General features: G+C 44.2%; 1 long non-coding RNA gene across 5 annotated transcripts; it reads right to left on the bottom strand.

The window, feature by feature from the left end:
* Nucleotides 1–26,635: 26,635 nt before the first annotated feature.
* Nucleotides 26,636–141,049, bottom strand: LOC138581115 (uncharacterized). 5 transcript variants are annotated; one of them, XR_011304441.1, is made up of 6 exons: nt 140,925–141,049; nt 137,052–137,150; nt 136,640–136,724; nt 112,346–112,544; nt 99,221–99,335; nt 26,636–28,941 (listed from the first exon to the last, which is right to left on the bottom strand). It is a non-coding gene; the product is annotated as an uncharacterized lncRNA (long non-coding RNA). The 5 variants fall into 5 exon arrangements; XR_011304442.1 differs by lacking the exon at nt 140,925–141,049 and adding an exon at nt 140,544–140,624 and having other exon boundaries at nt 136,636–136,727; XR_011304440.1 differs by lacking the exon at nt 140,925–141,049 and adding an exon at nt 140,544–140,624 and having other exon boundaries at nt 136,640–136,727.
* Nucleotides 141,050–144,179: the final 3,130 nt, after the last annotated feature.

The raw sequence follows: 144,179 nt of genomic DNA, 5'->3' as shown, positions 1-144,179 counted from the left end.
ATGTTCAGTGTGCAGTCTAACAAAAGATCAAAAAGAAATCTCATTAAATGGAACTATGTGGAAATACAGAACTTTCACCAACTGCCTGACAAAATGGAGCATCTATGTAATAAAATGCCCCTGCAACCTTCTATATATAAGGAAGAGCAAAAGAGAAATTAGACAGCGTATCTGAGAGCACAGGTCGTGCCTAAAAAATGCATTAGAGGACAAACTTATGGTAGCACATTTCACCAAAATGAAACATAAACACACTGAATTTCAGTGGTTTATCATCCAGACCATCAGTGAAAAAGCCAGAGGAGGAGACCAGGATTTGGCACTGAACAAAAATAGATCCACAGGCTTGACACAGTGAGAAACATACTCAACATTTGCATAGAGTGGAACCTATACTTCTAATATCAATCAGCCAAAAGAGCATCCAGACTCCCACCATCCTGAAAGCATGAGGACAACTCCCCCTATAATAACCACTTGGTCTCCGGTATAAATACTCTACATTTTGAGATACACTGCCCATGATTCAACAAAAGTAAAAGGACACATTGCGTCTACACGCAATCATAGGTGAATACAGGGCCAATATGTATATCCCCTGACCAGGGTAATAAGAGACTGGAAACCCAGCCCTAAATATACAAAGCGTACCAATTGGTTACAAAAAGTCTGGTCAATTGCCATAAAATGCAATGTGTATACACAAAACGTAATATTGGCAATGCACCCATAAAGAGCAATGTATCAATTGATCCAGCTGATAAAAATGTATATAAGATGTGTAAACCCAATATAGAAATATGTGTATTCCGAAACTATACTACGTTTGTTATATATAACACGAGAATGTCCTCTCTGCTGCACGATCGCTCATACTGCACAAGCCTCAGTAGAGCGTACTGTGTTGTTTTTCCAGCAAAGACACAGAACAGTAGTTCCCTGTAGAGAAGCTGCTAGTCCAATACGCTCATGCGCACTAAGCAGTACCACTCTGTACGGTTGCATAGCAACAGGCGTACACCATTTATATATCTAGATCCCTCACCTAGCCTCTGCACATCAGCGCGCATGTGCAGAGGACACACGGAGGTCTCCAGCTAACACAGCTCACTCGGAGGCACCCGGCGAGGAGAAGAGGTAAGAATCGCGTTCAGTAAGCACAAATCGCTTGCAGTCCCAGCGAATCAGTAGAGTGAGGCGGGTAGTCAGATCCACTATACGGATTCTTGATATATTCCACTCAGCTCCTCTGCCGACTGTGGTCACCAGAGACGGCACCATTTTAATTACATTAAGCAGCACAGGCATTTTGCCCATTCAATTATGACTAAGTAGATCTGTCTTTTACATAGTCAGACCATAGAATACATTGATCTATCTATGTTGCAGATCACCAAGTGATGACCACAACCAAAAGTTGAGAAACACTCTCCACTCCTGGCAATTGATGAACGCCACTTACTGAATACCTAGTCCCGAGACACAAAGCTTTTGAAACAGGTATGCTATGTTACACACACATGACACTTCTCTTGTATGTAGAAATGTTTTTAAATGTTGACATTTCTTATTTATCCGCAGTGACTTTGGTCCAACTGTTAATACGTGGAAGATTAGCCAACATACTTAGCCCAACCCAGTCCTGAGGAAAGCTTCTAAACACAACTATACCAATACTACGTTTCTGTTCTAAACTGGAAACACAAAACAGTGTCGCCTTGATAGGTGCATCTCCACAAGAACTGCACTCTTAGTCACCTTGTACTAACTCTCACACTGTCTATGGCTATGAGACAGCTACATTATATGATTGTACAATATAATGAAAAGCATGTGCTTTTAAGTTTTTTCTTATGTATATAATTTCTAAAAAGGATGGTCCTTAGCTCACTTTCCTTTTCTTGTAATAAAGCATGTTTTGTACCACAAAAGGGTTGTGATCTACTGAATGAAAATACAGATCTCAAGTATTACTGCCTGTTTCATGTATAGTGTACTACACCTGTAAGTGTTTAGAGGAAGAGGTAGCCTGAACCCCCCCCATCCCCTGTTTCCTACAATACCACATTCAGTTACTGATTCAAACATTTCTTCATATTAGTACCTTGGAAGCATGCTTTATTTTATTTAAGTATTTTTAGGCCAGGCAAAACATACTTGGATAATAAGAAGTTCTTGGATATACTCAAATGAGATGACAAACTAGTAATTGCCAAACATGATTTTGTTGGGTTATATAGCAAGATGAGAGAAATAGCTACATAAAATATTTTTCACTGCAAAAAAATACTTTTGGGTACATTTCTGTAGTGGCACATAATTACACAAACATGCTATAAGTGTGTGGCCCAACAAGATTTCCTTGTGTAAAAACCAAATCAATTACTGATTGAAATCCTTGAATTTATGGTTAGTATGCTTTGTTGACATTTACTCTAGCCACACAAAGATAAGCTTGAGAAAATTAAGTAGTAGGTTACACACAAACGAGAATGATAAGCCACAGAGAATGCATCATGATGTTCTAACATCAAATAATCTGTTATTTATTCTAATGTGTCCAGGTAGGACATCACGGCTAGCCTGCCTGATTGCCACTTCTTGCAGAATAAATACCAAACCAGGCAAAATATACATGGGAAATAAGGTGTAGTTATAAACAAATTAATCTGTAGTGGTTGCTATACACAAATAACTTGATTTTCTAGCATCAAGGTTTCAGTTAGTGATTCAGAAATGTCTTCATAGGAATATATAGCTATGCAGCTATTGTTATTTTTAAAATAAATATTGAGCCATGCAAAACAGACTTTGATAAGATGGAGTTGTAGATATACACAATAGAACATGCTTGCGACCGCAACAAGATATGAATTTCATGCCTCGAATAGTCAGTTACAATGTTTATACATTGCAATCTAAGGGCAGCCATCCTTATTGCCATTTTCTTGGGGAAAGAAAATCAGACTAGGTAAATACAGTTGGAAACATGTACCAGTAGGATGCACGCAAAAAACTATTGCATGATATTTCTGCATTAAAAACAAATTACTGATTTAATAAGTTCTTCGTACGAATGCATGACGAGTGGCTTTAGTTCAATTTTGGGGGACATTTTGTCATGCAAGATAAAACGCACTTGGAAGATACGTAGCAATGGATTACACACAACATAGGATGAACATAATATTGTATTAGAAAGTCAGTTGACAGAGTAGCATTTTTTTCACCCAGGAAGAATACACTTTCATACAATGGATTGATGGCACATAAATATGCTTTCATTTATGGCACAACATGAATGGTTGATGTTAAAAAGCCAAATACCTTTCAAATCAATCTCCCAAAGAATGCAAGGGCATAATCTTTGTTGTTATTTTCCTGGAAAATGTCACTCAATTGCAGCAAAACATGTAAAACATGTAGGAAAGAAGTTGTTCATACACAAATTAAGGACCGACATCTGAATTCTGGCGTGATATTCTTGACTCAAATAGTCAGCTACTTCAAGAAATGTGTCTATGTAGAAATGGATAGTTAATCCCTTTTAATGCTGTTTTGTTGGAAGCCCAATTTTATCGGAAAGAAAATACTGAACATGAGAAGCAGGTGTTGTGGGGTGTCCCCCATGCCTCATGTTCGGTATTATTGTTTTCAGGGGTGTCCTCTGCTTCAATGACATGGGAAGCAGGGGACAAAAAAAATGTAAAAATAAAAAAGAGCAAATAAATTAAATGGGACACTGCCGTGTCACATCCGACCCGCGTTAACTGACGCTGCAGGGGTGTAGGAGAAGCGGCAGCAGCCAGCAAAAAGGTAAATGAGGGGGGTGAATTTGGGTTGTCATCATTTTTGGGCTATTTTACCGAAATAGAATAGCAGCGAAATCGACTACGTTCAGTTCTGCCGCGATTTTTTCGACTTTGGTAAAACAAACGAAATCCTAAGAATGCAGGTACATACATTTCCTGAGGTTTCAGTTTTCATGGTACATACATTTCCTGAGGTTTCAGTTTTCTCCATTTGCAGTGCAATGATAAAACTAGTGGCATTTGTCAACGTAGCTTATAGAATGACATATTTGGCTATGCAGGGTACATGAGAAGCATATTATGGTGCATTTAGCAGCTGAAGCATGGCTTTAAAAATGCTGCAACCATGGAGGATCACAAAATAGCTATAACAATACGTATAAGTAGCCACATCAGGAAGACATACAATCAGATTAGGCAATGGTTTCTCTAATGGGAAGTAGCTGCTTCATTGTGGGCAGGCAAGTTCCCATTAGACAAGAGGACCTTTGGGTCTCACAGCGTATGGGGTTAGTTTCTCGAATGGAAAATAGATGCGTCACTGTTTAACAGGCTACATCCCATTAGACAGTAGGGTTGGAGGTCTGCTTTATTAATGGGAATTAGCGGCTTCACTGTGAGCAGGCTACTTCCCTCTACAGGAGGACCTTTCGGTCTCCACAGGTTGGAGGTCAGTTCTCGAATGGGAAATAGCTGCTTCATTGTGAACAGTCTAGTTCCCATTAGACAGGAGCACCTCTTGCTCAACAAGCGTTAAGGATCAGTTTCCCTAATGGGAAGTAGCTGCTTCCCATTGCTCTTAAAGCCAAGGTCAGATGGTTTTGATTGGCGCTGACATTTACTGCAGTACTTTCTCTGGCTGGTCTTCACGGTTGGGAGTGCAACAGGGTACTTTGCCACTATGTTCAAGATGGGCCTTGCAGCACCTAACCACTTATTTTTCTATGTAAGGAACCCCCCTGGCACATCCTGCATGTGCAGGGCAGCCCTGTAAAAATAAACTGATCGCCGAGTGACAGGTTCTGCAACTAGTATCCACTATGCGATTCCCACTCCATTATAATGGTTCCGATTTGCTGATCTTAATTTAGGATGCTTTATAAAAGACCTGTTAGGCTTCCAATATAGACCAATACTCTGAGATCGGGAATGGTTGTAAAAATCAATTTCGGTCTTCTATAGGATAAATCTTGTTCATATACTTGCCATCTTTTATTTTGTGCTGCTTAATGATGTTCTGTGCTCAACTACCCTTGCTGAGCTTCGGACATTATTAAATACTTTTTAAAAAACTGTCTAATTTCCCAATTCAGCTAGGTGGGGATCAGGTGCATCGTGGGCCAAGTATGGATTAACCACTCCACATTTGAGGCCCACTTGGCTACGGGGAGGAATGGAATCTAAAGGGTAACTGGACTGGTGCATGTCTGGAAGACCTCTTTAGGGTGGCACATGTTTCTTCTCCTGTTATCATAAAGCTTTGAATTTGGCCAATAGGAAGTCTCTGTGCCTTGCCATTAAGTGGCGTTTTTTTTTTATAGTGTAAAACAGAAAAATTGTTTGTTAAAGGCACAAAGGAGTTATCCCACCCAAGATCTTGTTGTCTATGAATTTCTATCTTGTCTTCACACACACACTTTACATATATTAGCTTTGCTTTGAGCTTGAGGGGTAGACCTTCATGTTGAAACTGGTTTTGTGGCAGATAGCATGGCAACACTGGGCTCAGCTTCAACAGAATAGAGAACAATTTCTTCGACCATAATCCTTTTATAGACGAACTATCTAGATTATTGTGCGACTCTATGTTTGAGAGGTATTTGGAATATGCAATTGCTATTGACATGATCTCTTTCTACAAATCTCAACTGTTTACTTGCGGTCAGAAAAAGTAAACATATTTTGGAACATAATCGCCCATAATAAAATATCTCCTCCCAACATTGTACACTATCAAAATTACAATTTCTGTGTACTCACAAATATTCGGAGAGAATGGAGTAGTGGCAAAGACACATATAAAAAACTTGACATTAAAATTGTTACCTATTAAAATCCTTCTCCATAAGAATATGCATAGGTGGCAAGCATTTCTGCCATTTCCTTTGAAACATTTTGAATTTGTAGTAAGATACAGTTGGGGGAAATTAAGTGGTAGCTTATAGACACATAAATAAACATGCTGACATTTGTGATCTGACATGATTTCCTTGCCTCAAATGGCTGCATATTAAAATTGGTCTAGGCAGGAATGCATGGATGCCCTCTCCTTTGCCATTTTATATCTAACCAGGCAAAATATGCTTGGATGAAATAGGGTAGTGGGATATATGGTCTTACATACTTATCTTGCTTATACACATATTTATTCAAGTGTGTGTGTGTATATATATATATATATATATATATATACACACACACACACAAGAAGCCTACCATATCATCATTTTCTTAAAAAGTAAATATCAGACAAACAGAATATAGGAAAGAACAGTGGGATACATAAACATATCAACATTGTGATTTAATATTTTCTTGCATTAAATATTGGGATTAATAATTTAAAATGCATGCAATTCAAACTCAAACAGACAAATATATACATTTTACAGTGAAATGCAAGAGCGGGCAGAAAGTACTGAACAACAAAGGCCCATGACCTCTGAGATTCGGCATGTAGAAACTATTACACAAAACCAGATTTGATGCATTATATACTGAATTGTATAGGTCTAGAGAAACAATCAAATCTTGCCAACATTTGTATTCACTTCACCAAAATACATTTAATTCTACTTATGCACGAAACACACCCCTTGGCATAGAAGATATGCTTTCTAATTTCATGATTGTGGGATATGACCCATGAATAAAGTAACCAAAATATACACTGGTTAACAAGGACTCAAAACCATGCAAATATCTGTCCCTCAATGGTATCTGGGCACTTCATGCTGGCCGTTTGCTTTGTATTCTTAGGACTTAATGCCTAATACAGCTTTGCATTTACTCACAATACCTTCTTGAGGGCAAGCAGACTGAGCCGCAGTGCTGAATAGAACCTTTTTTAGGTATTACCATGCCAAATGCTTACCGGAAGGCCCACAACACAGATACCCATTCAAACACAATCAAAGATCCTGGTAAGATGTACATTAATGTGCAAATCCTACACAATCAATTTCACCAAATTATAGCAAACACTAATTTAAGGACAACATATTTATTTCCTCTGTAATCTCTTAAAAATCGCCCTTCCCCCAAATTGTTGTCGGATTGGTGCCCCAACTGAACTAATATACACAGGGTCTTGCATTGTTCAGCCACTTGGGAAATCCATACCAAGAGAACTAAAGGGCCAGTTGAGGATCCCAGAGATAGAAAGTTCTTGACGACGGCCCTCACATGGTATTTGGTGCCAAAAACCCTGACTACTCTTGAATTTGTAATAATGAAGTAGAGAGAACAATCGTCTAACAACTGGTGTTTAATTCTCAGTTTTGCCAACAATTGAATTAATTGTATATTTAGTGCTATAAAGTTACAATTTTAAAACAGTGAGAATGCATGGAATACATTACTGCACATGAAGTGAACAGTTAATAAATGCAAATGTTTTTCTGGGGTTTTGGAAAAGGAAATTTAAAAATTATTTATTGTATTTTTGCAAAAATACTTTTCTAAAGATCTTACATGTTGGGGATAATCTTAATTTGAAGTAGTCTGAAACCTGAGATGGTTATATATCACTGTATGAGGGTTGTCCATTTATGTTCCTATTGTTGAACAACAACTTAAACACACATCTCCAGATAAATAATTTCTGAAAAATAAAAATAAGAAACATGTGAATCCAATGGTTTGTACGCAATTGTTTTCCACAAGAGTGCTGATATTTCAAATCAATAGCATGTTGTCTTATTGTGTAAACAATTATAGAATTATACATTGAACTATGAAATGATATAGGAGTTTTTGCAGATAAAAACAAGTCTACATTTTTGATAAAAAGAAAACGTGAATGAATATGTATTTTCAATTGGAAATGATTGTATGAGATATAAAATTGTGTCTATTTCACTGAAGATGCTGCTGCGCTGCATTAGTATTAAGATCTGTAGCTGCAAGCAGTAGACACCGGGGACCCAATTTATTTGATTAGTGCACAACACACATTGCCAAAAACAGTTATAAAGATAATAAACACATTTTATAATTCATGTTGGTCAGGTGCAGACAAGGTACATATCTTTTTGTGCTAAAGCGTACAGGTACCAACATTCTAAGACAGGTATTTTATAGAGTGTTTTCCGAGATATAGTTTATTTGCATCTTAAAACGACAAGGCTGAGCAAAACACACTCCAGTAGCATGGAGTTCTACGATATACACAAACATGCTGATATTTAGGGGCGGTTATGTTTTTCTGTGTTAATTGAAAAACAGCTGTGAAAAATGTTTTTGCCCAGGCAAAACACACTTCAATAATTTGTCAATTACATATTAAAATTCTTCTCCATAGGAATGTATGACTGGTGAGCTTTGTTGGCCTTTTCTTGGAAATTCGTATCCATTTGCAGCAAAACGATGTAAGGAAATGCAACCTTAAAGACATGAATTCCAGACGTGAAATAGGCACGCATTCAAAGGAGTCCACTCTTGAATGCATGGGTAAACCGACATATTGCTATTTTCTTGGAAAACAATACTTCAGATGAGGAAAAATACATTCTGATAAAATGGAAGAGTGGGATATAAAAAATAAGCACGCAAACCTGAGTGTTCCAATCTAATTTTCTTCCATCAAAACATATCAGTATCTTATTCAAATATTTCACCACATAAATGCACGATAGTATGTTTAACAGCTTTTTATTGGCAAATATGGTTCTAGTCGTGCCAACATCCATGAGTCTACATTATTCTCTTTCGTCAAGCATTTAGTTATTGATTCATACAATTCTTCCCAGGAATTCATGGTTAGGCCGCTTTAGAGATATTTTTATTAAACATGTGTTCCAGACAGGCAAAACACCCTTGGAAAATAAGGTATATAGAGACATTCATCAATAAACATGCCACTATCCAGAACTCTATTTTTGAGGTGAAAGGCTAGCTTTGGAAAAGGGTTATCATCTAGTCAAAACACAATTGGATATGCTGAAGTAGTGGCGTATACTCATACAAACATGGCATCATGGGGGCCCAAAAGGATTACATTCCATTACAAAAAATCAGCTACCTACTCAAATTCTTCTGCATGTATTGGTGGTGATCTTGGTTGACAAGAAAAGATGGAAATGCTTACTTGTTTGCAGCAAAATACACATAGGAAAGATGAAATAACAGGTTATAGACCAGTAAACATGTCAACAGCCTTGGTCAGATGCAATTTATTTGCTTCAGTCAGCTGCTTATTAATATGTCGATATGTAGGGATGTATGGCTACGCTGCTTTATTGACATTTTCCTGGTAAATACAATGCAGATCAGGACAGTACTCTTGGGAAAGTCTGTGTTTCTAGCATGAAAACGTCAGTTACTCAATGAAAATATCATGCATTTGAATAATACATTTTATTGACAATTTTTAGGAACATATTTTTCTATCCAGGCAAAACACACCTGAAAAGATGAACCAGTGGGATATAAACAATGAAACATGCTGACATCTGTGGGCCAACAGATGTGCTTGCCTCAAATAGACAATAAATATCTCATTAAAATGTTTTGCACAGGAATGCAAGGGTTGCTGTAGTTTTGCCATTTTCTTGGAAACATCTTTTTCATCACACAACATACATCTGATAAGATGCCAACCAGAATAATATTCCTTTGTTAAAATGGCAGATACTTAAATATTTCTCAATATGTGGGACGTAGGCTGTGCATTTAATTGGACAATATATGTCTGATCAAGCAAGACATTTTTGGATACGGTGGGAGTAATTTGTATACACATAGAAAGATGGCAATATCTATAACCCAATATAACATCATTACATTCAAATGGCAAGTATCTATTTAAATTTTGTCTTGAGGAATAAATGGGTAGTATGTTTCATTGCACCCCATATACCTTTCTGGCCAGACCTAATACACCCAGATACAATGGATTAGTTGGGATACACACAAACGCCAACAGTCATGCCCTAAAATGATTTTCAATCTGGAAATATTCAGTTAAATGATTCAAACTCTTGACCACTTTCGTATAACCTTTTGGGGAAAAGATGTTTGGGCCAAGCAGGAAACAATTGCAAAATATAAGGTACTGGTATGTATACAAATGAACATGGTTTCCTTGCGCCAAACATTCAGATTGAAATATTTTCTTCCTATAAATTGGTGGGTAGCTCGCTTTATTATCAGTGTTTTCCATGCCAGGCAAAGAAACTTGGTTAACAGTTCCAGTATATACAAAAAGAATTAACATGTTAATAATGATGGCTCATCGGGATTTTCTGTTAGCCCTTTGAAAAAGTAGGCAAAGAAGAGGTTTCTCAACAAATACTGAGACAATAAAATAATGATGATCCAACATGATTTTCTGGCATAACATTTTATTTTAAAGGATTTTTAGGTCAGGCAAAACATACTTGAATAATAAGAAGTTCTTGGATATACACAAATGAGATTACACAGTATTCATTGCCAAACATGATTTTGTTGGGTTAAATAGTGAGATGAAAATAATTGCTACAGAAAATATTTTTCAGTGCGGCAAAACACTTTTGGGCACATTTGAGTAGTGTCATATGGGATATATTACTCACCGTAATCGTATTTCTGATGCTTGTATCTGCTTAGATTCACATGCTGTGCATAGGCCGCCATATAGTGGAAGCTGCGGAGTATTGCAGTTTGTTTTTTGAAGCACAAGAAAATAGGCGTCGAACTAGGGCGTGCCATTAATACTATCGCTAGTGTGATGTCCCCTGTACCCATGATCCCTCACGCGTATAGGACCCTCAGATTGTTTTTTTCTGCCATACTTGTCGGACGCATGTTGCGGAGTTCCCTTGGTATTAGCCAAATATATTAGAATTATTGTTAAAGAACTTCCCCGTTCTCTTCCACCCTACGAAGATCGACGTTGGTGAAGATCGAGGAAACCAGCCGTCGAGAACTCCACAACGGACTTTGGGCCTTAGAAGGGCTCTGGCCTTGACCCGGGCCTTGGAAGGCCTCTGGCCTCGGCCCTGTACAAGTAGGGAGAGTGGGGGTGGTCATACAGGCTTTCCCCACATTTATTTCCTACATATACCCGCCCGCTGCCAATTTGAGACATATGGAGAGTACTCCTTTCAAATTCTGCCCTAAGTGTAACAGGAAGTTTCCCTGGTTAGATAAGCACAATACGTGCAATCTGTGTCTCCCACGAGACCATCCCGAGGCTACCTGTAGAGCTTGCAAGCGCTTCAAGCCGAAAACACTTAAGGACCGCTCGACTAAATGTTGGGCCCACTACGCCAGGCAACTAGAGGCCATGGATGTCGAAGGGTCATTTAGTGATGGCAGCAACACCGCCGTATCGGACGGCGAGGGCAGAGGGGTGACTTTGGACACCCACACGCAAGCCCCCGACCCCAGAGGACTGGCCAGCGGCCCAGTTATGGGTACAACACCAGGCCACATAAGCGCGACACACATTACCTTCACTAAACACATCAGCCCCGGCCGTGACTCGACACACGTGTCGAGCGATCCGCAATGGAAGACACTGAGAGAGCGGCCCAACAAATCTGTGTCCTCTGGGCGTTCCCGTTCGCCCTCGCCTCATGACAAAGAACAACCGTCCACGGTTGAAAAGGGTGTCGCACAGTTTTCGAAAAACAAACTAATACTTTGCAGCTTCCACTAGATGTCGGCCTATGCACAGCATGTGAATCTAAGCAGATTCCACAAGCCTCAGAAATGTATATACATTTGTTTTTCATTTATGCTGCTAGTATTGCGATAGTTGCATTTTGATGGTTATACTGGCTTTTTCATATACTATATTGCGGCTGATTAACATTATTGCCCTTGTCAAATTTCATTTGACTATTTTTACATCTCAACACATATTCTGTAACTACACTGTAATTAATTTAGGTTGTTGCCCTAATCCCAAGTCTATGTGTCTTTGGTTATGCAGGTGGCTTTATTTTAATTATGTACCATTTTGGCTGTCTGTATGTTCTGTATTATACTCATGTATCCTGTTAGGGTCTTAGCACTGTGCCAGTATGTTACAAGATGTCTTCCACCGGTCCACCCAAACACATACACTTCTGTTGAGCTGTAGACACTATGAAGGGACTTACATTGTTATTTATACTATGCTGAACCACTTCCTCCCATTGGTGAACAAGCGCTGTGTAGAGCGCGAAACGCGTCCATACTGGACTGTTCTCTAGGTGTCCTGCCTCTGTTATACAGTCTGTGGTGGTTTTTATACTTTTTCATATAATAAACTTGCAAGTATTTAATACTTCAAGTTGTTGGCTCATTTTTTCTAATGAACGGGACTTTTTGGCTTTTTTGCCATGATTTGGAGTGCGGGCTAAACTGATCCATTTCATTGGCAGTTTTCCTCTTGTTTGCTTGTCTGATATCCACATGGAGCGTTCCATGCTAAGCCTGCACCAGGACATTTTCTTGCTTTTTGGCGCGTTCTATCTCACTTTCGCTTTGTGAGCAGATCCGTCGCTGCTGGTGGCGCATTGTTCGTATACTGGAATCTAGCAGTGGCCCCTGTCGGAGTGCTGTACTGGAAACACCCGACCCTTTGTGACTGTTCCGTCTGTGCCGGAGGACGCATACAGCACGGGTCACGGGTAGGTGTTGTTTTGATGTTTGGCTTTCTCAGATTTGCACTAATGGGTAGAGTGCTGTCGGCCGTTTCTGCACCAGTTTTCTTTTCCTACACCAATCTTTATTGACATTAACTTGGGGAATTGATTCTCCTTTAAGGTTGGCTTTGCCTGGGGCCCCGTTCATTTTTCCTGCCAGTCTCTTTTTACTTTTCCACCTTGACATATACAACATGCAGGACACCAGAGAGGCAGCTCACCTATTAGAGGCAAAAAATTTATTCAGTGAGCAACAAACACTGCCATTAGGTGTCAACACTACCAATACCAAAAAGAAAAAAGATGATAACATCAGCAAGGAGCAAAGTTTACTTAAAGAAATAGAAAAACTCTGCAAAAAAGAAATATCCAAGTGGTGGGAGGAGCATTCTCTGCAAAATTATTTTGACATAGGTCGAGTACCCAGAGGTCTGCGCATCATGACTACACCGTCATTTGAGGATCAGGATGCAGAAATGCTCAACGAATGGGGCAGAGCTAGCAAGGACTGCTCAGCTCGCCTCCTAACCATTCTGGTCAAATATGCCAAAAAAGACAGATTAACTGCATTGCAACTCCTTGAAAAAGCTGAAAATTAATTGAAAGAAATCCCTGTTACAGATGAGGGTAACAAACTACGTGCCAAGATTGATGAGTCATTAATTAATTATGAAGATAACATGAAACAACGGAAACAAAGGAAGTTCATCAGGGATAAGCTAGACTACGAATCCGGCAGAGTATTTACATTTGCCAAGAGATTTGATCCTTTACGCAAGAGTACTAAACAGCAACCTCCAGTGCAAGAGCCTTCGGATGCTGGAGCCATCTCGTCTGAATCTGATGTTTCGAATTCAGAGAGTGAGGAGCCTATAGTAAGGCTGAACTTTTTAGAAGAAATGCGACTCCTGTGCCAAGACGGCAAAAATCAAAAACGTGGCAGGGGTCGTGGAAGGGACAAAGTAAGAGGAAAAGGTTACAAACAACCAGCGGGAAGAAAACCCACCGAGGCCAGCGTGGGAGACGGCTCAAAAATCGATCAACAGGGCACATTAACAAGCTCTAGAGCCAAACAACGAAACCCACCATGAAAACATGTCAGATTATAAATCTCTTCTCCCATATCCTTACCAATTCCCAATTGGCACTTTTGTCTCTGGATTTAAATTTCTGTCCTACCACCTCCTTTGATTATGTACAATCACGACTTGATTTTGATAAAAAAAATTTCGAAGGATTAAATTAAAAGCAGGCCGTCCACATTACGCACAGGCCGCACTGATCTCTGCATTTCGGATATTCCCTCATTGGTCTGTCTGGCTTCTCTTGATGATGACTCTTTTGATCCCTCCAACTTTGATTTTTCACATTTTGACATTGATCCTAACTGGGATGTTCAAACCAAACTTAAATCGAAATCTAGATTTAATCGACCCATTCCGGATGGGGGCTGCATTGAAGCTTTTCATGATCTGTGTGTCAGTGACCTCCGAAAACTACGCAGAAGTTCCATATTTCATCATAAACATAACCTTACCCTGTCCCAGCGTAAAGCCATGTCTGAGCTGGTAAATTTGTCCAACATAGTGATCAAACAAGCAGTCAAGGGTTCCAATATTGTACTGCAGGATCGTGTCAGCTACGTGGCGGAAGCAAATAGGCAACTTCATGATCATTCATGTTACCTCGCTTTACCAACCTTTTCTCTGAAATCCAGCTGAAATTGACTTCACTATGTACCAAGTGGTTGGAGAATGGTTTGCTTGATGAGGATTTATGCAAATTTCGTGTCCCTTCTTGTTTTACCATACCCACAATTTATTTTCTTCCAAAGACACACAAATCGTTAACGCATTCACTTGGCAGACCTATTGTTACTTTATGTGGTTCACTGTTAGAGCACTTGGCACAGTTTATAGATGAGACTTTGATTTTATTTGTTTCAGTTTTACCATCCTATTTACTTGATACCAAGGATTTTTTGCAACATATCAGTGACATTCCATGGGAAGAGTGTCTTATTTTGGCCACTTTAGATGTTGTTTCATTATATACCTCCATTGATCATGACATAGGAATGAGGGCCTGCAAGTATGTTTTGGATTCACGATCTTTAATTTATTTAGTCATACTTTTATGATTTTGGAAATGTTATTCTTCTGCTTGACCAGTAATGTTTTTTTATTTCAGTGCTCTTTTTTCCATCAGATGAGAGGCACTGCGATGGGCACATTTGTGCCCTCGTACGCCAATCTCATGATGGGATGGTGGGTGGCTACATCACTGTCTGATTTGATTTCTGCACACTTCCCCACACAGATCATTTCTTGGTGGAGGTATATAGATAATGTTTTTGTTATTTGGAAAGGCACTGAACACGACTGGTTACCATTTGTTAGACACATCAATATCAATCAGGTGAATTTGATTTTTACAGAAGTACATAGTGTGACTGAAATTGTGTACTTGGATGTCAATGAATGTTAGTCTAGACATCTCGGGCATTCATACTTCTCTTTACAAAAAATCCTCAAAAACTGGTTTACCTTTGCATGCCAGTAGCAGCCATCCACCAAGCTGTAAGAAAAGTATCCCTTATGGGGAGTTCATTCGTTACCGTCGCAATTGCACTGAGGTAGTGCAATTTGATCATTTTTGTGTCTTAACAGCAGCAGATTTTCTAAAACAAGGATATGCCAAAATTGTGATTGAAACTGCCTTGTTATAACAAGGCATGTGCATTGTCCAGGGATGAATTGCAACATGATAACAGACCGGTTAAGTCTGTCTCAATGACGATCCACGCTTTATTATCACCTATGACAATTCATCGGCTCAAGTGAGAAAAATCATCCAAAAACATTGGCGTGTTTTAAGGCTGGACAAGGACCTTCTTTCTTTATTGCCTGCACGACCCACACTCACATACAAAAGAGAGCCGTCTCTTAAAGACAAAATGGTATCCAGTTTTTTATCACCTTTACCTAGTGTATCTAAGGCTGCTAATTGGTTTGCTGCTCCCCCGTGGGGTTTACAAAATGTTCAAGATGTAACGTTTGTGCACATGCTGTCACACAGAAAGTTTTCATTCACCCTGTTACTTCCATTCATTATGACATCAAGCCTCTGATGACCTGTGACACATCATTTGTTGTATATGTTCTGTACTGCCCCTGCCAGAAGTGGTATGTGGGGAGTACCACATGCAAATTGAAGCTTACAGTGTTGCAACACTTAAGGGCGATATAAAACTCAGACCCGGCCTATCCAATGGCCAAGCATTTTAAAGACAAACATGATAATGACTTTCGGTTGCTCAGTTTCTTTGCAGTGGCACATGTGAGTAAGAACCCCAGGGGTGGTGACCGTGTCTTAAAATTACGGCAACTCAAAACCAAATATATTTTGGATTTTGACACCAAGACACCGAACGGTCACAACATTGACGAGGAGTTATATACCTTTCTGGGAGTTTACATTGGTCATCATAGGGGATTTTTCTGTTTATTTATACTTTTTCTGTTCCAACAGTCCAACTTTTATGCTTCTTGGTCTTTCTTTACGCACTGGGAATATGTTGTTGATGCCGCTGGTAGGTTTTGCTGTATAATAATTATTTTTGCTCACTTTGTCCTGGCAGTCGGTTTAGATCTTTTGGCTGCCAGTATGAGGGTTTCATTTTCTTCATATATACCTTTGTTTTTATACATTGGTTGCTGTTTTGTTTGCGGGTCAATGGGGGGTGGCTTGATGGTTTATGGTCATTATTTATGCCTTTTTAAGCATTAAGTGTTTTTCCCTCTGGTTTGTCTTAAGATGATGCTAATTTTTGGGGGACATTTCGTCATGCAAGATAAAACACACTTGGATGATACGTAGCAATGGATTACACACAACATTGGATGAACATAACATTTTTGTATTAAAAAGGCAGTTGCCAGAGTAGTGTTTTTTTCGCCCAGGAAGAATACACTTTCATACAATGGATTGATGGCACATACATATGCTTTCATTTATGGCACAGCATGAATGTTAAAAAGCCAAATACCTTTCAAATCAATCTCCCAAAGAATGCAAGGGCATAATCTTTGTTGTTTTTTTCCTGGAAAATGTCACTCAATTGCAGCAAAACATGTGGGAAAGAAGTTGTTCATACACAAATTAAGGACCGACATCTGAATTCTGGCATGAAACATTCTTGACTCAAATAGTCAGCTACTTCAAGAAATGTGTCTATGTAGAAATGTATTGTTAATCCCCTCTAATGCGGTTTTGTTGGAAGCCCAATTTGATTGAAGAAAAAAAAAAAAGGTTGTATAGACCATTCTGTCTGAATTCCGCCACTACAAAAAAAAGACAAAGCACAAAATACTGAACACGAGAAGCGGGTGTTGCGGGAGTGTCCCTCATGTTCGGTGGTATGGTTTTCAGGAGTGTCCTCTGCTTCAATGACATGGGAAGCAGGGGACCAAAAAATAAATAAAAAAAAAGGGACCCTGTCGTGTCAAACCCGACCCGCGTTAGAGGGACGGATCTGACACTGCATGGGTGTAGGAGAGGCAGCAGCAGCTGGTAAAAAGGTAAGGGGGGGGGTGAATTTGGGTTGTCACAATTTTTGGGCTATTTTACCAAAATAGAATAGCAGCAAAATCGACTATGTTCAATTCTGCTGCGATTCTTTCGACTTTGGTAAAACAAACAATATCCTAAGAATGCAGGTACATAGATTTCCTGAGATTTCAGTTTTCTCCATTTGCAGTGCAATGATAAAACTAGTGGCATTTGTCGACGTAGCTCATAGAATGACATATTTGGCTATGCAGGGTACATGAGAAGCATATTATGATGCATTTACCAGCTGAAGCATGGCTTTAAAAATGCTTTGCAATGTAGCACATGCTGCAATCATGAAGGATCACAAAATGGCTATAAAGATACGTGTAAGTAGCCACATCAGGACGACGTACAATCAGATTCGGCAATGGTTTCTCTAATGGGAAGTAGCTGCTTCATTGTGGGCAGACAAGTTCCCATTAGACAAGAGTACCTTTGGGTCTCCCAGCGTATGGGGTTTGTTTCTCAAATGGTAAATAGCTGCGTCACTGTTTAACAGGCTACATCCCATTAGACAGTAGGGTTGGAGGTCTGCTTTATTAATGGGAATTAGCGGCTTCACTGTGAGCAGGCTACTTCCCTCTACAGGAGGACCTTTCGGTCTCCACAGGTTGGAGGTCAGTTCTCGAATGGGAAATAGCTGCTTCATTGTGAACAGTCTAGTTCCCATTAGACAGGAGCACCTCTTGCTCAACAAGGGTTACGGGTCAGTTTCCCTAATGGGAAGTAGCTGCTTCCCATTGCTCTTAAGGCCAAGGTCAGATGGTTTTGATTGGCGCTGTCATTTACTGGAGTACTTTCTCTGGCTGGTCTTCACGGTTGGGGGTGCAACAGGGTGCTTTGCCGCTATGTTCAAGATGGGCCTTTGCAGCACCTAACCACTTATTTTTCTATGTAAGGAACCCCCATTGCACATCCTGCATGCGCAGGACAGCCCTGTAAAAAAAACAGGTCACTGAATGACAGGTTCTGCAACTAGCATCTACTATGCGATACCCGCTCCATAATAATGGTTCCGATTTGCTGACCTCAATTCAACATGCTTTGTGTGAAACGTGTTGGGCTTCCAATATAGTCAAATAGTCTGAGATCGGGAATTGCTGTAAAAATCAATCTCTGTCTTCTATAGGATAAATCTTGTTGATATACTTGCCATCTTTTATTTTGTGCTGCTTAATGGTGTTCTGTGCTCCACTACCCTTGCTGAGCTCCAGACATGATTAAATACTTTTTAGCTAGGTGGGGGTCAGGTGCATCATGGGCCAAGTGTGGATTGACCACTCCGCACATGAGGCCCACTTGGTTATGGGGAGCAATGGAGTCTAAAGGGGAATTAGACTAGTGCATGTCTGGAAGACCTCTTTAGGGTGGCACATGTTTCTTCTCCTGTTATCATAAAGCTTTGAATTTGGCCAATAGGAAGCCTCTGTGCCTTGCCATTAAGTGGTGATTTTTTGTATAGTGTAAAACAGAAACATTGTTTGTTAAAGGCACAAAGGAGTTATCCCACCCAAGATCTTGTTGTCTATGAATTTCCATCTTGCCTTCACACACACACTTTACGTATATTAGCTTTGCTTTGAGCTTGAGGGGTAGACCTTTGAACCTGGGTTCGTGGCAGATAGCATGGCTACACTGGGCTCAGCTTCAACAGAATAGAGAACAATTTCTTCGACCATAATCCTTTTATAGAGGAACTGTCTACATTACTGTGCGACTGTTTGAAAGGTACATGGAATATGCAATTGCTATTGACATGATCTCTTTCTACAAATCTCAACTGTTTACTTGCTGTCAGAAAAAGAAAACATATTTTGGAACATAATCGCCTATAATAAAATATCTCCTCCCAACCTTGTACACTATCAAAATTACAATTTCTGCCTACTCACAAATATTCAGAGAGAATGGAGTAGTGGCAAAGACACATATAAGAAACATGGCATTAAAGTTGTTACCTATTCAAATCCTTCTCCATAAGAATATGCATAGGTGCCAAGAAGCATTTCTGCTATTTCCTTTGAAACCTTTTTCATTTGTAATAAGATACAGTTGGGGAAGTGGTAGCTTATAGACAAATAAATAAACATGCTTACATTTGTGATCTGACATGATTTCCTTGCCTCAAATGGCTGCATATTGAAATTGGTCTAGGCAGGAATGCATGGATGCCCTCTCCATTGCCATTTTATATCTAACCAGGCAAAATACGCTTGGATGAAATAAGGTAGTGGGATATACGGTCTTACACACTTATCTTGCTTATACACTTATTTATTCAAGTGTGTGTATGTGTGTGTGTATATATATATATATATATATATATATATATATATATATATATATATACACACACACCCACCCACACACAAGAAGCTTACCATATCATAATTTTCTTGAATGGTAAATATCAGACAAACAGAATATAAGAAAGAACAGTGGGATACATAAACATATCAACATTGTGATCTAATATTTTCTTGCATTAAATATTGAGATTAATAATTTAAAATGCATGCAATTCAGACTCAGACAAATATATACATTTTACATTGAAATGCAAGAGTGGGCAGAAAGTACTGAACAACAAGGGCCCATGAGCTCGGAGATTCTGCATGTATAAACTATTAAATGAAACCAGATTTGATGCATTATATACTGAATTGTATAGGTCTAGAGAAACCATCAAATCTTGCCACCATTTGTATTCACATCAGCAACATATATTTAATTCTACACACCCCTTGGCATAGAACATATGCCTTCTAATGTCATGATTGTGGGATATGACCCATGAATAAAGTAACCAGAATATACACTGGTTAAGAAGAACTCAAAACCATGCAAATATCTGTCCCTCAATGGTATCTGGGCACTTCCTGCTGGCCGTTTGCTTTGGATTCTTAGGACTTAATGGCTTAGTAGAGCTTTGCATTTACTCAAAATACCTTGAGGGCAAGCAGACTGAGCCGCAGTGCTGAATAGAACCTTTTGAGGTATTACCATGCCAAATCCTTACCGGAAGGCCCACAACACAGATATCCATTCAAACACAATCAAACATCCTGGTAAAATGTACATTAATGCTCAAATCCAACACAATCAATTTCACCAAATTATAGCAAACACTAATTTAAGGACAACATATTTATTTTCTCTGTAATCTCTTAAAAAACGTCCTTCCCCAAAATTGTTGTTGGATTGGTGCCCCAACTGAACTAATATATACAGGGTCTTACATTGTTCAGCCACTTGGAAATCCATACCAAGAGCACTAAAAGGCCAGTTGAGGATCCCAGCGTTAGAAAGTTCTTGACGACAGCCCTCATGTGGTATTTGGAGCCAAAAACACAGGCTACTCTTGAATTTGTAATAATGAAGAAGAGAGAACAATAGTCTAATAACTGGTGTTTGATTCTCAATTTTGCAAACAACTGAATTGTGTATTTAGTGCTATAAAGTTACAATTTTAAAACAATGAGAATGCATGGAATACATACTGCACATGACGTGAACAGTTAATGAATGCTAATGTTTTTCTGGGGCTTTGGGAAAGGAATTTCATCAATTATTTATTGTATTTTTCAAAAAATATGTTTCTAAAGATCTTACATGTTGGGGATAATCTTAATTTGAAGTCGTCTGAAACCTGAGATGGTTATATATCACTGTATGAGGGTTGTCCATTTCTGTTCCTATTGTTGAACAACAACCTAATCACACATCTCCAAATAAATAATTTCTGAAAAATAAAAATAAGAAACATTTGTTTTCCATGAGAGTGCTGATATTTCAATCAATAGCATTTTGTCGTATTGTGTAAACAATTATAGAATTATACATTGAACTATGAAATGTTATAGAAGTTTTTGCAGATAAAAACAAGTCCACATTTTTTATAAAAATAAAACGTGACTGAATATGTATTTTGAATTGGAAATGATTGTATGAGATATACAATTGCGTCTATTTCACTCAAGATGCAGCTCAGCTCTCTGTAGCTGCAAGCAGTAGACACCGGCGACCCAATTTCTTTGATTAGTGTACAACACACATTGCCAAAAACAGTTATAAAAATAATAAACACATATTATAATTCATGCTGGTCAGGGGCAGAAAAGGTACATATCTTTTTGTGCTAAAGCTTACCGGTATCAACATTCCAAGACAGGTATTTTATTGAGTGTTTTCCGAGATATAGTTTATTGGCATCTTCAAACGACAAGGCTGAGCAAACCACCCTCCAGTAGCATGGAGTTATAGGATATACACAATTGAAAAAGAGCTGTGAAAAAATGTTTTTGCCCAGGCAAAACACACAATACTTTGTCAATGACATATATTTAAATTCTTCTGCATAGGAATATATGACTGGGGAGCTTTGTTGGCCTTTTCTTGGAAATTCTTATCCATTTGCAGCAAAACGATGTAAAGGAATGCAACATTAAAGACATAAATTCCAGACGTGAAATAGGCACGTATTCAAAGGATTCCACTCTTGAATGCATGGGTAAACCGACTTATTGCCATTTTCTTGGAAAACAATACTTCAGATGAGGAAAAACACATTTTGATAAAATAGAAGAGTGGGATATACAAAAATAAGCATGCAAACCCGAGTGTTCCAATATAATTTTCTTCCATCAAAACAGATCAGTATCTTACTCAAATATTTCTCCACAGAAATGCACGTATGTTTAACAGCATTTTATTGGCAAATATTGTTCTAGTCGGCCAAAACACATAAATCTGATGTCGTTATATATAAATAAATGTGCCAAGATCCATGAGCCTACATTATTTTCTTGCGTCAAGCATTTAGTTATTGATTCATACAATTCTTCCCAGGAATTCATGGTTAGGCCGCTTTAGAGATATTTTTATTAAAACGTGTTACAGACAGGCAAAACACCCTTGGAAAATAAGGCATATAGAGACATTCAACAATAAATATGCCACTATCGAGAACTCTATTTTTGAGGTGAAAGGCTAGATTTGGAAAAGGGTTATCATCTAGTCAAAAACAATAGGATATGCTTAAGTAGTGGCATATACGCATACAAACATGGCATCATGGGTACCAAATAGGATTACATTCCATTACAAAAAATCAGCTACCTACTAAAATTCTTATGAATGTATTGGTGCTGATCTTGGTTGACAAGAAAAGATGGAAATGCTTACTTGTTTGCAGCAAAATACACATAGGAAAGATGAAATAACAGGTTATAGACCAGTAAACATGTCAACAGCCTTGGTCAGATGCAATTTATTTGCTTCAGTCAGCTGCTTATTAATATGTCGATATGTAGGGATGTATAGCTACGCTGCTTTGACATTTTCCTGGTAAATACAATGCAGATCAGGACAATACTCTTGGGAAAGTCTGTGTTTCTAGCATGAAAAAGTCAGTTACTCATTGAAAATATCATGCATTTGAATAATAAATTGTATTGACACTTTTTAGGAACATATTTTTCTATCCGTGAAAAACACACCTGAAAAGATGAACTAGTGGGATATAAACAATGAAACATGCTGACATCTGTGGGCCAACAGATGTGCTTGCCTGAAATAGACAATAAATATCTCATTAAAATGTTTTACACAGGAATGCAAGGGTTGCTCTAGTTTTGCCATTTTCTTGGAAACATTTTTTTCAGCCCACAACATACATCTGATAAGATGCCAACCAGAATAATATTCCTTTGGTAAAATGGCAGATACTTAAATATTTCTCAATATGTGGGACGTAAGCTGTGCATTTAATTGGACAATATATGTCTGATCAAGCAAGAGAATCTCAGATCCGGTGGGAGTACTTTGTATACACATATAAAGTTGCCAATATAAAATTCTTACATTCAAATGGCAAGTATCTATTTAAATTTTCTCTTGATGAATAAATGGGTAGTATGTTTCATTGCACCCCATATACCTTTCTGGCCAGCTTATGCACCCAGATACAATGGATTCGTTGGGATACACAAAAATGCCAATAGTCATGCCCTAAAATAATTTTCTATTTGGAAATATTCAGTTAAATGATTCAAACTCTTGACCACTTTATTACTTTTTGGGGAAAAGATTTTTGGGCCAAGCATGAAACAATTGGAAAAATGAGGTACTGGTATGTATACAAATGAACATAGTTTCCTTGCGCCAAACATTCAGATTGAAATATTTCTTCCTATAAATAGGTGGGTAGCTCGCTTTATTATTAGTGTTTTCCATGCCAGGCAAAGAAACTTGGTTAACAGTTCCAGCATATACAAAAAAATTAACATTTTAATAATGATGGCTCATCAACAATTTCTATTAGCCCTTTGAAAAAGTAGGTAAGGAAGAGGTTTTTCAACAAATACTGAGACAATAAAATGTAATGTATGGCTCAACTGGATTTTGTTTTGTTAAAAAGTCAATCAGCCTTTCAAATCCTTCATCATAGAAACAATTGGGTAGTAAGCTTTGTTAGTAATAAAACTTCATTAACTTGCAGCAAAACACTTGCGAAATATGAAGCAGAAGATTATACGCAAATGCCAAAATGTTCTATGCAAACGGTATATAGCTGCGGAAGAATACTCTTGAGAAAATTAGGAAGTAGTAGGTTAAATACAAACGTGAATGCCAAGCCACGGAGAATGCATCAGTGGCGTGGCAGGATTCTCTTACATTAAATAGTCAGCTATTTATTCAAATGTGTCCACATGGCTAGCCCATCGTATTGAAATTTCTTTGGGAAAATAAACATCAGACCAGGCAAAATAGACTTGGGGCAAGGAATAGTTGTACACAAATGACCATCACATCTGTGGCAAAACATGATTTTCTCGCATTAAGTAGTCTGGTACTTTATAATATTTCTCCATATATATACATTAGCAATAGGTTAATTTCCATAATATTGGCAAATATTTCTGATCAGGCAAAACACTCTAGGGTCAGGTAGTGTGGTTTCTATGCACAAATAAAAAGTATGCTGTGTTTTGGCACAGCTGATTTGGTGCCAGCCATTTTGCTACAAAACCTTTGGCACAGCTCCCATTCAGACGTGCCCTGTTGACGCTCATGTTGTACTGAGCGTGTAGTGTTTGGCTTAAAAATACTGTAATCCAAATCACTGCATGTATTTGTGCTTAGAATGACAGTATGTTTAAGCAAACAGTAAGAGCCCAGCAGAGCTAGGTTTCTGCGCTGGGATCTTACGGTTTACAGTGCAATCCCAGCACAGTTTCCTGAACCCTTTTGACTGCAGGCAACAGGGCATGCCTGAATGGAAAGGCCACGAAATCGGCTACACCAGAATGTCCAGCTCTGCAAAAAAACATGATTTTCTAGCGTCAAACTTTCAGTTAGCGATTCAAAAATGTATTTCCCACCTTGAAGCCGATGTAAAATACAGTTGATGAAGATGTACCAGCAGGAAGGACACAAAAAAATAACAGTGCTGACTCAACATGATATTTCTGCATTAAAAGCAAGTAACTGGTTTGAAGTTCTTCATATGAATGCATGGGTGCCACTGTTTTTCAGCCAAATAATGCACATCTTTTTAAAAAAAAAACGTTTTCACCCAGGTTCATACAATGGATTGGTTCCATATAAGCATGCTTTAAATGATGGCCCAACATGAATTCCCTGCGTTAAAAAGTCACGTACATTTTCAAATCCGTCTCAAAGAATACAAGGGTAGTAATCTTTCTTGATATTTTCTTGGAAAACTTCATTATTATTCTTTTAATTCATCTGGCTAGCTTGCAATAACGAATTGTGCTTCTGCAACATTTACTGCACAGCCCTTGCTCTAAACTGCCAATACATCCAAATAAAGTGGCTAACCATAAATAGAACCTTGGGCATCACAGGCAATCCCCAAAAATGATATACCATAGTGTCCACTGATTCTATATTCTTTGTGCATCAGTTTCAATAATTTCTGTCTTAATATAGCCTTATTGACATTATCGCAGAAAGTTGTCCTGCTTCCAAGTTATGGCCTGAGGCAAAGCCAAGAGCAATACGTTGGAAAAGGGTAATTATCTCAAATCATAATGACCCCCTGCTGAGGACTATAAGCTATTAACAAACAGTGGTAGTAGCAATTTAAGGTTTTGAAGTTGTGTTAGTGAATGCTTGTTTAACTGATAAACCCTGACGTGTATGAGCATTACCCCAGCGCTATTACAAAACCCACAGAGGGGTTTATTGCTTAAACCCTGAAGCAAGCAGACATTACCCGGTTGCCATTAACTGACTCGTAATAGCAGACATGGAGAGGTTGATAGCTATTAAGATACCTTGTATGTTTTCTGGGGTGATTTGAAGTTGAGAAACAGCATTGTGGCAGTTTTCCAGCTAAACAAAACTATAAAACAAAATGAGTGCCATTAATGTAGGGATCAGGGAAGTACATGTAGTATGTTTTCGCTTTCCATGGCAGCCATTGCTACAGAAGGTGACGGCCGAAAAAGTGAGTGTTACTGAGCCCGCAAGGGACAAGGCAGCTGTAGTTAAGTGGGGTTAGGGCTGTGGTGGGAATAGAAGGCAGTAGAAATGGTGAGGGTGCAGTGGGAAGGTGATACAGGGCAGTGTGGACACTGCACAGAAGTGAAGATGGCTGCCTCCCGCTACAGAGGAGTCTCTGAACACAGGCAATAATACCATTAGGTATAGCCTGCCTTCCAAGCTTCCCGATTGTCTGGGAGGCCTCAAACCACTCAATCCAGCTTGCTAATGATTTAAGAAAAGGTTAAATGAAATGAGGTTTCATATTGCAACATTTCAATAGCTAGGTTATAATTTAAGCATTTTAATTGAAAACTTGGTTGCAATGTGAGAGTTTTAGCATGAGTTTGCTTTAAGTGCAATTGTAAAGACCAAGTTTTTTTTCATTTCAAAAGGGAAAGCATTGGTCCTTTAGGTTGGAGTGTCTGGTTGAACGAACATTACATTCCTGTTTCTTGAATGGAGAAAAAGGATTTCCATTTCCCAGGCTGCTTCTGAAGTAAGAATGTTGGATCACACTCAATATCAATTGAGTGCATTCCAATAGGTGGATATGAGGCCAATAATGACTTCCATGTGCAACAATACAACCGATAACATTTGTACATGGAGCTTAAAGAACAAATTCTTCAGCCGTGCTGACTACATGATTTCGAGATAACTCTTAAAAAGAAGGAGTAGTGGACATACACAAATATACATGCCATAATATGAGGCCTACACACAATCTTCTTTTATTACTTATTAAAACATTTCTCCATGACCTGTGTGGTTTATCGCCATTTATTAAAACATATTTTCTATGTGTAAAATGCAGTTGAATATGATTTAGTAATTATTATACCAAAAAAGAAAATGCCAACATCAATGACCAAGGATGATTTATTTGCAACAAACATGTAGTTGCTGGTTCAAAAGTTTCTTCACAGGAATACTTGTGATGCTTTTTTTTATTTTATTTATTGTTTAGGAAAATGTTTTACAGGCAAGGCACACAAAATAAAACACCTGAAGAATATGGAGATCTTGGATGTACACAAACACACATGCCAATACACGTGGCCCAGCTTCATCTTCTTGCACCAAAGTTAGTTTGAAAAATAGGTAAGGAAAAGTTAGTGCTGCCAGAATACACTGATATAATGGAATAGTGGCATATATGTAAACATGCTGTTCTGTGTGGACCTACATTATTTCCTTGCATTAAAAGGTCAGTTATCTATGGAAAACCTCCGTCGCAATGTATGGGTAGTTCGTTTGACAGCCTTATTCATTTGCATCAAAATACACTTGGGAAATACAAATTACTAGATCACAGAAAAATAGGCATGCCAACATCTGCAGTCCGACATGATTATCTTGCCTCAAAATGGACTGATTCAAACGTTTCTATTTAGAACTTCCAGTGCACCCCCTCCTTTTTGCTGTTTTCTTGGAGCAAAATTCAGAAAAGTTAACATACTCGAGTTCTTGGATATTTACAAATAAACAGGTTGCAATCGGTGGCCCAACATTTTCTTGCATTAAAAAGTCAGTTACTTATTCAATCATTTCTCCATAGGAATGCAAGAGTTGTTCATTCCATTGCCTTGTTGTTGGACCATATACGTCTGCTATGAAAGACTACAGTATGATGGAGTTGTTTTTACACCAACATACATAAATGTGAGAAAATTATGATCCAACATGATTTTCTGGCATAACACATTCAGTTACTGATTCAAACTTTTCTTCATATTAGTACCTTGGAAACATGCTTTAAACATGATTTTGTTGGGTTATATAGTGAGATGAAAAAATTCAAACTGCTACACAAAAATATTTTTCAGTGCAGCAAAACACTTTTGGGTACATTTGAGTAGTGAGATATATATATATATAAATATATATATATATATATATATATATAAACATGCTATAATTGTTTGGCCCAACAAGATTTCCTTGTGTAAAAAACAAAATCAGTTACCGATTGAAATCCTTGAATTTATGGATAGTACGCTTCGTTGACATTTACTCTAGGCACACAAAGATATACTTGAGAAAATGTTAAAGTAGCAGGCTACACACAAACGAGAATGATAAGCCACACAGAATGCATCAGTGGCCTAACATCAAATAATTAGTTATTTATTCAAATGTGTCCAGGTAGGACATCAGGGCTAGCCTGCCTTATTGCCACTTCTTGCAGAATAAATACCAGACCAGGCTAAATATACTTGGGAAATAAGGTGTAGTTATACACAAATTAATCTTTAGTGGTTGCTATACAACTTGATTTTCCAGCATCAAGGTTTCAGTTAGTTATTAAAAAATTTCTTCATAGGAATACATAACTATGCCGCTATTGTCATTTAAAAAAAATATTTTTGGGGCAGGCAAAACACACTTTGAAAACATGGAAATGTGGATATACAGAATAAAACATGCTTGCGAACGCAATAAAATATGAATGTCTTGCCTTGAATAGTTAGTTAATTAAGAAAATGTTTATACATTGCAATGCAAGGGCAGCCCACTTTATTGTCATTTTCTTGGGAAAAGAAAATCAGCCTAGTTAAAATACAGTTGGAAACATGTACCAGTAGGATGCACGCAAAAAACGATTGCATGACATTTCTGCATTAAAAAGCAAATTACTGATTCAATAAGTTCTTTATACGAATGCATGACAAGTGGCTTTATTTGCAATTTTTTGGGGACAATTTGTCAGGCAAGATAAAACACATTTGGATGATATGTAACAATGGATTACACACAACGTTGGATGAACATAACATTGATGTATTAGAAAGTCAGTTGACAGAGTAGCGTTTTTTCGCCCAGGAAGCACTTTTATACAATGGATTGATGGCACATAAATATGCTTTCATTTATGGTACAACATGAATGCCTGCTGTCAAAAAGTCAAATACCTTTCAAATCGATCTTCCAAGGAATGCAAAGGCATTTATGTTTGTTGATATTTTCTTGGAAAATGTCACTCAATTGTAGCAAAACATGCGGCAAAGAAGTTGTTCATACACAAATTAAGGACCGACATCTGTACTCTGGCGTGATATTCTTGACTCAAATAGTCAGTTACTTGAAGAAATGTGTCTATGTAGGAATGTATAGTTAATCCCCTTTATTGCCGTTTTCTTGGAAGAAAGGTGAGACCAGGCAAAACACTTTAGAAAAGATGGAAGTATTATGTTATTTAAATACAAAAAAGTTTACAAGACAGTTCTTACAAGTGTAAAGTATACACTAACCTTATAAATGCACATACGAATTAAGCAATAACATACAATATAGGAATCAACTCGAATTCAGAACATATATTAGTCAGTTAACTCATCTTGCTAGTTTGGAATAATTGTTCTTCAGCAACATTTAGTGGACTACCCCTATCTCATAACACCAATCCCACCAAATGGCTAACCACAAACATGAGGGCATCTCTGTCAATCTACAAAAATGATATGTAACACAGTGTCTAGATACTATATCATTTGAGCAGTAGTTTCAACCATGTCTGCATTAGTCTTTCTAACGGCCAGCACTTACCCTCGGGCTCCATTTCCCGGAATATCCCAACTTGGTCCTCCCTGTCCACTGCACTCATCCTCTCCTCCCTCCTCTTTCCCCTGTCACTTGCTGCCTTGGCCCGACCAGCCCTTGCCCGCCCCCACCCATGGGGGTACCCCACTCCTGCACTTCTCCCTCTACCCCCACCCACTTGCACAGTAGGATTGTGACAAGGCCAATATAACCGTTTTTTGTTGTACTTTTGTGATTCCCATTACTCCCCACCCATCTGGTCTTGTGGAGCCCGGAAACACTTGTGTTTAGGCACCATACATGTGTCCAATAAATAGAAATAAATAAAAAATACAGAGGACAAAACAAAAAAATGTGTGATGGATGGCTAAGAATGGAAAACCCAATTTGATCGGAAAAAAGAAATTGCTGTATAGACCATTTTGACCGAATTAGGCCACTACAAAAAAAACAAAGCACAAAATTCTAAACATGAGAAGCATGTGTTGCAGAGGATTACCCCGTGCCCCATGTTCTATATTATAGGTTTCAGGGGTGTCCCCTATTTCTCATTGGAAGCGGGGGAGCAAAAGAAAAAGCTGCAAAATTCAAAAGGGACCATGCTGCGTCAGCTCCAACACACGTTATAAGGACGGAACTGACGCTGCAGGGGTATAGGAGAAGGAGAAGCGACGGTGGCCAGCCAAAAGAAAAAAGTGGGGGGGGGGGGGTGAATTTGGGTTATCATTGTTGGGCTATTTAACGAAGTAGAATAGGGACGAAAGCGACTATGGTCAATTCTGCCGCGAATCTTTCGACTGGTAAAACAACTGAAATCCTAAGAATGCAGGTACATAATTTCCTGAGATTTCAGTTTTCTCCATTTGCAGTGCAATGATAAAACTAGTGGCATTTGTTCACGTAGCTCATACAACTAAATCTTTGGCTATGCAGGGTACATTAGACGCATATTACGGTCTATTTACCAGCTGAAGCATGGCTTTAAAAATGCTTTGCAACGTAGCACATGCTGGGAACCATGGAGGATAAAAAATGGCTATAAAGAAACATATAAGTAGCCACATCTGGAAGACGTGCAATCAGATTAGGGAATGGTTTCTCATGGACGTAGCTGCTTCATTGTGGGCTGGCTAGTTCCCATTAGATGAGAGGACCTTTGGGTCTCCCAGAGCATGGGGTCTGTTTCGCGAATGGGAAATAGCTGCATCACCGTTAACAGGCTAGATCCCAGTAGACAATAGGACCTCTAGGTCTCCTAGGGTTGGAGGTCTGCTTTATGAATGGGAATTAGCGGCCTCACTGTGCACAGGCAACTTCCCTTTCTACAGGAGGACCTTTTGGTCTCCCAAGGTTGTAGGTCAGTTCTCAAATGGGAAATAGCTGCTTCATTGTGAACAGTCTAGTTCCCATTAGACAGGAGGACCTCTTGCTCTACAAGGGTTAAGGGTCAGTTTGCCTAATGGGACGTAGCTGCTTCCCATTGCTCTTAATGCCAAGGTCAGATGGTTTTGATTGGTGGTGCCATTTACAGCTGTACTTTCTCTGGCTGGTCTTCACGGTTGGGGGCGCTATAGGGTGCTTTGCCACTATGTTCAAGATGGGCCTTTGCAGAAACTAACCACTTCTTTGTCTATGTACAGAACCCCTATGGCACATCCTGCATGCACAGCGGCAGCCCTGTCAAAAAACAGGTCGCTGAGTGACAGGTTCGGCAACTAGAATCTCCTAGTAATTCCCTCGGTTATATGGTTCAGCTTTGCTGACCTCAATTTAGCATGTTTTATAGGAGGCTTGTTGAGCTACCAGTATTGACCAATACTCCGAGTTCAGGAATGGTTGTAAAAAACTAAAAAACAATCTATGTCTTCGTTAAGATAAATATTGCTGATATACCTTATTTTGTGTTACTTTATAGTGCGCAGAGCTCCACTACCCTTGTTGAGCTCTGCACATTATTAAATGCTTAGAAAAATAAAATAACTGCAATATGATGCCGGGAATGTTTTGCATGTATTGCCCTTTCAAAGTTTGAACTCCTATATTCAGGGGCCGGAACTGCCTAAACATTTACTACTTACTCTTGCACAGGATTTGCATTACACATTTTCTAATTTTCAATGTTATTTTATTTATTGTGGTTTGATGCACATCAATAACTAATTACCTTAAAACATGGTCAGTCATTTAAACTCAACCTCCCCCTTTTGCTGGCTGTACTCTTTCATAAATGGGCTAACTGGACATGATCACCTATTTGAAAATTGACTTTATTCCTGACTTTGACATGCTTTGCAGGCGTACCCTCTAGAGCGCATAAATTCTCTTTTACAGCAAATCCAGAGCAAAATATTAAAGGGAAAGGAAAGCCCCTGTGGATTTCAATACACACTGCACAACACCTGCAGGACTAGAGTTGGCTAGCACCTCTTAATGTAAAAAAGATACACTTTTAGGACTCCTTTCATAGCTCACCTGAAAACTGTGCTAGATGGACAATTGGCTCCAGAGGATGCACGCTCATTACCCCTTGAGAAGGAGGCTATCTCAATCCAATGTATTGTGGTGTGCTAGGAGTTCCATAAAAGACTGTTCTAGAATACACCCCTCAACAGCCACTACTACACTGTTGGGAGGTAGCACCACGTTATAATATCTCCAGCTGAATAAGTAATGGCCCTTCCGAGAGCAGTGGAGAACAAAGCCTTTCAGCTACAATCCCCTTGAGCAGGTTAACAAATCAGATGCTTCGAGCAGGCAGGGTTGTCAATAGCTCACGAGTGGAAAAAAAACAACAACCCTCTGCCACTGTGTACTGGCCGAAAATGTAGTACAAGATGGCCATGCATAAACTGCATCATCAAATCTCGACACCAATCAAAAATGTGTGGCAACCTGCTCTTCTGTAATATTTTATATATTAATGCAAACAAGATAATCTGGCCCTCCCAAATATACTACAGGCATGCAAGCAAAACCCATGTCCATTGGTCAAAAAATGTATTCACGTTTTCTTTATATTAAAGGACTTTTCTGCTTGCTCAAATGATGGGCCTTTGAACAGTGCAACCGTTACCGCAGGGGGCTGCGACTTGATTATCACGTACACAATCAATATTTGTGCGCTATTGTGGAAGCCCTGTTGTTCAAGGGCTGTTTCGTGGCTGTTTAGTGCTGAGGAGGGCAAGGTGAGTTGGGTCGCTAGCATATTAGCGAGTTTGATATATCTCTGGTCGCTTATTATTGAGTAGCAATCTGTGTTATATCATTCCGATGGTAGGTACGAACATCAGCTCCCACGACTAACTGACTGCAGTAGAACTATTAGGCGACATTGTAAACCCTCCTCTGCATGCAGAGTGCCTATCGAGCTGCCATGTACACACTGAAGACTGATATGCCTTCTTAAGTTAGAAACGCTCAAGTTAGTAGAGTGATTAAAACGTACTACGCTTAAAGACAAGCACGCACCATGCCGCTTTAAAGATTCTGCTTTCATAGCGAGAAATAGGGCGTATTCGACGTCTGCCGACATTCGCTCATTTTACTCGGTAGAATCAAACAGAACATATTTGAACAATACAAACATGAATGCGCAGTCCAATGCGATAAACAGGTACATGTGGGTCTCTGCGATAGTAATCAAGCTCTTGAAACATGCACAGATGTTAGCGATTATACGATGGCACTCGTAACAGCTAGGGCATGTGTCGGTAATCAGCCTATAGTAAAAGCCGTGTGCGTATGTGCAGATAGCACATTGTCCGATTTAGCCAAATCAGTAATCAACACTGCTCTACACACAGCCAGGTCGACACCTCCCAGCACCAATGACTTAGTAATTATGGAGTCACCAAGACTAAATCAGGGCAATCAGGTTACAAAACACTGAATTGGCAGCTGTCGAAGCCAACCCAACGTCCCGATTCTCAACAGAGACCAGAAGAGACCAATCAAATTGCAATTGAACACACCGAACTAACAGCTGTGGAATCAGCATCACAGCTTGAATTGCAACATAACCCGATGAAACCTAGATCTAATGATCTAAAATCATTCCATTGCTCTACAGTCGCAAACCCCAACGTTTGCAACAGCGGCTGCGAATTCCTCTCCTCTCTCAATAACGTTTTCTGAACACTCATTTCAAAGAGAGCCCATTACAAATAAAACTCAAATGAGCTCCACACTAGAAAACTCTCTATTACAGTCTACTCTAGCATCTATGAATTTAACGTTGACAACAATGGTCAAACTTTATGAGACTATTGATGCAAAACTATACACACATTCGGATCTTCTGAATAACATATTAAAACAACAATCTGAAGCTAATCTAATTTTACATAACCGAAACACAATACACTTGTCAGGAACTACAAAATTGAATCATCATCAATGTTCCCTGTTTGATTCTGGAGCTGCACATATTCTTTTGTTTACCATGCAGTGCGCAAGTTCTGCCTTCCCTCCCTTCATTATTCATCACTGTGTGCCTGATCCCGCCTTTCTGGCCTCCCCTGCGCCTGATTGGAGCAGAGATCACACCAGCAACAGAGGCCTAAAGCAGACATGCCAGCCCCCGACTCCCAAATGAAATGCTTTCAAACCCGATTGGTTTTCCTTTCCTTCAGATGAAGTCAAGGAAAGCCAATCGGGATTGTACAGCAAATAATGAACAGCACTCAGCATAATCTCATATGCTTGAGGGGGCAGAACAATAAACTAATTCAACTGGATTCACTGTTCCTCCCCCTCAAGAATCTGATTGGCTGAAAGATGCTTGTCTTGTGCATCACTGACAGAAGTGCACATGTTGAGCTTCGGTTCTCACATGCTTGCCTGTGCGATTTAAGCCTAACCACGCTTCATTGCCCAGGGCCGTTTCAGCTGAGGAGATTCCTCAGGCCTAGGCCCATCTGCCCTAGCCCGGGAAGCCCCTCTCATCGAGTGAGCTGCAGATTGTCTATCATCGATATAGGAGGTTAGTTTAAATAAAATGGCACATCAAAAAATAGATTTTATTCATTTTGAACAGGGCACTAACTTGTATGTATGTGCGTACATTCATGCAGCCCTGCCCTCGGTCCCATCATAGTGTTGCCCCCCTGCCCCCATGGCGAGCGCACCTTCTCCAGTAACCATCGAGTACATTTGTAGAACGGCAAAGTCAGCAGCATGTATGTGCTTGGGGGGGTTGTGATGTGGAGGACTAGGAGAGCTGCTCCCTAGAGTCGGGAGTCGGACCCTAGCAGTTCTGTAAGTGTTGGATGAGCAGGTGGGGCGAACTCCGGCAGGGACCTTTCAGGCCCAGCTTTCAGATGCCTTCAGGTTCCAGCCCCGGTATAATAAATGTGGCGGTGAAGTGACAAGATGAACTGACGCAGTATTTCTAGGCCGCGGCACACGGGCGCAGCTCAATGCTGTCGTGTAGTGTAGTCTGTAGGTTATTTATGTGGCAGGAGGACCACTGGGAACTGGTGGCGTGTCTTTGAGCAAAGGCCGGCAGAAGTCATGTGCCGGTGGCAGCATTCCGCCAAAAAAACAAAATAGAGGGCGCCAAGCAAGGGGAGGTTGCCATCGCCGGTGCCCAGTGTCTGTAAAACAAATAATTGTCAGCAAGCATGTTAAAATGAGTGCACCAACGCACGCACTATTAAAGTGAGATGTTAAGCCTACTAGCCTCTCACATAAAGGTAGGGGTACAGTACGTTCAAACGGGCTCTGAGCAGAAGCGCAGCCCCCCTGCAACACCAGAAACGGAGTGCAGCCATAGCATCCTGAACTGCACTAGCAGAGAGAGGGAGGCGGGCAGGGGACCACAGCGCAGCCCCCGACTAGATCCACTGCCACAATGGACACGTGCAGCGGCGCGCTACCATAGAACTGCCATCAACCAAGGGCATGGCCCCCGGGGCTGCCAGGAAAATTGCATCTTGCACCCCGCCTGCGATGAGGGGTAGTGGGGGGGACGCCCAGGAGACACCACTGGTCCAGCCCATTGGCAGCAAAGGCGATGGAAGGGAAGCAGGCCCCCTATTAACGGCGCACAGACTGCTAGACAAGAGGAACACACATAGCGGTGGGGTGCCCGGCTTGGGGCACCTGGCACAGACTCAACCCGCCTCCCGGCAGAGGCATTCAACCAAAAAAAGGAGCAGCAACTACCTAGGTGGGCCTGCGCGGGGCGGGGCAAGCACTGGTTGGGGCCCCGGCCACGTCAAGGATCCGCAACCACCCTAGCTACAGTATCGCTGACGCAAGCAGAGGCCCCCCAGCAGGGGGCAGGTACCCTCGCACCCAGCGCCCCAGACAGTATCCGGCTAACCCTGGGGCCCTCTCTCAGGGGTGCGGAAGCTTAAAGACTCACGACCAATGAGTCCAGCAGTGACTCCAGTCCACTAGGAGCAGGGCATGGAGCGATTTCGTATACGCCAGTGACACCACCGTATGTGCAGCATGCTGCGTCCCCTCCATTCTGTCATCTGCCAATTGTGCACGTATAAGAACAGAAGTGATCCCCCAACCTAGTACACGTCCCTTCAGACAGCCAAGCCGATGGATTGCTGTTTTTCGGACCATGTTCAATCTCATGCTTTTTTGGAGTTGGTTGGCACTGGGGTTTCAAAATGTGCATTTATGTGATACATTACATGTTTGAGGGGTTTTGTGGGCTACATTACTGTTTGTATGCGGTGTGCTTTGTCTGACTGGGTCTGGGAGTGGTTCTTTTCATGAGAGATTAGTGGCATAACCAGCTCGAGGGCTTGCAGCCTCTGTTTATTTTGCCAAGAATGTGAGGATGCAACATTGAAATGCTTCCATGGGGAAAGAACAATACAGTGCTACTGACATGAGGCATAATATTCCATTATGGTAAGGCCCTCCGAAAAGAAAAAACAGTCCGGGTGGCCCGGCTTCCCCTTGAAATATCCGGGTTGCTGTTTAATACTAGGCACCGGGTAGCTCAGCAGGTTGAGAGACCGGCGCTGAGTTGTTATATATTCAAAACGGGTTGTGAAAACGTATGATTTTATGCAATTCCTCATGAAAAAACAAGTGCTATAAAATGTGGTGGGCCAGGGGATGGGTTTGGCTGGTTGTTTGCTTACATTCATGGCAAAGGTGGGGTGGCGGTATTTCTGCCCGTATAGTGAAAATCAAAAATTGGGGCACCCATGAACCCACAGTTTAATTTCCTAATAACTGCTGTCGGCACAACAGAAGCATTTATTTGTGATTAACCAGTTTAACAAGCATATTAATAAACTATCATATACCATCTTTATAAATATAACCTGTGATTCAGCTGTGATACAAAGGTCCTGGGACTTGCTCTTCCTGTGTCACAGACATTTGCCACTTATTACAACTAAGCTAGGTGGTTTCCCTTTCATGATGACTAGCAAAGTTGTAGCAAGGTCAAATACTCATTCACTCTTACTCCCTGATTTGCTGGTAAAGGGTGCTTGCATCTTTTCCGTGCCTCATGGGAGGTGATCAGCCAGGATCCTCGGCTGTTGCAGTCCTCATTTTATTTTATATACAGGTAGGCACAACGCTCTTTTGATCACAAGAGTATGTATAATAGATAAGAAATTAGATTTGATTGGAAGCAGTGTATTTCTTACAATGCAGTGGGTTCCGGTGACATTCTGACCAGGTTTTTTATAGCAGGGGGGGCATGGGGCTACTAATTGGAACACTCCCTCCCGGCAGTGACAAATAACATGGGGTGGTGGAAGTACATACATTAAGGACAACCAACATTAGACATTTCTAAGTGCAACAGGCAGTGGTAATGCAGTTCTATACCACAGTGCTTCCCTAGACCAGCTTGTTATGGGGCAGTCAGAGTCTAACTGAGGTGTAAGCTGCTCACTTAGTCATCAAGTGTTCTGTAGCACATATTAGATAAGTATTTTGCTACTTGTGTGTTGTGTTGTGTGGCTGCCTGAGCGGAGTAAACATTTCAAGATGCCAGCTAATAGATAAATGCCATCTGCCCTTGGCCTAGTGTGATGATGAATACATGTTCTCCGCTTGCACATAAGACAGCAGCAGGAGCACAGCACTTTGTTTACATGAAAATACATTCTATTTCTTTTTTAACCAGATAATGGATAACTGTTTAACTTCAGAAGATCCAAGTCTTCTTCATCAAAGGAAGGGCAAGGGAGTGCTGCTGCTGCACCACCTAAGAAGAAATGTTGCGCTGCTTTCAAAGAGGATTGGTTAAAGGAAATAGTTGAAACAGAGTCCCAGAAATCACAACATAAGGACTTGGTGAGATCTTTGAGTACAATGCTGATGTGGGCCTGATTTGCAGAGTATGTGCGGAAGCTAATGTTACTGGAGAAATTTTCTACAGGAAAGAAATGGGCCGATGGGTGGAAATTGGACTACATGAAATGCCATTTAGTTGGAAGAATTCATGTCTCTGCCGTACAGGCTCTTAGGCACACGAATGCGCCAGAGAAACTGGGGTTTGGATTGCCTAGCATGCTGGCACAAACGTCAACTTAGAAAGGCAATAGATTGGCCATGGTTGAGCGACAACGGTCCAAGTCTGAAGAGGTGAAAGTTCTACTGCACAACGTTTTGCTAGCTGTAAAATTAAAGACTTCCATGCTATCTGGGCAAGAAATCCACAATCACAAAACACACTACACCAAAATACCAGACAGCTGGAGAAGTAAAAATTATGCGTTTGAATTCCTGTTGTACATCAGCAGCGTAATCAGATCAGAAATCTTGCCAGAAGTTCGCAATGCTCCATTTCACACTCCGATTGTTGATGAAAGCACTGACATTTCTGTCAGTAAAATGTTAGTTATTTACTTTAAAATCAGATCTCTTGCACCAACACCACATTCAATGTACACAACTGTGTTCAGTGGAATTGTTCAGTGGAATAACGTCTTGCAATGTGGAAGCTGTCACTTCAGCAATTACTGAATTTTACTCTGCCAATGGTCTCAATCTGCAGAAAATGGTGATGTTCACATCAGATGGTGTATCGGTTATGCTTGGCAAAAACAACAGTGTTGCTACAAGGCTTAAACAATATATTCCACATTTAATTGAGCAACACTGTGTAGCTCACTGAGAAGAATTGGGCATCGGGGATGCTTGGAAGAAGGTGCCAATGATTAGGGAAGTATAAACCTTGCTAAGAACTCCTGTGTTTTGCAGGTCTCCATTGAGAAAATCAAAATTTGAAGAAATGGCATCAGTCACTGAATGTGATGCTTTGTCATTTCGACCCCTCAATGAAGTGAGGTGGTTATCAAGACATTTTGCAGTGAATGCATTAATGCGCAATTATGAGGGTTTGCCAAAACACTTTGATCAGGAAATGAAGGAGGAAAATGATCCTATAGCAAAATACTGTTTCAAGAAACTGTCTGACCCCACTTCTCACATTTCTTTGGCAGTGTTAAATGATATTCTTCGCGATCTAGCAGACTTGTCCAAGTTAATCCAAAAAAGCAGACTTACCCCCAATTGAATCCATGCAGTTTGCACGCTGCAAGATCTACCAGATTAAGGGACAGTACCTTGGTCAAAAAGTGTTCTGGAGCAGCAGAGTTAGAGATCTGATCTCAACATACTCCGACAACGAGAAAGACTTCAGTACCGCATCTATTCTGAGTTTTATTGGCTTGTTGTGTGAGCATATGGAGAAAAGGTTTCCAGAAAACGAACTGAAGGACTGAGCCAGTTTTGATTTTGATTCACTAGCCACTCAACAATGCAGCTTTGACTTTGGAATAGAACATGTTAAGCATCTTGCTGAAAAATACAAAGCCATTTTAGATTGTAAGGAGGTGTACTGTTTAGAATCAGACCCTAGCATGCTTGCAGTGGATTCCATCCTTACGCAATATAATGCCTTAAAGTATGTGGTAGCAGAGAGGAAAAAGTGTGGTTATTTAAAATGTTTTCAAGACATGGTGAATTTCACACTTCAACATGCCACGGAGTACAATATAGTGGCACAGCTCATGGACATATGTGCCACATTTCAAGCCTCAAGCGCAGAGTGCGAGCGAGAGTTCAGTCTCATGAACAGCATTAAGACCAAATCAAGAAATCGACTGGAAAAAAAAGTCACCTTGACATGCTCATGCGTACGAAGGTGTATCTATTACATAATGAAGTAAATCTTGATGATGTGTATCAGCACCGGAAGAGCGGCAAAGGCAGGCGAGAGAAGCATGTTAATCAAGGGGAGTCTGACAGCTCAAAAGACTCAAGTTTCAGTAGTGCCACGGCGGGCAGTGCACTGCCATTGGCGAGTTGTAGCACCACTGAAGTGTCGTAAGATAACCGCTGACACCGTCAACTTCTCATCAATGCCATTGCTGACACTTTGTTTAGTCTGCCGCCTGACTTCTCACTTTGTGACTTTTAGAGCTTATTGATGCTTTGCTCATCAGAGACAACTTTGACTTTTAAAAACAAAAGCATATTAGAAAGAAGCTTTCAACTGGAAACCTGTTTATGCTGTTTAAATGTTACTGACAGTCACTCCAACGTTAACTAACAGCAATTGGTATGTATGGCATTCGCATATCCCCTTCATTTAAATGAAAATGTGTGTAGAAGATTTGTATTTTTTCTTGCATTAACATCTCATCAGCTTACAATATATGGCAAAACTGGTGGTGCAAATTGATCTCTGTCCTGTTTTCCTATCTGAGAAGAAATGTATGTTTTCTGTATTATTTACTTAAGTTTAATTTATTTTCTTCATTGATTGTAAAACAATTTATTTTGTAATGTGCTACCTGGCTCCTAGCTACTATACCAGTCCCAGAGTCCCCCCCCAGCCCCCAGTTCCTTCATCTTTAAATTTATTGTTGAATAAAATAGTAAACATACTAAACCCTTCCTTGTTAGAGTGTTGCCTCTTGCTGGACCTCTGATTTGGTTGCGCAACACTAAGAGTCCTCTTATGATGCTGTACTAGTAGTCTAGTAGTCACCCTTTTCTTGGCAGACTTTCTGAGACAGGAGGCGCTACTGCTGTGCTACTAATATTAGTTTGTGAGGCAGAATCTTTGTTCCACTAGAAGAACCCCTCTGTTCTTGTACCAACCCATCACAAAACGAAAGATCTTGCTAATGTTTAGAGATGTAAAAGGGACACAATTTGAGATGAGTTAAAGTCTTAGGACGAATAGAGCACCCAAATGTCCCTTGAAGTAGAGCTTGTTGTGCCGCAAATTCGCACACCTCGCTTGCACACTGTGGAATCGGACAACTAAAGAAACAATTGCTCACTGGTGGGCGCCGGGCCGGCACCGCCAAGTCAGCGACCACCACCGGTCTGGCGACGCATCACTCAGTTGCGCACATGACTGAACAACAGCCCGGACACAACTATTCTTTGGTGCACACAGCCCAAATTAAATTAAATTAGAGGGAACATTAATCATCATACAGAGTTTGTGCAATCGACCATGAGAAATGACGTTACCAATACCAATGATAGTCTTCGTCTGCAGAAATCAATGAATACTCAATCAGACCGTACTTTTCATATTCAATCAAGTGTGGCGACTCAGACCAACGCCCCTTTAAAGATATCGTTCAAGTATATCATAGAAATTAAAGATAGCCAACATTGTACAAACCATCATTTACCAGTTACTGAAATTGACGTACTGGGAACATCTGATCAAAACACAACACACGGGCAGATCCCAACATCAATAAAACCCAGAGTCGATTTTGAAATATTTTCCAACCCTACCTCAGTATGCTGTAATAAGACTACAGTACCTCCTCAATTGAAGAAAACAAAAAACATCATGTCAGTGTCTTTAGCTACTTACGCGGCTTCTAAACAGTTCCTAAAAAACCTAAATAAACCTAATAAACAAATATTAGATGCAAGTGGAGCAATCACTAAGAAATACATAAAAATCACGAGAAAAAATAATACAACCAAAAAAGGAAAACAAAATATAACATCGCCGGAACTAATACATGAGCCATTGGACGAATTAATAGAGGTAATTGAAAAGCAGAAAATAAACTTGTCTAGATCTTTCAAAAAAGATGAGCAAGCAAAAGGCGAATCCCGTCCTGCGAAGCGGATGCTACCGCTAAACGAAGGTGTGTCTAAAATACTTGACCGCTCATCCTCAATCGCATTTAACGACAAACAACGTGCAATCTGGAGAAAGGCAACAACAACAAAAAGCAATGCCTGAAGTTAATCGAGACAGAAAATCAGACCTATACACTAAAGTCGCCCCTCAGTTGAGCGGATCGAACAATACACATGTTCATACATTAATAATATAGTGTAGACCAGACTCAGGGGAGAAATATGATCTCAATCGTACATCAGTATTGAATATTTTCTCTGAAATACCAACATTTGAAGATTTATCCTCTTCCGATATAGACCTAGTGGAGTTTCTCCATGAGACGGACTTGACTGGTGCAAGATTATGGATTCTCTCAGGTGCCATCTTAAACCTAATTTGGCAGGCAAGGCCATCAATATTTAGTTTGGGCTTCACACTACTTTACGAGTCATTTGAAAAATACAAACCTACTTTGCCCAAAACTAAAGAATTCATTAATACCAGTAGTCCTAGTATCTTGCAGCATCTTTCTGGAAGACGACTAACAAACTCGACACACAAACAATTTAGACACATCTCAAACAATAATCACCTTCATATGCGGTCATGATGCATTTCTAACTCATAACCACTAACGCCATTAGTATACCAAACATTCAAGCTTTTATTCTGGAATACTCGGAGACATACTCATCTTTTTAACAATCAATGCAATGCTCTTGATAGCTTCGACATTATGATTTTACAAGAGACGTGACTGACGACGATTCCAGTATGTGATGGTCACAGTATATATACCAAGGATCCCTGCTGTAACACAAACTAAATGAAGACCAATGGCAGGCTTGCTTGCTGCAACCAAAATTTCAACGGCATCATTCTCAAAAAGTGGGCTCAACCTAATTCGCATATTCAGTTGGTCAAAACATCTATACATCCATACTCCATTGCTCTTGTCAATTTATATTGGAACCATCTAGCAATCAAAGACAATATTTTCTTTAATGATATTGAATCGACACTGGACTTAATTGCCACAGAGCAACTATTACAACTACCATTATAGGAGGCGACTTGAATCTGCACAGCTTATTCAACCCTAAACAACAACAAACCACAAGAGCACTTAGATGGATAAACCTAATGGACAACCGACAAATGGTGATGCTCAATGGTGCAGTGGAAGGAGATCTGCAGGCTCTACCGACTTGGCATCGGCAACATCAGCGAGCCACCCATGACTACATATATACAGATCGAAGGATATTTCTGTATATTCACAGCTTTATGATTCAGAAGCAGAACCAAAGTGATCATGATCAGCTTATAGTATCATGGAAATGGCCCATTTTAAAGGTTGATGAACCAGTACGACACTTGGGCGTATAACTGATGGTGAACAGCTGCCGTAATCGATTACTTTGGAATCCAGGCCATCTCCAAGATCTATATCAATCACTAAAATCCAATACTGATAATACAAATACATTTCCACCGAGTGACGAATGTTACACATCAACTTTACAACTTTGTGTAGAGGAAACAAGCACATTGCATAAACCCTTGTTTAAACAGAAGCACAAATACTATTTCGAATTTAAGCAGAGAAAAACTCTACTTCGAAGAGAAATACAGAAAATACCTTCAAAAGCTGTAGCTCAGCACCTTCTGATGGAAGCCTTAGCGTCAAAATATAAAAACTGGGTCGCATCTAGGAGATTGTATTTGTACCAACAGGACAGAGAAACAATGCTTTGAGTGTTAGCTTCCAAAAATTCTGGAGTGATTTGGCATTTTTTCAATGGCACCACATTGACCTCACAGCCATCGCTGCAAATAAATGCAGTCTCAGAGCAAGGCTGGATTGCACATTTTACAGATGTTTATTCTAGCAAAGATGGGAATGCACTCAATAGCAGTATTCTTCTTCGCTTGAATCCTCCATTAATATTTGTTATTGACGAAATAAAGATCTACATCGTCAAATTAAGCCTCTCAAGAGCCCCGGGCCCTGACAGCCTCTCTAACAGAGACCTGAAAACATATCCTGAACATTGGGCTGAAATACTGAAGTAATGAAAACTCACCAAATTTCAGAAAGTTGGTTTAAGTCAATAATAGTCCCCATTTTTTAAAAAGGGAAATCGCCAACACCCTGGTTGCTACAGGCCAATAGCCTTGTTGATGCTCCGGGTAAACTCTTTTCAAGGTTTATCCTGAGGGACTTAAGTTTTTGGATCAACCAGAACAAACTTTTTGACCCACATCAGATGGGCTTTGCACATGGTATAGGTACATCAATTAATCTTTACCATAACGGAGATTCAGCAACAAATCATCAAATCTAAAGAATCAATATTTATGGCCTACGTTCACTTTAAGTCAGCATTTGACTCAGTAAGTAAAGTTCTTATGTTTCATAAACTTATCAATTGCTGGATGTCCTATGAATCTACTAACCCTAATCATCCAGTTACATACAAAGACATCCATACGAGTCAGACTAACATCAGAAGGCAAACTCTCAGCCCCAATACTGACCAAAAGTGGTCTGAAACAGGGATGGGTTCTTGCATCCACAATTTTCAATTTTTTCATTGCAGAGATGGGCAATTTGTTTTCTTCTGTATCATCTGATCCTCCACGGCTCTGACAGCATGGCTCTTTTATGCAGATTTGCTTCTTATGTCAAAAACTTCCATTGGCCTTCAAAGGCTACTATATGCACTGGAGAAATATGCAGCTGATAACTAGCTAGAAATTAATGTTGATATAACCAAAATTCTATGTTGTCACCCTAAGATGCAGACTAAGTCACGCAACTTTAAATGGCGGCTAAATGGAAATTAGCTTGAAATCATTCAGCAATAAATATCTGGGAACTAATGTCAAAACATAATGACCAGCCATACTTACAAGATCTAGAAATAAAAATTCGAACACTTACATCACAAGCGCTGTTAATTACTCATGTCATTACTTTTTATTTACAAAAAGTGACAGCAATAATCCTATACGGAACAGACACCAAGCCACCCATGTCAGAGCAGTTTTGGACAAAATTGGAGGGAAAATTTTGGAAGAGAGTTTTGGGCATTTCGAAAAGCACACCAATGCCTGTAATAAGAAATGAATTAGGCTTATCGTCCTTGTTTGCAATGTAATGCTTGAGGATGTCGAGTCTGTACATAAAGCCTAGTGTGGTTTCAAAGGCAGATCTCCTTGTAGACAAAATATATGTCTATATGTTTAACTCAGAGCACAGTTTTCCTAAAAAATGTAGATTATTTGTGAACAATGTAATGGTAGCAGCGGAAATAACAGTAGAAACACTTGCTTCCAATCCTACGAAAGACAAAAATAAACTATAACGAATAGAATGGATTTGTACATAGATCAATGTAAGCAATATATGATCTACAAAGATAATCCATTTCTAGAGAAGAAATTTCGGGTTACCGAACTATACTTACTGAAATTTCCTAATCCACTATTTAGACAGATTTTTCTACCATATCGTCTAAATTTAGTGAAAACAAAACAAATACAAGAACGAAGGAACCAAATAAAGAAAGCAGACAACTTCTGTCACTTCTGCCACAACTAAGTCTGTAAGGAGACCATGCAGCATTTACTAACTGAATGCAAAACTTTGACAACCAAGCGGCTTCTGTATTTTAGACCTTACCTGAACACCTTAGGATTTTGACCTCACTCGATCTATGGAATAAACTTTCCCATACAAAATTAACAACGGTTCAAATAGCAATATCCAAATTCATTGCTCAGCTTGAAGCAGAGGACTAGGTGCAATCATTGTGATTTGTACACAATAGCGCCCAACCAATATTTTCTCTTTTGAGAAGAGAACTCTACATGATGTGTTTAGCTCATTTCTTTTTTAAAGATCATTAGTTCTAGATAGATTTATTAATAATTGTATCGTATGTATGCTTACTGAAAAGCAATTTAATTGATAATTATTTGTAACTATAAGAAATTAACTATATGTAATGACATTGAAATTAAATCAATAAAAAATATTTAAAAAACTGGACTAGTCTTTACAATTTCTTTTTTAACACTTATCACAAACGTCCTATTAAGTCCTACCTATGTTTCTTTTCAGTGACAACATGCTTGTCAAGTCCATACACTCACTTGGTGGAACTAAGCGTATTCTGTACACAGAATAGAAAAATGTGCTAAATCTTTATCACAAAGTGTTAAAAATACATAGCCTGCCGTTTCATCGCTTTATTAATTATAATCTTGTATTTTGCATTAACTTATGTTAAAAATGTCAATGTTGAGAAACTCCCCTAAAGTGAAACACAACTTACATTACTGTCCAATGTGTATTGTTTATGTTATTTTACGGCCCAGGGATCAACAGATGATACAAGATGTAGTTTGGTGACAAATGCTTAATTTAGAAAAAAAACTGGATCACTGATATAAGAGTATGGTATACAGGGCTCTTTGTGGGAGACAAACCAAGACATAGCAATGTTAGGGTCAAGGTAAACACAAGCTCATGGCGTGCGACCTTTCTTCTAGAGGACCTTATTCCAGTGTCCACTGTCTCTATTCTAATAATACATGGGTAGAGTTGTTTTGCCCGGGCTGAATTTCTCAGTTGACCTATGGTGGTTTAAAGTGTTCCAGCACACACTTTTCATGGATCCTTTTGGCTGTCCTGGGATTGACAACACATTGGCTCTCCCCGGCATGAAGGTTGGTTTGCTCTCCTGGACCAAAAGACCCTCTGCCCCTCCTGAGCTTGAAGACAAAGATAAGCCTTGCATGAGCCATAAACCGAAAATGTGAACCGTCTGCGGCAGAGACCGAGGACAGGGACAGCAACACGAGTACTGTGCTCTTTCCCTCCTTTCCACGGTTTATTTTTGACCATTAGTTTAAGATCTAAAACCAGGTGCCAGTTAGCGAGCTCCTGAACTGGGCCTGACCTTGAACCTTCTCCAACAGTATTTGCTTTATTTTCAGGATGTGCTTCCTCCACTTCTTCTTTGCTCCATCTTCCTTTTCTTCCTAGGTAATTCCCAACATCTTCCTCCATGGCTGGCCCTCATCTTCCTATGCCTCTTTGGTCTGTACCTTTCAGACTGTTCTTCTCACCTCGGTTCTTTCCTCTCCCTTCAACTGTATCTTGTGTGTTTTTTTCCATGTTTCCTTTTTGCCCCACCTCCCACTAATTGTGCCCCCTCTTTTCATGCTGAACTCTCCTTTGCCTTCTTTACCATGTTCTGAACTTCCTCTCCCTTCACCTTTCTACCACTCCTCTAAGTGTTACCCTCTGTGCACTGCATTCGCTTTCCTTCTTCTCCTCGCATATTTTCCTTCACTTACAACTGCAATGCTTGCCCATTTTCAAACTACCATATTCTGCCTTTACAACAGCCTCCCCTTAAAGTTCTGCTTCTTTACAACTGACACAGTATTGGTGGTAGTGACTACACCTGTAGACTTGAGCAGATGGGAGTAAAGGATTGCCTTTTTAGTAACAACAGCTGCTTGTCAGAACTAGTGGTTATCCAGGTTATAAACGGTCAGCTGCCATCTTGAAATCAAGCAGCACTGTCATGGCAGCTGACCGACTCAATCTTGGTGCCTACTGCAGGCTGCGACTTTTAACTTGATCTTCTGCCAACTCCATTGCATGCCCCCAAGTTCAAGTATTTATTCTTCGCCCATCCTGCTGACCGTGTAATTAAACATACTTTTCGTTGGCTCAAAGATTTTACCCACATACCTTTCTGTCCTGTAATGAGGAGCTGTTACGCTCAACTGGTCTCTTCAGAGGCGTTGGGGCACGTTTGCAGCCCTCCCAGAACTTGAATCACCCCCTTCAGGCCTCTCCCTCAGTAGAAAAACTGAGCGGTGGTACATGGTGATACTGCTCCTGCGTGGAGATAAGTGTGTGTGAGTGCGCCAATCTGTGATTGTTGTACCTCTAGAACCCTTCACCCCAAAGTAGAGTTTCTGTGAGCATACGCCGGCCCATAAAGCTCACCTGTGAATTATGGAAGATAAGCTCTCCGTCCTGCTACTTCTGGCAGGGGCGCGTCGAATGGGATCCTGATAAGGATTAGTCCAGTCCAGCTGCGACTATGCTTCTCCTAATGATTGTTAAGTCTTTCTTGAGCTCTTGTGATGCTGTTCGTTCTGTTTAATGTCTTTATATGTTACTCCTATTTATGCCTGCAATAATGTCTCTCTTCTGTTTTCTTCCCTTAGATGGAAATGCGGCTTAAGTGCAGCTGTGAAACGCGAGACGCGGCCGTATGGAAGATGGATGCTGCCGCAATGTTCGACAGCAGGTAAGTGATGGTTTAAGAAAAGCGCGAAGTATGGCGAAGCGCAACCTTAAACTGACTGTTTTTTCGATGTCTAACATTGTCTTCTATTTTTCCTGCAGGCGCTGCTGTCGACGATGGAGCGTGTCGTTCTGCGGTGCCAAGATGAAGATTTTGGCGTTTCGGAAGTGGAAAGATGAATATTTGGTTCGCCGAAGAGATGTACAGGTAAGAACAGCTTCCCCCAGTTGGTAAGTATGCTGGCAGGAAGCAGGATGTCCAGGAAGCAGGATCTTCAAAGGTAAGTCTGACCTCAGGCGACGGTGAGCGTTACGCTGCTTGCAAGTGCAGAATAACGCGAAGCGTTTGTCTTGAGGATCGGGGCAGTTTATATAGCTGAGCTCGTGGGCACGCCCATTAGGGCCGGCTTAACAGCCACACCCTGCCACTCCTAGAGAGCGAGCACGTGCAAAGGCAATCCATTAGCTGCCACACCCAAGAATACACTTGGCCCTGCTTAATGGATGGAATGTTCAAGGTTAATGCATCTGAAGTGCTATGTCCATGTTTGGTGTTAAATGGATGTTCTTGTTTACTTTTGTTCATGAGCCTGGCGCCAAAGGCACCAGGACAGTGTCCACCCAGGTCTCCTGTGCATGCGACCCCTGCATGCCTGTGCCCCTGACTTCATGACCATGACAGGAGCTGTTCATGCTTCAAAACTCTACCATGTCTTGTATTACAAACTGGTACCTTACAAAGGAGAAAGTGGATAGGGGAGAAGCCTTGGGGAGCCCCATACACCAGATCCTGGCCAATATCTTTATGCGTCTGTGCCCACAAGAGTCTTCCTACTTCCGTTCCCCAGTGTCTACCAAGAAAAGTTGTCACAGTTCTTTTTTTTATGCATTCACTCTGTTAATTGTTGTACTCAATATCTAATTTTTGTAACATTTCTTTTTAGAATTCCATTACTTGCATTATTAGTTCATGGTTCTTATATTTTTATCATATTGAAGATTAATATCATGGTATAGAGAGAGGGAGGGGTCATTATCGGAGGATAATGACGCACCATTTGCCTCGTGCCATTAAATTGGGGGAAATGGTCATTATCCCAAGTGATAATGACCCCTCCTAAGGTCTATAAGGCTATTAGCACATGGTGGTAGTACGAATACCCTGGATAGACCTCTCCGCCCTATCACCCGAGGATCTTTCTAAAACATGAATTTCTCTAAACACCATAGCATACTAGGTTGACATTATCTAGGCAAACATCCTGAAACAACTTAGCAGTGTGAAAAGGGCAGTAATTTGGCCTTGTCGAGAGGGGATGGTAACCCTCAGCTGTATGTCGGAAGCCTACCAGGGAGAGACCCAGAGCCAGTCCTACCTGAAGCGGATGGTGGCAGCAGAGAGGTACCCCAGCTCCTGCCACCCACACTCCAGTGCCAGCACAGACCCTTATCTCCAGCCTTACCTCATAAAAGAGATACTCGCAAGTTCCTATATAATATTTTTAGAAAACCTGCACCGGAGGTCACGACTAAGCCCCAACAGAAGAGAAATCAGCACCACCAATAAGACAACATGGGGCCAGAAACGTGAGAATGCCGCCACGAGAGCTGAGACAACACTGCAAGCATCAGTACTGCACAACAGTGGGAGAGAGGAGCAGCCCAAGCTATGCAGCCATGGTCTCATGGAGTTGACAGAGCAAGGCTGCACAGGCGCCCTAAAGTTCTATGGACTACAAGGGAAACATGAAGGAACCCAAAAACACCACCCTAAGAGATACACCCTCCCCAGGAGATACTTACTGGTTAACCCCACCGCAGGGGGAGCCGGAATATGAACCGAGACAATAAACTGCCTACACAGCCATCACTGGTACATAGCAGAGCCGTGCAGATAATGTGGGTGGGGCTTATCCCCCTTTTCAAGACTTTCAAGTTGAGTGAAATAAGAGTGAATAAGTAGGTGGGAATAATAGTAGTGGGAGGAAAGTAGTAGTGGGGGAAGGAGAGTAGTAGTGGGGGTAGTAACATGTAGAGGAGTAGCAATAACATCAAAGGGTGGAGGCAGGAATGGCTCTGTCATTTGCTCGCAGCAATTTCACAGAACCCCACTTCACAGAGTTTATTTGATGGCATTTTACATCAAATAAATATGGGGGGATGACCCCCTGCGTCCCTATTCACTCTCCCACCTTTCTAAATACCTAAACCCACACTTTGTATACATTTATGCAGCAAAATGGTGTAAAACAAAATGTTTCCGTGAAGTGGGATTCATTGAAAGTGGCCTGCCTACGTGCAAATGGGGCAGTTGCGGCAAGAACTAGGAGAAGTGAAACATCAGAGGGACAGAATATTGGTGGGAGGAGTAAAGAAGAGGGGTGTGGTTGCAAGAGTTAAATACATGTGACATAGATACCAGCTTCATAAAATGTATCTGGGAGGAGCAACAAAAAAATAATATTACAAAACACAATTCTAAAAGCAAAGAAACCCAAGGGTGGCCTTGCATTTCCAGACTGGAGATCACATCATAGAACTGCTCAAATAAATAAAGTAAAAAAATGGACCAACTCCCAAGACACCCCAGAATAGAAGAACCTAGAGACTCTTGAGGTGCAACCATGGGACTTCCCACACAAGGATGCCCCAGCCAAATCCTTTTAAAAACCTGAATCCACACTCACCCAAATAATCAGTCAATAGACCACAATTTGACAAGGGCACATTCAGAGCCCTCTTTCTAAAAAGCTCAAAAAAGTTGCTTTGCAAGGTCACATTACCCCGCTCCAAAGCCCCATCCAAACCCCCTCTGTCAAGGTGCAAACCTGTCCCACATATAAAACCCATCGGGCATAGTTCAATCATGAGGCTTCTCTGCATATAACCATAAGAAATTCACCCCTCCATACAGGGAAAATCCAATACTACGCATAGGACCCAAAAGAATCAATCCGAAAACATGCATCGAACAAATTCCCTACTCTCTAACTTTGTAAAGTACATGTGGCCACCCTGGTCAAATACACCCCGCTGTGCAAGACAATACATTCCACACTTCCTCAACTCTCTGCACATGACAAATATCTAAGTTTATACTCTGCACGGGACAATAACAACCCTCCCTGCTACACATTGCAAAGGAGCAAATACATTCTGTGCCATTCCGCACTACCCAAACGTGTCCATCTGCACAGGGTAAGTGCTCAAATATGCCCTTGTTCATCAGCTCTCTGCCACAGTGCTGTCCCAAGCACCTGCCTTCCAGCTCGTGTAATGATGATTTGGCACTGAACGGCACTTCAATGCTCAAGTATGGCCCACTGCACAAAACACATCTCCCCCTGTGGTAGACTAAACAGTTCCACAATATAACCCCCTCCCCAGGCCAGGCCAAAGCGCTGCTTTGCAGGAGAAAACCTGCAAAATAACTATTGCCATAATGTAAACTGGTCCTGCTGCACAAAAACACCTCCTCTTTAATGCACATAACAAATCACACCCGGGATTCACCCCTCTGATGTACATAAATACCCCAAATACATGGAAATACAACACTCCCGTGGCAGTCCAGATCACTCCTCTCCATAAAAACACTATGCAAACGCTTAAAGACTACGCGCCGTAACAGAGTAATGCCTGTGTTCATCAGCTCTCGGCCAAAATGTGGTCTCATGCACTGGCTTCTCACTCTTGCAACACCTTGCCTACCCGCTCGCACAAAGACTAGGTAAAGTGATGAAGTGCCCAACGTGTGGGTTGTGACTTCCCAGGCACAGCGGAACATGCAAAAGGAGAAGTCCTGTGTGTTGGTCCGTTTCTCGGGTGGGAACTAGACACTAACGCTGCATAGGTACTTTCAGCGTAGACTTGCAACAGCAAGCTTTTCCTGGTCATGAGAGGCAGAGGCAGAACAAGCAGCAATTCCTGCCGAGAGCTAGGAGAAAGGAGCCTTGCTCCTATTTGAGGAGTTATTTCTCATTTGTGGACACTTTCTAAAATATTTCACAATCATGTTCAGGGAAAGGCACCCACGGGGGATGTATGAACGGTTTTCTTCTAAGGTAAGACAACATTGGGCTATCGTAAGCTATGTCTTAAATGGGGGATAGAAACACAAGTCACAACAAAAGTGGCGAAAATGTTTCCCGACGATGGGGTTGGCTGACACTTCTTCGCAAAGATACTGCTCTCTACGGCCACAAAGCATTGTGTTTGGGGAGGGATATAAAGTAGAGGATGTTTGTTGTGTTGTATGACGTTTGTTTTTTGTTACTGTGAGGCTGCCCCTTTAATGGAGCACGTACGCGGCGCAGTGACATTGCACTCCGCCCTGTGGCATATAAATAAACGTGGCGTTCCCGGCCGCGTTAGAGTGACCAGGGAGCACGAACCGAACACAGCTGCATCTGTGTGAGTCTGTGGTCGGGCGGGACTCACAGGGACTCCGGATCACACCAGAGCTTTACAACAGTGGCGACTGAGCTGGGATCTGCAACCCATGCACAACGGTGAAGCAGCAGTGATTTATTTTTCTTTCTGACATTAATTTTCACTGTCTGGCATGCCACGGAAAGGGAGCAGACCACACGGTTTGGTGGCCATTTTATGAAACGGGCCTGGGATGATCGCGGCTCGATTTTGAGAGTTCTGTTAGCCATCCAAGCCCAATTTTTGGAACATTCATCAGTGGACAGCTGATATTTGCACATGCAGTAACATGGGGGTGATTCATCATATTTTTGATCAAGTTCAAGGTGAGGAGCCAGGGGAGGCCTGCTGTTCTGTTGTTTTCCCTGGGCCCACCCAGCCCAATTTTTGGGACCACTGGTTGGCCTACTCCGTTGGCTGGGACATCTGCTCATCCTGTGGCAGGGTGATCGGCCCATGTTGGGTGGTAACTACTGTAGCTTCCTACTGGGACCCTGATTTGCATCGTTTTTCACTGTTCTCGAAGTCAGTGGAGGCTCAAGTTGCCCATTGTCTTCTGTTGGAGGGGAGAGAGGCCCATATCGCAAGGAAGGGTTGAGTGAGTTGCGGCCCCTCTAACTTGGGAAGGGTGCCTGTGGGCTCGCTGCCATGAACAACGATGGCCAAGCTGCAGTCCAGCAGCCTCCTGCGCTGGCTGCTCAGCCTCCAGCGCAGCCCCCTGCACCGGCCGCTCAGCCTCCAGCACAGCCCCCTGCACCGGCTGCTCAGCCTCCAACACAGCCCCCTGCACCGGCTGCTCAGCCTGAAGCCCAACAGCAACTGCCTGGAATGAGGACCCCTGGCGCTCTACAGCCAATGCCTGAGTTTGATATCTTAGGTACCCCATCCAGTCTGGGGCCTAGGTGGAAGATGTGGATGGACAGGCTGAAAATGTACTTTAGGGCCACCATGGAGACCAATGATGATAGTAAAGTGGCCACTCTGCTATACTGTGCTGGGCCAGCGGTGCAGGAGGTGTTTTTGTACCTCCAACCTCGTGACAACTCCTATGCTGCTGCAAAGAAGACACTTCATTACTATTTTCTCCCTTTAGCAAATGCTGATTATGAATGCTTCATAATGAGTTTGTCTCGCCAGAAGGACGAGACGCTGGACACTTTTTATGGGAGGTTGCGTCAGATGGCTGTACCGTGTGTGTGTGTGTGACAATCCAGACACCATGATTAGAAACCAACTGATCCAGGGGTGCGCATCTGGCAAACTGCGCAGACAGATCCTGAGGGAGCCTGGACTCTCCCTCGCATCCGGGAGCTGGGGTGATGTCAAGAGGTATCCAAGCTACGGGCATCCCGCATGGAGGCTGGCGGGCGCCCCAGTAAGGTGGAGGACATTTTTGCAGTCGGTCGTTGCAGAGGGGCCAGGCGCCCGGGTGGTAATACCCGTGACAGAGGATCTGGACAAGTCAACTCATGCCCGAAGTGTGGGTATGACCTACCACATCCCGCGGAGTGTCCAGCAATGGGGAAGTCGTGCGGCCGCTGTGGTGCTGCTGATCATTATGCCTGCATGTGTAGGGCCCCGCTCCCGCTTGTCGTCCCAAGGGGTCCGGTGAGGGAGGGTGGGGTTCTTTTGTCAGCAGCGCCCATCTAATGTAGCCCAGGTGGATCAAGGGGAGGAAGACTCAGCTCTGGATGGCGAGGAGGAAGAAGAGGAGGAGAATTACTTCTTTGTGTCCAGTGTGGGCGTCCTACGACCAATGCAACCCAGATGCCAGGTGCAAGTCAATGAGTCATCCGTCCCAGTGCTGGTGGACACAAGTGCTTCGGTGAACGTCATGGCGCAAGAGCACTACCATGCCATGCAATGTCTGCCCTTCCTGACAACGACCAAGGCGCACATATTCACGTTTGGAGGTGCGCAGCCAATCCCGCTGGACGGTGCTTTTGGGTCAGCGATCAGAGCACGGTTTTTACGTCACCCCAGGCAGCAGCAACACCCTGCTAAGCTGTGCGGGGCGGCGGAAGCCCTGGGCATCTTGAGTTTTGCATATTCTGTGTATGTGGAGGATGTCCAGATGTTGTTGGAAAAATATTCTCACCTGTTTGAAGGCATTGGACACATGACTGGTGAACCAGTGCAGTTGCACATAGACGATTCCATTCAACCAATTGCCCTGAAACATCGAAGTGTACCATTTCACCTGTGTGACCTGGTCGACCAGGAGTCAGACAACTTAGTGAAGCTTGACATTATCGAACAGGTGGAGGGCCCGACTCCGTCGGTCTCCCCAATTGTCGTCGCAAGGAAGCCGAAGCAGCCTGACTCCGTCAGGATATGTGTGGAAATGCGCTTACCAAATAAGGCCATCAAGAGGGAGCAAGATCTGACGCCCACCATTGACGACATCATCACAGAGCTACAGGGTGCCCGTTTCTTTTTGAAACTCGATCTGGAAGCTGGATATCACCAGATGGTGCTGCACCCAAAGTCAAGGTATATTACCACCTTCACCACTCATCGGTGGCTGTATCACTATAAAAGACTAAGCTTTGGAGTGTCATCTGAGGTGGAGGAATATCATCTGAGGGGCCCTCGCTGATCTGGAGGGTGTGCTCAATATAACTGACGACATCCTGGTGTTCGCCAAGTCTGAGGCGGAGCATCTGGTCAAGCTAGCGAAAGCGCCTCCAGTCTTTGGGTCTAACATTGCATCGCGACAAGTGCAAGTTCCTGAAGACCACCATGGAGTTCTTTGGATTCGTCTTCAGAGAAGGGGGCGTGTCGCCTGACCCGAGAAAGTTGAAGGACATCATGGAAGCTCGCCCGCCCGAAAACATCTCTGAAGTGCGGAGCTTTCTGGGAATGGTCACGTATCGTGGCTGATTCATTAAGAACCTTGCTTCCCGGTCTGAGCTGCTGTATGCCCTCACGAAGAAAGACATTACCTGGCAGTGGGGGCTGTTGGAACAAGCAGCGTTTGATGATATAAAGGGGGCTCTCACCGCGGAAGACACTATGGCCTTTTACGATCCAGCCCTCCAGTTAGAGATAGTTGTGGATGCCAGCAGTTTTGGACTGGGTGCCGTGCTTACCCAGGTGTACGCTAACCTGGAGGTCCGCCCTGTTGCATACGCCAGCAGGACACTGAACAACAGTACTCGCAAATTGAGCGCAAGGCACTTGCGGTCTTGTGGGGCTGTCGACACTTTAGGCTGTATGTGCTGGGGAGATCGGTGACAGTGGTTACGGACCACAAGCCTTTACTGCCCATCTTGGCAGGCTTGTCCTACAAACCACCCGCGAGGATTGAACGTTGGATGCTGGCTTTACTGGGGTACGGAGTGGCACTGATATACAGGCCGGGCAGTAATAATGTACGGATTACCTCTCCAGACATCCCAGGGGCGACGCTGCAGATCCACAGTCCAGTTGTGCAGAGGAAGCGGACAAGCATGTTGAACTGGTGGTGGAAGCAGCCACTCCCGACTCTGTGCCGGTGGGCAAACTTGAGCAGGCCTCAGCAGAGGATGAGTGCTTCCTCATCCTCAGGAACGCTATCCAGCAAGGCTTGTGGAGGGCAGTAATGGACACTGTGGCCCTAAGAATGCAGGCGGCTAAGTCGATCCTGGAGCAAATCTGGAGGGTGCGTGACGAACTGATCTTCTCCGAGGCAGGCCTACTTCTCAGGGGGGACCGGATTGTGATCCCGAAAGGCACGACTGAACAGATCATTGAGCTAGCTCACCAAGGACATCAAGGCACGGCCAAGACAAAAGCACGTCTGCGCCAGAAGGTCTGGTTTCCAGACCTTGACAGGTGGGTGGAAGAATTTGTAGCATCATGTGTGTGGTGCCAGGTGGCATCACCAGCGCAGAAAGAACCCATCATAGAGACTATGCCGCGCGGGACGAGACAGTGGGAAGTTGTCCATGCAGACTTTGGCTCCACGACATGGGGCACACATTTCCTGGTCGTGGAGGACGAGTGGTCCCACTATCCAGAAGTGGAATTTGTCGAGTCGGTGGCGTTCGACAACGTTGTGGTGGCAAAGATCTTTGCCACTCATGGACTGCCCAAGGTGTTATGCTGTGACAACGGTGCACCCTTTCAGGGCGAAAGCTTTGCCAGCTTGATGGAAGAGTATGGGGTGCACCACAGGAAGGTCGCCCCACTGAGACCCAGGGCAAACAGCGAGGCAGAACGGATGATGAGGACATTAAATAAGGTGTTCCGCATTGCCCAGGGCCAAGGTCTGCAGAGGGCCCTATACAAGTTCTTATGGGAGTACAGAAGCACTCCGCACACATCCATGGGAGTGGCGCCGGCGGAAGCCATGTTTCAGAGGTGTCCAAGGGGCCTGTTGCGGGAGACGGGGGAGAGTGAGCCCGCTGTCATAGACAAAGACAGGTGGAAAGAGAGAAGAGAACGTACAGAGCATAAAAATATCCGTAAAGGGTTGAAGCCTCTGCACTTGCTGCCGGCGATGAGGTGTTGATGAGAAACCGGCACCCTCAAGGAAAGCTGTCACTGATGTATGAACCAGAGCCCATGGACGTGGTTGCTGTGAAGGGGTCAATGGTGACTGCATCAGATGGAACTGCATCCGTCACCCGAAATGCCAGCTTCTTCAAGAGGCTGGGAGAGCCCAGGGCAGAAACAACCCCAAACAAGAACATGACGGAGATACCGGATGAGGGTGGTGGCCTGGTGCTTCCACCGGGCTCTCCGGTCCGGGAGTTGTCAGTCGAAGGGAGTCCGATCCGAGAAGCCGGCAGAAGGTACCCCCAGAGAACTGGGCGAGGGAAACCTGCCTGTCTCACTGACTATGTGCTGGATTTGAGAACTGGTGTTGTTTCATTGATGTCCCGGGACTGACTGTGGTAAAGGGAACCAGGGTAGCTGTTATTAAAGGGGTCTCCAGTATCATGTATTAATAAGTGTGGTACTTAGTAATCCTTCATTCATGTGTTTTTTGTTATGGAAAAGGAGGCATGTGAGGCTGCCCCTTTAATGGAGCACGCACGCGGCGGATTGACGTTGCACTCTGTCACGTGCCGTATAAATAAACAGGGCATTCCCGGCCGCGTCAGAATGACCGGGGAGCCCGAACCGAACGCAGCTGCATATGTGCGAGTCTGTGGTTGGCGGGGCTCATGGGGACTCCGGATCACACCAGCACTTCATAACAGTTGCGATGTATCCAGCGAAAAAAGGTGTTACATATTTAGATAAAAGACAGGGCTAACTTTGACAATTAGAAAGGCTGAAAAACATATAGAATTTTAAACCTGATTTGGATTGCTTCTGGTGCTCTTAGTGGCATACGCACGAGAGACTGTCCGAAAAGTTGCATTTCCTATAATAACATCTGTGCCTTGATATATTGCGACACAAGCAGCCCATTGCTGCGAAGTTGTTTCCTCCTGTTATGTGGGACTCATTCAGCCAAACCTTTTTTCTTTTGCTGTTCGTTCAGTTATTCGCCTTTTCCATTCTAAATGAAAGCCAGAGCTGGCAGAAGTGTACCAGAGGGCATACATACCAACATTCTGTGATCAAAAATCTATAAGAATGTTAAAGTTACAAATATAGTAATTAGCATAATGATGACATCACAGGAAATGATGTTGCATGAATTTTGACCTTAAGCTGTCACAATCCATTCCCCTGACCCCCCTCGGGGGGGGGGGTATAACAGCCCCCTGGCAGCAGTGAGGCTAAAGCCCTTCACACTGGCCCCAAGGGCCTTAAAACTCCATCAGACACATACATGGAGTCAGTCCTGGGGCCTTTGGCGCCAGGCTCATTATCAGGAATAAAGCAATACCAGTTTTGGACCTTAATCCAACATGGAGGCCTATTACATAGCTCAGTTCTTTAGAACCATGCCATGCGGTCTAGTGTTTTGGGTGTGGCTGGACCTGGAACTACTTGGCCTGGAACTACTTTACCTGGGCTATTTAAACCACACCTAAACAGCAGAACACGCTTTGCGTTATTCTGCACTCCTACAGCGTAACGCTCACTGTGTGCAGCTCCTGCTCATCTGCTTCGCTGGCGGCCCGATCCTGAAGCCCTAGATCCGGATTTCAGTAATAACCTGGAAGAACAAGAACAGCATTAGCAAGCAAGAACACTTACCTGTGAAGTAACCGGTCTTGAATCCATCCTGCGCTTCGCTTACCTCGCCCATCTCCGGAGTTCGCCGCAACCTGCAAAGAAAAAGAAACAAGGACAGCATTAATAACAATTCTTACCTGGGCAAGCAGCTAGTCCTGGCAGCACCCTGTGCTTCTCTTACCTCGCCCATCTCCGGGTTTCGCAGCAACCTGCAAGGGAGAAGGAACAAGGTCAGCATTAAGAAAGCACTTACCTGGGCAAGCAGCGATTCGATCGCTCATCACTCCAGAACATCACTGCAACCTGTACAAAGAAGAGAAGAGAATACAGGTTAGCAATTAACACCAATAAACAGCGCAGCGCATCAATAACTCACCATGGTCTTCGCCATCGGCGTGGCAACTCCAAGATCGCAACCATTTTGTCAAAAAGAGACATTGTTAGGGAACAGCGTAATGGACACCGAGAAGACAGAGAAAACAGAGGGAAAGAAAGACAGAATAAAGACGGAAAAGACATTATAACTCACCTGGAAGACAGCAAGCAGAGTCAGAGTCACAGCCGGTCTGGACCCGACATAAGGGTACACGGACCAGTGAAGCAACTAGGTCCACGGAACGCCCGCACCAACCACGCGCCCCTGCACAGAGATGCAGGATGGAGAGTTCAACGCACAAAAACCTAAGGTGAGCAATAACCCCAAAGGAGGGGATTTGACCAGAGGGAGGTGGGAGTTCACCCATCACAGAACCAGTATCTTAACCCTCCATTCTCCCGTTATAGGCACTACCCAACGTCTGTCACATAACCAAGCAGAGAGGGGCCCCGGATAGCGCTTAGACCTCCATCCAGTATCGTGTGGCGCCCCCGTGGATACCAGGTGAGCTTAACAACCATCACAGGAAATGAGCTCAAATGACACGGCCTTGAAGAGATCACAGGAAAGTTACATAATAGTTGGATACCCGCCTTGCGTAGAGCAGAAAACAGTCAGAGGCACCTCTGAGGTGCATACATTAAAAGGGAGACAAAGAAATACAGCTGGGGGTTAATAGCCACTGATTATCACAAGATGGTCAGCCATCAGGGAGCTGAAACAGGAAATACCCACTGAAAAGTTATAAATACTTCTATGTCAGCAAGTGCCCGCTGAGGAGGAACGGGTGTGAAAAGTCAACGAGGTGAGAACACTTCTCTATACCCCAAGGGAAGTGACAGCGCGAGGGCTAATGCAAATGCAGCCTGTAAGGCAAGCCCAAGAACAAAAGTAATATGGAGAAAAATATATTGATGTGTTATAACTGCTGATTGGCAACATGGGGCAGTTGCTGGGGGCCTCCCTGAGGCGCATGGTCCCTTTCAACTGAAAGGGTCGAAAGGCCCTGATGCCGTCCTTGCCCTTGACACATTAAATATTTTAAAAAGTAACTAATTTACCTGCCTCAGAGAATATAAGTTTGCAGCAGTGTGTATGCAGCACAGACACTGGGAAGTTCCCTATAGAGCACAGTGACATAATGGTATGTTGGTGGTGATGTCATGTACTCTGAGAATGTGTGGAATGTAGTGGAGTGTGATGTACCGGGGTTCCGTAGTGGCAGTTGAAGATCGTTGCTGGCCGGATGGGATGTGCCATTGCCCTTATCCCTGACCTACGGTGGAAACAAGAATAAACATACTTGAACTTGGCTGCAGGCTCAGGCGGTGATTTATACCCATGAACCCTGTTCCTACACTGGCGACAAGGATTTGGCAGCTGCTGCAGAGGGGGTGGTGGAGCGAGTGAGGACACTGCCCTCCATTCATATACATCCCATCCTGTTTGTGCCAGTCACCCTGGATGCAGGTGTTGACGATCCAGGGCACTTCGGCAGGCCGGGCAGTGCCCAAGTGGTGAGGTTGTAAGATCCAGTTGGTCCCACTGAAGCCAGGTGCCGTAAGCGTGGTGCCTGGAGGCCAGTGCAGGAGTCGTGGCCCGGGTTGGTAGTCTGGAGCCCGGTGTTTAATGGTTGTGAGCCCCGGCAGGTTACCCAGGAGCCACAACGGAGAGTGGCGGGCTTGACATGATCTAGCCGGCGGAACAAGCCTTGAACGGTGTAGCCATCGAGTAGGCAGCTGCAAGTGTGGTGGCGCTCCCGCGGAAGAGGCTTTTGTGGACCGGACGTCAGGATAGAGGTGTGGGCCCTGTTGCTAGACCGGGCGGGGTTTGCAGTGAGTCCGGTAAAGTGGCAAGGTGTTTGGGCCAGTGAAAGTGGCATTTTGGATCACTGTGGAGTCACAGGCTTGCGTGGTGACAGGCACAGGTGCTGTGTGATACCGGTTAGCATTTCAAAGACATTGGCGCCCGGAGACATGGATGGTGCCAGGCAGGGGGCGGAGCGTCTTCTAAGGTATGGGTGTTTCTGCCGGAGTGGTGGTGGCGACAGATTTTTCCTCCGCAAAGCCGGCGACAGTAATGGTGACGTCACCAGCTCCGGAGGAGGCATTCCAGCATGGGCAGCTGGAACGCAATGTTGGCAACGTGACTGTGGAACGCGGCGCATCCTCCATGAAGTTGGAGCGGAGGTGTGGTTTTGTTCTGGGACAGAACTGCAGCGGTGAGGGATTGGAGCGCAAGGAGGTATTGGAGCACAAGGAGGCAACATCAGAGGCAACAATTTCCAATGCAGTGTTTGGTGAAAAAGGTACTGCATTGAAGAGGAAGTGTTCTGTGGTAGTGCAGGGTAGAAACACAGATTTCCATTTGGTGCACAGAAAGAGAACATGCCTGCATACGTGTTCCATCTGCGCTGCACATGGGCGTTTCCATAAATTCTTTTGTGACAGCTGCAGTGTTATGGTTCAGAGTCTGAACGAATTTGACCCTGGGCTTTGGGATATTTATGTGAGGATAAGTGATCTCACATTGGCAGAAGACTAACTGCCTAGGTGTCTGGTGAGGCCGGTGTGCGTGTTGCTGCTTGTTTGTGTTATGTTGTGGCCTCTGGGTTAGTCTTACTTTGTGCCAATTTCGGGTTTATGTTGGTCGTTGGGCCTGTGCCTGTGGAAGTGCCGGGTTAGTGTATTCATGTTGTGGCACTTTAAGTTTACTGTTTTCATTGTTGATCTATGCTGTACTTTGTTCAAATGCTGCAACCTGTTGTTTTCCTTCCAGGTGGGATTGTACTTGTGGGCGCTGTCAGTCTAGAAATACGGATACCTCTACTGTAAGACCGCAAACGCATTTTGGTGGCCGTGGGCCAACCGTCTCATGCACGATATGACAAAATATAGGTTTTCGAGTTTGCCAATGAACGGTCATTTTGATGTAACAAGAATCGCCATTTTGTTTTCTAACCATTGCTCATTGCTTTCTGTTCCTATTGCTTCGCAGTATATTTTACGCTTACACTGCTCGACTGTGAAACATTGTTGTCTGTATGTGAAAAGGACAAGGCCGCAGGGCCGTGAGGATAACAAGAGTTCGCTGAAACACAAACGTAGGCAGCGCCAGGAAGAATGCCCGGCTCCCTCCCGAATGTAGCCTTGAAGCAGAGCTGCAGGGCATTTAATCATTTCACAGCTGCCAGCCAGTCTCGTTATATGGTAGAATATGTTAGAATAATACCGCTAAAGGCTTGAATTATGCTTTTCTTATGGCCCCCCTTTGCTGAGCCCACTAGAGCGTGTTGGCTCCCAGGACGCGAATAGCACCTAATAGATAGCAAAGTCCAGAATGCAACTATTCCCCCCCGTATGTAGCTCGCTTCCAAGAACAGAAGCGCTGTGTTCTATTCAACAACTGAAAGATGCCTTCGCACTCACAAATTGCAAATTGTTACTAGAATAGATGTTTGAAGGCGTCATAGTGGTCGGAGATGTCCATCATCACACCAAGTTCAAAGAAACCCAATAAAAGGCAGAGTTAAACATGTCATAGCTGATTGTTTGGTATGCATTTTGTATATATGTAACTGATGTACGTAATTCACTCTCTAGGTCTAGAGATACACGTCGCGGGGCGTGAGACCGAGTTGGCCAACAGACTTTTGCTTTGCAATAAACCCTAGCTTTGGGAATACAACCTTGTGTCTGGCGTATGTATCGTGTGTGGTGATTCGCCTTGTTTCCATAGGCGTCAGGGTCCCCTAGGAGCCCCTTTAAAGATGGCGCCCGAATAGGGACCCTCCCCCATTTGTTCCATCGCAGAATGTTGTAATTGAGTAAGGCAGAGAACGGCGAGGACGGGACGATCGAGTCGGGATCAAGAGGTGTTCGGGACGCCCTGTAAAAGTGATGAGACTCCTTTGCAGATCTGCACACATCTGATCCCTGATCGACGTGCCTGGCTAGAGAACAAGGAGGCGAGGGTCCCGAAACGAGGCGGAAGCCAAGAAACGCAGACACGACGTCCTTTGGTGCGTCAGTATACAGACGACTTGATCTATCAGGTGAGTCATTCCCCGATTCAAAGTATCCTGATATTGGTTGAGAGTCGACTTTGCAAAATCAAACGCCCTAGGTAAGGTTGATTAACCAGGGCGAAGGTTGAAACATGCCTGGGGTATTGTCCACCCTAGCGGGGTTTTTCCACTGCGGTAGACAATCTTTGGAAGATGGCCAAATTGTACCACCTGGGGGAACGCCGGCGTATGAGATGTATGTGAAGTATGGAGTGGGTGCGATAATATTCTGTGAGACTTGGCATAGGCAAACCAGAAAGCAACAAGACCATCAGTGGCCGATTAATGGTAGTTTTGAGATAGCGAGGATAGACAACCTGGAAAGGGTGTTGATAAGAAAGAAAGCGCGTCCTGCAGCATTCGAGACTATTAAAGACTGGAGAAAGGAAGCAATGCTCCGATTTAAAAGCAGAACAAAGCATGCGCGCAGGCATAAATCAAAAGGCGAAGTAGCAGAAGAGAAAGAAGAGGAGGAGTGGACTTAGAGTCGAAGAAGGGCAGGTAGGCGTGACCAGTTGAATATAGAAAAGATATACCCACAACGAGAATTACACATAGCAGATGAATTGATAGAAAATATATTGACCCATACAAAACAAGGCACAAGATCAGAAGTAAGACCAGACACGTCAGTAGCTATTGACCAGACCCGGCCCGTAGCTCAAGCTCCCCCTCCGGTAGCTCAAGCCCTCCCGCAGCCACAGACCGTGCGCGCAACACTTCCTATTAGCCAATCAGGCCCACAACAGAAACTCCCTGTTCCCATTGTCCCATCTGCACCTCCCGCCTCAGGCACAGACTCGGTACCGTCCGTTCCTCCCGGGGTTGAAGTTGAAACCACGGGGGTAAGAGGCGGGACTGACCAACGGGGGTGCACAAGGGTAACCCACAGCGCAATCAGCAAAGAAAGGAAGGTGGAATTGCAGCAACAGGCAGAGATGTATATAGACGGGAATGATGGGACGGCAGCAGTGGCTTCGATATATGACTTCCGTAGAAGCAACGAAAGACAGGTAGTGTTGGAATGCATGGGTGAATATTTGGTGGAGAAATGGAAACAGCTAATTGGGAAATAACCATCGCAGCGATTGTTAGATTTGAATGCATTAGCACGCTGTAGGGAAAGGGATGAAGAAGTGAGAGAACATGTATATAGACTTTTTGAGCTTAAAGAGGAATTAGATAATGATTATACCGAAATGTTTGCTACACCTGGGTACAGGAGTAGAGATATCGGGAGAAATAGGAAGGAAACTGTAGAGCCATATACATGACGACGACATTCAATGTCGTCAGTACAAAGGGGCGACAAGTTAAAAGTATGTATGCGAGAAGCGTTTAGATGGATGTCGAATCCTAGTATTCCCACAATGGAGATACACGAGATATTTGATGAATATCCATGCCCATAAAAAGAAAAGCACTACAGTCAATGGCTGAACATTTATTAGACAAAGATATAAAAAACGATAAGGCCAGCCCACCCGAAATAATGGCAGTATATAGAAGAGCACTAGAGCAAGGGACAGGAGAAACAGCCCTATCGTTGGATCTGGGAATATTGTTACATCTAAGAGAAGGGGGGGGACGGTAAGTGGGGCATTTCCTATGAGAGAGGTCCCACCTACCTTTGTGGCCAAAGTGGAGGTTCCCGCAGTGGGCGGTGCAGCGGCGCAGGTAACACCAGCCCATTACACCACCCAATATGTGCATGTCCCCCTTTCCAGACAGGAGGTGAACAACATAAAACAGACGATTCCTGATATAAGAAAGAATCCTGCAGGGTTTTACAAGGAAGTAGAGTCCTGCCTACAATCATCCGTGCTTACCATGGGTGATATAGACCTAATATTCCTGGTGATCCTGCCAGCAGACATATGGAAACAAATAAGGAAAGTAGATGACCCAACAGCCTTTGGCGCCACATGGGCAGACTTGATAATAGAAGATAGGAATAAAACGATTGGAGGGACACCAGGAGCAAACCTGGTGGCATTACCAGCACTTATAGTGCAGAAGTTAAAAGCAATTGTCCCAGAGACAAGAATTCAAATGGGACAAATTGACTGCATGTGTACAAGGCAAGGATGAGTTGGCTACAGATTATTTTAATAGATTTGAAGAAGTTTTCACATACTTCAGTGGGCAGGATGTGGGTTTGGAAGCAGGAAAGAGGTTATTTGTTGACAAATATGTGAGGGGGTTAAAACCTCCAATTCAGGATCTAATAATGACATCAGAGAGTGCATGGCAAGCAAAAACGTTGGGTGAAGTATTACATATGGCCCAATATTATGAGCGCAGAGTGACTGCAGGAAAAGAAAAAGAAGAGAGGGATAGGGTAAATCTAAAGAGACGAGTATTAATGCAGCAAGTAGTGGGACATAATAGAGGGCAAGGGAACGCACAAGGAAGGAGTAATTCGAATATGCATGGGAGAACAGTGGGACCGAATCAGTGTGCATATTGTAAAGAGGAAGGACATTGACGAGCGCAATGTCCGCATCTACAGAATAGAAATGGGTCTGGTCAGAGGAGACAACATAGAGGACACCCAGGAGCGAATGGACCAAATAGGAATAGTATGCAGCAGCATCACAATAACGGAGGTAATCAAAACCAAGGCCAAAACCAAAATGCCCCAAACCAGAGTCAGGGACAGCAAAATCAACAATATGGAAATCAGAGTGGGGGAAATAGAGGGAAGAGTGGAAATGTTTTCGATACACAGCCAAACACGTATTACAGTAATAGTAATGATTACACATCGGATGATGTGTTATTTCCCCAATAGGACAGCCCAGGACAGGGGTCGGAACCAGTGTCTATTCCCGTGAATCAGAGAGGACCCTACGTAGAAATGAGAGTCGGGAATGAGGAGCACCGCTTTCTTGTAGATACAGGAGCAAAGAAGTGTTCAATAGACCATCACTTGGTTCCGGATATACCACTGTCAGGGAAAAAGAATATTTCCGTAGGGTTCGCAGGTACACCAGTCATAAACCCAGTGTCCAAACCAGTCCCAGTTACCATAGGACCATTTACTGAACATTGTCCTTTCCTTCTAACAGAAAATTGTGGGGAGAATTTGTTGGGATTAAACTTGTTGAAAAAACTAGGTTCTTTTATACATTGCACGGCAGACGGAGTGTTTCTAACAATATGGCCACACGATGCCCCTGTGTCAGAATTCATGTCCGAAGCGTTACCAGGGGAACTAAGTAAAGTACCAACCTGTATATGGTCAATGCATGACAATGATGTAGGATGTTTAAAGATAGAGCCAGTAAAGATTATTTTGAAAGAAGGCGTTACCCTACCGCGAATACCCCAATACAAAATTTCGGTTGAAGGTGAGAAAGGATTGAAGAGTATTGTTACAGATTTGGTGAAATTAGGGGTAATCGAGGAAATTACAGGCAGTACATGCAACAGCCCGATTCTTCCGGTTTATAAAAAAGGAGGTAATGAGGTACCATACCGTTTCAGAATTGATCTACGCGGATTGAATAAGGTAGTAGATCCACAATTTCCTCTAGTGCCAGACGTCACTACAATATTGACAAGGATACCTGTTTCAGCAGAATATTTTAGTGTAGTAGATTTGAAAAACGCATTCTTTAGTATTCCAGTGGACAAGGACAGCAGATATTTGTTCGCGTTCACATTAGGAGGACGATCATTTACATTTATGCGGATTCCGCAAGGTTACACGGAAAGTCCAAGTATTTACAGTAGAGCATTAAAAGAGCAGCTAGACATGCTGGAATTACCAGTGGGTTGTGTAATTTTGCAATACATTGACAATCTATTGCTAGCTGCAGACACAGAGGAGATTTGTAAAGAAAGCACTGTATTACTACGGTCACACCTAGCGGCACATGGCCATAAAGCTAGTTTGAATAAATTTCAGTATAATCGAAAGGAGGTGGCCTATTTGGGCTACCTACTTTCGAAAGGAGGGAGAAGACTAACGCCAGAACGCATAGGAAGTATTTCTTGTATGCCTATTCCAAAGACACAAAAAGGCGTCACAGCCATAATAGGCATGGCTTCATATTGCCGACAATGGATTGGTAATTTTGCGTTAATTGTGAAACCATTAGTGAATGTAACTAGAAAGGATGCGGTTATGCCTTTGCAGTGGGATAAGGAATGCCAGAAAACATTTGATGGATTGAAAACTGCATTATGCTCGGCTCCAGTTTTGGGTACGCTGAACTATGAGAACATTTTTAGACTATTTGTGTGTAAAAGTGAAGGATGCGCATTGGCGGTTTTGACACAGGAACAAGGTGGAAGAAATAGGCCGTGCGGCTATTTTTCTTCTGCGCTGGACCCTGTAGCGCGTGCACTACCACGATGTTTGCGATCTGTCGCGGCGGCTGCTGCATCAGTGAAACAAATGGAAGGGATGGTATTGGGGCACACTTTAATTCTGATGGTGCACATGCCATAGACGTTCTATTGAATAGGACACAGACGCAACACCTCACCTCTGCTAGATTGACAAGATATGAGATTATCTTGTGCGCGCTCCATATCCAAATTATGAGGTGTAGCACTTTGAATCCTGCAGAATTAATACCACTAACCATAAAAGAAATTGGAAAGAATGAATCACCCCCCCACGATTGCTTAATGGTCACTGAGGAAGAAACCAAGGGAAGAGTTGATTTAAATGATATCCCACAGAAAGAGCCAGATGGAGAGTTATTTTGTGACGGCTCATGTTTTAAATTACCAGATGGCACGACAACTGCCGTATACCCTATCACTACCCTACAGAGTGTTGTAGAAAGTAAAAGAATTCCCTATAATTCAGCACAAGCCGCGGAAATAATAGCATTGACCAGAGCCTGCGAGATTTCGAAAATTTGAATGTGAATATATATATACTGATAGTCAGTAGGCTTTTGGAGTAGTTCATAATTTTGGTCGACTATGGGCTGAGAGAGGGTTTCTGACATCACATGGCGCCAGAATTCAACATGGCCCTTTGATTGTACGATTGCTGTCTGGACTCACGTTTCCAAAGCGCCTAGCAATAGTGAAATGCGAGGCACATAAAAAAGTAACATGCAAAGTAGGAGAGGGAAACGCGTTTGCAGACAGAATTGCGAAACAAACTGCCACTGATTTGAATACCAAAATGATGACGGTTCAGACAGAGGAAGTACCCTGTTTGATAGAAGATGGAGTTGCCACTGTCAAAGAAATGCAGGCCGAGGCTACGGCCGATGAAATACAGGGGTGGGCAGAGGGATCTGCCGAGTTGGATTTGGAGGGTTGTTGGGTGGACAAGGGAACTAGAAACTGGATGTTGCCAAATTCGTATGTGAATGCAATGGTCACAATGGCCCACAGCCCTACGCACATCTGTGCGAAGAAAATAATACAGCACCTTTCTACAGTTTGGCAGAACGTAAACATAAAAAAGAATGCAGAGAGGTTGGTGCAGAACTGTATCACGTGTTTGCAACACAATGTAGGGAAGGGAACAGTGACTCCAACAGGCAGTTTTGGCCCACCCTCCATGCCATTTGAGGTAATTCATTTTGATTTCATAGAGATGGAGAGGTGCCAAAACTTAAAATACGTCTTGGTGGTGATCTGTGCATTCAGTAAGTGTGTGGAGGCATATCCTTTGAAAGACTGCACAGCAATGAGCATGGCAAAAGTAATGTTGAAGGACTACTTTTCCAGATTTGGCTTGCCCCAAGTCCTATGGTCTTATAATGGACCACATTTTGAGGGTGCAGTGGTATTACAGATATGTGCTGGTCTCCAGATTGATAAGAGATTCCATAGTTCAAGGCATCCGAGTTCTGCCGGTCTTGTGGCGAGGCACAATGGGATTCTTAAATCAAAGATTAGCAAGATTTGTGCGGGAAGCAAGTTGAGTTGGGTGGATGCATTACCAATAGCACTATTATGTATGCGTACGTCTGTACAGGCTAAAACTGGGCTCTCCCCGTACGAGATCGTAATGGGGAGGCCGGCAAATGTTTGGTGCGCACCTCAGCCAAAGCGACTAAGTGAGATAGAACATCCTGTGCTCAGTACTTATTGTGGCCTTTTAATGCAGAAATTGCGTTTGATTCATCAGCAGGTGCAGGAGGCATTACCAGTGAGATACACCGGTCCGGGGCACGCGCTGGAGCCAGGAGACTGGGTGCTGCTAAAGAACTTTGAAAGTCATCATTAGCACCCAGGTGGCGCGGGCCCCATCAAGTACTTTTGGCAACGCAGACGGCAATACGGGTGGATGGAAGGAAGTCGTGGATCCATGCCACCCATGCCAAGAAGATTCCAACTGCACTGAAAGACTTGCCTGACACTGATGACCGGAAAGAGACAGCGGTCCCAGAAACAAAAGAAACTGTTGCCAGTGAGCAGCCACCTAATCTGCCAAAACGAGAAGTGAAACTCAAAACAAAGCCTGAGACGATTGCCAAAAAGGGGGAAGGGCAAAGAGTGCCCCAACGTTGCCCAGCAGAATCGACATCACTGCTGACCAATGCGAAATCTGCCTTGCAAATACCAACAAAACCAAATCGTGTACCCCTTTGGCGCCCATCAGCACTTGCCAGCATGCCAAAAAAAACGGATCTGCATCATTGGCGTGGCGCACACCAGCACCTGCAGTAGCGCCACAGGCTGACTTCGAGCCTGAATCTGGAAGTGCACCGGCACTGTTCACGGATCATACGATACCAGGAGCAAGGCAATACAACCTGCGGCCCCGGAAGACAAAGTGATCGGCAGTTCTTTTTGGTGTTTATGTCAACCTCTGGTTCAGCTCATGGACGGAGAAGAAACCAGAGGTGTAGAGGAGAGAAGCGTGAGAATTGTGCAAGTCGGACAATTCAAGACTCGCGGCTCCTCGGTGCGACCATAAAAAGTACATGTGTCCAGAACCAGAGCGGACAAGCTGGGCGCACATGATATTAAGGCGATAAGATAACTGATCAACGGTCCTCTGAGCAGTATAAGAAGGGACAAGTGATCTCGCCTAAAACCGAATAATCGAATCCAGGCTAAAAAGGACAGGCAGAACTGAACTGTGACAATTCCATTGAACTTATTAACATCAGAGCAAGTGCGAAGAGGAGAGATATCCACAACAAACTGTGATAAGAAAGAAGGACGACGAGAAACATGCCGGGACCGGTTCCAGCCTCCTCCTGCAACACCACCGCTGAGAATGAGTCAATTATGAAGACTATAAGCTTAAGAAAAACGCATGGTAAAACAAAATGTATGCTGGCACTAACGATAGTAATGTGCTTTATGAGCGTGGTAGCACCAATATCGACAGCCCTAATATTATGGTGGGTAGAAACAATACACCCATTAGAAATGTTTTTACCAATAATTAATATATCCACTACTGAAAGCCCGGTTCAGGTGATCACTTATACCCTACCCCCAACGGAAGAAAAAAACAGGGAAGGTTTTGGAAATAACACTCTGCTGTTGATCATGAACATGACACATGCAATCCTGAAGAAAACAAATTGCTGGGTATGTGCCCATTTACCACAGCATGCTGGGAAAGGGATAGGGTGGTATGTGCAGCCATTACCATTAAGTTCTGCATGTAGTGCATCTTTGGATGCAATGTTCTATGGGAAATGGAATAAGAGTAATACGGGTCAATTAGACAGAACCAACATGAATGAGTTTGAGGAGATAATAATGAAGCCTGTGGGTTGTTTCATTTTCCATAAATCACAAGTAATAGCCCCAGAGCCCACGAGGAAAAGTACACGAAAGATAACACGACAAAATAGACGAGATAGATTGTCCCCACCAGAAAAAACATCCGTAATGACGTTTCGTGTAAGAACAGAAGGGGACAAAGATGCAATTCCCCCATCTTACACGGTGAATTATAGCTCAAGAACTGTCCCTTTTTGTCTAAAAAAGAAAGGCTCTTTTTCAGTCGGAACATATGCTGATTGTATGAATACAGTGGTACTAAAATGGGAAATAGAACCAGTATACGTAGGTGATCCAGTTTATTTTATATGTGGAGAGAAAGCATACCCTTGGTTGCCCAGAAAATGGGGAGGTACATGTTACCTAGGGCTACTGTTCCCAGGACTATTCCTCTTAGAAACAGCAGCCATGGCCAGATTATCCAAAACTAGAGTCAAAAGGACTGACAAAGGTGTTTTAATAGCAACTGATGTAGCAAAATCATTAATTCCATTCTCAGGGCAGATAGTGAACTCCTATAATATAAGGCAACTGTCCAGAATCCTAAAAAATACAACAAACTCAACAACAGATATATTATTTAACATGACATTGGAAGAAAGAGGAATCAGATTCATGACGCTGCAAAATAGAATGGCTCTCGATGTGATCCTGGTTGATCGTAGGGGAATTTGCAAAATAGTGGGATCAGCATGTTGCGTTTATGTCGATGATTATCCCCCCACGATCTTTGAAGCAATAAAGAAATGCACGTCCTAAGCTCTGAACTCCCTACTGGAGAAGGGAGCTGGGGAGTAGAATCTTGGTTTTGAGGAATACTACGATCTTGGGGATGGAAGTTGATCTCAATATTAGTAGTGGTGTTTGGAATATTCCTAACATGCTGTTGTTGTATACATTGTTTACCCATAGTTTGCGCTGAGGTAACTGAGGGATGTACGGAGGGATGTATGCATATGATAAAGAAAAAACAACCTCATGATCGAACTAACCCAGACCCAAATGAGATGAGAGCAGTAAAAGAGTTAATGGCAATGGATATTGATGAAGACAATGATGTCCACGATAGCATGCAAGACTCAGACATAAGTACTTCAGATTCATCATCACTAGAAGAGGTTCCAATAAATAGATGAGACGTTTGGCATACACCCAAAGGAGGGTTTGTCGGTCTAAAAATACGGATACCTCTACTGTGAGACCGCAAACGCATTTTGGTGGCCGTGGGCCAACTGTCTCATGCACGATATGACAAAATATAGGTTTTCGAGTTGGCCAATGAACGGTCATTTTGATGTAACAAGAATCGCCATTTTGTTTTCTAACCATTGCTCATTGCTTTCTGTTCCTATTGCTTTGCGGTATATTTTCCGCTTACACTGCTCGACTGTGAAACATGGTTGTCTGTATGTGAAAAGGACAAGGCCGCAGGGCCGTGAGGATAACAAGAGTTCGCTTAAACACAAACGTAGGCAACGCCAGGAAGAATGCCCGGCTCCCTCCCGAATGTAGCCTCGAAGCAGAGCTGCAGGGCATTTAATCATTTCACAGCTGCCAGCCAGTCTTGTTATATGGTAGAATATGTTAGAATAATACAGCTAAAGGCTTGAATTATGCTTTTCTTATGGCCCCCCCTTTGCTGAGCCCGCTAGAGCGTGTCGGCTCCGAGGACGCGAATAGCACCTGATAGATAGCAAGGTCCGGAATGCAACTCTTCCCCCCCATATGTAGCTCGCTTCCAAGAACAGAAGCGCTGTGTTCTATTCAACAACTGAAAGATGCCTTCGCACTCACAAATTGCAAATTGTTACTAGAACAGATGTTTGAAGGTGTCATAGTGGTCGGAGATGTCCATCATCACACCAAGTTCAAAGAAACCCAATAAAGGGGGGTGTTAAACATGTCATAGCTGATTGTTTGATATGCATTTTGTATATATGTAACTGATGTACGTAATTCACTCTCTTGCGTCCCTTGAGGTCTAGAGATACACGTCGCGGGGCGTGAGACCGAGTTGGCCAAATGAGACTTTTGCTTTGCAATAAACCCTAGCTTTGGGAATACAACCTCGTGTCTGGCGTATCTATCGTGTGTGGTGACTCGCCTTGTTTCCATAGACGTCAGGGTCCCCTCGGGGCCCCTTTCAGGCGGGGGTTTATACCTTATCGCCAGTACTTTTAATATGTATTTCTGTTGCAGGTGAAGTGGACTTGAGGGTGTGGGCGTTGTGCTCAAGGATATGTGACTCCCACACGGTTGGATTAGTGGGTGTAATATGAGCACGGTCGTGTTCGTCCAATGCATGTACATTGTTAACCTGCAAATTTGACCTCAGTGTAGTTCTATGCGTCCACGGTGTTAACCGACTAAAACATTTTTAGCTGCAAATATTATTTTGTGTGATGGGAGTGGTGATGCTGTGATGGATTGCTTCCCGTTGTTGGGTTGCAGCCGGGGTAGTTGTGAGTGTGTGCCGTATGGTTGTGCATTTTGATGTTTTAAGTTGTGTGTCCTGAATGCCGGGTGGGTTCAGTCGGACTGGAGTTCCAGTCAGTTAGGCCTAGTTGGTGCATGGGTTTTGGTGCTCAGGCGTCTTGGTGGGAGCCCTATGTTCGGTGCATTGGTCGGACCCTGGGTTTTGTAATAGAGTCAGGAGCATGGTGTTTGGTGTTTTGTCATTCCTCTTCGATTCAGATGGTATCCACTGATGGCCATGCGGGTCTGTGAGTTCAGTTATAGTTCAGAAAACTGTAGTGTGGTGGGAGCTCAACCATGTTGGGTTAGTCCGCTGCAGGATACCGATCGTGTACTGTGGTGGGGTGGTGACTTTGGGTTACGGTTGTGGTAACCTGTAGTTAGGATGCCATGCCGGTGTGCGGTGTTGTGATTATGGTGGTGGCAGTGACCTGGGGCCACGTGGTCTGTCGGATCAACATTGTTATTACGGTGGAGGCTGTGACTTGGGGTCACATGGATTGTAAAATTGTGGTTTCAATTTTTGGTGGCGGTGGTGACGTCAGTTCACAGTGTGTATCAGGTTAGCATTGCTACGGGTTGGCGTTGAGGTGTTTTCTCTGTTTAGGAATGTGTTAGGTGCGGGACCGATAGTGTAAGTTGTGCTTGTTGTTTTGCTCACGTTTGAGTTGGGTGGTGCTCAGGAGTGGCAGGTCTGAGGCTCTGAGGGGCAGCTCAGGGCGGAAGATGATTGTGCACATAGGGATAGGTTGATCAGTTCAGTTCGTGACATTGTCGGAATGCTTGTGTGTGGCATGCCCGAGGTTCCGAGGGGCAGCTCGGGACAGGTGGGTGTGCATGTTTATGTTTTTTTTTTCAGTCCTTGTGGGTTATCAGTTTTGGTTTGCCTGGTTAGTGTTAAGGACTTTCCATGATGGTGGGTTCTGTTTGTTGGTTTTGTGGGAACGGAGTGGATTGCGTGCTTTGGGATGGTAGGCGGTTGGTTTCGCGTTGGAGTTTCTTGTGTTGGCTGAAGTGCTGTGTTCGCGTAAGGATTCTGCGTCTGTTAATTGGAGTTTTGATTGGGTAGTGTTAGCTGGTGTGCCATGGTGACACGTGTTCTGGAGTATGGTTTCCATTGGACGGTGGTCTTGTTCTTGTTCATTTGTGTGCTGGCCACACGTTTATGTGTGAGAAGTTGTGTGTTTTGGGGTCCCTTTTGTAAAGTTTTACAGGGGAGAAGTGTCATGATGGTATGTTCATGGTGATGTCATGTACTCTGAGAATGTGCGAGGTCAGTGTGGAATGTAGTGGAGTGTTACGTACCGGGTATCCGTAATTGCAGTTGAAGATCATTGCTGGCCGAATGGGAAGTGCCAGGGCCCTTATCCCTTACCTACGCTGGACACAAGAATAAACATACTTGAACTTACCTGCAGGTTCAGGAAGTGATGTAAACCCACAAAACCCGTTACTACACACCGGCTCGCATGGCATGATCAGCTCAGGTAGATATATCGGAGCGGCAAGGATCATTTATGTGGTGTCACGCTGTGACGCTTTGACACTTGCCTGGACCTCACAATGTCCAGGCCCTGGGCAGAGTATCTGTTTCAGTCATCTGTGGACAGGCAGCATACATCCATCAAATGAATGGGCCATTTAAAACGCCCACCTTCAAGAATCCTGCATGCTACTCTCCTTGCTCACGCTGGACAGGGCTGGCTGATCAGGCAGGCAAGTCTGGAAATCGGTAGGTTTTGATATCAAAATCTGTAGGCTGTAGGGGTGCATAAAAAGCAGTAGCCTACCGCCCAAATCGGTAGGGTTGGCAAGTATGAGAGTGGGCAAGTGTGTATGCACTGTAACCTGTGGGTCTCCAAATATTTTGGACTACAACGGCCATGATCCCTCATCATTGACTATGCTGGCAAAGTCTGATGGGAGTTGCTATTGAAAATATCTGGAGAGCCAAAGGTTGCAGACCCCCAGTGGTTGCACTCTTAGTTTAAAAGTGGTACCCATGCTCGTCCCCATTTTTTATAAAACACACCCTTTACTTGTTTTCAACATTCATTTGAAACACCCCTTATTCCCAAAATCAAGAAGTCTGCTAACAATTCCAACACCCTGATGCTTGAAAATGTCTCACTTACACAAGACAACCAGACATCTCTGTGTAGTGCTCTACTTTTCTTCACGTCACAGAATTGTTTCACACAAGCATCTTCTGTATAAAATGTGTAAGTGTGCACGCATTTCACTGTTTCATGCTTATGTGATGCAGGCAGCTACTGTGCAGAATACACAGAATGAGGGGCTTTTTGGAATTCTAGTGGCCCTTTCCCAGTGATGTGTGATTTGACAGGGAAATGGACTCGCCATTTCGTACGGGTATCTGCCCCAGTCCAACAATAAAAGATAAGACATCAAAAAACAGACCCAGGGAATGGCCTGGGGCCTGTGAAGCCCAGCTATGGCTATTACCATCATGGTACTTCAATGCCCTTGTCCGTGCCAACCTGCAGTATGCAACAGCAAAAACACTAAGGTTTTCCAGGAGGCAGACCTCCATGTTTACACTTCAAAAAAGCTTCCTTTTCCATGTTTTTGGGGGACAAGGTGCATACCACAGAGCAGTTTAAGTGCCACCACCGGGTGCAGACCCCTGATCTAGAGCTTCTTGCTAGTTGCCATCAGACATGTTTAGCTTAGCTTACTATTTATGAACAACGGGCATTCACCTGTGGGCGTCTTCGAGCTAGAGACACAAAGAGAAGGACTCTATATGATATATGATATGATTTTATTTGTATTGTGCTCATACACAAGTGTTTCAGAGCGCGACAAGGCAGGGGAGGGGAACAAGGGAGAACAAATGAACGATCTTACTGGGCCCAGTGACATTGCGAATGCGCAAATGCATGGAAAAGGGAAAGGGGAGCAAGTGCATGGAAGGGGGAGAGAGGAGAGTGCGGAGCAGAGGAGAACAGATAAATAATAATAAATACAAATAAATAGATAATAGAGGCAATAAACAGTGGTAGTGCAGTCAGCAAGTGACAAGTGCAGTGTTTACGGCAGCAGACTGGGTAGGTCTGAATAAGTGCAGAAAAGGAAGAAAATGGGGGGTGGGAGGACTGTATGGGTACAGATACAATCCCCATTTCAAGGTGTAGCCAGGTGACAGTGAAGGAGGGTGGTAGGGTGAGCTTGTATCTGGGCCCAGGGGACAGAGGGTGGCCAGGTGCACAGTGCCAAGAGAGAGTAGATCAGCAGGGGAGAGGGGGAGCGAAGGCGGAAGCAAAGAGGAAGGTCTTAAGGTGCTTCCGGAACCAGCAATGGTTCTCCTCATGTTTAAGCGTGGCAGGGAGGCTATTCCAGAGGGAGGCCGCAGCCGAAGACAGAGATCTACCCCCAGCTCGTTTCTTTGAAAAACAACTGACCCCGAGGGAGTTAGAGGTAGAGGAACGAAGAGCTCGAGGGAGGGGAGGGATTTTTACAGAGGGATAGATGAAGGTATTTTGGACTCAGGCCCCAGAAAGCCTTGTGGACAATGCATAGGGTTTTGAATTTAATCCTTGCATCCACTGGGAGCCAATGGACAGATTTCAAAGCTGGAGAGATACGATCCCGGGGCTTGAGGCCAAGGACAAGTCTTGCAGTCCTGTTCTGGATTAGTTGCAGAGGGCGGAGAGTAGAGGCAAGTAGATTTAGGAAGAGGCTGTTACAATAGTCCAACCTGGAGAGAACCAGAGCTTGGAGACAGTGAGCTTCTGGGGGAAGGAGAGGAAAGGCAGAGTACCTCTGAGGGGGTGCAGTAGGAAGTTTGACTTTTTAGAGACCTCAGATGTGGGAGAAGGAAAGTGTGGAGGCAAAGATGACCCCAAGGTTTTTTGCCTCGCAGGTGAGGGTAGGAGGAGGGACAAGAGAGGCTGGCCAGAGAGTGAGGGGAAAGGATGGTGGAGGTGTGCCGATAAGGAGGATCTCCGTCTTGCTGGCATTCAGACAGAGGTAATTTGAGGCACACCAAACTTGAATGGCAGTTAGACACTCAGAGATGAGAGAAGAGGAGGAGGTGGCAGAGGGCAGCCTGAAAATGAGTTGAGTGTCATCAGCGTAGCACTGGAAATTGGAGCAGAAAACGGCAATCCAGTGGGTGAGGGTTGCCAGGTATTGGTAGAAAAGCCAGGGCGAGAGATTAGGCCAAAGGTAGAGAGGAAGATAGATCATAGGAAGGACCCAAGTTGGACCTGGGAGGGTCGATCAGAGCGGAAAGAGGTCAGCCAGTCCAGAGCCTGATCAGTGATACCCAAATTATCACGGAGATGGTTGAGCAGGATGGTATGGTTGACCGTGTCGAAGGCAGAGGAGAGATCAAGTAGGATGAGGACAGAGGGAATGTTAGAGTCAAGGTCGGAGAGCAGATCTTCACAGATGTTCAGGAGAGCAGTTTCTGTGCTTCTGGCCGCTCTGAAACCTGACTGGTGATCATAGAGACAGCCAACAGAATTGAATGAAGGTTAAGCTGAGAGATGGCCAGCTTTTCGAGGAGTTTGCCCAGAAAGCTTAGAGTAAGTTGATCACCAGGTCACCATCTTTACCTGCTTACAAAAGGTCAGATGATTGTCAGAGTCCAATATCCTGAGAAAGTGAGTTCCAAAAGTAGGCAAAGAGCATGCATGCCAACCCTCCCGATTTAGGCGGGAGACTCCTGATTTTTCTGTAAAAAATATTACGATTTTTCAGTAGAAAATATTACAATTTTTCACTGTCTCCTGCCTTAAATAAATGTTGCCCTGATGCATTCCTATGGGAAAATGTACGTCTCCCGATTTCCAGGGGGAAATCTCACTCCCAGGTACATCAGAATGTTGGCATATATGAAAGATAATAAAAACTGTTACCACACAGCCCAGTACAGCAAATCCAAGGGACATAAGTGTAGGCACCCACCCATGACCATCGCCCCGAAACCAAAAACAACCTTACCTAAATTACCTTTGTCTTTAGCTCAACTACATGTTAAGTTGATTTATACTGCACATCGCTGCCACTTCAATGGCCTGCAGATGCTTTCATAGCACTGAAAGGTAAAGTGGGGCGGATTGGTTAATGAGGAAGACGGGGATATAATTGGTGCTGTGCTCATCTCTTGTGTGTAGAACCAGGAGTACCTTGTGCTTGTGCGTGTGAGCTTTCTGGGTGTGCTTTGTTTTGTGCACTGGGTGCTTGTTGCTTACCAGCTGTGTGTGTGCAGTGTTGTGGTGTTAGGTGTCAAAGGTTATTGGGTTTGTGATTTGGTTACAGAGTGATGGTGGCTGTTTTAGCAGGCTGGTACCCTACCATGGAAGGGTGTGTATGGTAAGTGGGAGGGGGGGGGGGAGTGGGGAGGTGAAATAGAAAAGGGAAATGGTTAGTGATTTTTGGGTGTCTCTGGGTATTGTTCCACTGTTCTTATTTCTGTTTGGAGGCATTGATCTTGTGGTTCCTTTATTTCAGGTTACAGTTTCAAAGCCATTGTGGATGGAGTTTGGGCATTGTATGCGGTTGGAGTGGTCTTTCCGTGTGGAAGGTTGTTGTGTAGTTGTTGTTGGTCCCTTTGTATCTCATTGAGTTGAATAACCAGGTTTTTAGCTGTTTTCTGAACGTTAGCTGGTCTTCCGTCAATCTGATTTCTTTTGGGATCGAGTTCCATAGTTTGGCTATATGAAATGGGAAGGCGGTTCCTCAGAATATTGTTTGTTTGGAGGCTGGTGCTAGATTCTAAAGCTCTTATGGGTTGGTATTGAGTGAAATTTGCTTGGAGGAATTAGTCCCTTTGTCTGTGTAGTAATTTATGTGAAATCCAGAGAGCTGAACTGCTAGCCAGCGTAGACATCTCAGGGCTGGGGTGAGGTGCTCAGTTCTAGGAGTAGTCTTGCTATAGTATTTTGTTCAACCCAACAAATGACACAAGAGCCCTATTTTGTTTGTTGGCAGAAATGTGGCTACAGCTTTAGTTATTTACAATCAATCACAACCATTATCCATCATGACATTAGATCAATTGCTTAGCAATAATTCTGCATTGGTGCGCATCCTGGAAGTGCACTTGTAAGTGCACTGACTGTTCGACTGTTGGTGCCGCTTCGTTCCGCTGTTCCCAGAAAGCTGACGATTGCGACAGAGTTTGGACCCTGCATTCCTTTGTGTGCCCGTCGGCAAGAGGAAGTTCCACATCCTTAGAAACCTGGACGTTCGTGCTCAAGCATGTTTAAGGACTTGCCACAAGAAATTATGTGGGTTTGTGTGGGCATTGTGTTGGGATTGTGCTAGGCTTAAGGGTTAGGGTTAGTTGTGGTGCCGTTTACACTGGTGGCGCGTATCTTAATGGGATTTCCCTTTTTCTCTATTAGGTTGCCTGATTGGAAGGACTGCTAGCCACACCCCCCGCCAAAGCCCCGTTTTTTGTATATTATCCAGGTGCACGCGCATCCTGGAAGTGCATGTGTAAGTGCACTGACTGTTGGACTGTTCAACGGGGCTGGGGCCGGGCTGTAAGTGATTTAGACATTGTTGAGATTGTTTATAAATTCCATTTACAAGCTATTACTGGGCTGAACAGTGGCCCCATTGTATGAAGGCAAAGTTGAGCCTTGCGGCTGTTAAACTCGAGTCCTTGCGTGTGTGCATGCAAAACAGGGTAGTGTCCTGCAAGTATGGTGAACGGCCTCCGCAGCGGCCGCAAACTCAATTTGTCAGGTGGCATATCGATAGGCTCGTGCTCGCATGACGTGCCCTTTAAAGTCGGGACCTCAATGTGTGAGATGGCACTGTTGGGCTTTCACAACACAAGTCGAAACCTGATGGAGGCTGAAGACAGTGTGCCTGCGTTTTACCCCTGGAATGGAAATGGTGATGAAGGGGTTCTTGAGGCACAGGTACCAAGTAAAACTTTTAAACTGACAGAAATGTACAAAAGTGAGGAAACAAGGGGCCAAGGTGCCTCAAGGAGTACAGATGTGCCTGGAGATCATGCATTGTTATTAAGCAAGAGGGGAATTGCGTCAACCAGACCCAAGATCACAGATGTTTCAATGATTGCACCAGTGATTGAGGCAGAGTTGGGGAAACGCATGAGGTTTTCCTTGGGCCCCTCTACCCCGGTGACCCAAAGTACGTATGGAATTGAGAATGTCCACATGTTTAGTAAAACAGTCGACAACATTGCCCCCGGGGGGTGGGGAGAGGAGTACGCTGCAAGTACTTTTAAGGTTGACTACTCTAGCGAAGACTTTGGGAACATAAAATCCAGCTCACCGAGGCAAAACCTAGTGCTGCCCCGTGGGGTGCCTTATCCTTGTCTGAGCACGAAATGGCGATGTTTACATCCTCCCAAAATCCTGATGTAAGGCAAATTGATTGGGTCAGCCTATAGCGCATCACAGTTTGGATTCACAGACACTGGGTAATGAGTTTCCTGTCATGACCAGACTCCTAAATCTGTTAGATAAGGGCCATGAACAGACCCACTGTGAAATTGCAGTTTTGAAGGGGGTTCTGGTGGAAGTGTTATCTAAAATGAGTAGGATTGAAGGGTTTTTGTTTGCTTGTGATGCCGTAGCTGCCATGACAATGGTCAAAAACAATTCCAAGGCAAACAAAGCAGACCTGGCTACGCAAACTCTAGCCGATCCGAGGATGGTTGGCAATGATATTAGGTCTTTTGCTGCTCTGGCTGCTCCTAACACCTCGAAGGGTGGGGTCAAGGGTGATCGACCCCTAACTGAATTTACGCAGATGGTGACAGCAAATGCCCAGGCTATCTGTCATGCAACAGCAACATCAACAGCAACAACCCTTACTTCCACCCACACCTACCTTGAGACGACGCCACATGGGTGGCCCGGCCCAGCATCAGCAGAGGTGCGGGCTGCCTTCAGGGTCCGCGGCGCCAGGGGCCGCTGTTGACATCTGCGGCTCGATGCTGCACAGCAGCTCCGACATCACGACACTTAGAGCAACGATATAGATGGAGGCTGCCATGGCGCTTGTGGTCTCGGTGGACCTTCCAATGTCCTGGCCGCTCACGTGACCACGTGCGTAGTATTACAAACTACGCTTACGCGCGGGTCACGTGATGTGTGCCAGGGGCAGTTTTCACGCGATCACATGACCAGGAAACACAAAATATAAGCAACACCCACTTTTAGGCATACGCTTCTCAGCTGTTCTCACGGCGTGTTGCCCATTACTGCTCCTGAGCTACGATCCGGCTACCTTGTATTTTGGACCCTGTTTCGGATTTTGGACTGATTTGGATTACCCTTCTGCATTCAGAATCCTGGTATTGTTTTCTTCACGGTTTTTGGAACTCTGGACTTGGTTATTGGACCGTTTCTGCTAAACCCTTGGATTTGGTGAATTTGGACACTTTTTGGATATTGGCCTTTCATGAACCACAGCATCTGCCACCACTACTCTGTACTCCAAAATCAGGAATCCTCAGGTGGGCCCTGGTTGAATCTTTCCACCTCACTGGGAGGGACATCTAGGTATTTGAACCCATATCGGTCTTCCTTCAGGTGGGCGTCAACAGTCCTAGTGTTTAAGTTTCTGTACTAGCGGTATTGTCTTGTCTAACTCTATCCCTTTCTTGCAGCGACCTTTGGATCCGTGTTCCTGTCCCCACCACCTGTGGTCTCAATAATCGGTCAGCGAGTTATCTATCTCTATGACTGGTACTTGGGAACGGAGGTATACCCAACTTTGTGGAGCTAAAATCTTGACACTATCCAGCAAATACTCAAGGGACTCATAGCAGCTCCAGTTTCTGACCATGTTGAAGATCCCGTCCCGGGACCGGTGGGTGAGGAGGGTCGGCATGTTGGCCAGGAAATCATGGATAGCCCTTCTGCACCGACTAATTTAATATATCTAGAGGACGACCTCCAGGCTAATACAGGTCACACTGCCTCAGAGATGCCCATTACTGAACCAGAGCCATGCCTCAATGTTGTGTTAACAAGAAAGCAAAGAAAACTAGCTGCAAGGGCCCAAAAAAGAATGTTACATCAAGCCAAGAATCTGAGCGCTATAGCCAAAAAGACGAAGAACTATTTCTTAAAATGTAATGCAAAGCCTATCCCGCCCAGTAAAGTTGGTGGAACTATATCGATTGAAGATGAGGTAATCGACTTACAACAACTGAACCCAGAATCAAATGTATTGTTGAACCCGTCTAAAGGGATCCCTGCAAAGTACCAAGAAGGCTGTGGGACAATTAGTGACCGCAGAGACTACACCTAAGGGGCGGGTATGTGATGAGTCCATGGGTCTAGGCAGACAGAAACAATTAGATCTTTTAAATTTCTATCCTGCATTACACATCAAAAAAGCATTGAATAAAATCAAAGGATTGGGTGGAGGAAACGCGACCAATTTGTTGGTAGAAGGTAAGGGGAAATTGGAAGTGAGCCTTAGGTCAGTAAAGGCCCACGTGCCGATTTTGCAAGAGCCTGAGCGGGCTCGACCATGCCCAAAACTGACTTCAGTCAGTACAGAGGCTCACAATTATAACATACCGATGCCCTCCCCAAAGATACCTCCACAAGATGGCGAGTGAAAGTGGTGGTCCACAAACGGGGTGGGTGGCAACAAGATAGGACTCGACGAGGAGAATTTGATCCTTAATACTGAGATGCTGTCGATGATGAGATGGGAATGTAAGGCATCCACGAATGGGAAAACGAGCCTAAATCGATCAGCTATTCTAAAGGCCTTTCAGGCCATACCCTCCCCAAGAACGATCCGTTCCGATGACATCGACTGGGTCCGCTTATCGTCAAATAACAACACTAGGAGGATATGTGGGTATCACTCGCATATCATCATGAAATAGTTTTGGGCCCAAAGATGGGATTTCAAACTGATTGGTCCGATTCCATGCATATTCTGCACAGAAGAGCAAGCTACTATCTTTGTGGAAACGCCTCCTCCAAGACCTGAGATGCCAATGGGTAGGTCACAGGGCACTGAGCTTGCGAGGAGGGGTTTAGGCAATTTATGACCTTTGCCGCAGCCTTTTCTGGTTCTAGGGGCGGTAATTCGGGTCCCCATCAGCAGGGGCATACCCCTGTTATTGAGAATTAGAATGAGGGGCCGTGGGTGACTCTGATGTCGCGGAATGTGTCTGGCCTGAAAAACTTTAGGATGTGGGCCACTCACTTCGATGAGGTGTCTTGCCACAGGGTCATCCTGATTCAAGGAACCATGTACCTGGGGCAATTTGATGTTGATAGTTATCAAACTTATGTGCAGTCAGCAAACAAAGGAGCATAAGGGCGTCCCTCAGGTGGATTGGCAGTATTGATTGACAAAGCCAGCAGAATTTCTTCCAAATTAGTGTTCGCTGATTATTCCATTTTAGCAGTTAATTTAAGCTTTACAGGTGTTACCACGAGGGAGATCTTGGTTATCTGCTTATATTGGAATAAAGCGATAAAAGCGTATACTGAAGTGATCAAACAGTTGGACAAGATTCTTGAAGATGCTTTCTCCCATTACCCTGGTATTAGGGTAATTGTGGGGGGTGACTAACTCTACATGTATGGAGGGAGGTGGTGATTACGGTCTCCTGCCCCGGTTGGCCGTTGCCCTCTCTAGACACAATGAAAAGAAGTGGGTTAACTACTTCCTGGCATGGGATATCCAACTAGTGCCCCCTAATGTAGGGCTGATTGAACACACAAGGTCACATGGGCCACATCGATCGTTGATTGATTATTTTTTAGTTTCTACCACACTTATTGGCGATGTGGATAGGATGTCCATTTGCGACCTGACCCTGGGCGATCATTTCACTTTGAAACTATCCCTCAAAGAGCGTATAAGGCGTTTTACCTCTGATACAGCCTTCAAGCGGATTACACCCGATTGTGCATTAATATCTTTGAGGTGGGATTTTAAATTGTCAAAACCCAAAAGAAGTGGGAACCTCAACAATCACTGGTACCTTGAGGTAGAAACATATAATAATATACAAAAAATGGTACCAGGAGGTGAGGAAACACTATAGAAAGAGGGCAAGTGGATGCGTAAATTAAATTATCATTTTCATTTTATTTAGAATTAGATAAACCACAATATTTAGAAAACATTTAGGTCATTATAAAAAACATTTTTATACTCAGACATTCAAAAACATTCATTCAAAATTATTAACACATCTAAAAGTTATATATATGTTCTAAAGTGCCATCGAAAGTGTCATTTATTTCATTGATACACTTCTTTTCATTATGAACCTAATAATTCAGAAAAGCGTAAATAACAAAATTATTAAACATAGTTCATTCCAGAAAGATATATCGACTATTGGTGCCTTAACACATCGTTCTTCTTTACAAAAAAGCTTCCCAGTTGGTAAATAGTTTCGACTTGACAAATTGTGTGTGTCTTCATCAGGATTGGATGAACATTTAGCAGATATTTCTGGAAACCCCATTTGGTTCGCCCAGTGGCTTGTATTCCAGCAGCCTCTGGTCAAGGTCTGATGCTAGACATCCTTCTTTCGAGAAGAGTGTCTTCTAACGCTACGGTCAGTCCATTGAAGTGCCGTTCCCCTTTCTTAACAATGTCAATTTGCCCACGATGTAGGAACCCAAAGCCACCGGCTGATACAGATTAGGGGGCGTAGCTCTTAATCGCTACACCTCTGTCCCCTCTCATGTGGAGATCTATAGAACAACCAAATAGATTTCTCAGGAAAACAGAAGGAAAAAACTCCTCTTCAGACCGCAGCGCTGTCATGGACGTAAATACGAACGGTACATCACTTTCACGGCTTGCCGCGTGTCTTTACTAAAACGACGGTTTTAACATAGTCTGTCGCCGAGGATGTTTGCGTCCGTCATTTGCAAAGGATGGACGCAAACATCCTCGGCGACAGACTAGGTTAAAACCGCCGTTTTAGTAAAGACACGCGGCAAGCCGTGAAAGTGATGTACCGTTCGTATTTACGTCCATGACAGCGCTGCGGTCTGAAGAGGAGTTTTTTCCTTCCGTTTTCCTGAGAAATCTATTTGGTTGTTCTATAGATCTCCACATGAGAGGGGACAAAAGTGTAGCGATTAAGAGCTACGCCCCCTAATCTGTATCAGCCGGTGGCTTTGGGTTCCTACATCGTGGGCAAATTGACATTGTTAAGAAAGGGGAACGGCACTTCAATGGACTGACCGTAGCGTTAGAAGACACTCTTCTCGAAAGAAGGATGTCTAGCATCAGACCTTGACCAGAGGCTGCTGGAATACAAGCCACTGGGCGAACCAAATGGGGTTTCCAGAAATATCTGCTAAATGTTCATCCAATCCTGATGAAGACACACACAATTTGTCAAGTCGAAACTATTTACCAACTGGGAAGCTTTTTTGTAAAGAAGAACGATTTGTTAAGGCACCAATAGTCGATATATCTTTCTGGAATGAACTATGTTTAATAATTTTGTTATTTACGCTTTTCTGAATTATTAGGTTCATAATGAAAAGAAGTGTATCAATGAAATAAATGACACTTTCGATGGCACTTTGATATATCTTTCTGGAATTAACTATGTTTAATAATTTTGTTATTTACGCTTTTCTGAATTATTAGGTTCATAATGAAAAGAAGTGTATCAATGAAATAAATGACACTGTCGATGGCACTTTAGAACATATATATAACTTTTAGATGTGTTAATAATTTTGAATGAATGTTTTTGAATGTCTGAGTATAAAAATGTTTTTTATAATGACCTAAATGTTTTCTAAATATTGTGGTTTATCTAATTCTAAATAAAATGAAAATGATAATTTAATTTACGCATCCACTTGCCCTCTTTCTATAGTGTTTCCTCACCTCCTGGTACCATTTTTTGTATATTATTATATGGGATTTTAAATTGTGTCATAGGATGGTGGCTTGTTTAAGGGATGACCCCATGATTCTTTTTCCTGCTGATAGAGGGGGTGCAGATTGCCTACTGGCTGAGTGTCAAAACTGTAGGAGAATCCAGGCACATGTAAATGAGTTGATTCTATCGCAGAAAGACGGAAAGGTGGTGCCTACCCACCGGCATTGTTATAATCAATCCGTGGTGAACCTTAGAAAAGAAAAAAAGAAACAAATACATAGTCTGGGTCAGCGTAAATATGATTGGTGTAGATACTTACAGCTCAAATAAAAAATTAACCTGGTATACCATAACACAATTAAGAGGTAAAAATATTAATTGATGTTTGCTGATAACCAGAGAATGTTGCATTACCTTCTAAAAAATGACATCAGACAGGTGTGGTCCATGCTGAGAGCCATTGTTGGCTCAGAGGAAATCCTGAAGGAAGCCGCAGTGGCTGCTGAGACATGGGTATCATTTATGCTAAATAAATATGCCCTGCCTACTCGGTTCACTAACATGCAAGAAATGAACTATCAGGGACTCATTTTGAGAATTTCTCTGTAGTTTGCGGATGACATCATTCGTGCTATTGTGAAGATCAAGAGTTCAATAGCGCCGGGCCCTGATGGCATTCCCCGTTGCCCAATGGAAGCTGACCCGGTATTGTGGGCCAAGATCTTACTGAATAAGTATGATAGTATCTATCTACTAGGTGTCATCCGGCCCTCGTGGTGCACCGCAACCATTATTCCTATCTACAAAAAAGGGAGGTTTGATGATCCGAACAACTTTAGGCCCATCGCTCCGATGGATGCTTTGGCAAAAATCTTCACCTATTTATTGTTGGAGGAGATCCAGCACTACAGTCCAACTTGATTTGCTGCCACGCTTCCAAGTGGGTTTTCGTAAATACTTGGGGTGCTCATTAAATGCGACCATTGTGGCCCGCTTGTATGAACAAACCAAGAGTTCACGGACGGGCCCTATTTATATGGCAGCGTTGGACCTTAGAGCAGCTTTTGATACTGTCATTAGAGCTGTGTTATGGGAGAATATGGTTGCCATGGGCTTTCCGATTCATCTAGTGGCCATGATTGCCCTCCTGCACCAAAACACCACCTATCGAATTAGGTTGACCAAGGAGGGGGCAGTGACCGATCCAATAACAACTGAGAAAGGTCTTAAGCATGGATGTAACCTGGCTGCCATCCTCTTTAACCTTTACTTAGCGGATCTGGAATCAGCCTGGTGCGACGCTGTCATATACCCCGTGAAGCTGGGCCGGTTGCCATTGAATTGGTTAGGTTTTGCAGACGATCTATTGTTCATGGATCGCACTCCTTTTGGTCTTCAGGCAAAACTCACATCATTTCAATGCTATGCCTTCAAGAACAACTCGCAAGAAAACCCAGCAAAGTCCTTCATCATTATATTTACAGATGGCAAGAGATTAACATCCAAATTCTCCTGGTCCCTCAATGAGGTTGTAATACCTAAGGTACAATCAATTAGATATTTGGGTTATCAGCTCTCTGCCAACTATTCTATGGATATGTTGAAGGAGGTTATCAATGGAAAATTGATGTGGCTGTCCTCTCAAATGAAAATCATATATCACCGTCACAGTCAATTATCACTGTTGCCTAGAATACAGTTTTACCTTTTAAAGGTGGAACCAATTCTTTTGTATACCCTTGGCATCTGACTTGGAAGACTTCCTGGATTGTGTTCAGGGCAGACTGTGGAAACAGGTTCTTGGATTGGCGATGTCAATCCCTAATATAATAATATGTCATGAACTGGGTATTCTCTCCTTATCTGTTAAATGGCTTTGGCGCATGATGAATGGCTATGTTAAAATGCTTGAGCTACCCAAACAGTCCCTATATGAGGACTTGGCAGGACTGATAAAGGAGGGGCGTCCGCCTTCCATTCTGAGCTTTAAAAAAAAATGGAGGAAATCCTAGATGACACAATGATCGCTAAAGAAGATCTAGTGGCGGGTATCCCTGCATGTAAAAGGAACTTTCAGTCCTACTATTGGTGTGTCATGTTAGACAAAATAGGTACGAGTAAAACTTGGTATTACCAGAAAATAGGGGTGATCATGTTCACTATCTAGAAATCTTTCCGTGCAACAAAGCCAGAAAGGCCTATTTACGATTTAAATTGAACCAGTTGTGGACCTATGAAAAACTACAATACTGGGATCACAAATTGGTCGATATGTTGACTGGCAGATGCCGTTTTTGTACGCTCTTTAACAAGTTGGAAACTCTGAAGCATTTGACAATGTACTGCTCATTCTTTGAACCTCAGAGGACCGTGATTTTTGCCACATTTCTGTCTATCTTCCAGTTTGTGGAAAGAGAGCTGTGGGATCGATTATGTGGGGGGTCTAGCCAGCAGTTGCTGCTTACTCTAACTAAGTTCCTAGACCTACTCGAGGAGGCTTTGTCTCAAAAATCTAATGTAGTCAAGGAAGTGGCCTAACAGCCCATTAACTATGGTTGATTCTGTGTATTTGTTGTCAATCTCAGCTCCGAGGTCTAGACCCAGCCACATACTGATGCCTATATACTTAAGTTAACTGGAGTGTTGTTGCTCCATACGTTGGGGAACTTTAGTTAATTGGAGACCGAAATGCCTATAAATGGACAGGTGTAACTTAAAGTTGTTTGAAATGTGTATGATTATTATTATATGGTACAATGTTTTGTTGCTTCTAAAGTTGCTTGAACTATGGACGATTATTATTTTATGATCAAATGCTTTGTTGTTTTTAATGGAGTGATTTTTATTGCAATATGAACTAAAAAGATATGAATTTAGCTTTTTCTTTTTTGTATGTAGGTATTTATGAAATATTTTGTAAAGGTTTTGTTTTAAACCATAAACAATAAAAAAAAATAATAATAATAATAATTCCGCATTGGTAACCCAGTTATTGGCATCCCAACCATGGCTAGTCGTTTGACTCAGGCAACTTTTTGCAGCTCAAGGTTGTCTCTCCTTCCATCACCAATCCTAGTCTTCCACAGGAGCTTAAAGCACTGCACTGCTCTGCCATGCTGCTCTGGAAGTAAGCGGTGAGGGGAGTACTGGACCCGCTTGGACTGCTGCTTTTTGTACCCATATAAAATATATCACTCCTACTGTGTTGCATCAGCAGAGTAGCCGAAGCCCTAGCCTCCAGCCATTTCGTCACCATTTAGGCATGCTTTCCTGCTGCCAACTCAAGGATTACTGAGAAGCCACAGGTAGGAGATGACAATCAGTGCTGCCCTCCCCTTCAATAAATGCAACCCATGGCCGTCAATGAATCCACTATAGCAACTATGAACCTGCTACAATCCTTCTGGTAGAGGTATATCTCTTTCCTGTGAAAACGTTGACAAACTCTCATACAGATTAAGCTGTGGAGAATGCTGAACAGACTGCACCATTTACAATGCATTTTTTTCCTTTCTTTTTTTATCGTGATGCCATGATACATATAGTTATTTGAAACATAGAATAATTTCTGAGCACAAGGTTTCTGTACCGAGCAACTTCTGCACTTCTCTGTGCCACTTGCTTCAAGAACTCAACCCACCCTATTGCAGTGAAGTCGTTAAGCCAAAAGTGAACTACCAAGAGCTGCAGGCGCAAGTTCCCCTTTGCTTCCTCCAGCTCTCCCCACCATATGAATTGAATTGAATTGATATTTTATTTCTATCGCGCTCATACACAAGTGTTTCAGGGAATGTCCTCTATGCCATAGGATGTCTACATTTACAAAAATCTTGGTAATGCTTGCTCCCACAAACTCCTAGCCGCTCTGACAATGTACGAGTGGCAAACAATCCAAACTGACTTCTTTGCTCTACTACAGCCGAAAGAAAGAAACCAAATTCAAACTTCAAAGCATCACAGGGTGCACATATGTTTTTGAGACCAGCATAGTCACATCTTCCCATTCTCCTTATTGTAAGGAAGGCCTGGTATCAACAGCAGACACACGCAATAGATGCAGTTTCAAGAACCTTTTATTTTGGTAAGGTTGGGGGAATTCCTAACTTGTCCTAACTCTAGAATGGGAGTAGTCTCGACCATATAAGAAGTCCATATACTAAAAAAACAATTTATAAAAAAAAACTTACCTTGCCCTCCTTCCTAAATGACAAAAATGTAAAGGGAATATAAAAAGGAAAAAACAGTGTCTTAAAAGAAATGCCAGAATGGCTTTGGTAACAACTCCCTTCCCCACGTTCAGAAGCACAGGGTCTCAAAAGTTTCTTGACGGGGTAGGTGATTGACACAGTTCTATCAGTCTTGCACACTTTGGCTTACTGGTACAAAATTCAACAGTTCAGGCTTGGTCTTCAAACCTTTGCCAGTTCCATATGTTCTTTAGGCTTCGTCCGCCTTGTCACCAACACAGTTTTACTCTTGGCTTTCACGTTACCGCAATTCAACAAAGGCTTCCCTCGGCCGGGCTCAAGCCTGTCTTTTCTTTTCACATATATTTGTTAGCTTTCACTTTATCACAGTTCAGCACAGGCTTCCCTCCACCAGGCTCAATCCTGTGTTTCCTCAATCCCGAGGACCCTCCCGAAGCAGGACGACCGAAGCTCGAGTCACCTCACCACAGTGCTGGACTCAAGGAAGCCCTTCAACTGTCCAAGATCCGTGGTGGTGCTATTTAACGGTGGCTGAAACCCAAAGAGCCCGTAGCTGCCGCCGACCTTCAAACTGCAGTGCAGGAGTCCTCCAGACGTCCTTCCTCTTGTCCCCACGACTGAGGCCCAGCCCAGCTGGATCCTCTTCTAATCTAAGGTACTGTGCTGACCATGGAGAACTTACCTCTTTTGTCTGTAGCTATCTCACTGGAGACTTGCAGTAGTTGATTTCATCTCTGACTTTCACAGGCCTAACAGCTTGTGGCCCAACAGTGATTTCCTACAAACTGTGCTATCTAAGAAGTGCCTCAGCTCCATAGACATTGTTCAAATTGACTTTGGCCATCCTGGCTCCCTGCAGACTCTTCTAACCCATTGACTTTGATTCTAACTGTCCCTTGTAGGTGGTACATTGGTTTTAAACTAGAATTGCTGGGAAAGGTTTTATCTAGACTTCATTGGGGGATTTAAAAGTGTTCACATGCTTGGAGAACCTGTTAACCTTTTTTCATTCCATAAACCTTTCCTCTTTGCCAACCTCCGAATTTTACAAAGTACAAAAGTGATATATAAATGTCAATACTATCCTAGCTAGTGGAGTCACCTCAGGGTGTAGGAAGTGTGTATGAAGCATCTCTAAAGAATATCCACTTGCTTGACTTGATTCTGAGAAAGTATTTTGAAGTGTATTTTTATTGTTGCACATTACCCTTTTTAAAGAAGGCTTATTTAAAACGGACCATTAAATGAATAAATAATTATTTACTAGAAAACCTTGAGTGTAAGTGTTATTTGGATACTTTTATGTGTGGATTTCGAAGTTACATCTCTACAGCTCACATTTACCCCTCTTGGGATAAGTCTGGCTGCTCAGTCACTATCGACTTGTGTAGTACAGACCTATACCAATAGGTGGGTTACCTAATACAAATAGGACAAGACTGGTGTAGTCTCCCACAGGGTTACTGCATGCAATCTTGCCCAACACTGGTGGCAGGCAGTGAGGATTTTTCTAGAGTGGTTACACTGACTATTTGCTCAACTAAACCAGCCACAAGGCTAAGCTCCATCAACAAGTAAAGCAATTGTGACATGCCAAATACGGATAACTTCAATGAAGCAGCCCTGGTTAATCTAACAGTAGATCAACTGAAGGATATGTGCAAAGCCAGCGGACTGCCTGTAAAAGGAAAGAAATGTGAATTAATTGCAAGGTTGTTGAATCACCAAAGTTTGGGTAGTAGGCCTGTAACACCTACCATCCCAAGTAATGTAGAAAATGATGATGAGCATGATAGTTCAGAGTCTAACTTTAATATGCAAGAGGTGTCAGAGGAGGTAGGAGTCTCAGGAAGAGATCCCCTCTTTGCCAAGCCTGGCCTTTTGCCTCAGCCTATTTCCATTGGGACCCCACAAGGTCCAATCTTAAGCCCAGAAGATGTTTCTCTTGAGACAATGAGATTAGAGTTGGAGTTCAAAAAGTTGAAGGCTCAAGCTGAAGCCAAACATCAAGACATCAAACTCGGGGAGTTGGAAATGCAACATGAAATAGATATCAAAAGACTGTTTCCTGAATCTGCTTCCCTTCCAGGTCGTCTAGGGTTGTTGTTTGTTTGTTTGTTTATTTGTATAGCGCTCCAGACCCAAGTGTATCAGGGTGCAGCAGTTGCAAGAAGATGCACAACTTAGGTTACAGATTTACATAGATACAATATTCATCTTAGGTTACAAATTTACAGGGGTAAAGTACAATGGTGCATAATGACAATGGGACATAGAGGATGAATACATATCTTACATAAATTACAGTATTTAACAATTCTTCCAATAGGGCGCTTAAGCAGGCAATACAATATTACTTAATGGTAGCAGCATTAAGAGATTATGTCAGATTGGTGACAGTGTCCGCAGTCAATGCTGGTCTGAAGATTTAAGCCATGTGATAGTGTTAGACATAAAGTTCAAGAAGGATTGGTCTTCTCGTATTGAGGAAGGCAGGGCGTTCCAGATCTGGGCCACTTTGACGGGAAAGCTGCTACCTTCAATCTTAGATAACTTAAATCTGGGAATAGAAAGGCAGTTTGAGTTGGCTAGTTTGGAGGGTCTAAGAGGATATCCGCCTGTGGAATCTCTTAGAGAGGTAGCTAGGTGCTGCGTTGTTCAGTGATTTGTGGCTAAGCGACACAGTTTTTAACTGTATTTTGTCGTTGGTAGAGAGCCAATTATTTTATCGCCTAATCTCAGAAATGTGCTCTCCTGTGGCTACTCCAAGGGCCGCTCTAAGGGCGTTGTTTCGGAGAGTTTGGATTCTCCTGATGATAGATTTGTTGGAGTCTATGTAAAGTGCGTTGCAGTAATAATAATAGTAAGAATAAGGACGCTAGCCACGATGATGCAGCTATTGTTAGACAGAAAGGGTTTGCCGGTTCTAATAAGTTTACAAGTGTACGCAGTGGTGGAGGCCAATGTATTAACTTGTTTGATGAAGGACAGGGTGGAATCAAAGTAGAATCCAGGGGTTTGTATCTCCTTGGCCCCTTGGTTGCCGTCAATTATGAAGGAGGAGTATTCAGGGCCTTGTTTTTTAAGGTTGGATGGGGTGCCCAAGATAGGTTCTGTTTTATCATCATTCAGGCATAGACCGTGTGTAGCCATCCATGCCTGGATGATGAGGTACACTCTATTCACCAAGGCCAAATCCGTGCTGTAATCCCCTGAGTCCCAAGAGGCCTTGCCTGCCCAAAGAAGCAGTGAGTATGTATGAATCAAAACGTGATGTATTGGATTGGTTGGGTACATTTGAATACACCTATGGTCTTCAAGGAATCAGTGGGAATGATGTAATCCCTTGGCCCATGTCTAGGCTCCCTCTGAATGGCTGTGATGCTGTAATGGAGTTGGGTGCAATTGAGAGAAAGGATTTTGAACCAGTGAAGCTGGCATTAAAAGCCAGATTTGGGAAAACTCCTTCCCAGTACCTTAAGAGGTTTAGGACCCTCAAAAAGACTGATGGTACCCTTGGGCTACCTGGGAGTGTTTAAAGAACTTTGATGGTTGGGTTAAGAGTTACAGAGTGAACACCTTTGAAGGAATGAGAAATCTGTTTTTGTTAGAATCTATTTTTGATGCCTGCTCTCCTGAACTGAGACAGCACTTGGCTGACTCAAAGGAGGTTGATCCCAAAACGTTAGCACAGGTTGCTGACTTGTGGGTAGCCAACTGGGCCACTCAGAAGGACTCTGGGGCAACTCACAGAAAGTAAGAGGGGTAGCAGCACAAGAAAGAGGGAAACAAGAATTCTAATTCCAATCATCCAAAAGAGGGCCACAAACATAGTAAGGGTAAATTCCATGGGAAACCTGGCAAGTATAGTGAAACCTCTGGTGCTAAACCAGAGGGAGGTCAGCAGAAACCCCCATTCCAGAGAGCATTTGGGAAATGTTTTCTTTGTGGGTATACTGATCATGTGAAAGGGTTCCCAGGTGTAAGGGTAATCCTTCAGGGGTCTACACTGCCTCCTTAGCCTTCATCCCTGAGGGAGACGTTCATATGGCAAATGGTAACTTTCAGTAACTGGCTGAGGACCCCATTGGAGTAAAAGCCAGTGTTTCTTTAGTGTCACTGGGTCTGTGGGAAAAACAGAATGTGGATGTGTACAACTCCATACCAGATAACACAAAGTAATATTATAAGGACAGTATACTTGTGAATGGCCAGGAGACTGCTGCCATTAGAGACATTGGGGCAAGCATTAAAATGGTCGATGAACATTTTTTCAAACTTGAGGATGTGGCTATGGAACCCAAAGAAAGTTCCCACTAAACTTGCAGAAGGCCTAATCCAAATGGTTCCTATTCTGCCAGCTCTCATCCAGTGCAACAATATAACTGTTAGAATACCTGTCAGTGTACAGTGTCAGTGTACAGAATGAAGTGCCTTGGAGAGTCCTGTTGGGGAATTATTTGAAAACTCTTGGAGTTGTATCTAGTACCCCAAGGCCTCCCAGTAAAAGGAAACGGGAGCAAACAAGATTGGCCAGAGTGGCAACCTTAGGTGACTCTCAATGGGAGGTTGAGAAGATTCTGCTTACCCCAGTGCACAGGAAGGCCACTGTTCTATTCCCAGGAAAAAGAGACAAAGGGGAAAAAACCAAGGTCTCAGGGAAAAAGAAAGGTTTGACACCTAAACCTGTTCACAGGACAAGGACAGCCCCGAGAGTACAGTCCCAGGTCACCCCAGTGATCCCTACCCCAGCTGAGGCTGAGTGGGAGGACCAACCAAACTCCGAAGAGTCAGCTACTTGTGAAACAGCTCGAAGAAAACTTCCCTATGTTGGAGATCTGGATCCTAAAGACCATCCTGAACTGCAAACTTTACTTGCAGAAGGTGGACCCTCTAGGGCAGACTTCAGCAGAGGTCAAAGAGAGTGTCCCGCTTTAGAAGGTCTTCGCCAACAGACAGCTTCCCAGCTGGAAGGGCAAGAGCCAGGGAAGCATATGCTTTACTGGGAGGATGGCCTCCTCTACAGTGAACCTACTGAAAGAAGTTCTTACAGTTAGCCCATGAGATCCCTCTGGCTGGCCACTTGAGTTTCAAGAGGACCAAAGAGAGGCTCTCTCTGCATTTCTACTGGGCTGATGTAGAAAAGTTCTGTAAGCGCTGTCACACTTGTCAGACTTCTGGTAAGAGTGGGTCCAAGAATGTGGCCCCTTTAGTGCCCCTCCCATTGGTGGGAGTCCCTTTTGAGAGGGTAGGAATCAACATTGTTGTTCCCTTACACCCTCTAACCTCTTCAGGCAATCGATTTATATTGGTTGTAGTAGACCATGCTACTGGGTACCCTAAAGCAGTACCTATGAGGACTGTTACAGCTCAGGCTGTTGCTAAGGCCCTACTTGGTATTTTTACCAGGGTAGGTTTTCCTAAGGAAGTCATCTCTGACATGGGGTCACATTTTATGTCTCACTACATGCAGGCCATGTGGAAAAACTGTGGAGTGACTTACAAGTTCTCAACTGCATACCATCCCCAGACCAATGGGTTGGTAGAAAGGTTTAGTTGTACTATGAAGAGCATGATATGTGCCTTAGAAGAACCCCTTAGAAGAAAGTGGGACCTCATACTGCCATGCCTTCTATTTGCTTACAGAGAAGTCCCTAAGGAGGGAATGAGATTTAGTCCCTTTGAGCTTCTCTATCGTCATCCAGTTAGAGGTTCATTGGCCCTAATTAAGGATGGGTTGGAGAGTGCTCCTTCTCCCAAGCCAGTAAGAGTCACTGACTATGTGTTAGGTCTCCGGAGGAGAATGACACACATAATGACAGAAGCATCTGATAACTTAAAAGCAGGTCAGGCTTTGGTGAAACATTGGCATGACCAGAAGGCCAACATGGTTAAGTTTACTCAAGACCAGCAAGTTTTAGTTATGGTTCCTACAAGGCAGAGGGCCCTACAGGACAAATGGATAGGACCCTTCAAGGTTGTGGGAAAACCTGGAGAGGTCAACTATCTGGTGGATTTAGGCAATCCTAAGGAGGCCCCAAGGTCTTTCACACCAAAGACCAACCGTCTAAAGGCCTATGTCACCAGACCAGAAGTGGGAGCTTTGCTTCTAGCTTCAGCTCAAGAGGAGGAAGAGAGTGAACCTCTACCTGATCCCCTCAGGGGACAACCGTTAGATGAGAAAATAGAAGGAGTTAATATTTCTTCTAATCTTACACTGGAACAACAGGAAGAGTGAACATTTCTGTTAAATCAGTTTGCCTCCCTGTTTTCACTATCAGCAGGCTTGACCGCTTGGGGCCAGCATGATATTCTCACTGGTGACCGTTTACCTGTTAAACGCAGAGGTTACAGGATGTCAGATAATGTCAGAACCCACATAAAGGAAGAGGTCAACAAGATGCTTGATCTTGGGGTGATAGAGCCCTCTATCAGGCCATGGTCTAGTTCAGTTGTACTAGTGCCAAAGGCAGGATCCAAGGAGTTGAGATTCTCTGTGGACTATAGAGCTCTTAATGCAGCCCATCCTTTATCCAGGACAGATGAACTGGTGGACAAGCTTGGTTCAGCCAAGTACCTCAGTACATTTGATCTCACTTCAGGCTATTGGCAAATAGCCCTGACAGACCATGCCAAAGAGAAAACTGCATTCTCAACCCCAGCAGGCCTCTACCAGTTTAAGGTAATGCCTTTTGGAATGAAAAATGCACCTGCAACATTCAAAAGGATGGTTAATCAAGTTCTGAATGGGATGGAGGACTTCTGCATGGCATACTTTGATGACATTGCGGTGTTCGGCCATACTTGGAAAGAACATGTTGAACATCTAGGTTATGTTTTGCAGGCTCTTGAGCAGGCCCATCTGACCATAAAGGCAGTAAATGTCAAATTGGTCAGAGCAAAGTGGTCTACCTTGTACATGAGGTAGGAGGAGGTGAAATAAGGCCATTGCCTACCAAAGTACAAGCTGTACAAGAATGGGCCATCTCTTCTACTCAAACCCAGGTTAGAGCCTTCTTAGGTCTCACTGGTTATTATAGGAACTTCATTGAGAACTATGGGTTCATATCTTCTCCCTTAAATGTTGTCTCCTCACCCAAATGTCCTAAAAAGGTCAGGTGGAATGAGGAGTGCACTAAGGCATTTGAAGAACTTAAGAAAGCCCTTTGTCAAGCTCCAGCATTAAGAGCTCCTGACTACACCCAAACCATCATTGTGCACACAGATGCTTCCAATACAGGTATAGGTGCATTTCTGAGCCAGCTGGATGAGAAAGGTAGGGAGCACCCCATCTGCTTCATCAGCAGAAAGCTGAAGGAACCAGAAACAAGGTGGGCCACCATTGAAAGAAAATGGTTTGCTATTGTGTGGTCACTGAAACAGTTTAGACCATACTTGTATGGATCTACTTTTGTGATTCAGACTGACCACCAACCCTTGAGATGGTTAATGCAGATGAAGGGGGCAAATCCTAAATTGTTAAGATGATCAAATCAGCCTATAAGGATTTGATTTTACCATTGAACACAGGTCAGGGTGTAATCGCCAAAATGCTGATGACCTCTCCAGAATGTTTGGCCGACTGGAGTAAGGAGATTCATCCAGGGGTGGATTTTTAGTCTGAGGGGGACGAGTGTTAGGGAGAATTCTCATAAATGTGCTAATTCCCTTTACCTTAGAGACCCCCAGCAACTTTGCTGGATTTTGAGGACTCTTTTTTTTACCTGGAAAGAGTGTGAGCCTTCCCCCCCCCCCACTCTTTTATATATTTTGATGTGTGTTTACACGTGTGTTCTTTGATTATGGAGTTTTAGATAACTCCATAGGCATCATCTTTTCATGTGTGTTACACAGCACCTTCAGTGTAGGGACCAGGGATGTCTTTCTAGACTTCCCAAAGGTTTAAATACCTTCTCTGGGATTAACTACTGTTTCCCCAGAGAAAGTAAAGTGAAATTGACTTTACTAGTCTTTCCAAATTCCTACATCCAGCACACACCGTCTTACAATGGAGTGCTGGAGGGGTTACATTCTATTCCCTGTTTCTATATACTCATGTAGCAGTCAATGCTACCCTTTCCTATTCAAAAGACTGGTGGCAGTGGTTTTACAATGAACTACCATGATTTTTCCCGACCGTGAACACTGGTAGCTAAAAATCACAGGAGCCATGTTTTTCAAGATGGTGCCTTAAGCCCCTTTGTTTAAACAGGTCCCGGTCTTCTTTTTTTTGCCATTTCTTTTTGGAAAGGTCCTTCTAGCGTTTGTCTCTGCGCACCAAACTAGGTTTGGTCCCTTTGTTCGTATGCCTTTGGCGGGCTTCAGGACTGAAGTCCGCCCTTGGTGTCCGAGTGTCTGGGGTGGGCAGGAAGTGAGGGAGGTGCCCGAAACTCCCTGTGCTTAGTCTCCTAGGAGATTCAAATGCACTCTGACGTGATTGGCTGGCTGACTATCCGGCAAGGACAGCCACCCTGCTGGGTGAGTGACAGCTAGGCTGGAATGAAAGGGAGAAAACTTTTTAAGGCGAGTCTCTTGGACTGGAAAGCAGAGTCGACCACTGGAACGAAAGAACCGAAGGCGAGCTGCAAGAGGACGGCTGCTGCAACCACTGGACCATTGGTTTGCCCGGTGAAGCCCTGCTGCAAGTCCGAATTGCCATAATTCACCTCGACAAAGAAGCCCCTTCAAGGACGACTTCTCCCTTTGAGTTGGTGGGACCAATCACCTCGTAAGACACCTGGATACCATTCATAGGATTAACCAGGGAGAGGGACACCAGCTTGTGTTCTTGAATCTACAGCTAGTGGAACTGAATGTCACAACCATCAGTCCTGCAGCACATGCAACCACTACCCCTGTAGTCCGCTCACACACATATGCCCCAGGGTACCCCCATTGGTTGTATAAGGCATAACGATATCCAGGGGGATAAAATCAGCTGGACTGAAGCCTGGCGCGCTTGGTGCTGCATGCATAGCACTCCACAGAACAGGCCATCTAATATGGAGGAGGATTAGCCCTGCACATTACTGAATGGTGCAGACTAGTCTCTGGGTGTAGCTGGCTATATAAGCCACACCCAGGCATGCAGCTCTGCTTTGCGTTGCTCTGCCCATGGCAGCGTAACGCTCATTGTGCATTGTTCCCATAGACAGCTCCAGGACGGATTCCTGTGGCCTGCTTTAGAACTCCGAGCCTCACAAACTAATACTTACTGAATCCTCAGTCTTGCAGCAAACTTCTTTCATCTTCTGGATCCGCGACAAGCCCTCTTCAATCTTCTGTTCCCACGGCACTCTCCTGGATCCATCGTCGAGGGATCACTGGCACCTGCACAAAGAAGAGAAAGTAGGGAAATGCGCATTAAAAGCCACGCACACTAAAAGCAACAAGAATATGCAAAAAAGGAAGGCTGAGTAGGCAGACATTAAAAGCATAAAGACTAAGCAACAGACAAGATAGCAAAAGTGCATGCAACAAGAAGAAAGACACTAGGGAACAGGTGCATGCAAGGCACAGAATACAAGCGGGAAAGGCACAGAGCCGGTAGGCACTGCAAGTAAGCGCTAAACGGTGCATGCCGCAGAAAGTTTCACCAACCACCTTTTGCCACCACGTGCCATGCACCCCAATACCCAAGAAGTCATCCAACGCTGCATCAGGCCTGTGCTTGGATTCCCAACATCAGTGAAGCAGCCGGTCCCCCCAGAAGACTTGCGCTCCTGCCAAAGAGTGAGAGCAGGACGGAGAGCCTCCCTTCTTTATACATAGGTGGGCTAGAACCACCAGCGGGTTGACCCACAGGGAGGTGGGGAGGCGGTAGGGATAAATAACAAATACCTGTGACATATATTCACCCTGCACCCTTGGTCCCAATCCTAGGAGCAGTTCTTCCTGAAGAAACAGACGAGGTCCCAGGGCTCCTTTTCCTCCTAGCTGCACAGCAAGAGGTTCCAGGTGCTCCCGCAGAACTAAGGTGAGCGTTACACTGAAGGGAGTCCATTTTGTTTGCTTTGACGACGATCCCGTGCAGTGCAAGAGTCCCCTGACGTCCTCCCTCTTGTCCCCATGACTGAGGCTCACAAACAGTGAGATCTGCAGGAACTGCCAGGAAACAACATCTTCAGCTGCATCTTTTTGCTTCATACTAAGGTACTGTGCCATCTGGTTGAGATCCCAACTCTCGCGGTGAAAGTTCGTGGAACTTTCCCAACTTGCAGGCCTAATCAGCTTGTGCCCCAACATATGATTAATTTTCGCCTAAACTACTTCTGAGAACTTTTGCAAAGACTTTACCGTTTGTAACCAGAACTGCTCCTTCTTATCAAGAACACTAGCCCATTGACTTTGGCCTAGGCCTATTGACTTGAATTGAACTCTGCTGGCTAACTGAAACTATTTGCACTATTTATCAAGTATATGAGATCTATTCTACTTACCTTCTGCCTTTTTGCTCACTGCTAAGTAAATGAACAGCCATTTTGCTCCTATTTCAGGGTATCTCAAACTGTCTCAAAAGGTTAGAGTTTTGTATTGGTATATAATATTAAGTTGCCTCCTCCTAGTGAAATGTTTTCTCAATGATTATGTAATAAATTAATAAGTGTTTTACCAAGAAACCTTGAGTATAAGTGTCTACTTGAACCACTGTGATTGAAATACTTCTGTGTAATGACTTGTACTGCTCACATTCACTCTTGAGATAAGCCTGGCTGCTCAGTTCGCTACCAACAAACTGTGTGGTACAGACTTATACCAAAGGTTGGTCTTGCTTATACCTGTAGTCCTAATTGTGTGTGGTGGTCCCAGAGGGTACTGCATGCAATTCTGCCTAGCAGTATCCTACATGGTAGGATGGGGAAAAGGTGTTACAGGGAAGGGCATACTGCATCTCCCAATCCAGGGGCCCACTCCAACTCCCCAAAGACCCCCCATCCAGGTGATCCTCCCGCAATGGTCCATCCCCAGGAACTGGATCCAAAAGCGATGGCTGTGTCCTGGCCACCTGGATGTCAAGTTTAGTCGCACCAACCCTTTCCAAACCCCGCTCCTCCTCACCTGATTCTTCGGAGGATGACTTCTTCCTGCGTCCCTTCTTCTTCTGTGCCTTTTTTTTGTGAAGAGGAATGTCTGTCCCGTATGTAAACCACTCTGTCTCCCTAGCGGAACAGGGATTCAGGTGACCTCCTTCCGGAAGGACCGGAGAGAGGAAAAAAGCGCAAGCTTAAAAAACCTCTCTTGACAAAAATCCAGGCTGATGTGGATGTACGGTTGGTAAGATGAAGGATCACTGGATAAGTGAGATGGTTCCGGAAGGGATGGTATCCAACGAAGAGTATCTGACAAAATTTCAGGTTATTGCATAACATGAACTCCATAGCAAAGTAGAGGCACTAGGCACAATGGTGAAATGAGGAAAAAAGATGAAATAATGGAAGGAAATGCGATAGGGGTCCAGAGGCGGAGCCACCGAGAGAGAAAGAGGAATCGAGTCCCGTGAAAACCGAAGAGGAAAGGGACCCGCGAAAAGGAACGGGGAGAGACCTGTATACTGACAAGCAGGGAGATTATCTGGGAAAGGGAGGAGCGGGAAGCGACCCGCGAGTTGAGAGCAGGATGAGACCCGTGAACTGAGAGCGGGACGAGACCCGTGAGGAGAGAGCGGGAAGAGACCCGTGAGGAGAGAGCGGGACGAGACCCGTGAGGAGAGAGCGGGACGAGACCCATAAGAAGAAAGAGAGTGCAACGTGACCCGTAAGGAGAGGGATTGGGACGAGACCCTTGAGAAGAGAGAGCGGGACGAGACCCGTAAGGAAAAGGAGGTAGAGGAAGACTAGACACGAAAGTAAAGAGAGGAAAGTCAGCAAAGAGTGGAACAGGCAGACACTCGGGAGCAACAGCCGGCAGCGTCAGCAACCGTAGTGGAAGCAAAGAGTTGCAACGCGCCAGAAGAGAGACAGGGGCGGGGTTAAGAGCCAGGAACCAGGCAAAGGGAACAAAAGACTAAACCGATAAATCAGGAACAGAGTGGAGAAAGTCAATGTCGGACCAGCCGCCACCGCTACCACAAGCGCCAGCAAGGTAAACAAGGCGCGTGACACTGGATGACAGATCCCCAGGGACTAGCGGGTGAGACACCTTCTGGGTTGTCACAGTAGGTTGTCTGGTTTCTTTTGCTATGAACCAAACTTTTAGCAATGTCAGAGTTGTCATTTTCAGTACTTGAGTGAGGAGGAGTTGGCTCCATCCGAGTTGGACGTTGCGAGCCACAGAGTATTTACTGGCAAAAAAATGTGTATACCCACCCAGTTTCTATAGGCTCAGTGACAGATATTTTGCACCTTGTCCGCCCCTGCGACTCTAGCATCCAAAAGTTCCAACAATTACCAAAATGCTCTAGATTTATCACTGTCAAACATATTGTTGAAAATGATCAGAATCTATGAAATGTCGGCCCGGGCAGATTATCGTGTAAACGTTTTATTATCTTGCATCATTAGGAATCCAATGATGGCGGATAAGGAAACAAGCTGAACAACATAGTGTCAGTTATCGAGATGGCAAACAGCAGGTTAACGGAGCAAAAGGCCATATACGCTCTGTTGTTCAGCATACTGTCATCCAGACATTGTTATCCAGCATTGAAAATGTATCCGCCATTTGTTTAACCAGAATTATTCCTTTGACAACGGTTGTTGCCAGATAATAGAATCTTGCAGTTACTACTTCGCACCCATTTTGTTTTCTCAATGCCATTTGTAAATAGAGGTTGGAGGTATGGGTGAAGATGGGGTCTGTCATTTGAGGCAGTAACAGGGAAGCTGAAGAAGGCAAGTCAAGGCATGGGTAAGTGCTTTGAAAAGTCTTTAATAGACGAGCCCGCCCGGAGAGCAGGCACTTCTTCCGTCGCTCTTAACGGTCTGTGTCTGTTCCGCAAAGCCGGCATTCCAATCATAACAAGGGCTCGCGGGACAGACGCAGGACCGCAAGCTGGCACAACATCTACATCTTTACAGATCTCCCCTCCTTAAAGAAACAGAACCCACACCAAATAATCTCAACTCTAAACATATTAACAGAAAAGCATAAATTATAAATTACTGCAACTAATATACATAATCTCCTAACCACGCAGGTTTAGATCTCTTTCTGTGAGCAACTATTACACATTTCAAATCATCTGCAGTATCCCCACTTCTCTGCGCGTCACCTCCACTCGGACTCGCATTTCTCTCTACACCCTCCTCACTCATATCTTCATTTAGCATTTCATTTGTTTGTCTTCCCCACACACACCGCGCACCACAGTAGCTTTGGAAATTCTTCCCTTGGACCACACCTCCCCTCCCTCAAGTATAACCACACTCTTCCTCACTACCGCAATTTTCATAAGGCCAAGAAACGTACTTTCAACACACTTGTTTACAGATCTGGGATTCTGGACATACACCAACTCCCCTACCTTCCACTCCCGTAACGTCTCTCCTTCTCTCCTGTCAAATTGTTCTTTATTCCTTTCTTGTCCTAGACTCTCTCATAATTTCATTCCTGTCTACATGAACTGCAGTCGCCATACCTAACCACCCTGGACAAAGTTTCGTTCCAGGTTCTCTTCCCTTGAGAGAAACAAAAGGAGATACACCGGTAATTGAGTGTGGTCTGGTCACGTAGTTCCATGTTAAAAGATTAAGCACTTCTCTCCATGGTTGTCTCATGCGCATTGCCATTTGGAATCCCCCTTTCAAATATCTATTGACTCTCTCTACCAATCCGTTGGCCCTCGGATGGTACAATACTGTCCTGGTATGCATAATGCCATAACTTACAAAAAATGTCTTCATCACCTCCGATACAAATTGCACTCCATTATCAGACAGCAATTCCTTTGGGACCCCTTCCTTGAGAAAGATTCTTTCCAAAAATGAAACCAAATCCTTGGCCGTCACCTCTCTGACTGCCTCCCATTCTATCCACTTGGAATGATAATCCACCAACACAAACAAATCTCTCACACCCTCACCCAAACCTGCAATAGGACCCATGATAATCTACTGCTAATTTTGTCCACGGTTGACTTGGTACCGTGTTGGGAACCATTGGTGTCTCTCGAATTACTTTGCTTTCATCACTCGACCGACATGACATACAATTCTTTACATACCTTTCTGCCATCTTATACATACTTGGCCACAAGTAACTTTGTCTTAATTTTCTTTTCATGGCTCCTTCTCCTGGCGGCCCCTGAGGCGCTAGTTCTACTAAAGTGACCATAAGTGAATCCGGAGGCACCAAATATCGTCCCCTTCTCAACCTCCCATCACAGATACTTAGATCCTCCTTGTCTTCACACCATACATCAAACTTTTTATCAAGTACTTTCTTATCCGACCATCCGCTCATCGTCCACCTTTTGATCAACTTAAGATCTTCATCAGAACATTGTTCTTGAAACCACCTCTCTTGTCCCACTGCACTCTCCACCTCTGCTACTCACACTCTTCCACCTCCTCTGTTACAACTTCCTCTTCTTTTTCCACAGGTAATCACATTCTTTTTTCCCGGTAAGTAACTTACGTCATAATTATATGTTTGAAGCCCTAAACCCCACCTGCTTATCCTCGGGGATCCTGATGCCCACCTACCACTCTCAAGCAGTTGTACCATGGGTTTATGATGATCAGACCTTACAATGAACCTCCTCCCCCACAGAAAATATTTAAAATGGTTGATCGCCCAAAACATTGCCAAAGTTTCACGCTCAATGACTGAGTAATTACCTTCTGCTCCCCTTAGAGTTCGAGAAGCAAAAGCGATTACCCTTTCTGAGTTATCCTTATCATATTGAATCACTGTTGCACCCAGACCTAACGCACTAGCATCTACAAGCAAAACACTTTTGTCTGCTGGCTTACACTTGCCAATTGAAGGTGCTTCACTTATCCCTTCCTTAATTTTATCAAATATCTGCTTACATTCCATACCCCACTGGAATTCAGTTCCCTTTTTAAGCAATTCTCTTAAGGGTGTAGATATCTTTGTGAAATCTCTCAAGAACTTATGATAATATTCCGCCAACCCCAAGAACGATCTCACTTGATCTTTATCAGTTGGCGGAGGAGCTGTCATGATCTCTGCTTCCAAAAGGTCAGGGTTTTCCCAACTCCCTTGGAAGCAGATCCATAACCCAGGTTCCGAGTGCCAACCAGTCCCAATTGGGACCTTTTGGACCCAGTCCTGGCGCCAGTGGCACCAGGCTCATAAATATGCCCAGTCCCAGCGCTGGAAGCGCCGGGCTCATAATGCTTGGGTGGACTTACCTGCAGCAGACCATGCTGCTTACTTGCCTGCCAGTTGAGCCTCTGATCCTCTTCTGTTTGGAACTACTTTTCCTGTTGGGTGGGGCAGGAGCCACTCCCTAGGTTCAGAACACTGGAACTCTTCTGGAAAGCAGGAACTCTTTTCTTACCTAGGCGTGGCTGCGGAAGGAGACACCTAAGCACTACAGGAGGCTATTTAAACCACACCCGATGGATGAATCTTGCTTTGCGTTATTCTGCATCCTCTGCAGCAGAATGCTCATCGTGTCTTCTGCATCTGATCCTGGGCCTAAGGAAAAAGGCTTACCATCCTGAATCCAGTCTTCAGAAACACCTATAAAGACAAGAAAGAACAGGTTAGCATTACGGTCTTCAGTGACAGCGCTTCACTTACCTGGTCCATCGGCTGTCACCAACGCCTCGCGCTGCATTCCGGCATCTGAAAGACAAAGGCTTACCTACTCTTCGTGCGCTCCGGAGGTCTTCGCACTGCATTCCGGCATCTGAAAGACAAAAGCTTACCAGCTCTTCGCACGCTCCGGAGGCCTTCGGCGCTGCATCCCGCATCTGAAAGACAAAACAAGGTGCGTTTAAAGACATTGGAGAACTTTAATACTCACGTGCCATTACTCCTTTCCACATCTAACCCATTGGGTATTCCGGCACCCTGCAGCCGCTCCGAACTTGTACCTGCAAAATAAAAAGACAGTTAGAGCGCATCGTGAAGCAGGCAACAAGCGCTTACTTACGTGCTTCCAGGCGCTTCCATTCATCACACGGGCTCCATCTTCAACTCACTTCAGCCCGTCATCCGCCATCGCCGGAACCCTGCAAAAACAAGAGACATCATTACTAAAGACTTTTAAAGACATTAGAATTACTCGAAACTTACCGTTCGTGCAGTAAACGACGGACAGCAGTCCTCTGAAGTCAAGAGGCCTGCTCCCCTTATCCAGTGAAGAAACTGGTTACAGCACCCTGCCCAGAGGCAGATGGAGAGCACGGCGTTTACTTACCTAAGGTGAGAGCGTTAACCTTTGGGGTTCTACAGGAGAAGAGAAAGGGAAGAAGAGAGAGACATTCAATAACCCAGTTCATTAATCCCATATTTTCTATCTGCAGACATCTTACCCTTCGAGTCAATCATACCGTGCACAGAGGTCCAGCCCAAAGAGCCAGCCGTGTGTTACACATCACCTTTGAAGATACGGTATACGCCCAGTCAAGACCGGCGCCTCTACGGGAATCAGGTGAGCGTTACAGGAGCACTCTTCACTGCTTCTACAAGACGTCTTTTTGGTTTCACACCTTCTTTACAAATTACATGACCCAGGTACTCCACATTCTCTGCCCCAATTTTGCATTTACTCCTATCCACTGTCAATCCTGCATCACTCAATCTGCGTAACACCGGTTTAAGAATCAGGTCATGTTCACTTTCTGAATTTGCATAGATCAACACATCATCTTGGAAGATCACAATGTTGTGTATTCCTTCCATTATTGTCTCCATTACTCTTTGGAAAACCGCCGCCACTGACGCCAGGCCAAATGGCATTCTGCAATATTTGAACGTTCCCAATGTGGTCACAAATGCTGTTAGATGTCGACACTTCTCAGTCAGTGGTACTTGGTGATATGCCTGAGATAGATCTATAACAGAGAATAGAACGCATAATTCAATGTTGACAATTTTTCCCCAATGATGGGTAGGGGGCGTCTATCAAAATGTTCCTGTTCAAGTCTCTTAAATCTACACAAAGTCTTATCTCTCCATTGGGCTTCGCAGCCACCACCACTCCGAACCTTCGATTCGCTCTATAATTCCTCTTTGTAATAGACACTAAATTTCCTGCTTTACCTTGTCACTCAAGTTCTGTGGTACTGGCCTCACTTTGTGTAATTTTGGGGTGGCTCTAGTCTTCAAACAGATCTCATGCTCATATCCTTTTAACATTCCCACATCTTCTGTAAATATCTTTGGAAATCCCTGTTCACATTCGACCTTCAACTCCGCAACTGTAACAGGATATTCAGCATTTGCCTGTATTCTAATTCCCAACTTCCGTTGTTCGCCCCAACCTAGGAGAGACGATCTCTCTTGTGGGAGATAGACATCTGATTTACAACTCCTGCCCTTATATTTTATGGATGCATGAAACTTTCCGAGAACTTCAATCTTTACGTTACCATAAGCATATGGTTCTATTTTATGTTCCTCCAATTGTTCCATACTTCCTTGCACACATCCTTTGAAAGTTCTTTTTGATATTAGTGTCCAAGGGGAGCAACTGTCAACCTGCATTGTGACAACTCTTCCATCAATCATGAAGACATCAGTAGGTCCATTTTCCTTATTTGACACTTTTGATACTTCTAGCACATGTTTCCCTTGGTAATTGTGCGGTGTCACAAAACTTTCCTCTTGTTCTGGCACTCTTCCTCCAGCTTCTACATTCTCTACGTGTCCAGTTTCACAGCAAACCCTTGCGAAATGCCCCCTCTTCTTACATTTCAAACAATTTACATTTTTGGCAGGGCAAAACATGCTCGTAGAGATATGGCGATTGCTGCCGCACTTGAAACATTTTATTTCTCTGCTCATGCTTGGCTTCTTCATTCCCTTTATTGCTGCTACTTCACTTCCCTGTTTATCTCCACTTATGGTTGACATGTATTTGTATTTTGTATGTCTGCTACATGCTTCTGGCAATCTCCACTGGAAGGTCTTTTGACAGCAATCTCTCCTGTACTTTAACACTATTGGTACAACAGACCAATTGATAACGTATGAGTGAATCTGTAAGTGCCCCAAAATCACAAATGACTCAGAATCCTCAATGCGGTAATAACATTTTCTACTGGTTCTTGTGATTCTTGTGACCTCTGGAAGAATTTTTGTCTTTCAAACGTGGTGTTTCTTTTGGGCTCAAAGTCCATTTCCAATTTTTTTCTCTGCCGTGCTGTATTGGTCAGTATCACCTTGGCCCTCTTGCGGGGGTTATGGCAACCCATCGTAGACACTACGGCCTTCTGCTCCCAAATTGGGCAACAATATCGCCTCTTTTCTGGCAGGAGCAAACTTTTCTCCCCCAATGGCAATTAAATATGTGTCAAATAGCTTCTTCCATCGATCCCATCATATAGCTGGCATGCCTGGTTCTGGTAAAAAAGGTGAAGGTGGGGACATGCTTGCTGCTGCCATATCTGTTTAAGTTTCACACCACTTATACTTGTTGTACTGTCAAAGATATGAGCACTCACTAATTCCACGAGTTTGTACTTATCCCCCAAACTTAATCTCCTTTGCTTGGCGAGAAATATATGTAAAGAAACGCATTTGGAGGCCTCTTGCCGTGCTCATTTTCTTCAATTCATCCAATTAGCAGTTCCAGCGTTGTAAAAGCAATTTTGCAGGCTTAACAAGGGCTTGCGGGACAGACGGAGGACCGTGAGCTGGTACAACATCTACATCTTTACAGAGGCGTTGACGCTACTCCGGAGGAGCAGCCCAAAGTGAGAGAAAAACTCAAAGAGAAAAACTTGAAGGCCTGGAAGGATGTTGAAGCAGCCAAGAAGCAATCCTCATTTTGAGAATACGAGGACGAAATGGATATGCTGCAGCAAGTCAAGTAGTGAAAAGGCAACACAGCTAATGGCAGTGGAAAGGAAGCAAGGATTCCAGCTGGAGGACGAAGTGGAGAGCAGCAGCAAGGTAAGGAGCAAGAGGCAGCACAGCGGGAAGAAAGCGGAGGCATAGAAGGGAACGGGGGGGATGATGGCAGTAATACAGAGCAAGGAGAAAGAAGGGGATTTAGAGTGCCATGGCAATGGAGTACACTTGCGATGCAGGGCTTACTGGCTACTGCTTGCAGATATCCTTTATGGTAAGTGCTGTCGGAGAAACGTAGTTCCGGTTTGGGACGTCAGCCAATGTGCTAGACATGGGAGCCATGATAGAATGGGCTGGATTGGAGCCAAGGACCCGCCATCTTGGACGGGGAATGACTTGTTTCCACTGTGCCCATAGGGACATCCGAGGGAGGATTCTGACAGCCATGGGGCTTGGAAGAAGGTGTGGAGGTATGTTGAAGGGTTCAAGACTGGACTGTGTCAGGGGAACAGGGACCCCTCACAACTTGAGACAGGACGACTACTAAGGTTATTTCCAGAGCCAGTTCTGCCACATCAGTGAGGTGCAGGAGGGCCCCACTCTCTACTCCCCACCCCCTCATATGTGCCATGTTGAATGAATCTGGGGTCACTGTGAATCACATGATACATTTCTGATTCAATGCTGGCCTTTGCTCTGCTTTATTGCAAAACTTCCCATTCAGCTTTCCTTGCGGCCGCCATATCCGAAGTCAAAAAGGAAGATCTTCCTGGAATCATTCTTGAGTCATCAGCTGACTCCATCCTAAAATCACCCATGGCTAGTTCAGGGAGATCATTCTGAAGTATGTGTATAGGCCAGAATATTCATATGAGATGACTCTAGAGTTATCACAGAAACTAATCCAAGAGGAGCTCTGATTACTTCCAGTGATGATCTTGTATTACTCGAAGATGACCCCATGACAACTTCAAGATAGTGCAGATTACTCCAGGATGACTTCATGACAACTTCAGGATGGGTGGGAATTACTCCAGGATGACCCCATGACATCTTCAGGATAGGTGGCGATTACTCCAGGATGACTCTGCGACAACTTTAGGATGGGTTTGAAATTGTGAACGATTATTGTAGACAACTTCAGGAGGATGTTGCTTTCAAACGATTTAGGAAAAGGGTTTTGATTCCTGGTGTTCAAGATGGGTGGTATTATTACAGGGTTAGACTTATGGATAGTGTACTGGAAAACATGGAATTTTCAGCCGTTACTTGCCATCTTTGCTAGAGCACTCAAATGTCATTAACTAAGGTTTGCTGATTTAGTATACAAAACTACACATCTACCCACAATGTCAGTAACCAACCTCTAAACTCACTCATTTCAGTTCTTACCTCTGGCTAACATGGCATCACACCCAATAAACTCCCACAATTACAAAGCACTGCACTAAAATACACACTTTCAGTGACCTAAACAGAATCCGTTAAATGTCTACCTGCATGACAAGACTGCCGATCACTTCACACAATATCACTATGAGCCGCTAACAATTAGTTTGACTATTCACCACACCCAAGAAAACTTTAGCTGATCCCCAACAGAAATCTAATAGCACAAAAACATGTACCATTTACAAGTTGGCACCAACCTACGAATTCACCAGTTCAACTATAATAGTTCTACACACAAGAGCACTTGCATCTTCATTTTCACAAAGCAGCATGTGCGCTACAATTACATTGTAAATAAGTAGCAGGGGCTGACGTAGCAACCAAACTCAGTTGTGGGGATGTTCCAATTCCATTGTTTTTTTTTAAACTGTAATCTGAAAGATTTTGCAGGTGTGTGGTAACGTGTAGGTGTCACTTCATTGTCCAAACAGGCATGGCCGTCATACTGTACCAAGAACACACTGTTAAAAAGACGTGGTGATAAAGTTGAGCTTGTCAAATTAGATCTGTCCGACAAAACATTTGTAGCAGACAATTGACGGGTTAATTTATAGTCCAATATTTTGCAGTTGTTGCACAGCTACATCTCTAGGAACTGCAACATTACACAGACACTTGCAGATTTAATGCTGTGTCTATCAATTGTCCAGGTGAAGTAAGAGGCAGGTTCTGAGGAAGGAATGTAGGAGGAATGAAGAACACTAGCTATCCCTGCCAAAAGACTTAGGTTTTCCAGCTTTTGTGAACAGCATTAATACGTTTTGGAATAGTCCGTTCTCACCCATGCGCTTTTACAATATAATTCTCTTTGTTTTTTTCACTGCATCTTCTTTTTCCAGATTCCATCAGTAGCTGCTTTTTCTCCTCTACCTTTCTTTTTAAATAAAGCCTTAATTATAGCTTTTCGTTATTTCATTAAATGTTTCCTGTGTCTTAATACTGTTTCATGGCTGAGGGTATGAAAAAGGCAAGTTGAAACTTCATAATGTGACTACCAATACAACAAACATTTTGCCTGAGCTGTACACTGGGGTGACTCCCCTTAAGCGCGATCCTATCCGCCCCCTTGGAGTTTTGCTTATTCTTGCTCTCCTTGGCGCTTTCCCTCCCTCCCCATGCAGCTACCCACAACTCAGTGTAGCTGCACACATAAAAGTGTGTATGGGTACATACCCTTGAGAGTGCGCTGTAACCACTATAATTTATAAATGGCGGCAAGCTGCGTCACCAATTCCACAAGGTCTACGCATAAAGACCTTGAATGAATGGGACAGAAAACGGATTGGTGTTTGCGAATGGCGCTCTACCTTGGACATCCTAGATTGGTTCCCCGACCTGTGGACTAAACTTTCAGGATAGCATCTAAGGTAAAAAAATAAAAAATCAAAAAGATAGTTTAGGAATTTTGATTTGGGGAACCAATCCAAGACTTTTAGCTCAACTCACCAGCCATTGACAGGTCTCTCGGGACTCAACCCTTTATCATCAAGTACTATCAGAAAATTGTTTCAAGATATTTTCACAATCAACTTTCAAACCTGGTCACAATTTCAAGGCCTTGAAGACGGCCAAGGTCGAAACATGTGTCGGCTGACTTTATGGGAATAAATTCACCTACAGATGAATAACCGGATATTGTTTTACTTTCATTCTAAAAGACTGTATTCCTAACTTTAAGGAGGTAGAGTGCGAATCGCCAATACCAATCCATTCTCTGTCCTAGCTGCACACATACTCGGACCTGAACTACGGTCCCCGAGGGCGTTCAACCCACAGCGCTTTGCCAATAACAAGAGAAATCAGTAGACCATCTATACTTTAGAGAGTTACTCTAGAGGAAAGAGATGCTGTAAATGAGGTGGGCATTGTGCAGCATTCATCTGTATGTGTGCGTAGGGAAGTCAGATGTACCCTCCTCCCCAAACATCAAATAGATAAACAAAAAACACATGGCTTACCTAACTAGAAAAGCACGACTGCCTTGAAATCCTTTTCTTCGTGTATTTCACTTCTAGTTATTTCTCTTCTACTTTCATCGATACCCTCTATCAGTAAATCACAATTAACTTCACCAGGAATTGCAAAGGCTCAAATTCCCCATCCTTTCAAATGCAGAGAATGGTCAGAATCAAATAGTGCCATGATTTGAGTTATTGTCTAAAAGAAGAAATAAAAAAAAGTTAATTTAGTATGCACCAAATATTTGTGAACCAGGTTTGTACCCAAATCCATTCATTTACAGGGGGCTTGCTATGGATGTTCCTGCCTGATGTGTCCAGATTTAGGAGTGAAGCGTCTCTTGGTGCTTGGTTAACTTCCTCCAAGAATTCCACCCATTGTGGCTTTAACTAGTTGCATCTGTTCGCCAAATTAGAAGTAGGTGTTCTGGAGAGGCAATACGTTCTTAACTGCAGAGCTCTTGTACCTAAAATGCTGCAGGCATTTTAAAAGACAAGCAACTGTTTCAGTTTCTTAAATGTAAATATCAACCATAGTGAGCCCCAGCTTGTACACAGCAACATGTAACGGAAATAGAAGGGTATGCAGAGACAGAACCCATGACCAAAGTGATCTTTACTGGGGGAACAAAAAGCAAATAGTACACCTTAGCAGGAAGGCCTTTGCTAACATGAGCCAGGCACAGGCACTATCCTCTAGAAGGGTCAGACGTCCCCCCCCCTCCCCAGCCCCATAAGCATCGCACCTGCAAAAAAGTAAACCAAGCCATGGGTAAACTTTGCAGAGGCATGCTTTCTCACATATGCACTACGTCCGGATACACGTAGATAACCTATTACGTAGAGGGTCGGGTGCACCTATCTGAGGAAGGCATGGAATATTTGTGTGGAACATTGTGGGGGCATTGGAGCAGCAACAGCATTAAAGCCAGAGAGCAGCCAGTAGGAGCATTTATCTCCTACTTGGAGATGGTTTGAAAGAAATCAGCCTGATCCGTAGAACAGTCATTGTGTTGAACTGGGAAGGAGTCGCCCCACACACAAAAATGGGGCCTCTGTATGCTGAACAGCTAGGGTGCCTTATGGCAGAGGCCTTCAAACTGGGGGGCCCAAAGGATGCCAGGTGGTAGGGGCTTGAAGGATTATGGTGACTAATAGAAAATATAAGCATTTGTGGCCGGGGGGGGGCAGAAATGATTTTACTCAAGGGGGTGCGGGGGGGGGGCTCAGCATAAAAAGGCTTGAAGACCACTGCCTTAAGGGAATGAAGTGACCTCCCACTTTCAAATAGCAAAGCAATTAAAGGCATGGTCTATTAAGAAATGTTATTGTCCCTACGGGTCGGCCATGTTTTTTTAAGCCTAATTGGCTCAATTTTAGAAAACTTTCCTATGGACCTTACCCGAGTTTTCGTCCATTAAACGCAGGCGCAAACAAGCACCAGGGAGCCGCCATTTTCTGATAATCCTATCTTTTCCCTGATCGCCCTGGCTGACCTGCTTTTGCGGCACTAAATCAATTCCCCCGCCCCTGAGCATGACATTATCAAAACATTCATATTCCCCGCCTCTCCCCGTGACGTTACTGTGCTTCGTAGGCAAACGCGCCCAGTCGTCTTCTGCGCGACTCCACACAGAACCCGGAAACCAACACAGATCAATTCACAACACTGCGCGCCACAATTCGGAATATGAAACTGTACTTTAAAATGAAACAGCAACACGGTACATTTGGTAAAGTACATTTATTTGACATTAAATGTTTAGAGAATATTCAGCAATTGCCATATGAACTCCGGAAGCCATTTATTTTCTTTTATCTGTATCCGCAATAACTGTTCCGTTTCATCTTGAGTCACGCGCTGTTCCTTTATGGTACACAGGGTGTTCATCTTCGTAAAAAGAATCACTTTGGAAGCACGGTGAACCGCAAGGCTAGTCCATCAACTAGGCACTAGTCCAGCCTAAAGGTTGTTATGTTGCTTCTAGCCACTAGTACAGCGTAAGGGCATGTGGGCCCTTGGCGATCGTCCCATAATATGGTGATCGTGCTCCAGTTGTTGACACGAAGCTGCAGGTGTCTGCTGAAGAATCCATCCGCCGGTGTCTCAAACAGATGGCAGTGGCAGAATGGGATCAAATACCTGTTATGAAAACAAAAAAATGATAATTAGTCTCGCTAGCCGAACTTCATTAATATTACTCATTTTATTTATTACGGCCGATCAGAAACTATTTGCTTGCAAGGATAGTTCAATGGAGTATGTTCGTCTCTAAAATCAATGCGAAAAGTAACGAGATAAATCGAGGCCAACACACAATGATAAACGACAGTTAGTCTACATGCGTGAGGAATGATATGATATGGCATTTGTAACGCGCCTATACTCAAGTGTTTCTAGGCGTGACGAGGTAGGTGGGGAACAAGGGCAGACAGACAACGATCCTACTAGGCCAGGTGTCTTTCTGATCGCGCATGGGGAAGGGCTGTACATGGTTAGTTGAATACAAATTAAATAATAGGGCCAGGTGGTGGCAAGTGCAAGGTAAATGCCGGGAAAAGGGGCTGAAGGATACAGAGACAGTCCCGTAGTGCAGGTAGGCAGTGCAGGGAAAAGTGGCTGGGCCAAGGACCGAGATCGGTGAGACAAGTGGACCTGCATGCCCATGTGCCCACTACGAACAGTTTTACTTGCTTTTCCTAGCTCTTCATTCATTCATTTATTCATGCATCCATTCATTAAATCTTCATTCCGGTATAAAAGCGTGTAAAGATTTACTTACATTATATTTGAAATTTCCATTGTGTCTCTTTGTAATGCAGTCTGTAAAACGGACGGTGCTCTTGACAACGATTTTTCGTATATATTGACCTAAAATGAAACTCGGTCTAGTTTCTGAATTTTCTGCCTTATCGTCTCTTACGTTATTGCGCACTCCCTTCAAATGTAGTTCTTTCGGCATGGTCCCTGTCTTAAGGTCAAAAAACAATAGACCCTTATACTTCCAGTGCGACTTGTGGGCCTCATCTGGGCGCTGTCCTTCGCATACTTTATTTGCAACATCACGTAGTATAGGCATCTGTGAGAACATGAAGTTTAGAATCCGTCTATGTAGTGCGCCTCAATGTGCAAATGCGAACTGGCTTCTCTCCCAAATGCCACGGCCCGCTTGGCTGGCGCGTTCTAAGTGCCCCAATTTTGTCCCCGTTGTCTGCGAGCTTTGCAGCCCAAATTGAGACATTTAATTTTTGGCGGAAGGTCAGGGAAAGTATAAAGTACCACAGGAGTTGAGTTAAAAGTGAGATTTATTGTTTGTTTGTTTGTTTTATTATTTGCAATACGCAAGCCTCCCCTCCGTTAACAGTGCGCAGCATTTACATGAGATGAGACATGAGAAAAATATATACATACACATATGTAAGGTGAATAGAGAGAATTCAAAGATGACACCCAGCTTGCTCGCCACCCATTATGGTGAAGGTAGGGGTTAGGTTTACAGGTACACTGTACAATAACATTTATTTACAAAAAGACAATCGTATTGCAATTATTTAAACCGGGATTTGTACTTCACAATCAGCTGTGCTTCGGGTGGGCATGGCACAGTCGCAATGTTCGGTGGCAATGGATCACTGCTCTGCACAGAAACGTCCAAAATACCATATCTGTGCTTCTCTAACACATAAGGCGTTTCACAAAGTTGAACTGCATTTCATCATAGACTGGTTTGATCACCCATTGCTTACTTCGTTTTGAAAACACCTTAGTGTAGCGAGGCATCCTTACTTTACCCCTAGTCCTAGATTGTTCACGTCCGACATTGCTGTTATGGGCCAAGACCGCTAGTAGAGTGCGATGTTTCATGCCCCGAAAGCTAAAATGCAAGCGCTTTGGCCTGTACTTTAGGCACATATTGTGGAACACCTCCAAATCTCTTGTGTGACAGAATTCTGTCAGTCCTCTCAAATCTCTTGATAAGAGTTTTGTCGAAAACAATCTTCTCAAAGGCTTTGTGTGTCGGTGAAGATGGAATCAACCACTTCTTCTTCCGTGCCTCCTCTGGGGACAAAGGGCCATGTTCACATTGGTGGAAATGTTCATTTGCTGTCCAGCGGTGAACGTTGGTACAGTGGTGCATCAGTGACCGCCATTTTTCAAGTAGTATTTCCACTGACCCCTCACAAGTTTTTGAGCTCCACCAAAGATGGTTGGTGATAGAATGTGACCACTGCAAAATACTCAAAACCTTTTTTTTCCCCTGCAGCCGAAATTTTTTTATTGATTGATTTATCAAGATGCCATACGTCAAATTGATGTTTAATATGTGGGAACTGCTCTCTCATTGTCTTGGCAATTGAAACGTGTCTATCCGTGGCTACGAGGTCGATGTGCATTCCCCTCGATTGTAGATATTCCACTGATTTTATAAAACCTAGTTTCTCCATGGCCACTGAGGATGTACATTGTGTTACCTGCACGACCACCGAACTCACAATTTTCTTACTATCCATGTCCTGAAAGTGGTAGGTGCAGTACTTGGCAGAAAATCCAGGGCTGTCGCACTGTCCATCGCCGGCTAGCCTGAATCGTTTGCCTTCGAATGTACTTGCTAGAGACAATTGTTCAATTTTCCAAGCATCACTAATGGCCGGAAACAGATAATCACGTTGGTATATGTAGTACAGCGCTTTAGAAATTAAATGGAGTCCCACAAACTGAAAGAAAGCCTCTAACTTTCTAAAACTGAAGCCACTAAAAAGTGATGCAGCTGCACACAGTAGATTGCCTGCTAGCATTTTCCCCAGCATCGGTTGTGCAGACCACGAGAACCTATGATTTAATCTACAGGCGGCATTTATTTTGACGTTACTGCCTTTTATTTGACGAGTCACATTAATCAATGGCTTCCCACATACTTTCCCTCTAATGGAATGCACACATTTCAGCATACTTCTAATTTCGATCAAACAACTGTCGAATACAATGTATTTGCTCTCTTTCATTAGACTGTCATCCTGCATCAACGTTGTTTCGGCCTGTGACGTTGTGGAGATTTCAACACATTGGAAAGTAATATCACTGATATCAAGTTCTGATGCGTCTATGGATGCTGTGGCTGGTTCATTCTCCGTCATTTCAACATCTATTACTTCAACATTGATGGGAGAACACAACAATGTCGACAGGTTTTTTGGTGGCAATTTTTTGGCGGGTGTAGATTGTGTAAATTGATCTGCAACTACTTCAGAGCTATCTGCAATACATTCAATAACATCTTCTTGTGGTGGTGCGGTCGCACTGTAGCTATGGTCCAATGCAACTGCTGTAGTCTCCAAACACAGTTAATTCATGTTCTGGCCATTGGACATGAGCATCTCGAGCCTGAACACGCTTCGCCTCAATTAATAGTTCCTCCATAGTGTACACGGTCTGGCAAGCCACATCTCTCATTCGCTTCACTGTCTGTGTGTCTATAGTTCTGACACCCACGGGTAACTGGAGGAGAGATTGGAAAAGGGATGTTCAGTTTAAACACAAGATGGAGTGTAGTAGAATTGACTGGAAAAAAACATAAAATAGTCCCCAGCACAAACATTTTTTTAAAGTTATGAACTGTTTGTAACTAACCTTTTTTTGTTTTTTTTTTTCTTTGCAACTTTGACTCGACCTTCAACATCTGCACGCTGTAGCTCCGATTCGTTCCCGCATGTCCTCCCTTCCTCTTGCGCTGCAACAACTATATTTTCTGTATCCGCATAGACAGCACGGAATGAGGTTCCATCGTCTCCCTGAAACATAGTACTTTCATTACTATGTATCAAAATATTGTTAGCATAAAGAGGACGAACACACAGGTACATCTCAATAGCCAAACACGATTTAAACATTGTGTGCAACAATCAAACGAAAAACGACAAGTATTCGACCAGTGATGATCTATTTCGATGGAACTGTCAGTATACATAACTCTGGCTCTGCATGGACTGCCATGAATGGTTGTATTGGAGAGGAGGCATCCGCATCTCCCTGAAACACAGTACTTGCATTAGTATGCTTTTCAATATTGGAAACACAACACACACTTGGGGTCAACGGCACAGGTACATATAAAGAGAACCACAAATGATGCATTGTCCAAAAGAATCAAGGAAAATCCAAATATGATCACATTTCATCGACTTTTTTCAACAAATTATTTACATCTGCATCATCTAAATTGGATGTTGTGATTGTAGTGGAAGCTTCGTCGTCTCCCTGAAACACAGCACTTGCGTTAATAGGGAAGAAAGTATAGCAAATGGAATCACGTTATATGATCACGCATGATGGAGCTGTCATTATCCATACCTCGTGCTGCTGAAGAATATCTATGGATGTAGCAAATATAGTGCGCACTTCCGAAAGCTGTTGCGCCGATTCGTATACTTGAATGTCAGGCTCTGCATCAAGTGCAGTGGTTGACGCTCCATCAACTGCCTGAAACATAGTACTTGCATTAGTGAGGATTACAATTGTGAAAACATAACACACACCTGGGGTCGACAGCACAGGTACATATCAACGGCTAACCACGAATGAAACATTGTGTAGAACAATCAAACGACAAGAATTCCAGCTCTGATGATGACGCTCGATGGAGCTGTCAGTATCCATACCTCCTGCTGTTGAAGAACATCTAGAAATGTTGCAGATGTGGCGGACGCTTCAGCATCTCCCTGAAAGACAGTAGTTGCATTAGTATAGATAACACTAATTATAACTGAAAACAAACACCAGTGGACGATAACTAAGGTGTTTATCAATTGGAAAGCAGTAACCAAACATTCGGTAAAATAATTACACGATAGAATAAAACTATTACTTGACATGCATAAAACAAGTATGTAGCGGATTAGCCTAGTAAGATTACCTCATACGCGCTAGAAGTGGTTGATAACTGCGACCACGTCAAGGATGTAGAATGTTCTTGCTTCAGATTCAAGGGTTAGTCAAGAAGTTGTAAAGGTCAATTAATGATTGATAATGAAATGCCAATATTAAAAATAGCCATGTAAGGCGACAGAATACTTGAAAACTGCTCAATAGAGCACAGTTCCCTGTCCCTATATATATATATATATATATATATATATATATATATATATATACATACACACATTGCGTTTGTGGGTTATGAAATCGAAAAAGAATATATTGATAAATGTCATTATTCAAATATCGTAATTATTACAAGGGATAGAACACCTACAATATCAATTAATCCATTCGGCTACCTACACACTACCGCAAGGCCTAAAGCTAAATCCGGACACTTGACTCACCGGTGGCGGAATGTGGACGAATAGAGTGGGAATAGCGTTTTCGCGCAATTTCCGTGTCGTTCGCCGTTTATTCTTCTTTGTTACCCAAGATGCTGTGTACATGTCCAAGGAAAAGTGCCGGCTGCAGATGCGGTATCGATCACCCCTCTTGTCTTGTAAGACTTGTTGGACTCTACTTTCCAGCTCATCCAGTGGATATCCGCAATGTCTGACCCATTCTCTTATTCGATCAACAGTTTTCGGGAATAAATGCATTGTAGTGTCTTCAGATTTAGCATGGTTCTTCGAAGGGCAACCGCTAATCGAACAGGCAGGCATGGTTGATAAATCTGAAAAGTAAATATCAACATTATTATACAATCTTCAAGAATAAAGATTTGATACAAAAGTAAATGAATCATACAATGATCAATGCAAGGTTTGTTTTGGTCGCAGGAACTATACCAGTTCATTATGTGCAGCTTAGTATTTGCATAAGTTGCAGAAATGTATAAATGATGTGACTAAAAACTGAACATGTGACTCATCCCTTGGATGTTCTGTATTGCACAAGAAGGAAACATGCTTACATTATAGACTGGACCCCCGAAGGGTGCAATTCGATGACAATAGACACAGATGAAAATAAATAGATCTATTGATAGCATAGCAATGGAAACTCAAGTCAATAGCAATGAGACCAATGAACCTAGCACTATTGTGTACTCAACTCGTAAATAGATAGAAATTTAAAAATCTGCGAAATATGACTAGGATACATGGCCTTACCTTGACCAACAAACAGTTGGATTCAGCAAGCAGAGCAGTATGTTGCAGGAGAATAGGTGGGTGGCCACGGGTAGCACACTGGTGGGTTTGCTCTAAGCGGTCACAGATGTTCACGGATAGCACGACGACGAGCAGATTAGCGTAGATCTCAGTGGTTACCAGGTAACATGTTCAGGAGTTGACTTGCAAAGCACAAAGATGTTCTCATGAGACATATCAAGTGGTTTATAAAGATTAGAAACAGGGGTGTGTTTGTGAATGAATGACGTATGTAGGTCGTGGTCTTAGGGGGGGCGGCCTGCTTCAAGGGGAGGCCTGGCTGGAGACACGGGGTCTGAGGTGACCATGTGAACAATGGCCCCTTGGCGTGGGACACCTTTTGAAGTGCACATGTAGTTTGGCACCTTGGCCGTTTGCGCCCCTGACAGCCCCCCATGCCAGCGGGCATCCACCGGCGCGAACCGCCTTTGATACAGGGGGGTGGGATGGATGGGCCTGGGGCGTGCAGATAAGGCACAGGATGACTGCTGAATGGAGACACACTTGTGTGGATTGCAGGGGGGCGGCCTGCCTCAGGGGAGGCCTGCCTGGAGACACGGGGTCTGAGGAGACCATGTGAACAATGGCCACTTGGCGTGGGACACCTTTTGAAGTGCACATGTAGTTTGGCACCTTGGCCGTTTGCGCCCCTGACAGCCCCCCATGCCAGCGGGCATCCACCGGCGCGAACTGCCTTTGATACAGGGGGGTGGGATGGATGGGCCTGGGGCGTGCAGATAAGGCACAGGAAGACTGCTGAATGGAGACACACTTATGTGGATTGCAGGGGGGCGGCCTGCCTCAGGGGAGGCCTGCCTGAAGACACCGGGTCTGAGGAGACCATGTGAACAATGGCCCCTTGGCGTGGGACACCTTTTGAAGTGTACATGTAGTTTGGCACCTTGGCCTTTCGCGCCCCTAAAAGCGCCCCTAAAAGCCCCCCATGCCAGCGCGCATCCACCGGCGCGAACCGCCTTTATATCAATATATAGTATATCGCCTTTATATTAATGATAGTATATCGTTGCTTATCAATAACAAATGCCACATACCGGAGATTCTTGTGAGCACAGACCCACACTTCAACCGGTGTATTATAGTGGTCAAGACCCTAAGGCCTGTATAATCCCATGGTAATTGTTAGTAAAGATATATGTGTGACTTTTATAGAGACATAACCTACTGAAAGACTTTGAACAAGTGTTATTTAGTGCATGCATTATCGAGAATATGTTATGTTAGCTTAGATAGATAGTGACCACCCTGCTTCACAGCGACCAGACCTTCACCCATTCGCACAGATGTCTGACGTCCATCCTTGAATGTAGACACTCTTGATTCATTTAAAAAATCTAAACAAACTTTGTTAAAATATATGTGGTGTTTTATTTTGTATCTTATTTTCATGACACAAAAATACAAGACTTTAAAGATTATACAGGTCAGGTTGCAGCCCAGCGAGAGAAAATCCCCTGTACTGACCGCTGTCACTCGGGAACGTTTCTCTAATGGCACGAACGGCACAGGCGGGTATCACTCTTCGAACACGGTGTCCAAGCCTCCCGTGGAGACACCATGTAAAGGAACGATAGGCCACCAGCCTGTACCACCTATGAAAAGGAATAAAATAAACTGTTTTTAAATGACCAAGATAAGTTTATTAAACGTTTGTTGTCAATGACAATTCTTGTAACTAATGGCATTCTGCACGGACAAATGCTATCTAGACAATGCACACTATTGAACGACTGACATGCGTTACAATGATATGTAGATGTGATTTTGGATATAGTAGAAGAACATGAAATAGGAGTGGCATGACAAGCAGAGTATACTTACTCGTTACTCGGATTACGAGGACGAACAGTTGCGCGAAGTTCGTGCATAAGCACCATCATTATTCTCAACACGGCCCGTGTGAGGCAGGATGCCCTGAAGTCTGGCAGCTCGGTGATGCATTGCGGTCGTGGCTCGCCTTCCGAAATGTAGGCCAGGCATCCCGAGTTTTCTCGGCAGCAGCAGTTCTCGTCCTCAGTTGGCATTAGCTCGCACCGATTGCATGTGCACCAGGTGGAGACGCCGTCCATTCGACTAGGCCCAGGCTCTTCATCTGTTGATTCGTCCTGCCAACTGCCGTCCGAATCCCCATCGTTTTCGTGTGCTTCCCTTTCCAGTAGTTCCTCCTCGGTATACTCAGGCTCGTACATGTAGGGCATTATTGTAGCCATTGTGTGTTAAACAAACTAAAATAATTTATAGCGGTGGTACTGGTATCTGTTCACACAGGCTACAAGCGGCGAAGGCAGCTGACCAGAGCACTGAAACGAGTCACAGAATATTCAAAGTGAGAGAGGAATGGAATCGAAAATCTGCTGCTGTGTGTTGTGAAACGGTCTGTTTATACTTATTGAGGAAAGAGGCGTCCTGCTATTTCCATGGCGACACGTCATTAGCTGAAGCGCAGCGAATGTTGACACGAGACGTGCTTTGGCGTTGGGAAATGGGCGGTACGAGTCTGCTGATGACAGGCTCAGGGGCGGGGGAAATGATTTAGTGCCGCAAAAGCAGGTCAGCCAGGACGATCGGGGAAAAGATAGGATTATCAGAAAAATGGCGGCTCCATGGTGCTTGTTTTCGCGTGCGTTTAATGGACGAAAACTCGGGTAAGGTCCATAGGAAAGTTTTCTAAAATCGAGCCACTTCGGCTTAAAAAAACATGGCCGACCCGTAGGGGCAATAAAAAATTTTACTAGACCATGCCTTTAACAGCAGTCCTTTCATGGCCAGGTCAGAAATCTCCTGCTACCGCGCCAGTCCACTGATACACAAGGCTGCTTAAAAATCCAGACAAGCCAGAAAATAGCTCAACATCATCTAACGGGAATGAACTGGTCCCATCATTAGAGAAAATAAAAACCATAAAAAGCATTCACCCCAGATCATGAACAATGATCAAAAAAGGTATTTTCAAATTTAATGACAGGGATCACTATCCCTAGCAAGCATTCAATAATGTTTACAGGCAAACTATCTTCAATTAACTGCTGAGGTCAAGTGGTTGGAAAAAAACAAACAGGGGCAATAAAATCCCTCCGGGAACCTTATCAACCTATATAGAGAATGTGACACAAGTATAACTAGAACATGCAGTAGCCCCCAGTCCCTGAAACTTACATTTGTATATATCAAATCATGTAGCGATTTCTCCAAAGTGTTGAACAAACTAAACGAACGTAGATATGATAGTTTATTTATATAGCGCCTATACAGAATGTGTTTCAAAGCGCTTCAGGGCAAGGGAGGGAACAAGGGAAAATACAATTACTTTCTTACAGGCCATGAACAGTAAAGATGTGAAATTAACTATCGTACTTGGCCTGACATTTCTGATAGTGCAAGAGCTAAGACATAGATAAGGAAGGGAGGGGGAGATTGGGAAGGAAATGGAAACAGACAGGAGACTACCATACTAGGCCTGATGACATTTCTGGTAGAGCCAGAGAAAAACAAAAGGTGAGGCAGAGGGGTGCAGAAAGGGAGGTGAGGAACAAAACAAGCGACTATCGTAGTAGGCCCGATGTCATTTCAGATAGTGCTGGATGGGGGTGGGCAACAAGTAACGGGAGGGGGGGTGGAGACAGACGAGGTTGCTATCAGACTAGGTCCAGGGACAATTCTGATAGAGTAAGTGCATAGAAGAAAGAAGGGGAGGAAGGGAGGAGATAGGAAAAGGGAGAAAGGAGAGAACAGAGTAAACAGTCAAAGAGTGGAGAAGCAAGAGGGGAGAGCGAATACTGCAGAAGTCAGTAGTAACACATAATGTTGCAAGCCAGGATACAAGATGAAGATGGGAACAGCATGATTCAGGGCCACCATGAGTACAAGATGCAAAGGAAGTCCAGCATGAGAGTTGAGAAAGAGTGATGCGCCATGAATCGATGAAGTCCATAAAGGTAAAATGCAGCATTGGCCACAAGACGGCGATGGTGAAATCAGAATGCATCAGGACAGACTCCTGCAGAAGTAGGCTGGAGGTGGGGGAGGGCGACCAGGGTAGAAGAATCAAGCAACAGGCAAGACCTTTGTGCGAGAATGGGGGGGGGGGCACATGGGAACATCACGTGGGGACCAGAAGGGGTATGGATGGCCTGTGGGGACAGAGGGAGTAAACACATGTTGGTGCATGCTTACCTGTCTGAGCAGGGGTTCGGGCCCTGGGTCGTCCTGGTCCAAACAGGAATTGCCCTTTTCTTCGTCTGCCCTTCGCTCCAGATGCCCAGGCAAGAGACACCCTTGATCTAAGAGTTAAGAGCAGAAAGGTAGAGGCATGGCTAGGAAGGTGGGCGGGGCTTAGGCCAGGTGACCTAGACCAACTTGCACCTGCTCCCCATCTGCAAAGGAAAAGAGGCTGGAGGGCTCCTTAAGTAGGGAAAAAGAGCAGCAACCAGGAAGGCACGAGGTGGCCGGGGCTTGCTAAGTAGCAGATGGAGTACAGCATGAGTCATGGAGGGGGGGGGATTATAACACTGTCCCCTGCGCATAAAGGCTGACACTACTAGCCCTACTGTGAACCAAAAAGGCAATGGAAAACGGGGGTAAACAAGCCATCTATGTGCTCTTTAAAATAAATTGTGTAAAATGCTCCGCCTCACAGGTATAGCATCCGTAACTTCAAGCAGTGAAAAAATAATATTCAAAAGCATTATAATACAAAATGAGTCTTGGAATGTCAGACAGTTCCATTTTATGGGGGGCAGCTTTACATAACCTCTTTAGGGGTGCTTTGACCTTGAACTTCACAGAGTACCTGCTCTGTACACTTTTCACATTACACAAATCTCAACAATATTCCACCGCTTGAAAAGGGGGGGGTGGGCGTTGAGACTCTCCTTTAATGCAAATTCAGTTGCTATATAATTAATGGATGCCACTTGTTTTAGTTGGCTGGTGTTCAATGGCTTAAGTGAAAGCAATGATCAGGTTGCAAGCATTGTTAAGAGAAATAAATAGATGAGGGTGCATCTGTCCACTGTTGGTTAGAGGAGTCTTTTTCTCTCCCTTCTTCATGAGAGCTTCGATGGCCAATATCTGCAACCATTCTCAGTGCGCAGAATCACAACAGCAAATCTAAGCCCAAATCACCATGTGCCACCAGAAGGAGGAATGCAGGAATCGAAGAACTCATTCATCAGGGTGTTTCAACCACCCCCAGCCCGAGACTACACCTGGCGGTGTGTGCAGCACACCCCGTACCACACAGCAGCTCAATCAGTCTGCCACACAATTCAAGACTTATCCAGCCTTCAGCCTTCAGCCTTCATGATAGCCAAACAAAACATTGCCACTTGGCACACTGCTTCAGAATTAAGCAATATTAAAGATGCTGCGAAAGTCACACACACTTCACACAAGCCACACATCAACAATCCCCAAACAAGGGAAATCTATGCAAGCGGGTGTCTGTGCACTGGCATGCAGCTGTCCAGGCAACTTATTGAAAATTACAAGCATTGTGCCTTCTATATACAATAGACACATTCTCACAGGGGCTTACCAACACTCCAATGTTCTTAAGCAGATGACAGAGTCAAATCTTGAGTATCGCTGGGTCCGTGCAACGCTTTACTTCACAGTAAAGCACTGGAATGATTTTGCTCGTACCGAAAGAAAGGTGCGGTCATGTGTACGAGTTGTATATGCACCGTACCAGACACATAGCAATGTCGCACACAAGGGCACAGCAAGCACGTGGACAATGGACCACTTTAAAAGTACCAGGGATTTTGCAAAGGTTTGTTTACTACATTAAGCTTCTGCTGTTAAGCCCACACGTGCACTGTCCCCTCGGGACCAGGGAGGATACGTGCTCATCCAAACTAGCAATCAAAACATATAGCGGTGCCAGCAAGACAACAATTAGGTTTTTTGCCTTTTTTAAAATAAAAAAACCAACAGTTTCTTAATAACAAGATAGTCGCTCTACAGGCAGTAGTCTAACTTTTTTGACCCCGAGCCCTCCATAAGAAAAGGGTACCTGGCTTCGGCCCCTCTATACACATGTACTCCAAAATGTTTATCTGGTGTAGAATGGTGCCAAATGGAGGTGTGTGCGCCAAACAACATTCTTTCAAAATCATTGCTTGCAATAATTGGAGGGCAAATATTTGTAAACGCAGCTTTCAGAATTGCTACAGGGACTTGACTAAAAGTAGTTTTGGATATTTATTTCCTGCAGTAACATAGGACATACTTAAATACAACAACTTGATTTCTATCAATGCAGTCACTTGCAAGTTGGACAGTGGCATACTGGTGAACTAGTGTGAAGGATTGGCCTGCCTTTCAGAAGCCAGCCATCACTATTGGGTTCAATGTTTGCAATAGCCAACCACAGATTTTCTTCCAGCTTTGACCAATATTTAGTCTTTAGGGCTGCAAGTGTTGAAAATCCAATCTTGCAAAGGTACGAGGTGCAGAAAGTTAACAGTACATTGACACAGAGTAGGAAAATGCAATGTGCAAAAAAACAACCAAGGACAATTTTTTGAACTGGCTCTCCAGTAGGTGGCCAATTTGAAGTTCCATTAGTTCCTCCTGGAGGAGTATTGGGAGGTGGGTGGCCCCTAGGAAAGGCTAGGATAGGCTGAACCACTCATTGATGCTACAATTGTCCTCTGGAAAGTACTTTTGAGAGTGGTTCTGATATGATATGGTTTCCCATTAGATCAGCAACACATGAAAAGATCATACTCCGCCTCCTCAAGAGCATCTGCTAATAATGGAAACGCATCGGAATGCAGACATTAAACCTCCTCCTCCTCCAAAGCTCCAACTTCTTCTTGAATGCCATTTTAGCGTTCATAGACAATTATGTGGGGTTTTTTCTGTGCCTTGCAGGGAGAGGTTTTAAAATGTAGCTTTTCAGAGAGGTCGCCATAGTAATCTAACAGTACAAGCCAGTGTGAATCACACAGAGGCACTTCTTTCGTCTGGTCTAAACCCAGGTGAAAGCGTCTCACTTTGTTCCCGAGTTCCTAAACACAATTGAAAACCTTTCCCCCTGGAGAGCAACCTGACCTCAGTGTGAAACAAGCATCATGTTCAGCACCAATTTCTGCACATAATGTGGCAAAAAGGCGAGCGCTTGTGCAGTGCATCTTAATAAAATGTACAATCTTTACAACAGAAGTCAGTACCTCTGAAAGTTCTTTTCCCATATTGCGCACAGGCAAAGCTTCCCGGGGGATCACGCAGTGTGTCCACAATATATGTGGAGCTACTACCAACACTTTTGCTTTTTACCCAGTTCTAGCACCAGACATTGAAGGAGCACCATCCAAGCAAATACCAACACACACCTCCCACTTTAGGCAGTGGGAACAGGAAGTAGTTAACAATGTCAATGACTATAGATGCAGTTGCTCTGCCCTGAATTAGTTTACAAAATATTTCTCCAATATTTCAAGGACGATATCAATTCTGTACTGATAGAAGAGGACAGGTCAGTGATGCGGCAGAAAATTTTGGTGTCAGACATAAGGAGACTGGTAAGATTTTATTACTTGTCGAGGATATTAACTCTCTTGTCCAATAGAGTATCTGTGATACCTCTCGACACACATACTCACTTATATACATTGGTCATTTTTTCAGACAGGACTTTTCTGCGCATTCGATTCCCTTCCCTTTCCGAAAACATGTGATCTCAGACTGTCATGCCATTGTGCATCTGACCACGGTAAGCACCGTGATCAGACTCTACATTCTCCCACTAGGAGATTTCTCAGACATGCATTAATAGCCCCTAAAATAATACTCTAATGTTTGCAACCCAACAGACTCCTGATTTGTCGTCCTGTCCCATTTCTCTTGACAGAACACATAGGACCTTCCATGTTCACTTGGTGTCTTCCGTCCTGATGAAGGCCAACTTAACAACGGCTACCGAAAGATAGCGCTGAGGCCGAAACACTTGTGTTGACCTATCCCTCTTCTGTCCATTACTTTTGTTACAACTTTGTACCAATGTTTTGTGTACTGCAATTGTTTTCTTGATTGGTTATGCTACACTCAGTAAGAGTGTTTTTGAAATATCATTGCCATATTTGTGACACAACTACGTGATGTTGGGACATGCTATTTATGTACTATAACGACGTGCTTCATGTAGGTTTCATGTACCAGTGAGTAGCCCATGTCTTTCCCGTGTGTAAATAACAATGGCTACTAAATTTTACAATAAGGATTAAAGTTGCAGGCATTAATATTTACTGTCTTGTTTACCGACCATCAGGTCGGTAAACATCAGCTGTTTCGCTATTTTGGGTTCACATGCTTTTGCTCATTTGTGTTTAATATAAGTTTACCTACTATGGTAGAGCTAGGCATTAACCAGGTGCCCTGTTTTTTTCAGTACGTCAGACATAAGGATACTTTTGCATTTCTCAGGTGACAGCGAGAATTGTTGGCAGAATTACTTTCAGCATCTGTAAAGGGCTTTTCGCCCCAGATAATTTGGCAAGAAGCTTCCAGAGCATTTGCAGGTACTGAGGCCACGTTTTAACAGTGTCTTTTTGCTTGTGTATGCCTTGCAGCTGCCGTACAAACAAATCCCTGGTCTTTTTTGCTAAGGTTTTGTTTTCAAATGCTGCCTTAATATTGTTGGCTTCAGGCTTGCTAATGTAGCGCCACAAACCACACACTGGAGCTTAACTTGTCAGCCATTGCGATACATGGGAACCCAAAATGCAAAAAGGACATATTTCTGTGTTTTTGCATTTCTCGTGTCTGTTTCCACCTCTCCTTCCGCTTTTCGTTTGAGATTCCTACCATCTTTGGGCACTAGGAAACTATCCAGTTCTATGTGTTATTTCTGCATTTTAACACCCAAAAACAAAAAAGACTGATTTTTTTTCCCCGCCCGTTTTTGTATTGGCTTTTAAGTGCGGAAATCACATACTGCCGCCCTCCTTCCCCACCCACTCATTAACTTGTCAATCACCCGGGGCGTGGCTTGGACGGCCATGTAGGAGGCTGTGCTTTCGTGGAGCTCCGTAGATCCTGAACTGATCCTGTGGAAATGGAGCGCGTGCGACGACCAGCCGGCGCTGAAAAATTACACAAAAGTGTATGAACATTGTGGTGCCACTCGCTGAAGGTTTGGTGGGTGAGGAAGGCTCGGATCCCGAGTTATTCCCACTGTGTTGCCGCGGGTCCCGGATCGGGGACACAGACAAAATGGCAGCCAGAACAAAGAAGAAGGCAGGAGTCACGGGGGTGCCGCTGCAGTCGCGTGCTTAGGACCTGCAGGGCCCCTGCGGCAAACTTTCCGTTCGTCGCCCGAAGGCAGACTGAGAAGCGGAGCAGGAGCGATGGGAGAGCGCACGTCGGAGGCTGCAGGCATCCACGACAGGATTGACCCATGGGCTGCAATGCAGCCGAGATCCTGCTGAGCGACCTGCCTGCGGTGACTGGGCCCGTGGTGGAATTGCTTAAACGCCACCGGCACCCAGGAAGATACATTGTTGCTGCGCAGTGGGGAGTGGGGGAGGCCAGCGTGATCCTTACTGGCAATAAAGTCGCCGCGGATCCTGCGAGCGGCGAACTCGCGGGAGCGGCTGTTGCTGCGGGCCCCCTGGCACTGTGTATTCGCTCGGGGGTGTGGAAAGAAAAAACCCTGTTGGAACTGCCGACGGACAGTGGCAGATCTTCCGTGTGCCCTGCAGGCCCTTGAGCTGGATCGCCTGACAGGAGGGCACTTGTGTGCACCGGGGGGTGCGCTGGGCCCCCCCCTTGAAGACACTGGGCGCAGTGGAGGCCGTGCTACGGAAGGGCCCAACATAGACACGGCACACCAGATAAGTGTGCACTGGATTGCTGGTGCTGTGCCTGCATATTGGAGCATCGACACGGGCTTCCTGAACGGGCTGATCTGGACCTTTGTGGGCCCATTGCTGCCTACTGGGGCCCCCCTTTTTTGGTGCTCACGGGGGCCCTTCGGAATATGGGAGCGGGAGCACCATAGTTTAGACCACACCACACAACGGATGACTTTGTGATTGTAAAGAGGAGGCACCAAGGGACTGGGGAGCGCTGTTCAGGGATCATACACGGCAGAGCCCGGTAACATAACGCCGGGGGTGCGCAAGTACGTGGGAGGACACAGCCCACTCGGGGCGAGTGCTGCGGACAAGCGCAGGTTTAGACAGCAGTGGGTGGTCTGTGACCACACGAACAGTGGTGTGAGGAGAAGCACGGCGGGATCGGGCTCAACTGACGCAGCAGGATGTCCTCCAAAGTGGTGAGACCCCGGATCAAGCAGCCCACGATGGAGGCCTACGCCAAGTCGCCCCCGGGCGCGGAGGGGGGCAGAAGTAAAGAGACCACTGCGGCGGCGGCGGACCCACCGGGCACTATCCAGGAGGTGCTGGCAGCAATTGCTGACTTGAAGGTGGCCTGGGAAACGAAGTTGGGCCTAGCCATGAAAGAGCTGCAGGAAGGCCTAGACCTCAAGATCGGAGCGGTCCAGGAAGAGGTGAACCTGCTGAGACAGGACATGTGAACGATCACGGAGCGCACTGGGGCACTGGAGAAGGAGTTGGCCCCAAACACGGAGGCCTGCGCTGCACATGCTAAGGAGCTTCATGCCCTCGTGCAACGAGTAGGCAACCTGGAGGACAGAGCAGAGCAAGCAGAAGGGCGCGCCAGATGCAATTACATTCGCATAGTGGGTGTACCGGAAGGGATGGAAGGATTGAACCCCACAGAATACGTCGAAACCATGCTCTTGCAGGAGATTACAGGCGGGGAGTTGACCCAGGGGTTCGCGGTTGAAAGGGCGCATAGGGCCTTGACCAGGACACCGGCCCAAGGAGCCCCCCCCGCAGCCGCTGATCGCGAAGATCTTGAATTATCGTGACCGCGAGAAGATTCTCGAATTTTTCCGTAAAGGAGGAACGATAGAAAGGGGGTCAGCGAAAATAACGGCGTACCCGGACTACACGCTCCTTGTGCAGCGTAGTCGAATGAACTTCGGATCGGTGAAAAGGAGGCTCAGAGAAGCATGCCATCGCTAAATGGTGCTCTATCCCGCCAGGCTAAAGGTGTTTTACAAGAACAGATCCCTTTTCTTTGAGACGCCGACTGAAGTGATGGATTGGCTGGATATGCAGGGTCGACCTCAGGAACCGGATGTCCAGACGGAGGCGGCTGGAGATAAGTAGCACGTTGCGAGGGCACCCGTGGTGCCATAGTCATAACACTGGGACTGGAATATAGAATGGTATTGTGCTTGTGGGGAAGAAGTCATGGTATCTGCCGGCGGGTCCCTTTGGACGCACCTCTCCTAAAATAGATGACTGGGAGCTCCTGAAAGCGCCGACTGAACCCAACAGTAGTATACTTAGTTAGGTCACCGTTAGATTGGTGACGCCCTGCGGGGTCCTTGTTCTCGAATACGAGGCAGGTCCAGACTTGGGTAGGCCTGAGATCCAGGGATGGAGCTGGGCAATTGTTGGGGGTTGGTAGGGAGGGGGGGGTTTGTGTGCTGTGGTGTAGATTTGGGAGATGGGGAACGGGGGTTTTGTTTGTCAATAGTAGGGAGAGAGCCGGAAAACGAACGAGCAATGGGAGCATTAAAGGAAGGGTTAGGATGGGGACAGTCCGAATAGATGGCGTTGGGTAATCTCAAAGTTGTGACCTGGAATGTACGGGGCCTCAACAGCTACCTGAAACGGAATAAAGTGATGCTGTACTTAAAGAGGATGCGCATAGACATAGCCCTGCTGCAGGAGGCCCACCTTACTAGGGAGAAGTTGGAGGTGGTCAGGAGGAAATGGAAGGGCAATGTTGTAGGTACTGCGTACTCGGCGTATGCTAGAGGGGTCATCACCTGGGTGGCGCCGCATGTGCCGTTTTGGGTGCTTGGCTCCACGGTAGACCCGGAGGGTAAGATGGTGGCGGTAACGGGCCTCCTGGAAAACAAGGAAATGCACATCATAAACTTGTACGCCCCCAATAATGACACAGTGGCTTATTTTAGGACCCTTTACAGTAAACTTGGGCCCCTGGCAGGGGGTACGGTGGTGTGGGGGGGGGGGGGGATTTAATTGTACCCTGAATCCCAGGATGGATAGGTCAATGGACAGGAAAAACGGCGCCGGCGGCTAAAGCGCTGGGAACATTACTGAAAGACCTAGGCCTAGAGGATGTGTGGAGGAGGTTGCACCCTGTGGATAGGCAATCTTCACATTACGCAGCGCCACATGATTTGCACACAAGGTTAGATTATATATTTGTAACGGCTGAGATAGTGGGAGCGGAATATAAGGCCCGAGTATTATCCGACCACTCGCCCCTGGTGGTTTTGTGGAGACACCAGCCCCCAAGACAGCGGATCCCAACATGGAGCCTCAGGACCGAGGCGCTGCAGGACGAGGGGTTCCGGGAGGGTCTACGGGATGCCATCGAAGAATTTTTTGATATAAACACAGGAAGCGTACATTCAGTGGGCACTCTGTGGGAAGCGTTTAAAGTGGTGGTGCGTGGGGTAGCCATCTCCGAGGCTAAAGGGCTCCAGGGGGGTATAGAAAGGGAACTCCAAGAAGCGGAAAGGGAGCTGGAGGATCTCACGCGTTGTGAAAACACCGCCCATAATAACAGAACCAAGATAAAAGAGCTACGGGTGTCCTGTAGTGCACTCTGGGATAGGCTGTGCAGACTCAATTACAGGAAATACACAGAGAGGATACATGCGGGGGGCGACAAGCCAGGCAGATTGCTGGCCTGGCTGTATAAGAGTGCGATCCCCCGCTCGGTGATCAGTGAGGTTAGGGATGAGGGAGGTTGCATTTGCAACACCCAAGATGGGGTAAACAAGGAGTTCCTTAAGTTTTACAGACACTTGTACGAGGACACAGGGGAGGATGTGCGCCGAGACATACTGGACACATTGGAGGACATAGAGTTGCCCACCCTGGATGACCTAGAACGCGCAGAATTAGACGCACCTGTCACCTCAGATGAGCTGGAGGTGGTGATTCAGAATCTGCCCACATGCAAGGCACCTGGTTCAGATGGGTTGCCTAGTGAGTTTTACAAAACATATAAGCAGAAGCTGCTCCAGCCACTGCTTGCCACTTTCAACGAGGCCTATGAGCAGGGGGAACTCCCATTGGCTCTTCGCGAGGCTGTGATCATCCCACTCTTGAAACCAGGTAAGCGAGCTGGCCATAGTGTCGTTAGACGTGGTCAAAGCCTTCGATTCGGTAAGATGGCCCTGGTTGAAAGCGGTCCTGAGGGGATACGGAATGGGACCTGGATACCTCAGGTGGGTCCAGTTGCTATACAGCGCCCCGATGGCGAGAGTGAAAACGGGGTCCACGGTCTCAGACACCTCGCAACTTAGTAGGGGGACCAGACAGGGATGCCCCTGGTCACCCATGCTATACATACTGGCATTAGAGCCGTTGGCGATAAGCCTGCGACAACAATATGGGAGTGTGGGCATAAGCACTGTCAGTGGTAGGCACCGGATATCACTATATGCGGATGACATGCTTCTTTACTTGCGTTATCCGGAAGAAAATCTGCAGTATGTGTTGGAGGTAATGGAACGGTACGCCACCCTTTCGGGCATATCGGTGAACCCCAGAAAGTCTAGTCTGTTTCCTTTGAGCAGATATAGGAATGTCCCATCGCAGAGGTTGCCTATCCTGCCAATACCATGGCAGACAGAGACATTTAGGTATTTGGGAGTAAATATTTACCACAAGATCGAGGCGGAACACAAAAATAACACGGAAAGAGCGATAGAGGGGGATCAAGAATAGCATGGTGTTTTGGGCTAGATTGCCCCTGACTATGATGGGGAGAGCGGCCTTGCTCAAGATGGTGGTATTGCCTAGACTCTTGCACTTTTTCGTGAATGTCCCGTTTTTGATACCCAGAAGCCCATTCGTGAAACTTCACAGCGTGTGCAGGGATTTTGTATGGGGTAACTCCAGGAACAGGGTGGCCCTGCGGAAGCTTCAGAACCCGTATGACAAGGGGGGTATAGGCCTGCCAAATTTTGAACTCTATTACCTGGCGGGGCAGCTGCTGTATGTAGCCAGGTGGCTTTCGGCGGAAGATTCGGCAGAGGCTAGGCTTCTGCGTGGGGATTCAGCCCCATACTTTTTGAAGGAAGTGGTGTGGTTGCGTAGAGACAAACTGGTGGGCAGGGGCGGCTGCTGAGGCTGAGCTGGGAGATCTGGCAAAGGACTTGGAGGATGATGGGGGATTTGGAGCCGTACTCCAGCAGGCCCCACTGGTGGCACTGTGCGGGAGCGACGCTCAACTACTCGAATCGGTCCAGAGATACTGGGAACAGGTAGGCCTGGCCACCCTCTGAGACATATGGCAGGAGGGGGAGGCATTGGACTTCCAGAGGTTGCAGGAAGAGACGGGGATGCATGGTGGCCAATATATAACTTACGCTAGGCTTGTGAAAAAGACCAGAGAAAGATGGCCCGAGACAGTGCTAGCAGAGGATCCTGATGCCTCCCTGGAAACCATGTATGATGTATCAGAGGGCAGGCACGAGATATCGAAGATATATGAGCTCCTGTGAGTTAAGGGCGGGGAAGGAGTTGCTCCAATTAAGACTGGATTGGGAAGAGGAGGTGGGAGGACCCATGACAGAGGGGCAATGGGTGTGGGCTCAGAGGTACCATAAAAAGGTGTCCCGGAATGCGAGATTCCAACAACTTCCAACTGTACGTTACTCATAGGGCTTACCTGATGCCCGGGAAGATTGCAAAGTTTGGGGGACCAGCTACGCAGCAATGCCCCAGGTGTGGGGAGGTGGATGCGGGGCTGCTACACATGTTTTGGGCGTGCCCGGAAATGCTCAGATTCTGAGATGAGGTTAAAACGAAACTGGCTGGTGGGGGAGTGGTGTTGGATGTGGAATCGGCCTGGTCATGCATGCTTGGGCTTTTTCCTAGACCCCGGCATTCAAAACACATGAGCAAGATGAAGGACTTGGCTTATGTTTTGGCCAAGCGCAGGATTGCAATGGGCTGGAAGGCGACCCATAGACCTAGGGTGGAGCTATGGTGGGCGGACCTCTTGAAATGGGTGGAAGCTGAATCTGTTGTCTGGTTTGAAGCGGTCACCAGGGGGGGCGAGGAGGAAGTAGGGTCCCTGCTGACCTGGCGGCAATTGGTGGCCTCTATGGCAAATCCTTACCAGGGCAACAACGGAACAGAGGACTCGGGTGATGACCGCTTAAGTATTGTGCCACCTGATAATGCTCCAGTAGAAGACATGTGCGAATTGGCTCTAGTTTAAGGGGGGGGGTTAGTTGGGGAGTTCTAATGGAAATATGATGGTCTAATGATGTTTTTTGCGTATTGAAACAGTTGTAATGTGTTTCGTTTGCTTTTGAAAATATAATAAAAATATTCCAAAAAGAAAAAAAAAAAACTTAGCACCCCCCGAACTCCCAATTAACCCACCCACACCCAACACATGCATCCTACCCACATGCGCACACACATACAGTCCAAAATTCACCTCTGCCTCCTGTGACGACTCTGCTGGGGCTTACAGCGCCTGTCAGCCCCTGCGCGCACTCGTGTGCGACAGGGGTTTGACAAGTATGATAGTTTGATTTGATTTAGAAAGACCGCTCTGTACAGTCTTTCTAAATAGACCCCACCACCCGCATTGGTACAGTGAAAAAGATATTTTCACTTAGTACCAACGATCCATCTAAAAAAAGAGCCTGACTCTGAAAACATTGCAAACCCCCATGTTATGTCATGTAATTTTTTTAAATGCATTTCAAGTTTTCAAAAATTAAAAATGCTTTAAAAGATTTAAAATGACAAACACCACATAAGATTTCAAACGGACCACGTGAAAAGGCGGGGGGACTCAGCAGAAATGGGTCAGAAATGCTGCTTGGAATAAAAGAAATACACCACATTGATACAAGTCTCAGAAGACTCCCTGTTCAGATCGTGAAGTTCTACGTAAAATTTTGTCTTGAAGTGTGGTCCTGGACTAGGCCACAGATTGGCAGCGAAAACCACACCAGGATGTACATTGCACGGGGCCGGTATAAACCTTTAGCACTTCTACTCAATCAATGTTACATAGGGAAAATAAATGCTTACTTGCCTGCATGACTGGGTAAAGTGCTTCACAGGATTTTTCTTTCGGGGACACAGGTGGTTAGGTTGACACACCGACGCTTGGAGCGATGCTGCTGCAACGAAAACAGTTAGTCAAGGATACATGGGTCTACCTGCGACTTCAAAAATGAGCAGGGGTTAAAATCCAGCTCTTGGGTGTTAGGCATAAGCAGGACGTAACGCTGGGAAACCAGGAGAGAGTACACAGTGCACTGTAAATGCAACTCCCACATGAGACGTGAACTTTCAGTACCGCCCCAAACTGGACATGAGAACGGAACAGCCTCAAAAATAGGTTTGAAATCACTGATTGCGACTCCTACTATACCTTTAAAATGACCCCACCATCACCCACAGCAGAATACGGTCAATTTAAAAAAAAAAAAAGACATTCTTACCGTCGGCAAGTCCTAATACAGATGTCAGGATTTTTTATGGTGCCATTGCTGCTGTGGACTTCGCTGTCCATGATGGGATGATTGAGCCAATTTGTGTTCCTGCGATTGAAAAGGTACAATAAAAAAAATAATTATAGATGTACCAGATTGACCGTGCCAATATTTGCGAACTACACTCTGCCAGTCGGCACACATCCTCCCCCCGCACACAAAAGGGGCCTAGGGTGCAAGGTCCAACTGGGAAATCTCCAAAGTTATCTATAGCACAGTCCACCCCAGCTGGCAGAGAGAGCAGTCAGAGCACATACCTGAAAACGTGACTCATACTCAGTCACAGAGACAAAAAAAATAATAGAGCGAGTGAGAGAAAGAGCATCAGCTTGTTATATTTTACCCTTAACAGCTGAGAGGTCCAACCTGCTGGCATTCCAATCATTCATCTACATATCTTACATAGAATACGACACGGTAGTTCTTAACTCACCGAGCTAACTTTCGGAAACATCGAATAATAGCCATGTAGCTTATACTGCAGTTAGGTGACCTGCCATGCCAGACACGAGGGCACCTGGCTTCTCTGCAACATATGGTGCTGCATGCAGGCGAAGGCCTGGCACCCACAGCAGGATGATATACATGAATTCCACTTTAAATCACTTCTATGGCAGCGGTGCACCCAAAGTACTGTTGGTAATGCAGTGATTTTAGTACATCAAGGGATGCATAGACTTGCTCTATAGTAGATGGCTACCGGGGTAGCTCAGCAGGTTGACAGACCATTGCTGAGACTGTGTTTAGGGAATATATACAAAACTTGTTAATCAAATGACTTTTTGTAATTACTTATAAAAAAAAGTAAGTGCTATAAAAAGTGTTTGGCCAAGGGATGGGTTGGGGTATTTCTGCCTCCGTTGGCACCCATGAACCCAGTTTAATTTCCTAATAACTGCTGTCAGCACAACGAAAGCATTTATTTGTAAACATAACATCTTTATAAAACATAACCTGTGATAAAACACAAAGCAAGGGGCACACAAATTAAAAAGAGTATTGGTGTGGTGCTCAAGAAAAAAAAACATCTCAAAGAAAAGTTTCAGCAGCGTTTTTTAGTTTGGAAATAACGTTTTTCCTTTGAATGTGTAAAACGCACATTTGAACAATAATGTGTCCAACATGTAGAATGCCTGCTTTCAACAGTGAACACCCCTGCCCCCGCCACAGTGATGTTCATGGCCCATCGATTTCTGTGGTGTCCCTTTCAGGACAGAAAAAACCAACGGGATGAGCAAACAGAGCTAGGAAATGCGCAAGTGATGGCTGAGGAAAGGACCACAGCTTAGATTAGGTAACTGAGCGTCCAGCTTCCCTCTGCAAAGCTGGGGGCTTGGTAAAGCCTGGTCATGGCTGAGGCAGGCAGGGTCCCGAGATCCGGCCAGACATCTGATGCCGGATCTCAGACCCGGCCAGCGCCGTCCCATGGACCAGAGGGGTGACCAGGCAGAGGGACAGCCAAAGCAGGGGGACCAGTGTTGTACGATATCTGCTCCCCCACGGCAGATTGCTGGAGAGCCCAACAATCTGCTGTGGGGGAGCTGGATATCATACAACACTGGCAATGCATGCTTCCGGCGCCGCTCGCCTTTTCTTCCCCTATGGCCAAGCAAGGTCGGGGAACAGAGGGATAGGGGCGCAGGGGGAACCAGCATTGCAGTGATCTGGCCCCCCTGCTCACCTTTCCCACGCGTTAGTCTTCGTGGGTACAAAGTGAGAGAGGAAAGCAGAGTGACCGAGAAAGGCCTGAACGCTTGCTTCCCGGCACTCCCTCCAACTGTGGTGCATGCCGTTGTAGTGAGCCCATTGCTGTTTTAACAGTGAAAGCTGTGTTGCGCAGATAACGGCAGCGCTGGTCATTGGGCCGGCTCTCGCCGGACCCGAGATCCAGCACCAGATGTGTAGCTGGATTCGCGGGATCCGGCCAGAGTCAGCCACTGCAATCCCATGCTCTGCGCTGGGTTACTTTGTTAAAAAAAGAAAAGAAAGCGCCCGCTGCCTCGCGGAGTGGGGGGGTGGAGCAGCTCATTGCCGCCATGAGCTCTCTGATGGCTGCGCCCTCCTACGTGTACACAGTAGGACTTCGAAAAAGGTCACGGCTGCAGGAAAAGCAAACTAACTTCCTCTGTCAGGTTCACCAGGGGAAGTAAAGAGTACTCAGCCATGACCCGGTTTATTTATGCAATGTTTGTCGGATACATGGACCCGTTATTAATTTATTTATGCAATATTTTGTCAGATACTTGTATCTGACAAACATTGCATAATAAAATAAGTATACAGGTAGCTGACAAACATTGCATGAATACATAAATACCACTATTATCATTTACACTATTTCACACGATGCAGCCACCCAACTGCTTTCAGAGGGGAGCTGCAGGAGCTGTGCAGGGTGTGGTTCAAGCAAAAGAAAACGTTGCTTATGGCGAACAGAAATCAGCAGGTTTTAAGAATGAGGTTGCAGGACAATCCATCGGTTTAAACCAGGATTTCCCCATAGATTATCTGCTCTTTCGCCATAGTAATTGCTCTTCTGAATGATTCTTTCACAGTCTGCTTAAAATACTCCTCTGTATGAGCTCAGATCACAGTGTAGACTAACACTGCTGTTGGTAGTTAAGGTGCACAGATGGCCGGTACGGTTTGCTCCCATGTACATGTGCGGGTCAGACTGGGCCATAAAATGGCCTTAGGTACCAATGAAAAAGTGGCCCATAGTTGTAAATGGCAATTCATTTCTGACCCTGTTTGAATAGTACCCAATGGGGGAGTTTTTTAAAAAAAATAAAATGGGATGCAAATTGTGCATTTTAAAGACTATTTACTCAGCAACACTGGTCAAAACTATTATTCCCATAGTAAAGTAAAGTAACGTCACCAGTGCCATGGAAATGGAATTGATATATAGTTGGGAAAAGCAGCATGAAAGAAATTGCACCATTTTAAACTATAATTTTGGACATTTCCTTTGATCGGAGATCAACTGCCAGCTACGCCCCCCAAAACCCTGCCTCTTTGGGCACCGCCCACTTCAACTTCGCCCCACCCCGGCTCTTGTGGGACCCCCCCAAATTGTTTCCATTTCCTCCACTGGATAAGGGTGAAGATGGCAGTACAATCCGACTTGTTGCTGGCAGGCGAATCTGCCCTAAAAATCCCTCGGTGTGTGCGGCGTCACAGCCATAAACCACTTCTGTTTGGGGGTGGGTGGAGATACCAGCCAAGAAGACGCACAAAAATCTGCGGTTAGTAAAACTAAAAATAGGAAAAACCCACGCCTCCGATAGTTGAAAGAAAGAAAGACAACCCCATCAGTGTTTTGTTCCGCCCTGTTCCCCTCCCTTGCCTTGTCGCGCTCTGAAACACCTGTGTACAATATACCTGGTGCTTCTCCTAGATGAATAAGTGCATTATAAATGCGCAATAAAAAATAAATACCTGCCCGTGACAGCGTGGAGGGATCCTTCCCCCGTAATCCTATTCCATCCTAAACACGTAGAAGTGCCATGTGACAACGTCACAACGACGTAACAGAAACGTGTCATTACGCCGTAAAGGCATTTCAGAAAGTATCGGCAAACGTTTAAACAAACACAATACTATCGGGTCTCATAGGGACTTTAAATGTGTGATTGATAATGAAAGCAATACAAGCCTCAATTTAGTCTTCTCTTCCACACATTGCAAAGGGGGTAAATGAACAATCCCCTCACAGGAGAATCCCAAATCGCCCCACATGCAGAAATAAATAACTGAACTGTTATGCTGGAAATTCGTACCCAAATGCCGTCTGTCTGCATAAGACACATATCCCCATACCTGCCTAACATCCGGAATTTTTCCGAAGACTCTGGAATTTTAGGCATTTCTCCAGATCTCCGGAAAAGACCCTGCAAACTCAAGAATTGTGTCCTTTCCGGTCCGTCATATTATCCACCTTCTTCTTAATTATCGGATATTCTCCACCTGATTGGCTGCTGCTGGTAGTCAATCCGGTGGAGAAGTGGACGGGACCAGAAACGACGCAAAATGTTCGTGCTCACTGCCTGCACCACTATATGAGTCCGCTGCTAGCGGCCAGCATTGTCTGACTCTTTCTTTCCTTTGCCTCAATGCGACCGCCGTAACAATACGGCTTTCAATCGTTTCATTGGATTGAAAGCAGCATTATTTCGGCTGCGGCACCACCTTCATTTTGCTTAGTATAGCATTGAAAATCATTCATTCAATGCTATAGTAAGCAAAATGAAAGCAGCGCCACCGCCATAATAATCTCCCTTGTCTCTTCATATTCTCTTCATGCCTGGTGTATAACATTGCACATATTGTTCACCATTATTAGTCCTCTAGGCAAAATTCCTCTAACGTGGACTAAAAGTATAAAACTAGCAATACACACTAGGGAGATCACAAGATGTCTGGTTACTGTATATTATTAGCCCTGCTAGATGCACCAGCTAAAGTATTTGACAGAATTGTTGGCTGAAATTTGACAGGTGGGTGTGGTATCCTGTGAGTGGACCTCCTCACGCTACCAGTCAGCACTGGCATGCATGCAATGAAGAGACGACACAGGAGCTGGGGTGCAACACCTCTTTACTCTACCAACATCATAATACTAACTGCTGTTTGAGCGGTAACCCCACCCCTTTACAACACGTGGGTCGCAGCCCACTAAACAGTGACAATAGACAGAGAACTCATACTCTTATTAACTAGACAGTGACAACACCACACCCTCCCGTCACTAAACATTCAGTCGCACCCTTAGTTCATTTATTCGATGAGTCGAGGTTTTTTTCTTGTTCTCTGTGGTCGATGATCCACTCTTGCAGATGGCTCTGCCCATGCCTCAGGTGCCATGTAGTTTTCCGAGTCTTCTCTGTCCCCTTCATAGGGAGCATCCCACTGAGTGAAGGTGTCATTCATGCTTGTGTCACCTGCGTACTTGGTGCCAGGCATCCTTCTGAAGTGAGAGGAGTTTCGAGTTATGGACCTGCGGTCCCCTTCCGCTGTGATGAGTGATCCTTTCTTTTTGACAATGATGAGTGGCTCCTCATTGAAAGGAGCTACATTTTTGCGCTGTTGAGGTTGTCGGACCACTACCATGGCCCTGGTGCCAGGTCACTTCCTTTGGCCCTGCGAGTGACGTTGGCAGCTTGTCTCATGTTTTCTTTCATGAGCGTGTCTCTTACCCTCATTTCAGCGTCGTCCACGTATTCGTCTTCATCGGCAGCCACATGAGGTAGTCACGTTCTGATCATTCGCCTGAACATCACTTCTGATGGTGACTTCCCAGTGGTGCTGTGTGGGGTATTCCTGTAGTCTCGCATGAGTTGGCATAGCAGTTTTTCGACAGGTTCTCCTGTGAGGCGAGCAATTTGTGTTGTGAGCTTGATGCGACTCATGAACCTTTCTACTGTACCGTTTGCCTGAGGCCACAAAGATGTTACTTTTCTGTGGCGAAAATCCATGTATTCTGCGATTCTCTGGAAGTATTGTCTAGTCAATGGGGGTCCTTTGTCGGACTTGACTACTTTGGGTGTTCCGTATGTTGCGAACATCCTATCCAGTGCTGGGATGGTGTGATGTGCGGAGGTGGACGGGACTATCTGCAGGTCGGGATACCTTGAGTATTCGTCCACGGCTACTAATATGTATTCACCCCCTTCCATGGGCCCAAAATGGTTGATAGCTATTTCTTCCCAGGTTCCTTCAGGCAGCGCAGTCATGCTTAGCGGTTCAGGGAATGTGTGCGGCTTTATGACGGCACAGGTGGGACAGTTCTTCAGTAGTTCTTCCACTGATGTGTCCAGTTGGGGAAACCAGAGTTTCTGTCTTAGCATCCTTTTTGTGGATACAATGCCCCTGTGTCCTTCGTGTGCTAGTTCTAGCACCTTCTGTCGTAAGCTACCCGGGATTACGAGCTTAGTCCCTTTTAGCAGTAGTCCTTCCTCTGACTTTGCGAGTTCTTCTTTTACCGCTAAGAAGCATGTGATGTCTTGTTTTGTGTCCTCATTCATTGTTTCGCGGATCTGCTTTGCGTGTTTCCATCACCCTGTTTCCAGGCATTTTAGGATGATTTGTATTCCTTGGTCTGTGTTAGATTCCCGTGTTATTTCTTCCATGTTAAGCCCTTGTGGTGTGCTGCTGTGAATGACGTATCTTATATACTGATCAGCAATGGATGGTTCTGGTCCACTCTTTTCTCTGGGGTGGCGGGAGAGAAAATCTGCGGGGTTTTGTTCCTTCTCCGGCCTGTGTGTGATAGTGAATTGGTAGTCCTGTAATCAAAGTGCCCAACTGGCTATTATTGGTGGCATTTTTGCCTGAGGATTGCCATAAATGAAAATGAGTGCCTGGTGGTCTGTTACCACTACGAACGGTTTTCCGTATAGAAAAAGATGAAAATGCTTGCAGGCCCAGACGACCGCTAGTCCTTCCTTCTCCGCTTGCGAGTAGGCTTGTTCAGTTTTGGAGAGGCTTCGACTGGCATAGGATACTATGTGCTTCCCACTTCCCTCTCTGTTGTCCAATTGCGTGAGAATAGCACCTAAGCCTACGTGACTGGCGTCAACGATGAGTTCTGTGGTCTTCTTGGGGTCAAAATAGGCCATGTTGCGGGCATCAGAGATGCGGTCCTTAATGATTTGGAATGCTTCTTGGCATTTGGGGGACCAGACAAATTCGGTGTTTAGCTTGGTGAGGGCTCTGAGAGGTTCGCTGATGGACGCAAAGTCTTGTATGTATCTTGTGCAATAGCTTGCAAGCCCTAGGAAGGATCTGAGGTCTGAGGTTGTCGTGGGTGGTTCAGCTTCTCGGAGTGCGCTTACTTTTTCGGGGTCTGGTGTCATTCCCTTCTCAGAAAATATGTGTCCAAAGAACCTGAGTGTCTTCTTGCGAAACTCACACTTTTCTTTGTTTAATGTTAGCTGGGCTTCTTCTAGGGCCATGAAGACCCTCATTAGCGTGTCATCGTGTTGCTCTTGAGTTTGGCCGAAGACTAAGATGTCGTCGCTATAGGTCAAGCAGTTGGGCACGTGTTTGATGACATTGTGAATTTCTGCTTGGAAG

The sequence above is a fragment of the Ambystoma mexicanum genome, chromosome 3p (genome assembly GCF_040938575.1).
Source record: "Ambystoma mexicanum isolate Mex_15411 chromosome 3p, UKY_AmexF1_1, whole genome shotgun sequence".
NCBI lineage: Eukaryota > Metazoa > Chordata > Amphibia > Caudata > Ambystomatidae > Ambystoma > Ambystoma mexicanum.
This window is presented reverse-complemented; position numbering and strand designations above follow the sequence as displayed.